Here is a 139,789-nt window from a genome sequence, read left to right as displayed (position 1 = left end):
AGAAGATAAATTAAGTTGTAACTCTGAGGCAACCAGAAGACTTAAAGAGGGAACGATCTGGCTGTAGCCTATCCTGTTAGAGAGCAGCACAACACAGTGCTGTTTTTGTCAGGGGAAATGTGAGAGAAATTACAGGAGAAAGGTGAGAGATCATAAACTTCAGCAAATTATCTTGAATATATCAAATTGTCAAGGTTTTGTGTAACTATGTGGGACTTCAGAGGTTAAAGGTGCACGATGTAGTTTTGGGGAATACATTTTAATCAGAAGAGCAACATCATCATTGACTGATATTTTTTTTTAAGCCTAAACCAACCAAATTAACAAACTCTTTGTTTAAAATGTGGGGGAAAAAAAACAAAAAACAAAACTGAGCCTAAAGAACAACACACTTTCATACTTGTTTTACTTTGTTTATATTTGGCGGACCCTGCCACCTCTCTAGCTTCACACAGTGTTCTGGGAACCTTATTCTCCTGTGAGAACAGCTTGTTCATTCAGTTATGGAAAAAAATAAATATTTCTGAGTTTGTATTATTACCTCATTAATATTGTAAAAAGCAATATTCTAAACTTCGTACTCCTCCAAAACTACATAGTGCACCTTAAAATCAGATACTGCTTTTTTCAAAACAAATGAACAGTTTGTTTCCAGTCTATTTTGTGTGGAGCTCAAAATCCAGTTCTGATTTCACATGATCTCACACACAAACACTCACATTTCCATAGTCGACCTTCATCCTTTTTCTTAGATGTGGTTCATGAAGAACAAAGCAGTACAAATCAGTCATCTGCATATGGATCTATATTTACATACCGGTGTAAGTAAATAGAGATATATACAGAACTAGTGAATCTTCTCTTCACTAAAGTCTCTCCGTTGATAGCAGCTCCACCGTCCAGTAAGCTGGCTGGCTTCAAAATAAAATTATACAAAAAAAAAAAGCAAGTCAGATTCCAACAATATATTTGGTTCCAAAGCAAAGGGTAGAAATCCTTTGTACTTCACTCCTTGTTTGTTTGATTCCTTCATCTCCGCTCTGTGCTCCTCTCCTATCGTCCACTATTTTTCTCTATTGAAAGTTTTCATTCATTTCTTCATCGTTAGAGGCTCGCTCACCAGTTATTCCCGCTGGACTGTGACTGGAGAGAGAAGAAGAGACAAATGAGGAAAGAGAACAAAAGAAAGAAGGGAATACAGAGAGTAAGGGCAAGAAATAAGCAAGGGGCAAGAAAGAAAAGAGCAATAGTTCGACAAAGAGGAATCTTTCTAATGAGCAGCAGAGATACAAAGATAAACGTGAGGGAGAATGTAGGAAACAGCTGGTTAACATGCAGAGCGGTCAATTAAAGCCTGCACAATGATTGTGGTTTCTCATTTTTGCTCTGGGGAACAGGTCTCCTACATGAGCATTATACACACACCTCTGTTGCCAGAAAAGGAAGCAAAAATATCACAAGCAAACTCTCTCTCTCACACACACACACACACACACACACACACACACACACACACACACACACACACACACCAAAAAATCTGCTCAAAAAACACACCACACAGCAGCATCTCTTTGTGGTTTCTGAAAACACAGCTGCAGCAGAAAGATGCAAAAAAAAGGAAAAAAAGCAGAAAAACAGAAACAGCAACAAAAGGACAAGCAGGCAGATATGAAGTGGCAGAGTGGTACAGTCTGTAAACCGTCTTGGATTCTTACACTATGTGATTTTCACCAGGCCAGGGATTTGGAGCGGGTGCTGACTCCTTTCCTCCTGTTGGCCGCTGACGTCACTGCGTTGCGATGACTTCGCTTATGAGACTCCAGGTACAGCTGACAATGCAATTTAAAAAGAATTAAATACAGACACATGCTGTTAGGATGGGTTTAAACTACAGTTAATGTACAGCTTTTTCTGGATGAAATTCAAGCACTTTTCAAGCACTTTGAAGGTACTTAAACCAATAAATTACCGGCTCTTGCTGGCCTATATCATCACATTTAAATTGAAACTATGAATTAATTTGCAAAAAATATTGTTTACGGAAGTCCTTTAGCAATGTGAATTGTCACTTGGTTTATTTTTATTTTTGTTTATATTAAACTGTTTTCGATTTACTTAACTGTGTAAATGAAACTCCAGATTGTCTAGAAAATTCAGTATTATTTATTAATGTTTTTCAAATTCAAGCATATTCCTAACACTGAAAACATTTAAAAACAGTTAAAATTAGGCATTTCCCCAAAATTTCAAGGCTTTATATAAACCCTGATACTAACAGTTAAAACTTCTCTAAAATAATGATGACACCTGATTATCATTAGGAGTAGAGCGCATCATTTACTAAGATTATTATCTTGATACCTGGGCTGCAATTAACAACCTTATTGATGACAGATTAAATTATTTGGCCTGTACAACACTGTGACATTGACAAGCACTAAATCCTCACATCTGTGGAGCTTGACACAGAGATTCTGTTAATTGACAAATAGATTAAATGATCTATCGGCCGGACACAGATTGTATATAGGTTGTATTTGTAGCTACAGATTTAGCTCTAATTATCCCACAACAGGGAAATGAAACTGTTACAACAGCTCAAGATGCAACAGATACAGGAAAAAGCATCTGCTGTCTCTCCTAACGAGTGGCAGGACGGGATGGCGTAAACATGGCATGATCTCGAATCATCATTTATTACAAACTGATTGTCACTTTGGATGTTTGCATTCCTCATTGATTAAAATCTGTTGTTAACAAAAATACATTTCTCTGAGTGGTGGCTTTGCTGTGGCTCATTAAGCACAATATGCATCAACATTAGACTGCATGATTTTGCAATCAAAGTCTTTTCAGACAATTGTGGTACAGACAATCAAGTATTAGAACAGCATGTGTAATACTGAATTTATATGGGGGTGGAATTTCTCAGACATTAGGAAATGATTGCTCAGCTTAATCAATGACAGTTCACTTCAAAGACTTCATGAGGGCAGACTGTGATGATAATTATCTTCTGCACCACAAGTGATGTGTTTCATTCCAGTCTACTTTTTGTTCCTGATTCAGAGAGTAGGAAATATGTGAAAAGCCTTTTCTTTTAAGAGTTGTAGTTAAGAAGCAGCATTTAAAATCTAATAGAGCAACAATAAGTCAGTTGAAGGAAGATTAAGTGCCAATGACTTTGATAACAGATGAATTATTTAAGTGATTTTTCAAGGAATTCAAACATTCATATCTTAAAGACTAAATGATTAAACACTGAAATTTTCAACAGATTCGTCGATAATAAAATTATTTATTAGCTGCAGCCCTAGAATGTAATACCTTCTTGGCAAAGGCCCGTCCGCACTGGTCGCAGGCATGGAGGGAGAAATTCTTGGTCACTCTGACTTCAGTGGACGACGACCCTGTGCTGCTGCCCTCTGACTGGGCTTCATGCCGTCGAGTGTGTGGCGAGCTGGTGGATGACGAGTTGCGTTGGTGTGTGTGTTTCTCACTGCGGCGGGTCAGTGGGGGGCTGATAGGCCGATGCTGGTGGATCTGCTGTCTCTCCTGCTTACGGGTGACAGGAGGGGATGGCGTGAACGCTGGCGATGCAACGTCCTGCTGTTTCCGAGTGATTGGGGGAGGGGGCGGGGCGGAGGAAGAGGAGGAAGAAGAGGTGGAAGAGGCTGAGGTGGTACTTGGGGGAGCTGTGGAGCACTCTTGCTTGCGAGTGACAGGGGGAGAAGGGGAAGAAGATGGAGATGAAGAAGCAGGACGTCCATTCACTTCCTCTTTGATGCTGCTGCTGGTCCTCTTGTTCTGACTGGTGCTGCTGAGGACGACCTCAGCGAGCCTCTTCACAGCCCTGCTCTCCAGTTTGGGCATGATTTTGGCGAGGTATGCGGATGACTTCTTGTGAACCACAGTAACATGGCGCAGGACGTCACGTTTGCGGCGCGACTCGTAGCGACAGAGAGGGCAACGGTAGAACTTGATAAAGATGTCGTTGCCATCTGTGTGTAGCTCGATGTGCTTTGTTAAGTTCTGCCGTGAGCTGAACTGTCGCTTGCACAGTTTGCAAAAGAGCTGCTTAAAATCAAAGCCCACAGAAAGCTTGGTCATTCTGGAAGGCACGCCAGTGCTGCATGTGTTCCCTCCTCGCGAGGATGATGAAGATAGCATTGGTGTCATCTTTGGGCTCGATGGGGCCTCCTCCTCTTTCACCTTCAGGGCGTTTTGCACCACAGGAGCACCTTTAGCTGTCCCAGTGCTGTTACTAGGTGATGGAGCCGGACTGCTATCAATGTCCTCGTCATTGTCATCGTCATCGTTATCTGAAGGCTCTACTGCTTCTTCTTTCACTCGGATATTGTTGCTTGGGTTAGCTTGGGGTAAATTGGTGGTGCTACTGTTCGGAGTGGGTGCTGTAGTAGAGGAGTTGGACGTCGTACCAGGTCGGTTACTTTTGATGCTGTATACTTTGTGGACAATACGCATGTGTCTCTTCAACATGAGCTGAAACACAAAGAAAAATACAGATTAAAAACTTGACTATAAACATGCCATAATCAGACATACAATTGACCGTGACATGAAATTCTGGTCATATCACACAGCCCCTCACCACCCACAAGAAGAAAAATTAAAAAGCTTAAGGCTGCCTAACACACCTGAGAGCTGTAGTTCCTCTTGCAGAGCGTGCAGCGACACGAGGCCGGGTTCACCTGCGGAGAGGCAGAGGCTGAGAGTGGACTCGGAGGTTTGGGCGGGTTTTGGTTTGAAGGCGTTGTTTTAGAGTTCACGGGGGTGGCCTTGGAGGTGTTCTGGCCACGTGTTGGAGAGGAGTTGTTGCTCTTCCTGGGGGGTGTGACCTCCAGAGAGAAGGGCTGACCGGGCCGCGAGGCAATGCTGGGTGTGATGGTGTCCCGACGAAGGCCGCGATGGACCTCGTCGAAATGACGCCGTACGTTGGCTTTAGTGGCGAAGGTTTTGAGGCACACTGGGCAGGATTTTCCAGTCGGTGTGCTGAGAGTCCTTGGCCGACCTGCAGTGACAAAAAATACAAATATTATTTCACATGTTTCCTTAACAAAAAAGCTACTATTGAAATGAATTTTTTTATTGTATGTAATTGTCATGTGTTTGATATACCTTTCACCATGGAGAGCAGGCTTGTGGGAACTGTACGAGTCTCTGTGAACTTTCGAAGCTCTTCCAGTTTGGTCTGGTGCATTTTACGGCAGTGACGCCTGATGCTGCGGCGCGAGTTAAAGTCCTGACCGCACAGACAACAGGAGATTGTCACATCCTCAACCTGAACCGGAGGGAGGAAACAAAGAAGATGGAGATCAACTGAGTATGATAAACAATGTGGAAAATGTATCATCTAGCATGTAAAAAAAGCAACAGGTCTGAGTAATGACAGATATCTATAAAATAATTTTAAAGATGTACTGAACATGACATTCACTCTGAGCAGACCCCACTTTGCTGTTACTTGCCGTGTTGAGCCACTTACCCCACTAGTTGACCCTTCGTCTTCATGTGGTGGCGGCTCGTCTTTAGACTCCTCCTCAGCCTCCCATCTCCTCTGTCCCTGATTGTGTCCCGGGCTGCTGTGGCTCTCCGGCTGGCTCTGCTGGTTGTTGTCCACACCCTCCACTTGTTCTCCCTCCCAGGCTACAGGACTCTCTCTGGCACTGTGAAGAACATTGACACAAAAAGTCAGAGACAAGGGAAGACAGGAAGAAAGAGTAGCCTAAAAGACAATTCACATCATGAGGGTCTTAGACAACCTAAAAGAACCTACAAGTATTGCTCTACCACCTACCTGGGTGTGTGTGATGGATATCTAGCCAGTTCCTCCTCAGTGGTCAGGTACTGGAACACGGCCTTATTAGTGGTCTGAATTGGCTCCAGGCGGACAACGCAGTCTGGCCGGTCAGGTCTGGGATATATGGCGTCCAGTAAATCCTTCATGGCTAGACCTTGTCTGTCATCACCTGATGAACCCAGAATACAAAAATTAAAACAGTTTAGAAAGATAATAAGTTTAAGTATTATGTCAACTAATGGACATCAAGTTTAGCCATATATTATGTATCGTTTTACAAATGCAAGAGTTTCTGACCAATGGCTGTTGAGAAATTCAATAATTCTAAAACAAACTCAGCACTGCTCACTTTTCATTTGGATAGTTGAATTTCCCATGTCCTCTGAACTGTCCACACTTGGTTTATTTTTTTCATAACCCGGAACAATAGTGTAGTGTTTCAAAGTGGAAGGAGCTCTAGTCCTGGTCTGCAGCTAACAGCATAGTAACAAACATATGATACAGCTCACTTCCCAACATTAACTTGTGTTTTCTGGCTGATGCAACATTACAATTTTAATAGTACAAACAGTTTTTTTGTGCCTTGTCTTACTAGCAGTTTATAAGATATTTTATAAGGGAATGAAGAACACAGACTTGACACAAAAAATGATAACCCCTGCTTTTAATACAACCTAAATGGCACCACTTCCCTTGAATCACTTGAGTCAGTGGTGGTCTCAGGGTAACATTTAGAGACACATTTCTACTGGTCGGTTGCTTTTGGTTCCACAATACTGCCACTTGATGTTACTATGGTATACAGTCATGTTTTACCGATGGCATCTTCAGAACACATACACTTTCTCTATCTCTGAAGTTAAAAAAAGCTTGCGATCTGGAAAGCCGCCAACGAGTGGTCATCAGCAGATGATCTTCCGCTACACAGAGCTTTGTGGGTCAGAATAGTCAGAAAAGCATGCTCGCTGGGCATCCTGGTGTTTTTGGCTTACTGTATTTACTACACTACACATTGGGAAAATACAAAAATCCTTTCTGGTATACTTCATATTATGAGCAGATTGGTATTGATAATCACTGATCATCTGACATATGGACATGTGTCCTGACAGTTCACAAAATCATGCTACTAACAACACGACTGGACTCTTATCTGGCAAAACATGTCCTCTTAAAATGTCTTCAAGCAAGACACTGAACTCCAGGCTGCCTACTTCTTGTGGCAAATTGTACATGTGCATCAGATAAAAGCAAAACATAAAGAAAACATCTTCAGCCATTTGCCCTTCCCCTTCAATTTTCTTTTGTGTTACTGGACAAAAATCAAAAGCCCACAAAGACAGCAAAATGCAAAAAATTTTAAACTGGTCAGGAAGTGGATGGGTTTGTGTCGCTGTGCTGAAAAGGTTCGGGTCTAGGGCTATTGAACATTTTCTGTTGGTGCACTTTTGATTTGGCACTTACTTTTTATCTCAATGGTCTTTTTCTTTATACTGAATACAAATATTTGCCTCTCAAAAGCCAAAAAAGGTTCCTTTTTTAGAAAACAAGCAAGACTTTTTCATAAAATTCTTTACAATGGGAGATAAAATGATGATAGAAAGAGAAGAACTGAATTTCTAGACACTTTTAAAAAAGGACCACAAATTGTGACTGGGGACTGTGAAGTCCCACTGTCAGAGCCGGATGATGAAAAGTTGGGAGTTTCTAAGAAGACCATTTTGTTTATCCAGTAGGCAGACATTAATATCCAGCAGATTGGTGGTGAAAAAAAGAGACACCAAATAAGTTATTTATCAAAATATAAAAACAACACACTTTCAGCACAGCAATGCACTCTTGATTGAAAAAAAATAAGGTCCACGGAACAACTTCATTAAGTTGAAACAGATGAAAAGAAGGGTGTGATGAAACAAACATCTTTTTTTACAACGGCGATCATTACAGGAGATAAAACCGAGGAAAATATAATTGACCGTTTGTGTTGAGATTGATTTCTCTTTCAGAGGGAGAAGAGAAGAGAGTTGGGTAACAGAAAATACTACCTTTCCCTCAGTCTCATACCACTTCTAAGCAGCAAAGAAAAGAGACATGCACACACACTGTAAATAATGAGGAGTAGGTAAAACACAAATGCTGCAAGATCAAAGTCAATTTCCTTAGTGATATGAAAGGAGAGCCAAGGAGAAACTGCACTTTGAATACGAGTAGTGATTGATGGATTGGTCATGTCACAATGTGCATGTGAGTGTGTGTAAATGTGTGCGGAAAGGACTGAAACAGCACTGTGTGCAGTCAGAGGCGATAAGAGGAGTATAACATGTAGGAGACAGATGGTGTGGAAGCGAGAGAAGAGACCTCTGAGTAGAGCTGTGCGATATTACGATATATATCGTAGTGCAATATAAAAATGTCTACTGGATATAACCCTCTGTTGTTTATATCGTAATTTTAACATGTAGGCTACTTGATTAGCACTGTTGCTACACTAATGTTATGTACACTACAGTTGTAATTTAATGCGCCATGGACAGCACAAGTCAATGTCAGAATGACCGCTGGATATCCAAATTTTGAATTCAAAACAAGTTTATTGTATGAAGGCGAACCTAACTGCAGCAATGCTACTGCTTTGTGGTAGCATTTTTACATCACCCGCAAGGACTTGTTTACGGTGCTGGTCGCTTGGGATTAAACAGAGGCAAAGCAGCATGGTGGGGACGGAGGAAAGCACAATGGGAGGCGAAAATACAGAAGCAGAACCCCAAGAAGATTTGTGCCGAAAAGGGGGAACCGGAAGTCCATCATTTGGCTTTGGTTTGGGTTGAAAAACTCAGACACCGTCCAGACAACGGTAATCTGCAAAACATGCCGCCAACAAGTTGTTACTAGCAACCTGAACACGTCTAATCTTTTCTACCACTTAAAGACACGCCAGGATACATATCGTTATCGGGATATAACATTAGCTATATCAGGATATAAAGTTTTGTCCATATCGCACAGTACTACCTTGGAGTGACAGAATGTGAGCAGGAGGTGTTGAGGTAATCATTGATTCTGTGCATAGGTTTGTGTGTTAGCAAAACTCAGTGTGTATGGGTGCCTAGCTGGAGTCAGTTTGATCCCAGGGAGTCTCGGTTAGTCTGTCTGATCTGCGCAAGTTTGCATTTTAACGTCAGTGTGTACAAAACCTCGGGCTATGGCTTCAGTTTCACCAGGTCTTATTACTTAGTTCACGTGGAATTTCTTTTTTATCTTTATGTTTTTGTTCAACTTTAATTTTGGATTTTTGAGAGTTCAGATGAGTTTATAAATGTGCTATTCAGTATTCCAGAATTGTGTCATGTAGCTCACCATCAGGCTCAGGCAGTCGCGATAGGCAGTAGTACTCTTTGTGCGTGATGAGGTTGGGCAGGCCTCTGAACAAACTGCGGCACAGTTTACACTCGAAGATGGTGTCCACCTCCCTCAGCAGCATGTGCTTCAGCTGGGTGGTACCTTCAAGTCAGAGAAAAGAGGTGCGGATTACTAACAGTGATGGAGAATTATAAAAACATTTACCATGTACATACAGCAACAGACTCCTAAAGAGAAAGGAAGCATTTTTCTGTTGCCACCGACATGACCTGGTGGTTCCAAGTTGCCTTGGCAATTAAAGGTGAGAAGCATCGCCCTGCAGAGCCAGAGAGCCTGTGCAGCTCTAGACAGTTTTAGACCAACAATTTATGAATGTAATGTAATCCTGCAAAGTTTAAACAAAGGTTGGTGATGACGTTATGACCAGAGCCATGTCGTCATAGTTATAACTACTTAGGTACCTGCTAATTTGAGTTTCAATGTTTTATTACCTTGCAGTGGTTAGTTAATGATATTAAGCTAACAGCTAGCTATCTTCAATGAATAACATAAGCCTATGGTTTTTAACATCCTGGGAACCAGCTGTAACTTCAGTTACCTGAAGTAAAGATTATTGTCGTTAAATACAATTTAGGTATTGGTCCTGTTTTGGGAATATCTCAATAAACAAAAAAATGGTTGCATACTATAATATTACTTTGTTGTGAATACATTTCAAAAAAGGAAAAAAAAATTAAACTTCAGTGAACAGGTCTAAAACTGTGGGTCTTCAGCTGTGCTACCAATAAAGCAGATAAAGGCCAAAAAACATACCTATTAAAAAAAACAAAAAACCTCAAACTGCTGATAAAGTATAGACATGTATATGATCTTATATCACCAATGTCTCTAATTAAACAGGGATAAAAAGAGTTCAATAGAGAAACAGTACTGATAAATTCCATTCTGTATAATCGGTCTATGCTGATCCCAATGAAGAGCTCGATGGCCTTTCAAAGGAATCAGATAATAGTGGCCTTCATAATGAGAGCTACTTTTGCATCACTGCTGTCATCTTCTATTCATTTTTTTGCATCAACAACAGCTGACTCGTGTTCAGCTTAACCGCAATTCGTCCATACGGAAGTAATCAGCACTTCGTTGGATATGTGACTCATACTATACACAAAAAGTCCATCTCCTCAGCCTCTGTTTAAGTAGCAGCATTTTACGCTCTGACGGACATTTACCTCACACGTGTTGGCATGCACACAGCCCACACACATTCATGCTAAATCACTGACGAAACACTGTTCTGGTGACTCATACAGATGTCAGTACCTGTCCTACTTTGTGTCCTCTCACATATCACTTTATCCTCTGGTGAATTGTGCATCCTTGTCATCGCCTCTGGCTCAATGACAACGCAATCGTAGTGTGCTGTAGCATGATCATACACCACAACAACAGGGGATAATCATGCTGACCCACAACATGACAGCCCTGCCCCAGAGTAGTGCCTACTATGGGCATTCTCAACGTTTAAAGGAGCTTTGGTCATCAGGCTTAACGCCCCATGTGGTGTGTACAGGCAACACGCAGCTATTTAAACAGTTCTGCTTTGCATACTTTGAAAACTGTACTTTAAGTACATGAAGATACTGAAGCTAATCTGATGTTGTGTTAATGCAAATCAAGTATTTCCTACTTCTGTTTCACATTTCATTCATTGTGAATCCACTAGAAGAAGTACTGTGCTGGAAAGAGCTAGAGACCAACCACAGCTAACATTTTTATTTTAAATTGGTCAGAATCAAATGTATTCTTCTTTTTCTGGGCAGTTCAATTTTAAATATTTGGATAAAGACACACAGATGCAAAAAAAACAACACTACATGGAGACACAAACCTGAACGGAAGCATTCGATGATCTGCTGAATCCCAGACTTGGAGGTCTGAAGAGGCTGCTGGAGCAGAGGAGGATCTCCTGGCTCCATACATACACCTACAGACAGACAGACAGACAGACAGACAGACAGACAGACAGACAGAGAGAGAGAGAGAGAGAGAGAGAGAGATGATATTTTATCCAAGTGAGCAAATGATTACCAGAGAGCATGACAGTCTTCGAGGAATCACCCATCAACTGGGAATTCTGGGGCTCTGGTAAGACACAACGTAGGTAACAGTTTGCTTAAAGGGTACACACAGTGAGACAATGAGGTCTGTATGGGGCAGTGATTCACTGTGACCTCATTACCACCTCGCACACATGCAGTAAAGGATGACTACGAGAAAGCAGGTCATCCATCTCCTCCCTCCAATTTCAGTATATCATTAAATATATCCTTCAGTCCTTAGTTTGATCAAAAAAATATAATAAGAAAGGAAATACGCAGAACAGTTGTTAAATGATGAATGGAAAACACCTCTTGCTCATTCAGTCTTACAGCGATGCTCGTTGAGACAACTAACGCTCAAGTGGGTCTGTTGGCAAACATGCAGTGGAGGGGCAGAGGCATGCTGATGACATTTTTTGTTCCCAGTCCGACGCTGTTCAGAGCCAGAGCAGCATCTGATACTTCAGCTTGGATGTCGCACGGTGCCACTTTATCAGCAGAAGCAGAAATGTGACCCGAGGAAATGTATTGATGTGTATTGGAAAATGTTTTTTGCCTTTCATCAATCTCAATCATGCAGGAGTGCAGGGTCAGCTGGGAAACAGCAATTCTGATGCTGGTAGGGATTTTTATGTTTCGCTTGATTTACTGACCTACTTTTGTTACTTAATTACTTTTAATCAATCGATTGCGACAATGATACTGTGAGAAAAGTAAAGCAATCATTTTTCTCGTTGCTGGTTGCATGCAAGCAAAATGATGAACACAATTCAACCCATGCTAGTCAAGAACAGCATGATGCAAATGTCTAAAAACAAAAAATAACCAATGTCACGTGATGTACGGCAGAGAGATTTTTTATTTTTACCTCAACTGTGTGAAATGTTTTCTAATAAAGCAGGCTGCCAAATCTTTTTAACATTCTTGACCAAAATACTGCCGAGCACAGACGCCACAAAAGATTCTGCAGATAATACACAACACAAAAGTGCAGAACAAATTGTCTCCCCGCAGGAGAAAAACAGAAAAGACATTTAACATATATGCCTTTAGGGTGTTATTTTTACTTATTGATCTAAAACAAACAGTTTTGTTTTTCCTTTGTGTAAAACATGGCAGGAGTGGAGCTTTGATTCCTACATTATTGATGAAAGCTGACAGTGTCTCCATGACCCACAATAGGCTACTCAGACTGCAGCTCGTGAAGTGTCTTCATTCAAACTGCTTTCATGCATTGTTTGATTTCAACATCCATCAACACCATCTTAACTTTTCATACAAACAGAGAGGGCCGCAAAAACACATAAATTACAATCCGGACCCTGTAATCACCTCAAATGTCTAATTTCTGACATCATATTGATGTGAAAGAAGGTGACGGTAAAATAAAATTCATGCAGCAACAAAAAGAGCCTTTTGTAAGACTGATGACTGAGACAAAGATCCAATAAAACACTGTCAGAGTTTCCAGCTGTGACAGATGTCCACTTTGCAGCACACACTCAAATTACAGCCCAAAAACTACAATTCAAGTTTAGCTAAGATGCACTTCTGTCAGTCAGAGAACAATGCTGTGTTTTGTTCATTCATTTTGTCTGTTTGTTTTTACTTTTGTTCAGATAACAAGACAAGAAGCGGAGACATCGTATGTTAAAAGCCACATTGGCCCCACACTTCCTCTAAAACACACACAAGCACTCAAAAAGCAGCACAAAATAGAAGTAAGAAAAAAGAACAGCAGACAGACTGACACCCCCAGGAGGACGTAAAGGAATGAGTGCTAGCAACAGCGATGGAGATTATGTATTAATGTGTGACAGAATGTGTTTCACTCGAACCCATCCCCCCACACCTCTCCGAGGCAGGCTACTATAATCCCAGTGGAGCAGGTCAGTGACCCGCCGACCTCCACCCCCTCGCTCCCTGCAAGAGGGTCAAAGATCAACCAATCAGGAGCGTCAGTCGAGGTAAACAGCTTCCTTTTACTATGAGTGGTGAACTCCCTCCTTTGCAGCAGCAGCAGTTAGAAATTAGCTCACAGTAGCAGGATTTTCACCTGAATTAAGACATGTACATTGGTCTTTGAAGGAAGGAGGAAAACTATCGTGGAAGAAAAAAAGAGGATCAGAGGATCACAGGCAACAAAGTCAAAAGCAAAGAAAACAAACATGTCAGCATTCAGCAGAAAACATCACATCATCATAGCGCTTGCTTTCAGAGCCCAGTAGTATATTTTTTTAACCCGAAATCAAAGTGTTTTCTGTGGGTGTAGTGGTTGCACCTCAGATAGCAATACATTCATGCATTTCAGTCAAATCTCTCTGATCATCCTAGGTTTTTATTTTGCATTAGCCACATACTGAAAACTCCGAAGAGGTAAGCTTTCCAAAATCCTGGCAGAGATGGGATTACTTGTGCAGCCATAAACAGAAAAGCTTCACATTTATTCTAAACTGAAGTCCATGTGCATCTTCCTTTAGCAAGTGACCAATTTCTAACTTAGTGGCCCGAGTCTGTTCACTCATCCCAAAGCTTACATAGTCGGAGTAAACATGACTTTCAAGCTCCATTTCTTCTGCTGGAACACACTATTTGATTTTGTTTGGAGTACACAGACAGCCATACCCTGATGCTCTGGCAGTGAAGCTACACAGGAGGCTGACAGACAGTTTTAGCCTGTGGGTGGATGAGTCAAAAAAAACAGGATGTGCAGAAGGAAGAAAACTTTACCGACCTGTGTTATGAGCATGGCTGCCGGCACTGGTCTGCTGGAACCGCTCTTCAGTCTGACAGCTCTGGTCCCTGGTCTCAGCGTGAGGTTCAGGCAGCAGAGGGGGAATGGGCTTCCATAGGGGCTTGGCCGCAGACTGGGAACCAGAGTTGCCTTTTTCCTCAACTATGGAAGTTTCTTCCTGGTCCAAGTTCTCTGAGAGCGCCTCGGCTGAAGTAGAGGTCTGATCCGAGGGTTGGACTCCTTCTTGGGGGTCCTCTTCTGGCGGAGGAGGCTGGGGGTCCGACTGCGGCTGACCTTCCTCCATCTCCGCCTGACCACCACTCGGTGGAACCTGAGCCAGAAAACCATGAAAACATGAGCAACAGAAAAAGGACAAAATGAGCATATCCAAGTTGAAAAATAATCAAATTAAATGATTATTATGGCACTGTGGTACAACTGAAAGTTATGCGTGTGTTTCTAGAGGAAAACAGTAATTTTGCATTTCATTTTCACAAAAACAACAATGATGTGATTTTTTTCGGGGGTCTAGACCAACAGTCATGTTCCCTTTCAACTAGAGAGTGTGATTTCTAAATCAAAGAATCTCTGTTGCACCATAATGTTTAATTTATAATGATAAATTGTGACACATCTATTATTACAATAGTTATAAAAAACATGAATAATGTTTCTCTTTATGTGCTGCTTTCAATGCAATGATCTCAGTGTCACTGGGTCGAATGGTAGGGGAGGCAGCATGTAACGCCGTCTGACACCATGAATGATCTCTTGATGCCACCACTGGATGGCACTAAAGTCAACATTCGAGAACAACAATCGAGACACTAACAATCTAGTTTAAAAGACTAATAGGAAATCATTGCCATGCAATAGACTGAAGATTTCCATTATACATCATACATCTGTCTATCCTGCAGCTGAACCAAAATCTGTATGCTGTTAAATAAGATGGATCTGAGGATGTTATGATTGTTTCATGGTCATGATTTGTGTGCTTTCATGATTGTGTGTCATATGCCTACTTTTTGTGTAAACTTCTTAGGCGGAGCTGCCTGAGGATGCAAAATAAATTTCAGTATAAATTGACAGTAAAATCATGATATATTGTATTTCAATTTGTCAGACAACGAAAGTATGACTTACTGATTACTAAAAAATACGGAAAACAACACACACTTACGTACATGCACAATGTTAATGTTTCTATTATTGCAAGAACCCTCGGTGACTTCATGCACTGCCTAGCCCCTAACCGTAACATTAACCATCGCAAATAAATGCCCTAGCCCAACCCATTCCTGAACCTTCAAACTATTTCTGACCAAAACCTTAAAACTAGGTCTGGACTGTTTAAAATGTCCTCACAACTCAGGTTTAAATACATAGATTGATAGCACAAAGACACAATCTTACACATAAAACGTGACAACAAATAATTCCATGCTTGCTTAAAAGAAAGTAAACCCATCACAAATAAATTCAGTTGCCGTCCCCTGCTAAAAATCACATTGTTTGGAAGAATGAGGGGTCACAGCAGGTGAGTGAGAGAGAGAGAGAGAGAGAGAGAGAGAGAGAGAGATTGTGTGGCTTCTTGTCTCCTGAGCGTCCAAAGATTTTGTACGAGGGGACATTAACCTTGTCGCACACTGCTACCCTTCAGCAGATAAGTGACTCCACACTGGCCCATCACTGTGCACACATTTGTCTGTGTGTGTCGCTGTGCCTCTTGACCAGACCTTCTTTCTCTCTAAATCCCCAATCTTTTCTCTTCCACCACCCACCAATTTATCCTCATTTTCTCTCTGTCTGTGTCTGTCTTTCTCACTCTGTGTGTCCCTGCCGCCCTTGAAGAGGGATAAATGACTCCCACCATTCAGGCACATTACAGCACATCACTACAGGACAAGTGGGCCACTTGGACACTATGTCACACACATACACACACAGACGCACACAAACACACATTGCATACCACAGCATAATCAAATGACCACAAAATAACTCAACAGTGTGTTACACATGCTCAATAAAGCCATCCGTTCAATACAAAACATATAACTCATCACAGTCAATGAACACAAGAGGGTTGTTTGTCAGAAGATGGGAAAAATAAATAACCAAAGTTGAGGCCATTTCATCTTAAATCTAAAACATCTACAGGTGCATCTAAATCTTTTATTTCTTTCTGTAATTTAATCCAAAAAGCAAAACTTTCATATGTTCTAGGTGCATTACACATATTGAAGTATTACAAGCTATTTCTTTTTATTAATTTTGATGATTAGGACTTACAGCTCATCACCAGTATCTCAAAATCTATGAATATTACATATGTAGTGCACCCATATCTATGGCAAGCAAAGAAAACAGCAACATCGTGGTTAATTTATTTTTAATTTTTTGGGAAGCAGAGAGCTGGGAGCTGCAGAAAAGGTCCTGATTAGAGAGGGTGGAATAGAATTTCAACTCACAAAAACTACTATATGTAATTAAAAATAAAATACATAGGTGCAATCTGGATGAAAGAGGGTGGGTCATAATTATCATGACTGATTTATTATCTATAGCCATAGAAATAGGAATATTCCTGACATCGCAGTCTTGTGTCCATTTGTGACTTTCATTATGATCACATGATAGATTGTAATGATTTCTGAAAAAAAACATTAAACGAGCATCCACTGTCTCTGTAGCTCTTCCTGGAATATGAATATGTTAATGTTTAACAATGCAATGACTTTTATTGTATTGCCTGGTCTTTGGGCACAAACTGTATTCCCCCTCATGCAGGTAAAGGCTGTGGCATTAAATAGTACTACTATAGTATAATATACTGTCATTTTCCTAAGCACAACAGAAAATGTTAGACATGAATAAATAAACAAACAAACAAACAGGTACACAGGGCTGTTTCCATTTTCACCTTGACTAAACAAAAGTTTATATGCGAGGACTAAATGTAATCTGAGCATCTGTGACTGAGTTTGATGATTATACATTTTATAAACTAAGCAAGAGCACAGTGTCTGGTAAACTAGCATCAATATGTTCAGTTGGTGCCTTTTTAATAATTTGAAATGAGTTTTTTTCTCCACTGAGACACAGTAAAATCTAACCACAAGATGACGGTAGTTCAAAGGACATTTTGCACATGGGGATATGAAGTTAGGTCTCAGCAAAGTGTAAAGGAAGTGTGTTTTTCATAATCTGACAGTGAAGGGAAGAGACTGAACAATAACAAGCAGACACAATTGTCTTTCTTTTTTTTTTTTGAGTACCTGTCTGCGGTGACATTGGGAGCTCTTCCTCCCAGCTGACTTCTGGGACTTCACCATGCTGCCAAAACTGGCCTGCGGCACCGAACGTTCACTTCCAGCACACACCTGTAACCTGCAACAACACCCCACATTAGCCAGGGAAAGGCTTAGCATAACAAATTACAGAGGCTTCTCTTGTTACATTGTATTCATGTTTGCTTAAATATGAATTTACAACTCATAGCCAGCTGTTACAAAAAGCAAAAACAGAACTGTCATTAAACGTTTAATACGTGTTCAAGCTGATTCATCATTGCTAACATTAAATAAGAGTATGGCATCAATAATGTCCCACATAGATTCTTTTTAATATTTAAAAGCAATTAGAATTTTAACAAACCCATTTAACACTATTTTCATGTATCACAATGTAAAAAGGATATACACAGATACTTAAAAATATAAATGAAATATATATACTCTTTTTTTTGTTTAATATATTCTAACATCCACAAACACACAAAACCTATCATTTTAAACAAAATCAAAATGTTCAAATGAAAGTAAATTAAACTAAAGTTGGATATGACAACAAAACTTCACTTCTGTTGCCAAACTGTACACCCACAACACATTTCTCTGCAGAAAGCATGTATAACAAACACACAGCAAACATAAGGACTTCATGTGTTTACTGTCTGTGGAGTGCTTAGAAACCACCAGGGAACGATCTAATAATAAAACAGCATTGAATATTTTAAGGTCACAGTAATGGTTTCCCACAATGCTAATTTGGCTGCTCATCATATTGCTGGCACGACTATTAGACCCATGTAACCTACAACATTACCCAGTATGAGGCACACTGTTCCTGTGCGCATTTAAAATGAGCACACTGGCCTCTCTAACATAGGTTATGCTAATGGGGACTGTAAATATACCTTCCCTAGAGCACCTTACACTGCTAGGCACACTGCTACTGCATGCATATGTGGATCTGGATTAAAAACACTTTGTAACAAGTGTGTTTATGTTTAAGTGTTGCTGTAGTCAAAATATATATATATACATACACACACACACACACACACACACACACACACACACACACACACACACACATATATTCAGTAAACAAAGGACTTCTACTGGGGACAGTCAGGAACTGGTCTCTGAAATGCATACCGTCTGTTGGGCTCAGCAGATATCCAGCTGAATTGTGATATAATACTCTGGTATGCATGTTTTTCAGGTGTATTAGAGAATGTGTCTGTATGGATCCAGGCTTTTTTTCCATTATGCTGTAACACAAATGGACAATAAATATAAGGTCCCTGGGGAAAACTCACACTTTCTATCTATGAAGTGACAATCATTAAGGTAGACTGAAGCCTAAACTTAAAAAAATGTGAGCTTTATGAGATTGTTTTATTTATGACAACATCAATGAAGAGAAAAACACATTTGTTGCTGCCCTCTAGTGGCAATATATGTTAAAACAGTTTGGTCCAACTCAGCCACATACACTTGACACCACACAAGTGCTCATTTCCACTGCTTCAGATACATGCTTCAGCTGCACTGTGGCATGCTGAGCAGCCTCACTGTTTCCTCATTTATTATATTTTGTCATACCCACTAACGACAAAAGACCAGCATTAGCTGTGAACAACACCCGCAAACAAATAAATACAGTCTTTAAATTGACTTTTTTAGGTAATTTTTTTTCTCGCAGAGGATACATTTAAAAAAGGTCCAAAGAGTCAAATGGTAGACCAAAATGAGCTGCAACTGAGTAAAATACAAGAAAGGTAAAGCAGTTTTCTTTTAATCAAAGATCAAGTCCCCAAGAAGCCCATGGTAAACATATATTTGTCAATTCTGTGATTTTATGGTAAACTATCAGAAACAAGGAAATGCTTTACTTAAAGCGAGAAATCATCACTTTGTCTTGCAACTATGAGGAAACTTAAATTCTAATTAAATAGAAAATCAGACAGAAAAGGAGAATTTGTCTCTTTGAAGCTCTTGGCTTAATAAAATGAGCTGTACAGCTTGAGCAGTGAAGTTACACGACTGTGAAAAGTGTGGCGGCGACCTCAGATGCCTCCATCCTACATCCAATGTCACATGCACGGGCATATCCCCACTTAGGTATATTTGTATTTCCACCTAACCTCCAGCAGATGGAGACAAAGCTTGAACCTAAAATGTTTTTCTAGTTGAAAAGTTTTGTAGTCTGGAGAGGTCTCCAAACGACATAATGACCCAGAGCAACACTCAAGGGGCCACAGAGGGGGTGCCCTAACACAACGTACATCTTAATACAATGGATGTGATTTGCCATACTGTTTGACTGAGGCATGCGCACTTATGGAGCCCTGCTTCCCAATTCAAGTAGCTGAAGCAGAGGAGCAGGTGAGCTGATTACAATTCAAAACAACAACTTCACTCACTTAATTATCTGCCAGAATAATGTCAATACAAAGGCTGGTGGCTACATTAGAAGACAAAGGTCAGACTGCTGTTATGGCCCTGTAATGGGAAATTAAAAATACTTTGCGAGGTAACAGCTGTGTAAATCATGTTATCACAAAGGTAGGATCCTGAACACAGAGCTATCACTCTGATTAGGAGTTTCTGAATGGAATTAAAATCAGAAAAACACTTGTGCACCTGTTTTGTGTGTGCTCAATAAGGACTGAACGAAAAGGCCGCACATCTGTTTCTGTGGATTCACTTGAAGGACTTGATATAGCCTAAAACTGAGTGTGAAGAAGACATGGCTCAAAAATTTGAATCCATGACTAGATCTGATGATTTAGTCAGCGTTCAACATGACCATTAGTCATGGTAGTGAGGCAATTTGATCATGGCTTACAGGTATTTCTGACAACTACAAACATCACACAGCAAAAGCATCATAAAATAACACACAATGTTGATGATTTAAAATGTCAAATGGATATGAAAGCACAGGCCCTTGTAGACCACAATCAAAGTCAGTTACACTTACAAAATGTCCAGTTATACAGGTCTAACCACAGATTGTAAATAGATTTTACTAGGTTGCTGTCAAAAATCAAACTTGTTTAACATCACACCAATGCGAGCTGACAGTTAATGGTGATGTGCGTGTAATGCACACACCAGTGCACAGTTTGGACAAATCAGGATTATAATCCAAAATTAAACTGAATTGTGTGTTCCTGAAATAAAAAGCTTTTCCAGACATTCCGACCTCTGACAGCTCTCCATTTTCTTTCAAATTCACATGAAACAATCTGCTTTTAATATGGACGATGAACCAATTAAGAACTGCGTGATAACATGACAGCAGAGGTTACTGGCAGTGATCGAGATGTCGCTTGACAAACAAACACAACTGGTGTTTAGCCTCTATTTACTGGAGCAGACTGGTGTAGTTGGATACTGTACTCAATAAAATGTGGGTAATGGCAGCTGTTATTGACTTGTATCATACTACATTCACAAACCACAGTTGCCTCCAAATCAGTGTATAAGGTGAAGACAGAGATGCTACAGGTGGACTATGATTTTTGGACTTTATTCCTGAATCATTTCTGAGCACAGGTTTGCCTTGTTGAAGTTTAACTGTAATAAAGACAATTAATTTCAAACAGAGCTATTAGATTTAAAAAATAATTTATATTCTAGAAAAATTAAGAGCAGGCATATTAATGCATTATGCACCTTCCCAGGTTCTATTTATACCAGGAAGGGAGATTAACACTAGCCATTAACTATAATGGGAAATTAGGACTTTGACCGGAAAGTCTGTCTACCTTACTGACAACTGCGACAACCTCATTTAAAGGTTGTGTTGCTCAATTTAAAAATAAATAGAGATCATTTTAATTGATGCAATGCTTAAAGGTGACGATACATTTCAAACTCGGGGTAAATTACCTCTCAACATTGGTCAAAGCTGTGAGAGTGAGCTTTAGTGAAATTGGTGCTCAACTATGTGTTAGCTTGTTAGCGCTGTGGCCCCTAATGGCCTATTGAAGCTCTTTCATTTCACCTCATGCATGCTGGGTAACACTCTAGCACGCTGTCATCCTGAATAGGAGCAAGTTATTTCAGGGAATATATATATATGGTTCAGACAATTCTGACAAAAGGACACCTGGAAGATGCAAAACTACACATAAAAACCTCTATGCATTAGGGAGCATCTAATGGAAACAGAGCTTTTACAGAAGTCGATGGGCCTTAAGCATGACCATTTCTGTATTCTTATCATAAACCTCTCTTACTTCTCTGAGGTTTACTCCTTTAACTGCACAAAGTCACCTGTTCCTGAGGTGGTGAGCATCTATGAAGTTTGATCATTAGCATAATCAAAAATGTCACCCAAGACTAAAAAGCTGAACTGAAAAGCTGAAACAAATTGAGCAGTTCCAGTCGTCTTATTAGAGGAAAGTATTAATAGAACGAAAACATAGGAGATGGTGATCTGATAATTCTGAGTAATGATCGACCCTGAAGGGATCCAGAATCTACTCTTCTGGTAAATCACAAAGATCATGATGTGTAATGTCGTCTTCCTTCTGTTCCCACATGAACAAACAATTAAAGTAATGTAGCCAACTAGACGGCTATAATGATTGAACAAATTACTTCACATGGATCTTCCTTGAGTAATGCATTGTAAATAATGCAAAGTGAGATACAGCTTACAGCATGGCCGATGAGGAGCTTGTGTCAAGAAAGAACTACAATTAATGTAATACTGTGTCTTAAAGGAGACATGCTCATTCAGGTTCATATTTCTTATTGTGGGTTACTACTAGAACAGCTTTAGGTGATCTGGTGCTCAAAAACACATCAGTTTTATGATACTGTCCAGCGCAGCAGCTCTGTATTCCCACTCTGTCTGAAAAGCTCTGTTATAGCTCCTGTCTCTTTAAGGCCCCCATTCTGAATATCCAGTCTTCTGTGACTGGTCAACTGACACATGCCCAACCCAGGATCACTAACAGCAACACAGCAGCTGGATTAAATTAAAGTGTCAAACTACCTGCTAGACAAACATTTGGAAAATGTATGACATGGTGACGTAGTATGATGTCACAAAGTCACAGAGTTAAAGGCAAGACTACTGACAAGGCATCTCTGGCATTTCAGGCACTTCAGGTGTGTTTTTTGTTGGAGAGAGGAGATTCTATTGCTGCAGACTTTTAAGACATTTTTAAAGCTTCGAGACCTTTTGTATGCACAACTACTGACTCACTGAAGGAAAGGGATGTTGAAAAAGCATAATAGGTCTCCTTTAAAAAGGTGCAAATGCAGAAACTAATTGATTATTTCATAGCTGGCTATATTCTACAGTTTATTTCTCTTTAAACAAAGAGATCACAATTTTAGACTGTAGAACAAAATTGTGGCTACATAGATCACGACATTATTTTCTGGCCCAATCGACCAACCCTACTGCCAACAACTCAGCATTGGAGCTGTACTTTAAAGGGAAAGACATAAACAGGCAACAGCTCAGACTACATGAATCTATGCTAAAAACGGCTTTATAGAGCAAAACACTCCACGACTAGTATTTGGCAATCACGGATATATCCAGCAGGAGAGTATCATATCCTCCATGAGTTGATCTACACTGTCAGGTGCAACAGAGGATGATAATGCAAAGTGATAAAGAATGCATAAGGAAATCTGAGGCTGCTGTCGGAGTCAATTTTCCTGCTCTACAGAAATGCCTTAATAAAAAATAACAAATCCTAGAAGCTCTCAGAAAATCACATAATACAGTGAATAAAATTAATTTCACATGCATATTTAAACTTGTGACTAAAGTCATCTGTATTCAGGTGTTATAATTCTTACTCAAAGCATGTACCATCTGCACTCGACTTATGACAGGTGTACGCTCGTAAGTACCAAGACAACTGACTGCCACAAATTCACCTCAATCACCGTTTAAGAACAAATCTGCTTGTACGAGTGGTTCTGAGGCCTAAGATATGTCTGTAACAATCACAGTGAGAAATGTTACTTTACTGCCTTCATTTACATCTACAGCTCCTTTTTTTATATGGTAATCAACAGCTAGGTTCGTCTTGGGATTCAGATTCTCATTTGAGTGTGCCATGGCACTCAGAAGGTTGCAAATCCCAACCGAAGACCAACAGCAGCATAATTACTTTGTTGAGAAGTGTTTCATAAAAACCTGACAAGGAGCAGTCTGCCAGTGCTGACCGAGGCTTAAAAACCCCAGTGTGGACAACCATCTGAGAACACACACACAACAATACTCGCTTCTGAAGAGGCTTTATGTATTCCATTTACACTCACACTCCACAAGAGCTTCATACTCCATGCTCATAATGTCGACAGATAACAGATTCAGGTTTTATTCCATTTCTTTGCAAATGTCAAGTTATTCTAAATATCAAACTCTGCCCAAGTGTTATCTGCTCCAAACTTCAACATACTAATGGTTGGGCATAAAATATTTGTAAAGCAGTGCTGACTGGTGTCCTGGCCAAACAACAACTAAAGAAGAAAGGATATTGTTCTGGATGTCCCATGATGTGGGAGAAAACTATTACTTTCTCTACACAACCTGAAAGACCAATTTCAAAAGATCAATGGGGAAGAAACAGATTTGAAAATACCATATTCTTCTTTCCTCCTCAGCATATTACTTGATAAGCAACTGCTGCTGATGATGGTAACACTTGAAAAATGGCTAAAACTGCATAAAAAAGATGAAGAAAATGAGCCTTTGTTGGAAATGAATGGGTGAGATGTGCCAGAAATGCCTAAGGCACTTTGAAAAAAAAAATCTGTGACTGACAACCCGAAGAATTTATCATTTAAACTAAGAAAATAATGTATTAACGTCTCCTGCTACACACAGTTATAACCATGAACAATCCCCTGCTACTTGTTTACACACTAAGCTTCAAGACTCACTCCATCAGCAGCCAGTCAACTAAATCTATAAATTCCTAATGTAAAAAACTTTAATTTCAACGTTTATGTTTACACATTAACTGGTCTGACCAAACAAGCAATATCCTTTGCTTAATATTTCACCAATACATGTGACAATATCTCCTCTAGCATTATAAGCAAACATGTTTACAGTTCCATATTCAGTGACAATTCATAATGAAATGAATTTGCCTTTTAAGAGGCAACAAATCTGGTAAATCCATGTCAGAGGAGCTAAGCCTCATCTTATGAATCATCTTGTAAAAGTGTGCATGCACATACTGTACAATGTACATTTAAATGTGTATGTGGCTCTCGAACCAATAGATGTGAGCCTGCAATCCAATCACCACTGCTTTCTCTGTCATTTCTGATGGCTGTGTAGAGGCGATCTGACAGGACTTCCTCCTAATGGAGGGACTCTACACTCACTAACATGATGCTGACTGCTTGCAGACAAACCAGCCATACCACCTGACCACAAGATAGGAAGGGACCAGTGATGTGGCCTGTCAATGGAGTTCCCCTGTAGGGTTCGGCAGTGTCTACTAAACTGGGGTATGACAGATGATGATGTTGTTGTTTCTTTGGAGCCGCCATGGGGTTAACCAATACTGGAACCCACCAAAGGGTTGTACCAACAATGGAAAGCAACATTTCTTTGTTTTAAAAAGGTATCCAGACTTTATTTTTGTATTTATCTTTCTGACAACTTTACTTTTACACTCCCTACATTTTTAACACAACTGTCTGAACACTGTACTACCTACATTTGCAAAACAGGCCTTTTTAGTTCAGTTGCATTGGAGGGGTACGTTTGATTACTTTAATTTGGCATCATTGCAAGCCACTTTCTCAACATCACAAAGCTGAGCAGTGCGTATCACACATGGCGGGCAAAGCAAGCAAAGCAAGAGGGAAACAGACAGAGGGAGACTCGAATGGAGAAAATACACAAAAGTAACTACAGCAGCAACACAGATGACATAAAGTTCAATTAGCTATGCACAGAAATGGCCAGTAAAAATGTCCTTGACCCTGTTTGTGTATTTGGCTGGGTGCGTCCCTGTATCGACATTAACATCCATCAGGCCAGCAATAGTCCTTTATGCTTAAAGATATCCCTTTTCTCCAAGCATTTTCTACATACAGCATGACAGAATGGCACAGTTCATGATCTGTGGCTTTAATTAACTTAATTAACTGTCAACTTGGTATATATATTCATATTTGACAAAAATCCCAATATACATATACAACCCTGATTGTGTTACATTGTGGAAAATGTAAATCAGAACAGAATGCAATCATTTTTATTCATTTGAAGACCATGTAGGAGCAACCATGAGTTTCAACAAGTGTTGAACATTGTCCCATCCTTGCTTGTGAACAACTGAGTCTTTCCAGGATTCCCCTTTCATACCCAATCATCACACCATCACCTGTTACCGATTAACCTGTTCTGAACAGATGTTTTTTAGAATTCCACAACTTTTGCTGTCTTTCGTTGCTCTTGGCCCAACTTGTTTGATTGAAACGTGTTGCAGAAATCAATTCAGGATAAGGATAAACTTGCACAAATCAATAAGACTGATAAGGTAAAACTTTGCACTTTTTCAACTGAGTATATATCTGAACAAGCATTAACAAGTCATCACCGTTACTTATATGTTTTGCACAGCATCCCAACTTTTCTGTTGTCAGGTGTGTACATAAAACAGACAGTACATGTATGTTCTAAAAACATGTTACACTCCCAACATTCAACTCAAGAGATTATGCCGTGTGGTAATGTTACATATCCAGGCCTCCATCTCATCCAGCTCCTTTGCAAAAATGTACCCTACATTAAGTACATACATAAAGTATATTCAATGAAATGACACCACAGCTTCTCTGTGCCGAGCAAAAAGGAAAAAAAAAAACAGGGGGGGGGGATAATGGAATAACCGGGGGGGGGCCTCACACACACACAAATTACACATATGCAGAGTTGTGTGCCTATATGCGCTCACACATTTCTAAGTTCTAGAAATACTGCTCAGTCTTTCAAACAGCAAATTTCACTTTCTCCACAGATTTCACAGCTCAACAAAGTTAGATATTGAAACATATGCTGTTTTAAGGATCTACAAAAAGCTCCACTTATTTTCCTGTGACAACTTTCTTCTATCAATCAAACTGAAACATAGTTGATGGCAGAAAAACAGTCTGATTTGGTGAAACTTGGATCTTGGATCTTCAGGAGTAGATATGAAAGGGAAATTCTGCACTGAGCATGGTGTAAGAGCTGCAGCAGCAGAGTGTGGAAAAGGAACATGGACACACATTTAAATAAATATAGCCATGGGAGATGCATAATGGGCATTTTCAGGGCAGGTGTGGATGTGCAGCCTATGATCTTTGAAATCAAGCCTCTGAAATCACATGCAAATGTATAATTAAACACTGCACATGGTGATGTCAACGTGGGGCAAAAAAGCAACAATTAATATGATATTCACAGAGCAGTACTGGACTGATCTTTTCAAAGTAACCAGAGCACGCTTGGTCACAATGGCTAGAAAGTAGGCCCTTGCTGACAGGTGGAGCTGTGCTGGAGACTCTGTGTTCACCACTGACACAGAAGGACAACTATGTAGGTAAGGCTTGTGTACTCGCTAACTGTTCAGTGGGACCTAGAATTGTCTGACCGCTGACACATTTAACTGGACAAGTAGTGTCACTGACTTACTTATCATCTAGCTGACTGATTTTCTGCAGATGTCTTCGTGTCAGTCTCTCTGTTTGCCTTTCTGACAGGTTACAAGTTAATGGGTTCACTGAATGACTTAACTTGCACATTGGTTTGACGAGGTGACTCAGTGACTTAACACAGCAGTGCTACATCATTAAACCGACTGAATCACTGAGTGACATCACCGAACTGAAAGTTACAGTCAACAGCCAAAACAGTGATACCTGGGAAACTTTATCAGGGAAGAGAGCCAGCTAGTCTTGGCTGCTCTTCTAATAAGGAAAGACTAATCTCAAGTTGCTATAACCCAAAGCCTCATGCGATAACGGAGGGCCAGCTGCAGCAGCCAAAAGACCTGCAAATGGGATAAATGCAAACAGTAGTCTTTAAAGTAAAGTATCTGAAATATGCAGGCCAATTCTGTCAACTTCAGGCTAATCTGTCTTTCCATTTTATTTTCGCTCCTTATAACCCACTTTGTTATCTACACTCATGCCCTAGTTACCCGTTCATTTTCCTCCTCAAGGTTAGACTGCCCATCTCTACTGTGTCAGAGTTTCTCAGGTAATGAACGTAATTCTCCACAGACTCAGGCCTGAATCTCTACTTTAGAAAACATCTTTCTTGGGGGTAGGTAGAAATCTGTATGCCTTGTTTTGCAACTGAAACTGTATTTAATACACTATCTGGAGCCCTTTGAACTAAGCAGGAAGTGGACATTGTCATTTAAATTCAGCTTAGCCCCATAAAACATCTTTACACCAGATGAGTTATTTAGATTCATTAAAAAAAAAATGTTTAAAAAAATCTATGTATTTGCACTATATTCACAGTATACCTTATTTCCCACATTCATTAATTTTGGTCATATTAAGTTTAAGTCTACTTTTATATTGTAAAAGGCGACATTACATCATATCACTATTATCATATCATCATAACAATGGGTGTTATGATACGAGCATATCACCGATCAAACAGCGAAACTGATAAAATATGAATTGTATATTTTCCCCACAACATCAGCCTGTAAGGTATTTCCATGTTGACTGAATCTGCTCTCTCCAGTTTGAGATTTCCGGGACTTTCTGCCTCTTGAATAAGTTCTCTGGTCTCGGGCTCCGGTGGATGAAACCATGCGCAGTGCCCAAAAGCGCAACAGCAACAAATAAAACGTTCCTGGATAAAACGCCCTGCTCATCTCCATACCAGAAACGCGTGGCGCGCTGTGGATGTTCACAAACACGACGCGGATGTGTATCCAGTGTCCGATTCATAATCCGACCGTATCCTCTGCGCTGTTAATAAAGGCTTTACGGTCACATCATCAGGATCCAGTGGAAAGACATTTATCAACACATGAGCGACTCCACAATAGCCACATGCACCGAGCACCATGAGGGGAGGATCGGACGGATACACTCCTCTCTTGCTGGCCTGTCGAGCCCTAAAGCAGGTTTCGCCAGTGTGTGCACGCATCCACTTACGCATCCCAGGCAGAGCGAAGGAAACCTAACCATCCCGAATAAACTGCGCGATCTTCCGCGTTGATACGGAATCCCAAGTCGGTGCACTACTGGAGAGTGGAAGCGCACGGCGATTGTTGCCGCCCGGGTCCGTGTCTATTGGTTCCCTTTCAGCTGGGGCAGCGTCAGCACACACACACACACACACACTCACACACAGTCTCCATTTGCAACTCCATCGCCCCCCATGGGCGTGCGAGGCCGCGGGCTGTGACGCAAATGGCACTGGGTGATTTGCAAATGACATATCTTCCTCAATCAGTGTCGTCGCCGCGGGGACTGGTCCAATTCACCACATATTACACACAGATATATCCATCCGATGGTGGGTGACGAGTAAATAAAGGCGGATGAGCCGTTCGCTCTACGGGGATGCGGTTGCATAACTCAGGAAACTTAATAAAAATGTGCACGGAGAGAGCGATGTGCAGTCTCCGTGGCTGGTGTTTTGTCGTTGTTGCGAGTTGATCGTGATGGCCTGTACAAAAACACACTCAGCACACGAATCAGTCCTCGACTTTTGGCCACAGGAGGAACCAAGCGGAGCGTATTCACAGGGAACTGAGTGGCCTCGCTATGGTGGATGTGTGGTGGCCAGTGCTAGGACGCATGCACGTAGCTGACGGGGAAAGACAGGACAGCCGGAGTGGGACTTAGGACCGCATTCACAGGCCATAAAGGGCCCGCATGAATACTATTGTGCTCTTTTATCCAAGAGTCCCCAACTATTTACAAAAGGTTGGCCAACACACACAAAAAATATCGCGGCGAAATGGTGGCGGCGGTTACAGCAGCTGCCACTACGCTCTGCGCAAAGCAGCAGCACAATCATTGCGCAGCGCCGGACTTCCCCAGTTTTGTGCAAACTATGTGATTCGTCCAAAAGACTTTTATTTTTTATCTCATTCAGGCTGTCCTCGTCTGGCGAGCGGCGAACCAGAGCGCAGGGCAGTCGCCGTTCTCATGGCACGTTTTGCATCGCCCCCCATTATCCCCGAAAATCTCTTTTTACACGCTTATATTGTCAGCCTAAATAAAAACGCCACTATTTTTGGGCAACAAAGGAGGCAGCTTGACTTGATCAAAGGAAAAGCCAAATACGAAATGCACCTTTCCAGCCGTTAGAGAGAGGCCCCCTCGTAACGATTGCAGCATGGCAGGGGAGTGCGGCGTAAAAACGAGCTAACCCGAATAAAATACACACAAAGACAAGGTGCAGTGCTACCACAAATACATCCATCATCTCCCTGGTAATAACACTAAACCATCCCCGGGCATTTGGATTAGCCTGGAGCCGGCGAGGATGGCGTTATTATGAATGTAAAACGCTGCGTTTTGCGGCTCCGTGCCACCTTTTCCAAGAAGCAGCTTGGCGCACAGGACCGGTGACCCTTCCATCTTTGCGCGTCCTTCTACCGAGCGAAATCGCGAGCCGTCTCACATTTTGACGATTCGCTGTTGAATAAAACACATTGCGGTAGGTGATTTCCTCTTCGCGGAGCTGAACGCGGCACGTAGAGGCTGCTACAACTCTCTGAAACTATTCCTCTCCCCGCCGCGGCCAGGCAGAAACAAGAGGGCGATGACGCCATTTTCTGCAAAAACAACCACGCTCGGGAAGCCAGAGCGAAGGAGGTTTTAACCCGCTCCGCAGCCACCCAGCGCCGCCGAATCGCACTAAAAACAAGTCCTTACCTTGTATTTGTTGGATGGCTGGTGGAATCGCGTGTTCGACGGGGGTAAAACTGCGCGGCGGTGGCTACTTCTCGTCCGGAGCTTGTTTATTTCGCCTCCCAGCGTCCCCGGCTCACTCTGAACAAGTTCGGTCTGCGAGCCGCTGTCTTTGTGCACCCAGAGGAGCCTCTCAGCATTAAGCCCGGTCCCTGCGCAAAGGTGCACCCTCTACGTCCAATTTCGGCTGGAAATGCGGGCACTTCGGGGCGACAGCGTGCGAAAATATGAACGATCCGGACCCCTTTGGACGAAGAAGAAGTTGGCGATTTTCGAGGTTTTAGCCAAAGGCCACGATCGGAGAGCGGATTCATCCACCAAAACGCGCAACACCTCCTCGCAGGACACAGAGCTCTCCACCGAGAGCACCACGACGCAAACGCAAACTCGAACAGGAGGGGATCCACCCTCCCGAAACTTTAAAAAACTTGTGACAAATCCCTATATCGACAATTCAATGAAAACCTTACACGTGTGACTGAGTGACCATTTCAAGTACTCGACTTTTTAAGTGCCAATCAGAAATGTGTGGCCCAAATTAAATGCCTTTTTTTATATATATAAATATTATAAAGTGTGGGGATCACACGTTCCTCCATAAAGGTGATCCACAAGCAGACACACACTATGACCTGCATTTTGGTCAAATTGCCCTCTGAATTGTCACAGTTGGAAAGGTTTAAAACAGAGCTATATTAAACTTGTTCGGCATCACTTCCTGCACTGCCTACCTGAGTACATGGGGATGAATGTCAATGAACCGTCCTTTACTTGAATGGATACTCCACTGACGCCCCTCTATGGACATTTTAACCAAACTTTGGCAGCTGCTGACACTAAACTCACCCCTTCACAATCAACATTGTTGTGGGGTTTTATTCTGATTTCCAAAATCCGACAAGCGCTAATGCAAGAGTTTGCAGAAGTGGCCCACAACTCAAGTCAATCAATTATCGACACACATACCATTAGGCTAATTGTTATTGACCCTTTGTTTGCGGGTGTATGTTAATAAGGTTTACACTTGGATTACTCTTTTCTTATTTGGCAAAGGAGGTTAGTTTTAACAACTTAAAAAAAATGTTTAATACTGGCTGGTAATAATGTTAGCTAGTTCAATTTAGCAGCAGAAGTACTGTTAGTATAAGCTAGCCTTAAGCTAGTAATTTATGACATAACATTATTATTTCGCGTTTAGCCGTAACTTACATACTTTCCTCCCCTCACGAATACTTTCCTCATGTTTAACTTTTTTTTAAAACAACCCAGAAAACCAAACCTTGACCATGCCCCCACTGCGTTGTCATGTCCAGGCGTGATAAAACAACAGGTGCGCCATGGAATTCAACGTCTTCTTTGCCATTTTTTCTCGCAAACGTTAGCTAGCTTAACTGAAACCTAGCGAATGCTGCGGGTAAAACAAACGGCTGGGTTAGCTTCACGTTTACACTGAAGCTAGGCACATTTCTATCTGCAGATCTCATAACAACACTTATATGTATATCATATTGCTAATTTAGGCTATGGCAAGTCCTTACCGTGATTCCAGACTGTTGAACAGCATTCAGTTTGTTCAGTTCCTGCCATCTGAAAATACAACATAAATTTAAATAATGACCAACACCTGTGACTTCATAACAACATGGCTGCATATAATTTACAATTTAAAGTAAGTGGGTTCCAGATGATGAGCTTAAAGTTAGCTAGCTAATGTATTAACTAACCTGTTTTTCTTGTGTGTAATGTGAAAATAGTACACATAAATACTACATGTATGATTGTGTAGGTGATAATGACCAGCTTCCATGTTGGCCATTTAGGGTTTGTGCCAGATGTTTTTGACAGGGAGGTTAAGAAAGAGGGTTAAATAAATTCAGTTGGGAGTTATTAGTCATGGAGAATGAGGGCTTTGCAGTGACTTGAACAAAAAGTTTTGCAAGTCGGACGGGGGTGAATGTGGATTAACCGATTGGGAAAATGGCTGTGGTCAGCTAATTAAGCTTATAAAACCTTAATAGTGCGTCAGTAGGCCTGCGTAAGTGCAGTGATGTGTTTAATGGAAGCAATGATATGCTGGTGGGATGGCAGTAGAGAGTGTAGGTCGAGCTCTCCAATACCGATACTATACTGATTATTAGAGATCACATTGAGTGAGAACCAATGTTTGGAACCGATATTTCAATAACCAGCGATCTGGACTCCTGCTCACCATCCACTGGGATCGGGTGATCTTACAAGACAACACTGCCACACTGCAGACAGACATCATTCAAAATCCCATCAGACACACCTTAACAAATCTACGCCATGGGTGAAAACCTTTTTAATCTTAACAGTGAAAGGTTATATATCAATCAATATGTTTACAATAGAAATAACATAACTGTATAAATGTAATACAAAAGTAGGATAGAGCTTGGTGTGTCTTCAAGAGCCTGTCCTTGAACAAAAAGTCTTAAAATGAGGCAAATAGATATACATATGTTTACTCAAATAACGTCCTTAAGTACAATTTTGAGGCACTTTACCTGAGTATTCCCTTTTTCTGTTACTTCATACTTCCTCCCCACTACATTTAGTAACTAGTTACTGTGCAGATTCAGATTATTCTGTGTTTGTAGGCTATTATTCGTGACACGTTACCATTCAGATGTTGTTGTGGGCCGGAACGTTGTGCGGGACGACACTGCGTCAGAGCCGGAGTGACACGGTTTTTAAGTTTGTTTATTTCATCTGTAATCTGACCGATACAAAATAACCGATACTGATGATCGGGAAGTGCTGAATATCAGCCTGATGCTTGGCTTGGGCTGATAGTATTGTATGGTAGAGCAGAATAGTCCTAGTACGAGCACTAATCATTACGTAATGTGCTGCTTGGGAATAATAAAGTTATGAGCAGTAATTTAACAACCTTAGTACCCTTAAACCAAAGGACCTAAAGGAAACCACAGAGATATCTTCATCACTGTATCTTATGGTTTTTAAAGTGTATATTAAATGTTACTAGTTTTTCAAACTTTTATAGCAAGGCTGCCCAAAGTTGGGCTCATGGGCCAAAGTTGGTTTGATTGGTTGGTTGATTTGGCCCGCCAGATGTTTTTGGCTTAAAGTAAAATAATAATACTGTGTTTAGTGTTTATGCTGTTTTATTTTTTGTGAGGTAAAATGCTTTTTAAATATGTGGGATCTCTCTTTGTTAATATATATATATATATATATATATATTTTTTAATAATCTGAGCATGGCTGGCAGAGGGACAAAAGGTAATCAAGGGAACTTTGGATCCTCGTTAGATGGAACCTCCGAGAGGCGAGTGGAACAAAGGCAAAGGAATTACGGAACATACCGAGATTTTCCTGGCAGTATATTTTTTTCACGTGTTCTTGTGTCATAAACACAGGAGAGAAAATAATTTAGATCAGACTCAGAAAAGGGATCACCAGATTTCTCTCTCTTGTCTCCCGGGTCTCCTGTACAGTACCATTTGGCATCTTAACAATAAAATATACAAAACAACAGGTGTTTTTGCTTTTGGCCCGTGGTCCACCATTAAGTGTCAGTTTCGGCCTTCCGTGGGGAAATGTTTGGGCACCCCATTTTATAATCTGCTATAGTATTTGTTCTGGTAACTGAATATTGGCTTATGGATGCTGAAAAAAAAGTCAACTAATGGCAACTAATTTCAATGAGAAAACTGTAGCAGGCAATTGACATGAAGATTCAAAATGTAAACACTGTGGATTTCCACGTTAAACAGCGACTGAAAGCAGTATGTGTATATATATATTTTTGGGGGAGACATCTAATCTCAGAATTTTAATATTTAAAATATTAATAAGGTAATAACATAAAACTTTCTTCCTTAAGTGAAGAGGAAAATAAGGTCCCCAGAACACTGTTAGAAGCTAGAAGGGTGGCAGGGTCCGCCACATATAAACAACGTGAAACAGTCTGAAATCGTCTTGTCCTTTAAGGCCTCTTTGTTTATTCACTTTATTCAGACATTTTTCTTAGGGCTAAAAAAGAAATCAGTCGATGACGATCTTTCTCTCCTGATTCAAATCACTTGTCCAAACCTACATACTGCACCTTTAAAAATAACAGAAACGTGCTGCTGACAAAACCAAAGAATGAAAAAACACTCAACTCACTGAATGCAAAGTGGGTAGAAGTTGTGGTCACTGGGGGGGGGATTTAAAAAAAAAAAAACTTCTATAAGAGTTATAATCCCTGCCAGCTCTTTCCTTCAGGGCTCACGAGAGCGCTCAACAAAAGGTGCCCACCACTATCGCCTGTACACAATTAACCAAAGCACCAGCATTATTCCATTATCATAAGAATGCTGTTTTGCGATGGGGGGAGAACCTCCTCGGCATTCATGGTCGTCGCCACGAATAGAGCCGGGAGCTTTTATCTCCTCCACGACAGGCGGGCTTGCATTCATCACACCACCTAGTGAGATAGTGAGATGTTTGGACACTTTTTTTTGTGTGTGTGCGCACAGGAAAAATAATCAATTTATGTTGTTAATTTCAATAGCCTGTTTATAATTATAGTATGGGCGACAACTGGGCTTTGTTTTGGAGGAGGGGTTGGGGGGACTGGTGAAGATCCTGGAGATTAGAGGTACAACTTCTAGTGTGATCCACTGAGTAAACATCATATTTGTGCACAAATCTCTCACCATTTCTCTTTTTTTCATGTATCATTTGGTGGCTTTCCTTGGAAGCTGCTGTGATTATGAATTCTGCGGACGACCTGTGCTGTAATTGTTCCCCCCCAGCAGGGGTATTGGGGAATAAATGAAGACTAAATAAGAGCAGTTCCTCACTTTGAGGTTGGCATCACCTCCCCCCCGCCCGCGCCCGCGTCTCTCCCCCCGAGCGCCCCTGATCTGATTTGTGTCTGATGAGATCTGAGGTTGTGTTAAGAGGTACACTGACCACAAGGTGTCAATGTTGTAGGGAATGTGTCTCTCTCTGCCTGTCATCTTCAGTCCATTAATGGGCAAAGAGGAAAAAAAAAAAGAAACGCGCCGAGGGAAAACAGGCGGGTAGAAAAATATGCCTGCTGCATGTCATGCTCAAATAAATCTAATTGGATGTAGCGATTTGTCAGGAGAGCAGTAATAGATGGATGTCGAGTGAGCTGCACATGTAACTACAGCCGGTGCCTCGGTGCTGTTTAATGCGTTTGGGTAAATGGATTTTTGCACACACACAAATTCTTAAAAGGCGCGCTCGAAGTAGTTTTGGGGAAGAGGAGAAAGATCTACACTGGCTGATTTTTCTTTTGTGCCTCTTCGTTTTAACGACTTAATAAACTAAATAAACAAACTGATCTTAAAGGACAACACAGTTTCATACTGTTTGACTTTGTTTCAGTGTGGCGGACCCTGCCACCTTTATAGCTTCAAACAGTGTTCTGTGAGAAGAGCTTGTTTATTAGGTTAAGGAGTAAACAAATATTTTTGAGTTTGTACTACAACCTCATTGATATTGTAAATATATACATATATATATAAAAAAAAAGTGGCGTTTGAATTTCTGCTCCAAAACTAATGAGTGCCCCTTCGAAAAATGTCCCGAAACTGCCCAATATAGTACTAAAGGAGTACAATACACACAGTTTGTTTTAGGCCCGAATCTTTCCTCTTAAAAGAAAAATGATGTTTGGATATGGTAGAGACATTGCGGTGCAGAACAGTGATCATGAAAAAATAATGCAGCAGCTCCTTTTTGTGGGGGGAAAAAAAAAATAAATTCATAAACTCCAGCCTCAGATGCGAACGGCAGAGCAATCTGTGGGGGATCACAGCGACAATGAGCGCGCAGTGTTTTGTCAGTTTGTATTTTGCGTTCGTAATTTCAATTTTTCTTCCCTTGCTAAATGCATAATGAGATCTGCTTTTCCGTCTGACCTTTGTCACGTGCCTCCTCCTTTTCCATGAGGAGGGTGTGTGAGCTCGAACTACGTGACCTTATGGGCAGTTTGACTGTTCAATATCAAGTCAATTGACTTAAAGATTGCAGCCTGCTATTGACATTTTTTCATACAATCTCTAGCCTGAACTCTCACAGACCAGAGGGAAAACATCCACATTTGGGTTGAGGAGAGACCGTGATCTTTACATCATTTTTTTTTTGGGCCTGTTCCAAAGGTTACTGAGTAAACCCGGAACATGGACGAGTGGTTCTCAGCGAAGATCCAGATTACTTCGTATCATTATGTTATGAGAACGCTGTCGAAAGCCGACAGAGGATTAAAATAAAAGTCCATTAGAACATAATCAGGATATGCCGTGTATTTAAGCACCAGGGAATTCAAACCCGATCAAAAGTCAGACCACGTGTCATTTTCAAAGAAGAAATACCGCAATATAACACTCATATTCATAAGCAGTAAAATGTACACACATAATTTGGAGAGGAAACTTTCATCAGAAAACATAAATCTTCATGGATTTGTTTTCATGACTGAATAAACTAAAACCAAACAAACTCATTCTTATACTCATTTGCTCTCTTTGTGATTGCCGGGCCCTTTTAAGTTGTGACTTTGCTAGCTTCCCTCTGAGGATAGCTTATTCAGCCTTATTCAAATGAAAAAAACAAAAACAAACCAATGTATAGATGTTTGTAATCCCTCTCAGGAATCACTTAAGACCAACTGGAACTGTGCAGCGGTGTCTGTATACGGGTAAACGACGCCCATCTCCGCCTCTATCCGCTGCTTTCCTCTGCTCTCGGTCTGTTGTAGGTATATGAAGAGCTTCAGCTCTGTGTATCTGTTTGACCGAGAGCGGAGCTACACACACACGCACACACACAAGGCTGAGCATAGTGGCAAACAGGAGACAGGGTGAAGCCCGCACCTCTGCTGTATTCACACAAAACTTGCACGATTATGCGGACTTGTAGGCATGAATATTTGCGCTTGAGAACATATCTGCCGGTAAACAGTCTTATTAATTGCTATGTCCTCTGCAACACTGCTCCCTCGCTTCATTCACTCTCAAGCTCACTCAACCACCACCACTCTTTTACTAGAGGGACAACTTTTTAAAATGTATTCTAACCAACAGCAACCAACAAATCCTACATCAGTATGCCTTTAACCTGGTCTGGTGTGACTGCTAGCGTACAGTTGCTCACTTAAAAGTTTATTAGGAATATAGATATAGCACGAAAATGGGGGTAAAGTGAGAACACTATTCTCCCGTCTTTCTGTAGCCCGCTGCAGTCTCATCATGTGTTTTCCTTTCACTCTCTGGTCACCACTCTCTGGGGGCCTACAGTCACATCTGACTCAGACTTGAGGACAAATTAACTGTTCTCCTCGACAGTGGCAAGAAGTGTTTGCAGGGACTGAATAGAAGAACATTCACAGTCATCTTTTTGGTGTGATGCGATGTTCGGTGATTAGAATTATGGCTTTTTGAAACCCTGGACAAAAACTGACATTACCAGAATGCATTAGTCTTATTTTGCTTGCGCATTATCATGGTTTAATGTGCAATAACTCACCTCCGTCCGTCCAGGGACAATGACGCAGACTGAGGGAAATGGTCCCTTTTCTCAGTCAATCTAATTAGCGTTAAAATGGAAAGTTGGGACAGTTAAAGGGCAAGTTCACCCAAAAGTTAAAACTCATACATTCGGTCATTATTTTCTCACCTTCAAGCCGAGTGGAAAGTTGCATGAAATCTCAGGGTACACAAAACGTGTCTGGAGCGTCACAGTGTTGCAGATTCTTTTTAAAATAACAGCTGTTCAACTCAGTTTGGGACCCCTGGGCTTCCTGACCTTGTTGGACAAGTTGTATGGAGCCATTTTGTATTTTTTGTTGTTTATTTTACATTTTAAAACAGGTCCCCATCTACGTCAGTTCCTTAAGAGAACGCTGAAACACTGCTCTGCTGCGAAGCTCCAGAAATGTTTGGTTGACTACGTAACTTCACCCGACTTTTTACCATCAACATGTGGATGGGTGACGGCTTCAACTTAATAACGCCTCTTATCACATCAACATTCTCTTAACCAGAGAAAATGATCAAAACCGTCCTGGGTTTTAACTTTGATGTTCGGTGTAATTCATTTTTCCTTTTAGTCAGTTAGCTGTGCATTATCTACCACAGGACACAAATTACCGTTCTGAGTTTTTTGATCTCGAGTTTTTTGAGTCTACCACATTGCTTTGGCCTGAAAATGAAAGCGAAGAGAAGGAAGGAACGTGTTGCTAACTTTATTACTATGAGGGGAAAATGTGTTATTTACATTTTCTTGACTTCTTGCTTCATAAAGCTTCACAGGTAAGGACAAGTGAAAAACACAGAGCGGCACAAATGTCTGATTACTGCGGGCGGTGTCCTTTTTTCTCAGGCTCGAGTGGGTATTTTGCTGAATGGCCGGTCCGGAGTAGAGATGTCTCAGTAGCCCGCTTTCCTCTGTAAACATTAATAACATAAAATCAGTGCTGTAAAGAGAGAAGAGCAGTGAAATGGCACCACAGAACAATATGAGAGGACCCATTTGATCCATCTCACAGCACATCACATCAGTTGCGAGAAGAGCTGTTGATGCTCTCACCATTTTCCGTGGAGGTCAAAGGTCAGGGGCGGCTACTTCGCCAATGTGCTCTGGTCTGGGATTCAGCATCGTATAGTCTAAGATGCTGAACGTGAGCCAAGGCAGGAGTCTGAGCCCGTGTTATGTGATCAAAAAGGCTGTATTTCAAACTAACAAGCAGCGTTGATAAAGGAATACAGAATTAACTCAGATCCTACGACAAGCACCGTTACAGACTCCCCAAAGACCACTTGTTAAGCACTTAATTATGAGCCCCACAAAATTAGTTTTTTTCCCCCCATTTAATTTCCTCGCCAACGTCGGTGATTTGCCGCCTGCCGAGCGATAATGCCAAGAAAACAAGCGGAGTCTTTGTGTTATCAGCCGTTACGACCTGGACCTCAACCTGCTGCAAGTCATCCCGCCGTGTAGGAGAAGCTTCAGAGTCACGATCCAAGAGCCTCTTTGTCTTTGCTTATGAAGGATCTGGTCAGATTTCACCTGGAACACAAGGTGACAACAATAACATCATGTCATGTTTTAATTCAATAATTGTATATTATATATAATAATTGTCAGAATGTGATGCAGGTATGTTTAACGTGATCACCATCTTGGTTTCAGCGTGTTCCTCAGGTTTACATTTGCCACTTACAATTAAACATAAGTACAACTGAGGCATTTAAAGGGTATGTTCAACCAAAAATTTAAATTCAGGCTTTATTTACTCGATTTGTGGAGTTTTGTACTCCAAGAATCATTTCTGCAGCTTCACAGCAAAACAGTGTTGCAGCCTTCTCATGAACAACTGAAGTGGGTGTGGACTCTAAAAATGTTAAACATGGTTTAAAAAAAACAGCAAATCTGGCATAATCCAAGTGTCTATTACCCCAAATTGATTTCTAAAAGGTGTCATTTACACCCTTGACAAGCTGTTGAGCGTCTTCAACCACAATTTACACTTTTAGCTTGGCAGCTACAGCGAAAATGTTGTCTTTAAAAAGGATGCAAATAACAGAGACGAGGTGTATGGAACCATCTCACTGTTTTATTTCTTCCTTTTTAGTTGTTCTTTTAACTTAACTGTTCCTAACAAGTCACCAACTACTTCAGTTGTTTAGGGGAATGCTGCAACGCTGTTTTGCTGTGAAGCTCCAGAAATGTTTTGAGGACTGCAAAACTTGACCTGACTTTACATCAGTAGAGGGGTCAGTAGATAATGGCTGAATATTCATTTAAGCCCCAGTTGTACTTTGTCTTTGTTACATCGTGCCTTTGAGTGACAATTGGATGCTAGTAGTCTAGCTTGCTATCAGCAACCACCACACACCTCACCTCTGTCCATTTTTGGATTGGCCAGAATTAAGGCGGAGTCAGGCACTACTAGTGCTGGAAGCCTTCACCAACGCTGTACTCAGGATGCTTCCAAGTTTTAGAAGCAGACAGTTTTTTCAAGACGAATAAAAAGGCAATTACTGATGCATCTGGTAAACCGTAAGCACAAAATATGTAATTCAAGCTCCTTTGTGAAAAACTGACAGTCACAGAATCATTTTTTTGCTCTTCTCCAGCACCACAACATCATGTAAAAAACATCTGACAGAATATTTGAAATTTACATACTTACAAAACAAACATTCATCGTCAGTTTCCTTTCCAACTTAAAAGCTGCATCTTTGATTTACAAATAACACAACAACCCACTTTCAATCATTTAATAAAAGCTTGGATATAAGACCATTTCTTTTTACAGCAAGTGTTCAGTTGATTTGATGGGAAATCCATTTTCTGATCCAACAGCAGTGAGACGGAATAAATCCCAACTCTTACAAGGCTTTTTTCAGACATTCACCACAGCTTGGATCAGATACAACAAACAACAACAGTGCGTTGGTCGACGTGCCAACTCACCACAAATAAACTCTTCATCTTCTTTTACTGTAGTTGCCAGAAACACATTTACAAATATATAGATATAGATTTTTTTCATATCTCAAATATTTATATAAATAGAAGTAGATTAAAGATCTGGGCATTATGACAAAGTGCAAAAAAAGGAAAGGGGAGGGTTTAAAAAAAACTGTTAATACCTCCATTAAACTCAACAGCAAATAATACAATATACAACTGCTCTGAACATCAACATCCATGAGCTTTTATCTTAGTTTTAGCTGCAACAGACTTTATATTCCCCATTTCTATTACTACAAACAATAAGTCCAGATGGCATTTCCCAAAAACATCTTCGCGCTAAGACCGCCATCTTTGATCTAAAAAAAAAAAAAAAAGTGAAAAGAGCGGAAAAAGTATTTTTTAAACCATGTTTGCAGCCACTAAACCAACATGAATCATCTACACACTAGAACATCTCTTGGGATGTTGCGTTGAACCGAGAGAATTGTAAATAAATCCAAGAGATTTGTCTATAATGTTTCTGAAGGCATGTTACCCAGTTTACTGATAAACAATGTGTATCTATGGTAAAAATAAAGACCACCGAGCGAGCATCACTGAACTGATCTAAGAGCTGTTAGACGATCTCACACGCTGATGAATAAAGTGTCATCACAGGAAGCACTTGGGAGAAGCATAACAAAAATATGACTGGTTATGTACAATTTAATTCATCATTAGTGCTTAGATGCTTTTGAGACAAAAGAATACAAAAAAAATTAAAATAAAATAAAAAACTACGAATCCTTGATGTTAATTCCACAAAAGCAGTTGACACGTACCAGGAAGGAGCGTCACTCACAGCTCCATGCGGCCATCAAGCAAATCAAAATGCTTTCAGGTACTTTACCTTCATCAGCAACACCAAACAGAATAGAAAAGAGACAATTTTAAGGCTTTTACCTTTTTTGACACATTATGGCATCCATGATACCAGCTTTAAGCAAGGAAATCCTCTCACATTTCATTTTTCTTGTTACTACACAATGTGACTTCATCAGTTTAATTTAACCGTGCTAAATGTGTAATTTTAGAAGTTGTTGTAGTGAGCTGCTATTGAAAATATGCACAAGATTGCAGCTTTAGTCATGAATTTTCCCTTGGTGCATCATGTAGGACTTTTAATACAAAATGTTAAAATTTAACTGAAATTATCAACAGAATGTGAAGAAATATTAGTTTTTACATTTTTTTCAGAAGGTGACAATGTATTGTGCTGCAGAGATATGAACTGAAGTTAGCATGCTTAACACCTAGGGCTGGCCCTTCCTGTCATGTAATACCACTGTGTATCTCAAGATACGATAGTAGATAGTACAGATCAGGCCTCTTGAGTATGGTCCTGACTGGAAGGACAGCTTGCTGCACGGCTAACTGAGCTTACAACAGCTACAGTTCACGTTTACTCTGGTGATATGCTACCTGCTATTTGTTTTAAGTATGAATTTGACTGGGGAGCAATTTCTTACATATTGTGCTTTTAAAGATGCAATATGTTAGAATGGTAGTTGAAAAAGTGAAAAAATATAAAATTGCTAACCCAACCCGTCCAACACTCCTGTACTTATAGTGTCAACACCAACACCATGGCCCTGAGTTACCAGTCTGAATTGCTAGCTGCACAGCTAACTTAGCTAACCAGCTAAGGAAAGCGACAATTAGCAGCAGTTAGCCCATTATTTGTTTTGAATTCGACCCGTGGCTCATTCTTACATACTGCACCTTTAAACTAAATCTACGTCTCTTCAAACAGCGCTTGTTTTGCACCTCTCAGGACGACTATGCTGCATTTTCAGCGCAGTGAACTGCTGAGCCACCAGAGATGAAATGGTACCAGGCCTGATGGGTGCAGCTGGGAAGTAAGTGAAAGCATTTTGACCTGGCTTTGATTTTCCCCACACACAGCAGCCAAGCATTATCACACAGAGACTAAACCAATCGGTCCTGGAAGATAAAAACAGCTTAAAAATATAGTTATAGTTTTGAACAATGGAAGAAGTATGAACAAGGGTGGAACCACAGGTAAACAGGAATGTGGGGGGCCTTTATATGTAAATACTAACCAGGGCCTGGTTTCACAAAATCGGCCTTGTTGGTTCATTAGCGAAAGCCAAAACACACATCTATTAAGAATACTGGAATAAAGACATCACTATCAACTGATATTTTGGACCATCAACTCTTAAATTTGACATCATAAGAGGAGAAAGTCTTGAATAAATGAGGCTCGGGGTCATGTGATGCAAACTCTGTTGATGAAGGCAGTATACAACTGCTTAACATAGCATAGCATACAGAAAACAGTATAATCTAAGGGATAGTGCAGAGTACTTTACTATAATCAGGCCCTGTTTACACCTCACATTAACAGGCATGGACAGATCTGAGTACAGGTGTGACTGCACCGGAAATGGATTGAGATCCAATCACTGAGACCTCATTCAGAGGCTGTCCGAGCCCCATGTGACCACATTCTTTCAGCAGTGTGTACGCACGTGTCCTGGGACGCAGTGAGAGAACGCCTACTCAGCTGACACACTGATTTCCATTTTGTTCACTGCAATGCAAATTATGTGTTTGGGTCCCCTCTTACATGCCAAGAAAAGCAGTGGATGTTTGTGAACACACAGTATGTTTCAACATCATTCACCAATGAATTTTTAACTGCAATATCGCCAGACCAACTTAAAGAAAAAAAATTAAGTAAATCACAATTGTTGAGTGACGAGAAACCTACAAAAATGTGCAAAATGGCTCCAGTAAATTGTAAATCATTCTTGCTTTCTTGTATATTCAACATTAAATTTAATACTTGAAGTTGTTTCTTTCCTGATTAAAAACTGTCAGCTTTCATAGTGGCTGCCTATGTGCAACTTTAAGTTAACCTTACCCTACAACTTCTATCAGCAAAACACTGTTTGAACAGATTTCACCATTTGCACATTTATGAAAGGAGACAACATTAAGTGTCAAATTTGACAAATACAGTAAATAGATATAAGCATCTTCTTTACTTACTTAAAGTCATTTTGAGGAAGAAATTTTAATCAGATTTTTAAATCTAAACAAATTAAATAAACAAACTTTACATTTAATTCTGTCTTACTTTGTTTATATCTGACGGAGCCTAACACACTTCCAGCTTCAATCAATGTTCTGGGGACCTTATTTTCCTCTGAGAACAGCTGGTCTATTCTGAGGTTGTATTGTTACCTCATTAATATTGTAAATATTAAAATTCTTCTCCAAAACTACATAGTGCCCCTTAATATGACCTCAAAGTAATATTGCAAAAAAAAAAAAAAAGATTTAGAATTGACCACAGGCTGCAGTTGAAAGAAAAATGAAATACACAGCAGCCTCAGTCAAAGTTCGTGTTTGGTTGTGTTTGAGTATTAATTAGCATTCATTTAAAACTTGCTAATGAACTAATTCTTGAAGATTTTGAGAAACCAGGCCAATCTCATCAAGATTATTACACCCGAACCGCGCTGGGAGGGCAAACACTCCCTCTCTTTAGCACATGTAAATTAAGGGGGGGGGGGACTATTAATAAATACAAAAATAATAACAGATATGTACACATTTTAAACAATACAAACTCAGCATAATACTTTCAACATTTCTTCTAAATGGCATAGAAATTATTTTTTGCTCAAAAAGTCTCTGTAGCTCAAACCTTGCTGGTCAGTTAGAAGATCATTTCAGAACGATAAATTATTGTACAAAAAAAAAAAAAAAAAAGAGAGAGAGATCCAACACCGTAGTAATAATTCCTTTTTGGTTCCTGACACACAGGAAGGAGTTTGTGTTTCTCGCAACATGAAAGAAAACTATCTTCAACATCTCTTCCGATAGCAAAAATACAATGCATTCACGTGGCGTCATTGTTAACACAGACGCAATTTCGTTGCTTCCCTTGTGCGAACAGGTCCTGGCGTGGCACTGCAGGAGACCGTTCTGGAGCCGTCGAGGGGGGCAGCGAAGGGAAGCGAGGGCAGTAAGTGCACTTTGAACACAGGCATGCTGGGATTGGATAGGGAGATGAGGGAGAGGAAGGAAAAAAGAGAATTGTAGAGATGTTGACAAAGATGTGTGATGTTAAAAAAATGTGGTGAGACAGAAAGAAAAGGTACTGAGAGGGGAGAAGGAGCTGGATAAAACCCAGCTACTACAGCTGCTGCTCTCTCTCTTCCATCGTTGAGGAAGAGAGGAAATTGAAAACCAGAGAAAGAGAGGAAAGCGGTAACGAGGGGGTCATTAGAGCTGGTATAGCTGAAGGCTTAATCCTACAGTAGCCGTGTCAGTAGGTCCTTCAACCATTTAACTCCCATAAACAATCACAGACCTCTTTTCCTCATCAGCTGAGCGGACACAGCAACCAGGAAAACAACCAGAACACAAACTCTGATTGTTTACAAAAATTGTACAGTGGTGGTGTTGTCAACAATGCCTTGGAAACATTGCGAGGCAAATTCCCTTTACAGAGGAGAAGTTTTTTTGGATTCCACCGTCTTGTTCTGTAAAGACCGTGACCACAGTGATAGCGCAGCAGCTTTCCATCAAAACGCTCCATAATTAGGGTGGTGGAAGAGTGGAAGTGAGTGCCTGCCAACTGTGTGGGCTCCAGAGAGAGCCCCGATGTCACAGGGGGTGAACCGAACTGTCACTGGGTAAATAGGGGTGACATCGCCCAGATGAAGCAGTCTGATTGGTGCCGTCAGCGGAAGAGTGGTGGGGTCAAAGGTCACAAACGGTGGTGGCCTGAACAGCTGCCCAACATTCAGTCCATGGAGCTGGTTTCTGTCAGTGATGCAACTTGGCCTACAGGGAGAAGAAGACAGAGGCTGATTTACTGTTGGGTTTTTCCTGTGTGTGTAAAACAACTCACAATTTTTTGGAGAGCTACATAAAACTTTGTAGTGAGCAACAAAGTGACTTGAATTAGTTTGTAGAGTGATGATTTACTTTATCATCAATGTATTTTAGAAACTGAAAATTAAATTGCCAATTTGCAGTAATGCTGACTTTCAAACAGATTTGCTTCAGCACAATATTGGTAGCATATGCAACTGAATAATGGTAAACTTCTTTCCATTCTACTCCATTCCCAGAGCTCCCTGCTCCTTTTGCCAGCAAAAAACACCAGATGACACAAAGCTCATCATCTGGCGAGATGCAGTTCAGGATTATTTTCTGAGATACAATTTGTGCTTCTGTATTTTTGTATGCCAAATCAATGGACACGCAGAGTATGTAAAACAAGAGAGGCTAATAAAATATGAACCACAATGCTGTTCATTGTTTATTTCTCGCCGAAATGTTTCAGAAATATGTTAGTGTGCTGTTTGGATGTTATGTCATCTTGTTTGTTACCAGCTGGCCACCTTACTGTTTCCTGGTTCATGACGGACAACTAGCAAAAATTAGGACCACACAGTGCATTCTGATTGTTATAGGTTTTCTGCCTTTTGAGCAAAACGACCATGGAGCACCAATTTCAGATTCACTATTTACAGAGCAGACAGCCCACTTTTAAGCAGGTACATCTTTCCAGTAGTGAAATACTTCTTTAATGGCAGTTTGGTTTTATATGTACTGACACAGATTGGCAGAATTGTAGCATTACATCTGTTATAACCCAGACTGCTGACAGTTTAACAAGGATAAGAGTCTACAGCCGCGCTAGCAGCTTGGCAGAGCTGTGATTTGAGTGTGTGTGACTGTCAGCATATAACATGCTCACGGTGACAGTATAAACGTGCTGATGCCAGTGGTGGCAGGTAACCAAGTACATTTACTCAACTACTTAAGCTCAACATTGAGGTACTTGCTGAGACAAATATTGTACTTTTTATTCCACCACATTCATTAATGTTCTACTTTGCAGATAAAGATCAACAGTACAGGATATTATCAACAAATAAATGATGATGCATTATAATAGCTCAATAAGTATAAGACTAAATGGTAATATAAAGTAATCTGAATTAGCCCTTTATAAGCTGCAACATTTAGGTGATGTATCATATACATAAATGCATCAGTATCTATCAGTATTACTCTGAAATTGGTCATTTCTGTATGATGACTACTTTTGTTTTTGGTGTTCTTAGCATATAGTGATGCAAATACTTTTCTACATTTCCTTCAGTAGAATTTTAAGTATTTTACTTGTAAAAGAGTATTTCTACACCGTGGTACTGCGAGTAATACTCAAGTGCATGATGAGAACTTCTTACTTCACTGGCTAAAGCTATGCTGGTACAATGTTTACCCTGTTCAGCACCTTTACTTAGTGTGTCAGCATAACAGTTGCAATATTAGCACTGAACATAAAGTACAACTCTGATGGGAATGTGTTCATTTTTGCAGGTATTTGCTCATAAACCAAAGTACAATTTTGACCCGATGGTGGTGTAGAGGAAAGGTAAGGAGATTAACAAAAGTCAGTAGAATTCATTAAGGGGGTTCCTACCTGTCTCGGGGACTCAGGCCCTGAAGCCAGTATGCCCCCACCATCGCTCCCATTCCCAAAGAGGCTCTCCAGTCCACCCGGCCTGCTCAGCTTGCTGGCCTTCCCTCTGTAGGAGCTTGGACTCCTCCTCTTCCTCCCCTCCGCTCCTCCCCCATATGCCAAAGGTCCAGAGGGGGGAGCCAGGGGCTGATGGGCCGCAGAGGCAGGCTCCTTGTTGGCCGAGTAGGGTATACTGATGGTGCCAAGTTCACGACTGAGGAGGAAATTGGCATTAATAATACACTATACGCTCTGGTTGACTTTTCACTGTACAGTAGGATCCATTTGGGGTCGTATAAAATCCTCCGAGCAGATTTCATAGTACTGTATATTCTAGAGGAAAGCCAAACACCTGTCATCACAGCCTCTGCACTGCTGGCACTGTCCTCTATGTTTACACACTGCTCCACTTTTAATAAATCACCCTGTTTCTCTACATACTGTGCTACGTCGTGCTGAGCTGAGCCTGTATTGTGTTGTTTGTATGCGGCCCTGGCGAGGATCCCTTCCTTTGTTAGACCAATAAAGAAAAGAAGATTTTATCTGGGTGGTGATATGTTGAGCACATTTAGCTGATGCTCTTCTTGACAACACAAGCTTAAGATCGCATTAGTTTCTGTAACTGTCTAAACTTTTCACTGTCCTGTACCCACCTGTTTTGTGAGTTGTGGCTATGAGACCCTTCAGCTCTGGACAGCCAATCGTCTGCGCCGCTCCAAAGCCCGCTCCCCCCACGCCCGAGTCCCTTTTTCCTGGCTGGACTTGCTGCTACCCCTCCTGAACCTTGTAACGTTGGATGATAGCTGCTGCCGTTCCTCTTGTGATTATCCACAGTCGGAAACACGGAGGAAGAAGAAAAGGCTGAGGAGGAGGAGTAGGAAGAGTTCTTTCTCTTCTTGGACCCTGTAGCCGAGTCCTCAGCGTCTTTGGATGGGCGGCTGGCTTTATGCGTGCCGTTACGGGCTTTACCCAGCGCGGAAACTGGGGCGACGGGCTGTGCGGCGTCTCGAATGCTGAACACCCCGGCCGCAGATGCCGACTGAGGGAACGCGGCGGTGTAGGAGAGGGAGTTGGAGGGGGAGGAGAGGAGAGGAGACGGGACGGAGGCGGGAGAGAGAGTCTGTTGGGAAGTGACGGGGGAGGTGCCAGAGGAGGATGAGAGGGAGAGGAGGCTGTCAGGAGCCAGGGGCACCTTCCTGCGGAGAGGAAGAAGATGTTCTAAATGAGAACTAAAAGTATTGATTGAGAGTGCAAAAGCTTAAGTGCTAATCAATATGTTGTATTTTACTGAACGGTTTTTCTTTTTCTTCATGAAGAGGAGAAAATGTTGTAGAATTTTGTTAACCAATCCTGCATATTTAACTCATTAGCTGCTGATGCTCTTCAAATGATTTTATCAATATGTTCAAAATTAAAGTGCCATTCCTTTCATCATCATCCTCCTTTTCTCTTCATGTATTTGTGTTTTTGATCACCATTATCTAAGATTAAACACACTTCCTGCCTATGCACATAACTGTATTACTTTCTCTCGTACAACAAATCATTTCCTCTTTCTTTTACACCCATTCATAGCGACACTAAACTTATTAAAAAACAGCGCATCGTGGGAATATTTGTTTAAGGACGCTCACCTCCACATCTGTGCGTTCAGGTGTTTCTCCACCATGTTCTGCAGTGCCAGCCTCATCCTGTCCCATCGTCTGTCGAACACGTAGTGGCCCCGACCCATAAGCCTGCTGCTGAAGACGCAACACTGGAGAGAGAACGAAGAGGAAGGGCATAAGGTGGGAGGAGGATGGGTTGAGGCGTGGAGGGAGAGGGAGTGGTAAAAGAGAAATAGACAGGAAGATGAATGAAGAGGATGCAAAGAGAAACAAAGAAAAAAGAGAGAGAGAGAGGGAGGAAGTAAGAGGTGTTTAGACGGAGCAGGATGTGTGATGAAAAAGACTCATCAAGTGACGGAAAGATGAGATAGATGGAAAGGAACCAGGCGGAAAAAATACCTAATTAACACTGACTTGTGACGAGTTCAGAAATCTAAAAAAAGCTGAAGGACAATGTTACAAAATCAATGCTTCTTTCCAGTTTCTAACAGAAGACTTCACTATAAACCCTGTTAGAGCAGGCAGCTTTAAACCTTTAATGTCACTGGTTTAATGACAGTATAATGTACAACCTAATTAAGACAGGAAATTAGTCGTGGATCCTTCCTGTGATCACCTTTCTGGTCTTGACCCAGATTCTGAACAGCCTCGACTTAAATCTTATGTTTCCTGATAGACATACTTTCCTTTGCACTTGTTCAACTGCAGAAATCAGCTTTTTATATGAAAAATAATATAGTAACACTACGGCCACTTTTTGAAAAGCTCTTTCAACATACTGACATTAAAACTGCACCTCTTTTTTCCACTGGAAAAAAAGTCAACAAGAGCTTCAATTAAGTCTGAACACAAATAATTCCTCTAAATGGCATATTAAAGTAGGCCCTCCAGGGTAAAAATAATAAAATATTACAGACTCTGAAAACATCTGTTCGTGAAATCAGTGCAGTAATAATAGTATTTACCCCTAAAGGCTGTGGGTGGCGATTGGTGCAGTGAAAGGCCGGTCTGTCGGCGTCCTCCGGAGTCTCCGCGTCTCCCTCGTCGCTAGATAGTCGGCCGCCGTCTCCTGCTGCCGTCGTCCAACTGTGCGGGGACGGCTCTGGGTTAGGGGCCGGGGCGGGGGCTGGCGCCGGGGGCAGAGGACTGGAGGTGGAGGTGGTGGAGCCTGGAACCCTGGAGTGGACAGGATGGAAGGGCACAGTAGGTGAGGGAAGAGAAGAGAGGAATCAAACGACAGAATGAGCAGATGACAAAGACACAAACATGTCTTATAAAGTGACAAATCCCCAAATAACTTCCTTTTTCAGAGGCTCATCTTCTAAAAAGCAAGAGGAAATGAGTCTCTCGTAACACTTTCACATCAGCAAACCTGTCATCTTCTAAGCCTTTCTAGCACTGTTGTTTACAGCACCCCCTGGTGGAGAAAACATGAACAGACAAGGGTTTCCTTGGCATCTGCCTGAGCCCAGTACAGTAAAACTGCAGTGATGTGAGAATGCATTAAACATCATATCTAGTAAGTAAAAGACAGTAAAGGTAAATCTAAGTAAGTAAATAGAAACAGTGTTTAAACTGACTGAAAATACAACTATTGTTTAGAATATGTTTCTTTTATAGTATCTTCCAACTGGAACTTTCTCTTTTACATAGACAGAGAGATATCTGGGATACCATTTGAATCCTCCCCTCTGACAGCAACCTTCAGACTTATTCTTATCCAAAAAACTGACTAATCATCACTTCTCTTGTAACTAGGCACATCATTTCGCTTAAGTGAAAGCAAGTATCTTTTGCAATTTCTCCATTAAAAATGTATGTGTAATATAAAAGTATTCTCTTCATGGTTTGACTGACAAGTTGCATAACCTACGGCAACCATTTTTATCCTATATTGACGGACTAAGACCCAGCTCCTTCTAACCCCCTACCTGGGTATGTATGCATTTGCCAGCCGTAGCTTCAGCGTGGACAAGGGTCGCCCGTTTGGGCAGTGAGGCTTGCCGGGACTTGCAGTCTCTTGTGACGCGTTAATCTGACTTCCTCCTTCCTTTGCTCCTCCTTGTGTCACGTCCTTGTCTTTATCCTTTGCTCCTTCCTTCGGTCGCCCCTTGTGTTCCGCCAGGAGGATGTCGAAGTGTTTCCTTCGGCCAGGGACGGCTCGGCGGTGGGTTAAGGAGTGAGTCTGTAACGACAAAGAAAGACATTTAAAAAAAAAAAAAAAAAAAAGTTAACATCAATTTTATACTTGTACCTCCTGTGAGCTAATAAGCATGGTCACCTCGAGATACTGGGTGATTTCCAGGGAGCCTTGTTAATGAAAGTATTGATCAACAAGGATTTCAGGGAGTAGCTCAAACATACTGCAGCAGGGCTGATGGTTGCACTCACAGGGGCTCGAGTCACGGCTCTCTGGTTTCAGGAAAGTTTCCGTAATCACTGCACCATGCTGCTGCTCACGTCACACCACACTAACACGGGTAAATATTGCCAGTGCATGGTGAGCTTGTCTACCCTTCCAGCTACTCTGGAAGGTAACCAGGCATCAAACATTTGGTTTTCGAATAGTCCAAATAGAAGGACAAATGTTTCCTGTACTCACCCTACGGTCAGACTGAGAGTTGGTGCTTCTTTTATAGTTATTAAATATCTTAGCGGCTAAATGACACTGTGACAAGTCACTAACTTGAATGGGCACATCGCTAATTTAAAACGTTTCCTTGTTATGAGTATAACTCTGCTACATTTAACTGATGTTGTCACAGTGCTGTCATGAGGATTTTCGGAGCCTAGAGTCAACACATTTATAACAGAAAGAGTCACAAACTGGAAGTGTGGTGTTTGAAAGACACAGGCAAGTACCAAGTAGGGAGGAAAGGCTCATGAAAGATGCCATCCAGTTGCATTATGGGTCATGTAAGAATCCAGTGATTTGAAGCTAAATCCTTAACAGCATTGAGGATGCCTTGGGCTCTGCTGCACAAATTTTGATTGTTCTTATCCATTTACCTGCCTCTTAATGAGTTCCCCAACTAAATGGCGGCACAATGCAAGATTGATGGAGTAAAAAGACACAACGCCACTTGAACAGCCCTGCGTTTCCTAGCAATGATCAACCTTAGAAGTGGAGAACAGTTTTCAAAGAGGGCTTCTGCACACACTTGAATTTTTACATGTCTTTGCCCAAACTAGCACTTAAAAGCAAGTGCTCTCCAGAGGGGGCTGAATTCTCTTTTTGATGGTATTTTTCAGCCATTTAAGCCTCTATAACTGATAGTGGAGAGATGACAAGAAATGAGCGTGAGAGAGGGACACAACAAAAGTCAGCCAGACTCGAGCCAGAGACGTTGCCGCTCACGATCAGGGTCTCAACCCCAAAGCCAAGGGGGCCAACGAATGCTTTAAAGTAGCCTGGTGAATTTCACTGCCTGTAAGCTGTAACACGTATTGCCAATACATTGATAACAGAGCGCAAATGTCATCAAAAAAAGCTTTAAACCTGAAATCTTTCTGAATAACAACAATTAATGTACAGCCAACAGTCTAGAAGGAAGAGAAGGAGATAATTGGTTAAAAAAAATAAATTGATATTGTGCATACTTACACATCTTCTCATTCAAAATCATCACTTACTTTACATGAAATATCACTTGGCAGAGAGCATCAGTGGTCATTAAATCTCAGAGAACATGTATTTTTTGGTTCCTCCAGCAAGTTCAGGAATTTCTTAGTCTCCTAAGAGATCAACCTCAGGATGATTTTGGGAAACAGGGCCCAGGTCCCTCTCTTGAAATCATGGCAGTTATTCGGACTGCCAGACATTAATAATCTTCCAAACCACTCTAAAAAAACAGAAAGACACCAACACACCAGCCTTATACATGTTTAATTACTTAACAGCCAGTCTGAAGTGATTAGTAAAGGCTGCTAGAATTAATTAAAGGGCAGTAAAATAAGAGTTTTACAGCTACAAGATGTTGTAGCCTCATCCAACATCTATAATTACCTCATCAAGGGAAGTGTGGGCCCTATAATGGTTTAGCGCTGATACCCCAAATTAAAAGAGAAATGGGAAGTGCAGACACATCACAGAGACGGGGCAGGGCGGCAGACGGGATCATAGCTGTGGCTGGATTCCTACGGTAGCAATGTTAGTGCACCCACCCTTCAATATTATGACTCCCATAAACAAACAAAGCTGCGTTCCTGGTCAGAGGCCTCAGACTGGAGGCAGGAAGAAGGTTCGGACTCTATCATTGTGTGTGGAGAGTGCGCGTGTCTGTGTTTGTGTTACCTTGCAGGTGAGCGACCGCGTGCAGGGTCGTTTAGTCTCGGGGTCCTGGACTCCGCAGTGCTTGTTGGGATCAAACACTCTCCCTGTAAGAAAAAAAAAAACAAAAAAAAAAACACATATTAGGCAGATAGCAAAGATAATCATTTAGTCATTTCTGCCTTCATGTATCAAATCACATTTGCCAGGAGTGGGAGACTTCCAGTACCACAAAGTGCTTCATCAATTTGTCGCGTTTGAGACGACAGTTCACTCACTGACATTCATCTACTGACATCTTCCCTCGCTCATTCAATCATTTGGTCACGGTCTAAGGCCACTATAGTCTAACAGTACTACACTGTGTGACAGCAATGTAGCAACGCTTCCAGTTTGAAACAGATAAACTGCACAAGCTGTGACAAATCACTCGTGACAGGACACACTGGCAGCCTGACAGGAGTCAACTGTGACTGGCAGCTCAGGAAACTCTCTCCTGCTTTAATGAACTGAAGCTGAGGGGAAAATGTACTTTGATGTGTGTTAAAACTGTGTGTGTTTACCGCAAGGAGCTCCTCCTGTGCCAAAATGTGTTTTGCGTTACAAAGCAGCAGAGATTAAGACTAATAAAGAACATTCTCATGATGTGTTTTCATAATCAGCTCTTCACGAGGATCGCAGCGGTTATCATACAGTGTGCATTTGCTTATCTGTGATGTTGAAGTCTATTGTGTTAGTGTTATTAAGAAAAACAATCACTCAGGTTTACATCATGTTTCATGTGCGACAGAACATGACATCATGTGAAATAACAACAAAGCATTTGTTCAGCCAAAACAACATTCTACTTTCATTCCATTAAGAGGTCATTGTAACTGATAATGTTAACAATAATTTGCAATACGTTATCGGCTGAAACAGTGATTTTTTATTGTTGAACCATGAACATTTCATGCAGTTAAGATCCCACTCTTTCCAGTATTGGGAACCTTAAACGACAACATCTACAAAAGTAGTACACGGCATCGAATACAAGCTGAAAATATTGCTCAATAGTGTGCCTGTTTCTAACAAGAAGGTGCTGAGGCACTTACAGTTTTTACATGATTTGTTTTATGTTTTCACTGTTTCATGTTGCCTACTTTATGCATGATTTTCAATACTTTGCCTGCTTGTTTGTTTTTGTTGATTACAGGACTTTTGTGCTTTATTTGCTTATGATGCGTAATGAGGTGAGATTGTTTCTGTAAAGCTCAGCCACACAAATCACTTTTCTTCTTGTTATCCTTGTGTTTCTGCTGAGTTGTTTTACTTGGCAAAATACATATATTTTTTACATCATTGATAAAAGGAGTGTGAGTTAATGGACCTATGAATTCAAGTCCACTTATCCTCACATTTTTCAGTTTGACTTTGACTTTTGTTAAAACACAGGGCCTTTTCATACTGTCAGGACAGTCTGATCCTGCACTAGTTCATTATTACTGTTCTTCTTTATCATGTTTAATATACTGTAGTTGCAGCTGTCCCCATGTCAGCTGTCATGTTTTGTCCGCCAGTCATGTGTGGAAGTTTTGGCCAGTATACAGTATCTTCCCAATCCTTGCCACTGAATTTGGTCTGAGTTGGTTATTGATGTTCAACTCATTTAGGGACCATTTTAATTAACACTGAAGTCAGAGCCTTGCATCTACCTTCTCAGGAAACACCTTCAGGAAATACAAAAATATGAATTAAGTCGTAAAACAATTTATATTCATATTGATTTCTATTTTTTTGTGTTTAAAGACTGTTATTAACCAACTGCAACTGGCAATTGCAATTGTTCTTACATCTTGGATCAAATGACACATGTTCAAACTCAGTTTAATGTTAAAAGAATGTTCTATGCTGTTACCAAAAGCAAAAGCATTGCTCAGAACCACAGAGAAAACTTTGTTACACCACACAACAACAATCTCGGGTCAGCAGGTTATCTTAAAGAGTGTTACTGTCAGAGGGCTGTAATCTAGTGCTGGCCTCTCCTATAATCCCTGTAATCTTTTTGTGTTTGCAGTATGAGACAGCCTCGGTGGATAGGTGTGGACACACATGCACACATCTACAACAGTGACAAACACACTCTTAGACGTAAACAAAACTCACAAGCTCACTCACAGCTTCACACATATTTAAAGGAGAAGTCGAGGGAGAGGATGATGGGTAGCGTGAACACCAACACTCGTGAGAAAGGGAGACCAAACGACGCAGGAAGCAGAAGAACAAGATCAAATCCCAGAAGTAAGGAGTAGACCAGAGTGTGTGAGATAAAAAAAACAAAAAAAAAAAACTAATGAGGCCAGGGTAAGAGTGTGTGTGAGAGAGAGACATGGAGGCCGAGGCAGGAGGTGGAGAGTGAGAGGATGAAAAAATACAGACGCGCAGGAGGTGGGGGAAATCTCTCAAGAAGACAGGCAGCTTTCTGGCAGCGGGAGCTTGTGAATTAGAGGGTGTAAATCAGAGGCTGGGACTACAGCGCAAACCAAGAGAAAAAGCTGGACCGAGAGACATGACACCGACAACCAGACCCTGAGGCATCCATCACAAATCTTTTTAACTTCATTGCTATGCGTTCATGTTCATTTAAAATGAAAAGAGCTGAGACAGGAAAAGAGAAAGACATCTACAGGGATACGTCTCCTCTTTTCCAAAACACACCCAACCACTGGCCTGTTTGCTCAGCCTGGAAGCTTTCCAAAGGATATGGAGAGCTTGTGGGGGCATATGTATATAGAATTCTTGTGTAAAACTAATAAAAAAGACAAATATTTAACTCCTCCAGCAAAGAAAAGCTGAAAAGCTTTCGAATCAGTTTTCTGATCCATAGGCCAAGATCACTCTGTGCGAAAAATAAAAGCAGGGAAATGACTTAATTGTTAAAAGTTTATCATCTTAGAACTGACCCGAGAGCCTTTTCTGTGACCTGGAGGGAGTCTTTGTCCCGTTTTGGTGCTTCGTCTCCAGAGGCGATGCAGACGATGAAGGCAGAGCGCCGGATCTGTGAGCAGGTGAAGGTGACGGGGAAGGCTTCCGGTCCAGAGGGGAAGGCGAGGGGGTGGATGACGGCCGCCTGTCCAGTGGAGAGCGCGCTGGACTGGGCCGCCCATCCAGAGAGGACGGAGACACAGTGGAGCGCGGCGTGGACGGTCCGCTGGTGCCTCGTCCATTCACGAGCTTCTCGCCAGACCGCTGGGAGGCCGGGGAAGTAAGGGACAGAGGTTTGAGGGAGGAGGGGGAGGGGGAGGTGGAGGAGGTGAGGCGCACGTGTGAGGCAGAGTCTGCTCGGTTGAGGCACGGCATCTTCTCCAAGCTCACGACTGGAAGAGATACACTGGAAAGGAGAAGTGGGAGTGAGGTTAAATCAGCTCTCAAAAATGTTGTGAGAACGTGCGCAAGAAAGTCATAATTCTAGAAAAGGAGAAGTATGTGCCTACCACGACTTGCTGCGTGCCCCCTTCGGTGGGTAGACAGCAAGTGGCGCCTTGCTGAAGCGAGAGTGAGGGTAGTCTTTAGGTACCCTGAAGGCCAGCATTTCCCCAGAGCTGGGAGCCATAGCGGGGGCCACTGCCGGTGCTTTGGGCTTCATGGGGACCACGGGGCTCCGAGAGGGGACAGGGGAGACGTGGCGCTTCTCTGAAAACAGGTCAAGACAGAAGCAGAGACAAAGAACTTAAACACAACAAACAAGACACACTCCTCCAGTGTGCTGCTGATAGGTACTTTTTGGATCTCATTTGCATGTCATTAGCACCTCAGTTGAGTGATAGTAGAGTGCAGTGTGATATTTACACCAACTTGTGTCTCTCAGTGTCAGAGCCTTTCCTCCAAAGTAGTTACAAATGAATTAAATGTACTTTTCACTAATTAGCAACTTGCCTGACACCATCTGAAGGGTCCTTGTGTGATAAACGCAAACAATCTGTTATTGTTTGAGGTTCAAACAAGAGCAGCAATTAAAAATACCTTTTGACCCAGATCAGATCTGAGTACACAAGTGAGGGGATGCTGAGACACAGATAGAGGGGGATAAATCACAAGGAGAGTAGGAGAGGAGTGGAGCTCAAACTTACGGTTTTTGCTATGCATGTCTTTGTGGGAGAAGGGTGGGGAGGGAATGAGGGGGGTGGTGTCCAGGACTGTCTGTCTCTCTCTGACTGTCTCACAGGGAAACTACACCCCAGCTACCTGGATGAAAACAGAGGGGTGAACATGTCATAAAAACAGATAGAGTTGGTGGGGGGAGAACACACTGAATACACAGTAAAACAGTGGTTTGAATTGCTAACACTGGCGTAACAGGTAACATCAGGCTATAAAAGGTGTCATGTCATATCATTTTTATGGCTGAAAACAAAGTTTGCCTTATCCACGAGCTGCTTCAGGAGGTAAACATCTGCAGGACCGAGCAGGATTTAGCTGATAGATAACATGGTAAAAAGCAGCTGTTATTTTTGGGAACGAGATCTGCCCGTGGTTAGCTGAACTTCCTGTCTGTCGATAAGCTGCAAATCTAAAACTGAGTTGAGCTGCAAAATTATGTAATGTTCCTAAAGACAGGAGCTCAGGTAGAATATATAGACGGGTAAATTTAAATCTTAATAACAGTGTATGTATTTACAAAACAAAGACTTAGTTTAATAACAGACTGTGTGTGGCTATTTATCAGTTAGCAGATGCACTCAGAGTATCTGAGCAGCCACATGTGGTAGCAGTTACGCAGATTAACAGCAAATATACAAGACAAGTGTCCACAAACATTTTTTTTCTCAGGCCCAGCCTTAAATTACTTGACAGAGAGTATGATAAGCACAGGCCAAGGTCAAGCTAAACGACACCCTAATCCATAACACACAAAGACACACAAAGACACACACACACACACACACACACACACACACACACACAAACTAACAGTGACAGACTAAAAGAGTCAGGCAGACAAAATGACAAAATGATAAGATTCCTGGATGCCACTCCAGAATCTGTGAGGACATGTACAGTCCTATAACAGGTTTTGCTGTTGGTTTATGCCATCAAGACTCCGCCTTGACACCCACAGATAGATCTTTGCACCCAATCAGGTGTCAGCACACATGCACAATAACACGGAAGTGCCACTTGAATCTGCTTTGCATATAGCACAGGAGGACTGTTTTGTCACCTCATGTCACCTGTGTTCCAGCCAACCTGCACTTGAAGACACCTCAAAGACAACTGGCTCATACTCTCTGAGCCTGCATGAGGGAAAAGCTCTCCATACCAATAGGTGGTTTCAATCTGAATTCATGATCAAAAATGGGAAACCGGATGCACTTTTTGCCGAGCCTCCATGAAGAGCATCAGGCTTTGAAGCCAGCTTTCGTAGTGGCCGAACTGTTTAATTTCATCGCCAAGTGATGCACTGTGGTCTAAAAATAATTTTTCCCATGAGCTTACATTGTGCAAAAAGCATCTGTAAAATGGTACACAATACATGCCGCCCGATTCACAGCTGAATAATCTGGCTTTCGAGGCAATGCTCCTGGTCCAAACTGGAAAGGACAACTCACACTCCTGTAGAAATCACACCGCACAGCCGAGAGCTAGCCCTGAGCTAGCCACTGACATCTAGTAGTAAAACAACTAGTGTCCCGCTTTAATCGGTATGCAGCATAAGGGTTTCTCTGTGTGTGTGTATGTGTGTGTGTGTGTGTGTGTGTGTGTGACAATGTTGTGCTACATGGTTAATGAGTGTAGTAGTAGTCTACAACAGTAGCCAAAGGGAAACCAAAGGGCAGAGCAGACAGACAGACTGACCCTGTGTGTTTGCTCAGACTACTTGAACGCACATGAAAGTGTGCTGCAGGTGACTGAGGGAGAGTGTGTGTGCAAAGTGTGTCTGTGTATATAAGAGATTAGCCATTGCATGTTTAAGTATAACAGGTGGTTGTGTGGGTATGATATCGCACTGAGTACTTATATACTTCAAGTGTGTGTGTGGGTTTTTGGTTTTTTTTTTGTCCAAGGTTGAGGCTATATGTAGTTTGTACGCATAAGAGAGTGTGTGCATCCCTGTGTGCAGTATGTAAATATGGGAATACTTTGTAAGGGCATAATTTGTTTAAAGTGAGGATGTGTGTGTGTGTGTGTGTGTGTGTGTGTCTGTGTTTGTGTGTGGCAGGTGTGTAAATAGGCCAGTGGAAGCAGAGGCAGCTGCATTCAGAGTAGCAGCAGGATCGAAGTCCAGAGTCACATTCGCAGGTATGCAGCGACAACAGTAACAATTTCACACATTAAAATCACACGTTATTTCACACACGCTTGCACATTAAACGCACGCCCTTTTGGTCAACGAAAGTCTTCTCTTCAATGCAGTTCTAATGTAGGAATGAACTGGGGAAAACTGTGCCTGTTTTCACTTAATCTGTGCGTCTGTGTATAAGGATGTTTATCTTTATATCCTGATTTCAACAGTTTCTAATTTTATGGATGTGTGCTTATGGTGATTTCAAACCAAATACAACATGTACCTCTGAGTCATGTTCTATTGCATGTTTTTTTTCTTTCCAGCTATTTTTTGTCATCTTTCAATCCAGTAGAAAACAAAACATTTTTTTACACTGAGAATTCTAGAAAAACAGCTTTCGACAAAGTAAAAAGTTACAGTATTCATTAGGTTGCTATAGATTTATTACAGTAAAATGAAATAAACACAGTCACAAGCAGTTTCAGCGGTTTCAGATATTTTATTTTTTGTAATAAAACTCATCCTGTATATAAGAACTAAGGAGCCTGCTGGGAGCAAACCGTACTGATTTACAATGCATGGACAACTGCCCAGGCAAGGTCACTAAGCCACTCGACCACAAGGGCACCCTCACTACTACGCTCTCCTGCCTGCCTGCCTGCCTGCCTGTCGTTATGGCAATGCTGAGAGCCCAGCAGGCTGCCGATTGGCTGTTGACTCATTGTGTGGGTGGAGCTAGTGCATGATGAGGAAGCAGGGAGCTCAGCTGGGTTTGTTTACACTGAGAGAGAAGAGCAGGGGAGAGTGTGAGCGAGAGAGACGAATATGAGGAACTGATGATGAAGACGCCGTCATTAGGATTTCGAGAAGTACTGGGTCAAATGCAACTGTTAACAGTGTTTTGATGTTGGATTAATCACTTCAGTCATTTTCAAGCAAAATCTAAATTATCCACTGATTCCAGGTCCTTAAATAAAGATTTACTGCTTTTCTTGTATTTTGTAACAGCAAATGAACAGTATTAGAGTTTAAGACTTGCAACAACCATGGGCACTCGGAAGTTAGTAGGAAACAAAAGTAGGCCAACATTAAATAGGAGAGGTTGCATCACAATCAGTGCGGTTACAGGAGGGATGCAACACCAGAGAACATCCATCTCTCTGCAAAGCATGTGTGATTGATCCTCATTTGCTGACTTCAGTCTTGACTCTCTCACTCCCTCCTGGGGGTTATAGCGACAGGCGAATGAATGAAACGCACCGTTGCCTCGAAGAAAGAGAGAGATATTCTCTGGGTTTGAACATTTGATGGAAACACTCAGGACAGTCCAAGTCCACATAGCAACAAAGGTCTAGTCAATTTCTTTATATATACTCATGTAGATAGATTTGAAGACAAAATATTGCTTATCATATCTCTATGTGCAAAGGAATTAAGCAAAGAAACTACGTCTGATGTATGGTAGCAACAGGCATTTTAAACTGGCCCGAGCCTCAGCTAATGGTCCAAACACAGTCAAGCTACAAAAACAATAACTTAACAGTGGGGCGAGCCACATCACCAGCAAATGAAAGTAAGCGGGGCTTCTGTGGTAACGGGCAAAATGTTCCACCAACAGACAAACATCATATGAAAAGCACAAGTAAACCACAGCCCACACACACACTTTTACACAACAACAAACTCAGACAGACACGGAAACATCGAGTAGCCCCGAACACTTAAGTTAGGAGAGAAATGAAACCGATAGCAAACATCGAAGGAGCTCAGCGAATCCTCCACTAGAGAGAAAAGTTAGAAGGCGAGTAGATAGAGGCAGACAACATGAACCTTTCATCATGCACTCAACTTACGAATGCACAGCAGGCCGATGGCAGGGGAGACAGACTGAAGGAGTGTAGGGAAGGAATCGTAGTAGATGAGAGAACTGAAAAGGAATACGCTGAAACATCTGAGCACGGCGTGAAGCTCCGATTTACCAAAACACACGTCTTCAGAAGCACAAAGAAAATCAGTTGTGACTCTTGAATTCTCCCACTTTGTCATGGTATTATGGGCCCAAATGTACTGACATATAAAATGCTCTTTGAAATAACCTCAAACTGATCACACTAGCCCTTATGAAACACTTGGATATGAAAGAAAGTTAGATTAAACTAAATAGTTTTGATAAAATGTCTTTACAAGACCCTGGTCTGTCTCTGGGGTTCACTCACGAGCATTACAAAACAATTGCTTTGCACATTTTCTCCTTTGCATGCTCGTTGGAGAGAGCATGGTGCAAACGCTGCCAGTGTAAGGGATTTATTTGATATCCCACTGGAGCCACTTATGCTAAGAATATACATGCTTGCCTTACTCTAAAGAGCTTTAAATAAACAAATGACCACTAAAACGGAGCAAGTCTCTGATGTATAACATGCAGCGTGGATTAACCTTTCTGAACACAATACATGGCATACATGTAGCATATATTAAACATCTATCCAACGTGGGTCCTAGCTTAAGTTGTGACCACTCTCTTCCTCACACACGGCAAAGCATGAGCAGCAAACTGGGCGTGTATAACTCAGAACCACTGACCCCTGAGGCAGCCAACCCCCTCCTCCTCCTCTGTGTGTGTGTGTCTGTATATGTAAGGCCTCAGTGCCACTGATTCAATGCACAGGTCAAGCATGAAGGCAGATCCCACAATGGAAACACACACAGAGACAAATACAAGGCCACAGCAATGAATGAAAAATGCCTCTCAGGGTCACAAAATCTTAAGCAGAATCCCCCAGCAGAGACACAATGGCATTATACTTGTTTGGTGACATGATGGGAACGTGCAACAATGGGTGGAAATGCATAAAACATCATAAGAATATCCTGACAGGGCCAGTTCCTGGAGGCAAATCACTCAGCAAAGGTCAGGAGGAGTTTTTTTTCTCAGATCATGACACAGAGTGGTTTGTGTGTATAATGCTTCAAATTCAAGAATGAAGTCAATGAATCAAGTCAAGTGGCTGAGCGGTTGAACTTCTAGTTCGGTTATAAATTATCAGAAAGATAAACATTTTTGATGAAAATGACTCAAGCACATTACTTTTCAACTAGTAAGCCTGGGACTTTTCCTACTGACACTATTTTTTGATTGAGAGAAAATTAACTTCCAACTATTTTTACTACTGAGTCAATGTTTCAGGCATTTTTTAAGCAGGAATGTCAAACATTTTGCTGTAAATGTAAGGCATGTTTTGCTCATCTTTAGTGTTTTATAGTATATGAACAGTGTCTTTTTCATTTAGGGGCACAAGCACATAATTTATGTTCACCCAATAATACATTCTAATTCAATTACTGTCCAAATGCATGTTTTTCTTCATTTAAATAAGAAAAAGATCTTGACAGATCTTCACACTTTTATACAGTGCCTTTTAAAATCTCGATATTCGATGCAAGTCCCAATTCCAGGGAGAAAAGGCTATAACAAGACATCGCTATAAGTAATTGTCTTGGCTAGTGAGACTGTAGTTCACAAAAAATATCACACTTTTTTTTTAGATACGTCTCTCCTTGTTTAAATTAGGCCTTTGAATACAATGTTTTTGTGTCAACTCTCCGTCAGAGAGGAGTGAGAAAGCGCAGCTGTTACTGGTGTATCGATACTGCAGAACAAGAGTACTAAAACAGTTTCAAACATAGAGACTCAAAGCCAATGCAGATTAATCAAAAATAATTGCTAGCTGCAGCCCGAATCCACAACACCGTCTGCTTGTTATCATATTGTGGCCCAGAGACAGTTTTATGGGGAACTCTCAGGAGATTCCCTCGCTTGAATGTGTGTGTGCATGTGCAGGAGTGCGTTTTAAACCTGTTGTTACCCGGCTCTGTGTGCGTGTCAGCAAGTAGAAACGTTGCCAACAAGAGGCGGTGGTGGTGGTGTCAGTGAGGGGCTGCAGGGGGCATAAGCAGGGACAAAACAACAGCTCCTGCCAGGAGTCTAAGTGTGTATGTGTGTGTGTGTGTGTGTGTGTGTGTGTGCGTGTGTGTGTCTCACAATACCACTGACCTCTTTCTGCTGAGAAACAGAAAGTAAAAATGTGTGTGCCTGCAACTCCTCTGGCCTCTCTCCTCACGGGGAGAAATGCGCCTGAGTGTGTGAGAGAGAGAGTGTGTGTGTGTGTGTGTGTGTGTGTGTGTGTGTGTGTGTGTGTGTGTGTGTTCATTAAGCGTGACCATGTGTCCTCAAACAGACGGCTCAGGCTGGTGCACGTGCCGCCAACAGAAGGAAGCAGCAGCTCGCGGGCAGATGCGAGCGCGCTCAGCGGAGCCACAATCGAAAACAAACAAGAGGTAGACAGACAGGATGGAGGGCCAATGAGAGCTCGGGATCAACGGTGCAGCCACTTAAATGACAAATACTACCTCCTCCTTTAGTTTCTACACATTATCCTTGAGGAAATGACAGACTGCTGCTAACTTGAGAATCGTGTTAACACTTAACACGATAGTAGCAGAGCAACATCTCAATGAGATCAGTGGTTTGTTGCTGAAGATTGCAGTCTCCATAGCAACAAATATTGCATTTTATGAACCGATGGTAAGCCTACAGGTGTCTAACACATCGCTGCTGAGCAGACAATGCGCTCGGATACTCACTCCTCAAACCTTTTCAGCATTTTACATCCCTGTGTGACAAACTCATCAAAATGAGGAAAGTGAGGTGTAATACATGAATCAACGCATCATGCTGACTTCCTTTTGCATTGATATTTTGTGCAGAACAAGAATCGGCTTATTTTAAAAGCATTATCTTAAGAGGAGAACTGGCTATTCTCATAACTGGCTTCATCCCTGGGTAAAAAAAAAAGCGTGCACACAATACCACATCTGGTCCATTATTCCGTAAATTATTCAGTATTATTCAGTTGGTATCAACCTGCTGAGTATTACAAGGCATAATCAAGTGCTGTTTGTTTGTTTGGAGGATAATTTGCAGGGAGGCTGTGTTTTAAAAAGACTCTGCGGGGATAAACAGAAATGACTGCACTGATCAGAATATCTGCGTGTGTGTGCATGAGCATGTTGGAGACTGTGCCCTGAGGTGTCAGTGTGCCCTGAGGGGTCTTACCATAGTGTGTGAGGATGCCCTGAGGAGTGACCACCTGATCGCAGACATGGCAGACAACAAGACAAAAATCCTCAAGCGCTGGAAACTGGCTGTAGACAAACATATCTGGAACAGACATGAAGAGAAGACACCATGTTTTAGAGAGAATTAAATGCAGCATGTCATTATTTATCACACAATTAGCAGTTTAAGCCAAAGTAAAAATGACTTCCTCTTTAGCAAACCACCACTCATTGATCAGTCTTCCGCTGTTTAACATACACTGTCATCTCATTTTGAGAACATTCATTCTCTTTGGAAAGTAGTGCCTGTTGGTTCTTTTATCAATACAGCCTTTTTAGGGCAGCAAGTAATGATTATTTTAATCATCATTAATTATTTAATTATTAACAATTAACCATTTTCTCTATAAAATGTTAGAAACCAGTGAAAGGTGATCTGATCTAATTTCCAAAATCATGTACTAACAAGGAAGACCAAGGATATCCAACTTGATGATATGAATGAGAGCTACAACAATTCCTTGATTAACTGTCAGCTATTAAATGAATCATCAACTTCTTTGATGATAAATCAATCAAATACATAATAATTTGATAATGAATCAGTGTGAATACATTTTTATAGAGGCTGACTGATATCAGTAAAATGATATTATCAGCTGATATTGAACTATCACTCATATATCCATATCGGTGTATGTGTTGTTAATTTAATTAGTTATTTTATCAATTAATTGATAAAATAACTGACAGATATATTGACAATGAAAATAATCCTTAGTTGCACCTGTAGACTGTATGAAGCAAAAGAGGAGAATTATTTTACACAAAGTAAAATATTCTGTGCATTTACATACACTTAGAGCTTGTAAAACTCTCTTAACAAATTTTCTGCGGTAGAAGCATGGTGCTTAACATTATCATTTAGCTCTGGAGCTGCTTCAGGCTCTAAAACTGCACATTTTTCAAATAATGGAGCATCACAACAAACAACTCCCTACAGTTACACGGGTGATAATCCGCGTTCTCATCTAAGATATTGTGTTCTAGCTGCTAGCATACAGCAACACAGTGCCTGGACTTACAACACACACCCCACCCACTCCACATAAACTGAAGATTAATAGAAATACTGAGAAAAACAAATACATCAAATGGAAAATAGCTATTATCTCTTCTGGCTAAGCTTGGAGAGCCTAATCTTCCTGTACCCAAACAGGCCCTGCTGACAGAAATCACAGCACATATTAGCACGGGGCTTAAGCCAGACCCGCTAAAGGGAGGTGGGACGCGTGTGTGTGTGTGTATGGATGCGCTTGTTTGTGAAAGCTTGAGAACATGTGTGGGTTTTCTGACGGTGCATGGGTGCGAGTCGCCATGACCTTGCATTGCTGGCGAGGTTTGATGTCAAAGAGACCGGGAACCCATCAGTGGGTGTGTTTGTGTGCGGGGGAAAAAGATCTTCTGGGTCACTCAAGGTCAAATCCGTATTATACATGTATGTATACAACATGAGCTTGCGCTTATGGGTCAGATAGCTTCATCATGCATACATGAAATGTTCAAGGACACAAACAGACACACTGATGCCGTCATAATCACTGGTAGGATTATTTTTTCTCATGTTAATTAAAGGTTGCTGTTAAATAAATACTGCAGGGTAATGACACTGAATCAAACCAAGGGCCAGACAGAGATGCCAAGGCAGTAAGATAAACTGATATTAGCAGATCTAAAGTTGGATGCCAAGCAGCTGCACTGACACGGCTAGTGCTAAGATGCTTTGCTCAAGTTCACCTTGTCAAGACAGAAAAGCAGATTATTACTCACCTATTTTCCACGGCCCTTAATTTCTAAGCACGCTTCTTGATTCATGCCACAATCCAAAGTCTCCAATTCCTTTGTTTGCTAAACAAAAACTGCTTTCTCACACTGGCAAATAAATGTTTCGCTGTTTAGTTTTAGCTTAAAGCAGCTTGATCTGAGCCATAACACAAGCACTAAGGGAAAGGCTTGGCTTTGGCATGTGAAAGACAACCTTTGGATATTGTCATTGTAATCAACAGGTTATTGAGTGGCGAGGATTACTAGCTTTCTAATGTGAGTGACTGCATACACCGCTGCAGGTGAGCTCTACCTGCCAGGTGGCGTCTGTTCAAAAACCACATCAGCGTTGCTGTAGTTTGTGTCCTTGCTGTGATCATTTTCAGGGGGAAATGAGCACATTTTGTTGTTGATAAACTGACAGCAAAGCCAAGGGAAAAAAAATAAAAATGGTGGGAAAAATGTGTTTTCTGGCAAATTCCAAGGTTTGCAGAAACAGAAAAAGGACTTCAGTGGGAGTACTGTTAAGAAGAAAAAAAAAAAAAAAGGGAGCAAGAATGCAATTTCCTCTGCATCTGCCAAGTCAAATGCAAACTAAGTGCGTCGCCTATTTCTGCAGCTTGATTTGTGTGTGCCTCTCAAGCCAAGTGCCACAGGCTGCCAAATGACTGACAGGCCAGAAAATGAACTACAAAAACATCAGTCACTGGTGAACAAGCACGTTTTAGAGCTACTAAAACAGTGTGCCACTGGACAGTGATTATATTTTGAGCAAGTACATCAACTTCCCATCAGTGACTTGGGGTTTGGAAGGCGGCAGTAATGACCTTTCTGGTAAACAAAAGGCTTGCGATGCGGTCACTATCAACATGGGAATAAAAAGGAGAACAAGAAGTTACTCTGCACTACTCTAGAAAAAAGAGGTTTGGCCGATTAATACCAAAGAAGTAATGCAATAGTTACAAAGAACTAGAGAGGAGGGCACAGGCCACATCTTCAACCGACAGTTTTTGAACTAGTGCACCAGATAATTATTGGTCCTGCAACGAAATGTCTGACAGAGTAAACAAGCTTCCCACCAGTTGGCTGCTGCTAATGTTGCAAACTCAACGAGTCTGTATTTTTTTTAACAGAACTGTCCCAGATACACATTTGGGTGGGCTGTGGGGTGGGGGGGGGTAACACTGCTGAACCAGACAGCATGAGGAAAGTGATGCGTTTTGTTTTTTTTTAAATATTAAAGCATGTAAACCAATTCTAGCAGTAGTGAAGAACCTGTTTCAGTCATTTTTTTTAAAGCTAAATGTCAAACATTCACTTGCTCCAGCTTCTTAAAAAGCCATTTCTGGAAATATATGAAGAGTGTTTGAGTTTTAGAAAAAGGGGAAATTGAACATTTCATATACTGAAGAACAAATGTAAATAAATCGCCTTATTCATCAGTAACAAGTCTATTCACTCTCCTTTTCTCTCCTCCGAGGTTGTTACTGTATAAAGTTTCAATTGGTTTACAAGGTCAGAATCATCAGATCTGTGCGGTTTCAAAGCCTGGCTGAAAATGAACTCCTGCCAGGGAAACTATTACATGAAGCCCCTTATGAAACAAATTGTAAAAACTTTCTCACTAACAGATCAAAAAGGGTTATGCTTACCTATATTTACATCTATAGACTAAATACATTTATTAACGTTATGCGCACTTGATTTTTCAAGCTCATTTCACTATACTGATGACTCAGAGGAATTGGAATTTTTGGTGAAAAACATGTGGACGGTTTGAATGCATTTTTAACTAAGACAATCCCTCAAAGGCAATGTGACACTTAATCTTATCTTGAATCTACCTCACTTTACAGCATTTGCACAAGAAGCATGAGAGAATGTGTGCATCATTTTCTTTAAACTGCACTCAATAGCTGACAGGGTTATATGACTAATCTCAAGCTGGAATCATTTAAATGCAGACAATCGCTCCCCTTTTTTACTAAATGACTAATTTGAAGTTGCTGCGAGATACCAGAGACCAGTTTTCTTTTTTTAAATCCTCAGAGGTTTCAAACAACAGAGGAAATGGCTCATGTCCTGCCAAAGCATACAGTGTGCTACGTTCCCTTGTGTCTGATGCACACTGCAGTTCAGTGCACTTACACTCCAAACACATTTGGCACGGGCCAACTTTCAAAGCATGCTTGCAGGGATCTCTTTATCATCCTAGCGACGAACCATACCTCACGGTTAATAACATGATGTCACTGATGATTCCCATCCCTATCAGACACCTTGGTAGACATACAAATAGCAGCATTACAGCACTGCCTATTTCTAGTGAGATGATGACAGTGGCTGCCAGTCTAGCCCGACAAAGTTGCCGTTGGTTGTCATCATCTCCGCTGTGGGAGAGCACGAATAGATTCCAATCGTGTCCGGCGGCACACACTAATTACTGCCTCACCGTCTACAAATATGTGTGTGCACCGGAGTGTCGAGTGAATCGCACTACTTTCTGCTGGATACAAATTTGCAAATAACGCGGTCGAGACGTGTTTGTGGGTGTCCGGGTGTGTGTGTGTGTGTGTATGTGTGTGTGCATGTCACTCTCAGCAGGCCTTAAGTGTCATGTTGCCAACGGATCAGCAATTCTGGAAACACCGCTCCAGTTTGGCTCTGAGAGAGGAAGACGAGGCATGTGAGTGTGTGGGTGGCTGTGTGTGTGTGTGTGTGTGTGTGTGTGTGTGTGTGTGTGTGTGTGTGTGGGGGGGGGGGGGGGGGGGGTGGTATTTGACCAGTCAGTGTGAGAAGAGAGTTTCCCCGGCTGCTCGTGTGTGCGTCAGGGAGTTTGTACGAGGGCTGGGATGACTCAAGTGTGTGTTAGTGCACAGCGCGTGCTCCTGCGGGTATTAATACGTGGTGGTGAGGTGTGGAGGAACTCCTCTTGCTCTGTCCTGAGGGGGGTGGGCGGTATCCACGCACTGCACAGCACCCTCTACGTCGAAATGATATATGATAGCACGACTATTTCCAACAGCACGACTGTGGTTAAACAGGTATTCCACTTAACTATAGCAATGATAAAGACACCTCTGACAGTTTCGCCTGGCCTGGTGTCGAAAGACCCAAAACATCCACACCACTCATTATGTTCTATGTAACAGCTACTGAATAATATTTCACGCAATTAGAGAGGAGGTGATATGAAATTATAATCGAGGGTCTGGATCAAAAACTGTCAGGATAAGTTGATCGAGGGGAATTTCATTATCGGGATAACTGTGAATATCCTATCTGAAACATTTATATTGTCAGCTATCTATCGGTATCTGTGAAACTACAGCTGATAAGTAAGGCAGATAATATGAAGCTAAATTGCTTCATTGACTGAACAAGAGTGGGAGCTACACACTCTAAAGTTGGCAACACTACAATACATGTTCCACAAGGGTGTAGAGAGGAAGGAAAAAGTCCAAGACACAAAAAGATCTCATTACAGCTGCGGAATATTGAATCTTTCATCTTTGCTCACTCCATCTCAAGCTGTTTTTACCCTCGGGTGTACAAATTGTGAAATTATTTGTCATGTTAACAGTATCGGCCATGAGAAGCAGGTAATTATTAATAATTCAATTTCATGCATCCCGAGTTTGATGCATATTTTGATGATCATCAGGATAACATTGTTTTCGCTGGGACAATCATTGCATGAACATTTCATGTTGTCCCATGCCTGAATGCAGTTCTCATTAACTGTCATTTTATATACTGTTTTTTTTCTCTCTAATGACACAGATAGAGCTGAAATGATTAGCCGATTAATTAATTAGCCAATTAACAGAAAAAATTAACTGGCGGCTATTTTTGACAATCAATCCTTTAACAAGCAAAAATGCTAAATATTCCCTCTTCTCAGATGTGAGTGTCTGATGCTTCTTGGCATCTATGATAGTTAACAGAAGTTGACAGTTGGTCAGCACACAAGTGATCTCTGGGCTGCAGGGTGTGACTATTTCGGTTGCACAGACACCCAACGATCTGTCAAGTACAGCCAAATACTTTCATTGGTCGCACCAGTGCGCCTGACATTCAGCCGTTTATTTGTTTGTACACATTTTTACATCATTTTTATAAATGTTTCATATATTTCTTGTTGGTTGTGCTTGAGTTAAATAAAGACAACATGTATTTGCACCTCTCTATTCACAATCATTCACATGATGTCTAAAGGATGGGCGATTATTTGCACTATATCATGTAAATATGTATCTACGTCTATTCTATTTCTTCCCTTTTTAAATCATATTGTTTATTTTTGCTATTTTTTTTGTTCTGTAATATTCTGTCGCTGCTGGGACAAACACATTTCCCAGTCCGCTCGGAAAGGTTTTCTGATTCTGATACATTTTAGCTGCCGATAAAATAAACTTATTTTGCTCTGATTAAACACCCTCTTACTAAACGCCCCGCCTACGACAATATCTGATTGGCAACACGTCACAATTCATAGCCTGAAAACCCTGAATAATCTGAATCTGCCTAATAACTAGTAACTAAACGTATGCAATAAATGTAGTGGAGAGGAAAAAAAGGAAATACTTAAGTTAAAGTACCTCAAATTGTACTTATGAAGAGCACTGTTCTTAGGTTTATTTCATCACTGGTTGTATGAAATTCTGACCCAAAGATTGTCTTTTTTTTTTTTTTTTTTACTGCAAATGTATATCAGTATCGACCAAAAGCAATATTGGTCAACCCCTATTCTGGAGCCCTGAATCTGAAATCCTTGCCTTGGGTTATGGGAAACATTTCATAAGCAATATATGACCCAATCAATGGAGAAAGTAATTACAGCAATACATTCATCTCATATGGTGTAATATAGGTTTGCAATAGCAGGTGATGTTTGTTTTCCCTTCAAAGCTCATCTCCCAACTTCAGCATGTCTTTAAAAAGTATGTATGGAACATTTTCTGAGAGAAAAGGTTTAACAAAAAAAAAGCAGTGCACAGCCAGCAGAACAGAACCACAACAAACCATCAGAGTGGACGTGACACCTTCAAGTGTCTCTCTGCGTGTAACTCACTTACCTTCTTTACTGAGCTTCACGGCTCCACCGAGGCGGTAAAGCTCCCTGTCGCTGTTATCCGAGGACGAGTCTGCGTCTGGTGGTAAACAACAACAACAAAACAACAACAAATAACGACGAGGAAGCCACTGAACAAAACCACGCAGCAAGCGTTCACAAACAAAACTTCAGCCGGGGGTGGGGTGGGTGGTGGTGGTGGTGGGGGTTTGCCATGCTGGTCCGACAGGGCTGGCTGTCGGGGCTTGCTGTTAGCATTAGCTTGCTAGCGCCCTGAGCTGAGTGAAGCTGTCAGAGCTAACAAAACTTACAGCTGGACAGTTGGGAGGATATGTGTCGTTACCGCGCACGCCACCAGGCACAAACTCCGCACGGCGGCTGTTAGCTCCGCTCGCGTGCCTGTGCACACGACCGTCCCCGAAAGCAGCCGCGAATATCGCGACACAAGTCATATTTTTTGACAGTTACTTCGCTGCGCTCTGACAGCAGACCCTGCATGGTGGTGGTGGTAGAGGAGGAGGGGAGGGGGGGGGACTGCTCACTCAACTCAATCACAGACAGTTGGACCACGCACTTCCCGACAGTTTGCCCGCAAAAACAACAACGCTACCGACGTGCGAACTTACTGTCAACAAAACGTAATTTAGCCGCACTGACGAAGGAGGACCAGGGCTCGCAGAGGAACGTATCCACACTTGGCGTTTGGCGATCCAGTGTCGCCATTGCTCTTCCTTCTTGTTGCTTTGCTGAGAGCCGTTTTTCTTTTTTTTTCTTCCTCTCTCTCTCTCTCTCTCTCTCTCTCTCTCTCTCCTTCGCACGCAGCAGGCTAAAAACGAAAGGACGAGATACGGTGACGTCACCGTCGGCGAGCTTCGGCCGGGCTCGGCTGGCGTTCGGGGAGGCGCCGCGAGGCCGTGAGACAGACAGGGAGCTATTGACGGGTTCAAAAGTTCAGTATGCGGGCACAGTTTAACAGCCTGCTGACATCTTTCAGGTCTTTAACAGTAAAACTGAAGGCTTACTGCATTAGGATAGGAAACATGAGAGAGTGTTGAGTAACATCTTAATCTTAAAAGAAAGATAAAAACAATCAGGGTCGGTCATTTACTGGCCCATCAACCACAGAGACAAAGGGATTAATGATTAGTAGGCAGCTAATATATATTTTGGGGAATATAGAAGATGATAAGAAATGGAGGGATTTCAGTGTAACAACTCTGTGCCAGACATTTGAAATAATGATAATAAAAAATATATCTGTCCTCAAATTTAATTTCCACCTTGTGTTTTTCACATCTCTGAGTCATGCTTATTCAAGGTTGACCTGCAAAAAACGAATGATGTATATAACTTGATTGTGCATCGCGGGGTTGATGTTATACAAGTGGTGATTCCACAAAAAGTCCAGGCGAACCAAAAATAGGGTGGAAAGGAAAGACAGCTTAGGGCTCGGAGGGTTTTAATTGGTCTGGCTATAGTATGAAAGGACAAGTTCACCCAAAAATGAAAATTCAGTCATTATCTACATCTCTAGAGCTACACTGCATTTTTTTTCTAAACAACTGAAGAAGATAGGGACTTCATCCACATCTCTTTGAAAAGTCAACAAGCCACGCTCGGCACGCAGCATTAATAGAGTTTTTTTCTAATCAATTTGGGATCTCGACTCTCCCGGAGTCTTGGATTGCACCACACGCCCTGCATCAATTTATCTCCTGTTGTTTTTTTTTTTAACATTTTAAAACAAGTCTCCATCTACTTCAGTTGCTTTCAGAGAATGCTCTTAACGCTGTCTTGCTGTGAAATGTGTTTGTGGACTACAGAACTTCACCCGACTTTCTATCGGCATGTGGATGAGTAGATAATGACTGAATTGTCATTTGGGGATGAACTTGTCCTTTAATGTCAGCGGGCAAAATGACTTAATTACAAAGAAATCTATGCTGTCTGCACTCTAATGCAAACTGGCGGCTATTGGGGACTGTAAATATCAAAATAAGTGCATAATATTAGACGTGGTAGGAATTAGGCCCTTGTTGTGAGCTAAAAATGTACTAAAATTAGATTATAATCTCCTCTCTGCTTCATTTAAACACATTACAGTACTATGAGGGCTTTCTGGGAAGTGTGCATATTAGTAACTATATTAGTCAGAACTATAAATGACATGTAAACACCTTTACTATCTAAAATTATGGTGTTGGCAGCTCGGGTTGTCTTGGAAGGTTAAAGCTTCAGCATTACACCTACATGACCGTAACAAAGTGGGGACTAAAGCGCCGACCGAGAGTCTTTCAGAGAGGCGTAAAAACAATTCATACACAGTCCAGAGGAAGGTTCACCCACATCAGTCATTTAATAGAATTTAATAGAGGACATAATGGCTGAAATATCTCTCTGAAACTGTCCCAGGATGTTGAACTTCCTGGAGAGGCTCAGTAGGTCACGCTCACGGCACTTCATTGACCTCTTGTGGCTGAAAACTGAAGCTGCACTTTTGACTGCCAAGTCAGGTTTGTCTCCTTTTCAAGTTAATGTCAAATAGATCACAATGTAAATTAAAAAAAAAAAAAAAATCCTCATAACTCGTGTCTGATGAGGGGTTTAATCGGATAGCGCACACTCTCTCGCACACATGCAGATAAATACCCTGCTCTGTGTGCAAAAACCTGAGCAGTGTCTAAGAATCCAGTGGCTGCATGCCTGTGATCACATGACGCAGCATTAAGAGGTTTCAGCTGAATCAGAGAGTGAGGAGACCGGAGGAGAGTGGAAATACAGTGTAAAATGGCAGCCTTACGTGAGGGCACGGAAGTGACTTTGATTGTTTTACACTGATGTGTCTCGTATATGTCATTAAATCATCACCCATACACACCAACACACTCCTCTGTTCGTGTTTTGCTCTCTCTCTCTCTCACTCAGACACAAAGCATGACTCAACCACAATGTTGTGTTTGTTTTCCCCACACAGCGGCCGGCATTGAGGTCACAGGACGAATCAGGAGGTCACAGGACAAACCAGGAAATACCAAGCGCTGTTTTTCCCCGTCTCTTCGAGGGTCACAAGAGCGGTTCTGGGTCACGGATGCTTTGACATCTTCGAATGTTTTCACGGCCATTATTCAACCCTCATGATCCATTCGACTCAGCCGAGCTGCCGAACCCAGACAAAGTTACGATTCTGTCTTTAAAAAAAAAAAAAAGACGATAGCTGATGGAGGAGAAGATCACTGGAAACATTATTGAAAAAAAACTTTTTTTATTGAAATACAAAAACCAAAAGGTACACTGAACATGTGCAGGTCACAGAGTGAACGTATGCCTCTGTTGAATAAGACATCTTGGCAGGTTAAATGCATAGGAATCACTGACAAAGCTTCAGCTACTTGGATGATGATTACACGAGTGCAGCGGCATAACCAGTATACCACACACATTTGTTGTTTCAGACTGTTCAATGTTTTACATCATCCTACTTACATTTTCTTAAACAAAAAACAATAGACATAGCAGAAAAAAAGAAAATCTTTAAAATACATATGCTGAAAATGAAAATCAAATCAAGAAAAAAAAAAACACAGTTCCAGCTCACTGTTTGGTGCCTCGTGAAGGATTTGAAAAAAACTACACAATCAAAAAACAAGATAACTGGTTCAAACAACAATAAAATAACTGATCACATGGACATGTGAAATATGCTGATCTGGAGGGGGGAAAAAAGGTGTTTTGGCAGAGCTGTTTCTATTTTACAGCGAGGCAAAAAGAATGAATGAAAATTTAAATGACAAAGTTAAGAGGAAGTCCATACGGAAGAGAAAAATTAAGTTCTGACACAACTTTGACTTTTTTCCTCAGAAATCTGATTCTAATCTAAATTTTTAAAAAAAAATCAGAAGTTCTGAGTCAGAAATGTTTTTCCTACATTGGCCCTAACCCTCTTCTGCAGAACTCAGCATTACATTCACATCAATAACCTTTTTAAACGACACAATCATCGAAGGATTTTCGACTTGTACCTTAACAGAGATTAAACGAATCGAGGACGAACGGAACAACTTCAAACTGTGGCCGCCCTCGCACGACGAGATTGTCTGCACAACCAGCTCTCAGTCAAGTATTCTATTAAGGATTCGCACTCGCACAGTGCACACTGAGGACCACATGTGTGCACTTGATGAAATAATCATACACTGAAAGTACGAGCCTGATATTTGGCTGTCTTGTTTTGCGACTCACTGAGGAATGCTGGGTCAAGACTTCGTTATGGGATCACTGCACTGGTGTACAAGATATCTCCACACCCGTCCTGTTCATCAATAATCCCAGTTTGGTTCTGCCCTGACACTGCAGTGCCCGCTGGCCGCCACTAGAGGGCATGAGGGCCAACTGTGAGAGAGCCAGTGAATGGGAGAATGAATGAATATGTGAGTGAGTCATATAAACGGCTCTATTTCCAACACCAATATCACATTTTATGCAATGTAGTATAAGTCGGTAAATCACACTGAATGTAATTTGGCGACATTGTATAAAGAGCACCGCGCCTCATGGTGCACTTGCAGATCACATTATCCTTACTGCCGTGGATGTTAAGAAACATTCAATCTCGCGGGTTGGTTTTATATCACAGAAAAAGAGATCGCTTCAAAGTACCTTACATTCATCGGTATATAATTAAGCGCAGTAAATTCAGCCAATAGGGAATCATCTCCTCGCGGCCTTATCGCTGCTATAAAAACTCAGGTTTTAAAAAGCATATTTGGTCGTCGCGTGTGCACGTATCTGCTTACTAAAGAAAGTGAAGGCACGTTTGAAAAAGGGATTTGATGTACCACTTGCATTGGTGCTGCTTTAGTATACAAAACAGGTAAAAAAACCAAACAAACAAACATCTCCAGAGGGAACATTCTCCTCCCTCAGCATCCTCCTGCTGCAGGATTTGCACGGGGCCCTTTCGGGAAACTTTGCATTGCTTTTTTTCGCGCCGTTATCAATTCAAGTGCGCCGGGGAACGCGCGAGGAAAGTTTGTGTACGTGCTACCCCGTCCAGAACCGAAACATGTCCAAATCCAACAGTTTATCCTTCATTTTGTTTGTTTTCATCATATTCACAGAGAATTATTTTGTGTGTATGTATTAAATGGTCTTGGTCGTACGGTGAGTGTGCGTGCATGTGTTTTTCGTACGTGGTGCCTTCATGTGGATATCTGGGTTGTTTTTTTTTTTGTTGTTTTACTATTTTTTTTTTTTTTTTTTTGTATCTTCCTGGATGTTAGATGGGCGCGGGGACCTGCTGCCTTCCGGGTCCGGTCTGAGAGGAGAACTTCTGGGAGTGCCAGCGCGTCTCCTTGTACACAAACCAGGCGTTCCCAGCCCACACGAACATGTTGAGGTAGCCAAACACCTAGAGACGAGACAAAAAGTGAACACTTGTTATGAAGGAGGGCTGGCTTGTAAAAGGAAAGTATAAGGACTTAAAGGGGCAGTTCACCAAAAAATAGATATGTCCCCTCTCCCCTGTGATGCCATTTATCCATGTGGATTATTTTGCTGTGCGCTGCCTTTCCTTGAATATGATGGGAAGAGATGGTGCTCGACAGAAGGCGGACATCTCTGCAAACTCGCACCAAAACGATACAGATGGACAAAAAACGGTGCAACAGATACGAAGGAAAATATGTATTTTTGATTCGGGGGAGGGGAGGGTGGACTGTCGCTTTAAGCCGTGACCACATTTGTGCTCATTCCAATGAATTTTCTTTGGACTTGTGACACAGATAATATTAATCACATCACATTGTCTGCGGACAAAAAAATGTTGTTGCTCCGAGTCCCATGACTGCGAGTCGGGCTGTTTGATGTTTTATGCCCAAGTATTCATGCTCAGATAACTTTATTAAATAAAATAATGATTTTTCCAGGAGGCGCACGACAGAGAGATTAAAGGCGCACTCTGTAGTTTTGGGGAAGATTTTAATCAGAAGAGAAAGATCTTCATTCATGCCTAAAAAAGTAAGTAAACAAGTAAACAACCTCTCTTTGTTTTCATGAGTGAATAAACAAACTGACCTTAAAGGACAACACAATTTCATAGTGTTTTACTCTAAATTTGGCGGACCCTGCCACCTTTCTAGCTTCAAACAGTGTTCTGGGGACCACATCTTCCTCTGAGAACAGCTTGTTCATTCAATTATTGAAAAAAATCAGTATACCTAAAATTGTATTATTACCTCTTTAATACTGAGTTTGAATTCCCTCTCCAAAATGACAGAGTGCCCCTTTAAAGAGCATTTTAGAAACAGTTAAATGTATCATTTTCATCACGGAAATGAATGAGAAACTGAGATTTGGTGTGGTCAGAATCGTCTTTGCTGTATTTCCTCTCACCACAGAGATGTTGAGGGTCCGCATGTTGGCGAACTCCGTCACCTCACAGGTGATGTTGCTCCCCTTGCAGAGCGCCAGCGTGTTGCCGATGCCGTCGGTGTCCGTGGCGTCCTTCACATTCTGCAGGCCCTTCGCCCAGGCGGACGAACACACCAGCCACAGGAAGACCAGGATCGCCGTGACCACGAAGTCCTGGGAAACAAAGAGAGACATTTCAGCAAGTCCCCACAGCTATTTGAGGTCCGGCGAGATCTCTATATATACTCACAAAGATGGGCCCGAAGTCAGAGTCCTTGTAGACGTGCATGTAGCCTAAGTAGACCAACAGAGCCACCATGCAGTAGAGGAAGCAGACGATGGCGATGCCCACGAAGAACTCCGCCGAGGAGGCCGAGTCTCCCATCAGGTGCGTCGTCGTGACGGAGTGGTTACAGAGCGTGGTGTTTCCCTCCACCAGCGGCACCTGGCTTAACCTGGCCACGAGAAACATGGTTCAGATCATCGCTACTGCTGGGTTGTTGTTTTGGTTTTTTTGGGTTTTTTTTTACAATTTCTGCAAACCATGCTCTCAGACGACCCACGTGACGGTTCTTTTGAAATCGATCACGTCCACAGGCGAGTTCGTCCTCACCTAAAGGGGTAGTGGAAGTTGGCGTCGAGCGTTTCATTCCTGCCGTCGCCGCAGAAGAGGGAGACGATGTTCTTCCCCGAGTAGCTGCCGCAGCTTCCAAAAGCAAATATGGCCGTGAGCTGTTTGGACAAGATGAGAGAGAGCGGGAGATTATGGAAATGATTTAAGATGTGGGGGGGGGGACTCTGTTGAGCTCTGGGGATTCAGAGTAAAAGTAACTTTCTGGAGATGTGTTTTAAGAGGAGAGGATGACATTCAGTGTGTATGTGGAAAGCACAACTTGACACCCAGGAGAGAACGAAGCTGGCAGCCCGAGACGTAACGTCAGCGACAAAGAGCCAGAGGGACCAACAGATGGCCGGCGTGATACTCTCACAAACAGCTGAGAGCGAATCCTCACTGCTCAACTATTTTTACAAGATCGGTTTACTCTGAGTCCCCTTTTTTTTTGCCTTTCCTGTGGAATCTAAATCACATTTTCTTAAGACAAAGGAAAAATGGCAGTGACAACATCTTCACTTGCACCATTTTTCCTGTCATCCGGCAACATTAAGTGGATGAAATACCACGAAGCGTTATACCTCGTGAAATACGATACAAATGTGGCTTACACGGCTGCACTAATGCTGCTATTCAGCGCTTAAATTCTTCCTCGCGGAGGCAAGAAAGCATCTGACTCAGCGTGTAGGCCATGTGACACTAATACGCTCCTTAAAACCAACACACACTGAATTCTTTTTCTCGTCGGGGTGGCTGCCACCGAGCTTAACCCTCCACGACTGCGGCGGGAGGAAACCATAATCATGTAATTCGCTCATTCAGAACCCTCGCTGATATCAATTTGCTCATAGCCTCCACGGGTAACGGTGGGCCGGCGCGGAGCACACGCGCTGCAAACCACAACGCCGCCGCCGAGGAGGATTGAGTCCTCCTCAGATGTGCCATGTCACAGTTCATAGTGACTTCACGGCGCCGCACGTCATCGCACTCCCTGACTCAAGCTTCCAGCTGCGCCACTGTGCAGAGCTCATTCAAAGATGAGCAACAGGAGCGCAGAACAACCGTGAGACTTCACAGAGCGGCAGGCATTCTTCAACACCTTTTTTTCAGGCCACTGTCGAATTTGAGGTTTTGGCGGCAATGCGGCTGTCATCGCATGGCTTCTTTCAGACTTGCGACGACCAAAATGCGCGCTCAGGTGAGTTTCTGTTCTGGGAAACGTGTGCAAATGAGTAAGATGCTGCCTCGTTTGCATCTCCAAACATAGAACCTTAAAAGTAGAAATAATTGTCAATTGGGGAAGTTCCACTGCGATCTATTTTTACCCTACTGGGATTTTACCATCCGTACCTTTAAGGGTCGTTTCCTCAAAATTTGGAGTGTCACCTGCACACACCGAAGCCTCCAGGTCCTGTCTCTATTCTGATTGTTTGTACAGGAGGGTTTGTTCATATATCATTCATGGCTTGATTTATATGATATTTTATTCTTCTAAGGATTGCAATTTATCTATTTTTTTACGGCTGCTGAGAGTTTTCACTTTATTAATGGGTTGATAAAGAGAGATATCCAAAATTCCCTGTAAAGTTTCCTGACTGAATCTTGCAGACAGACGGAAGAACGGACGGACAAAACACCTTGCAAAGTTTAAAAACCAAAAAAAAGGTGTCTCCTGGACCACATTTTGCCTTTTGTGATTTCTTCGACCAAACCAGCTGTGATTGCGGAACTTCATGATTTTTTCTTTTATATTCATGTCGAGTGTTACGCGATGAGTGGACGAAGCGACAAAGCTCGTCTTATTTTGCCATAAGAGGCGTAAACAGTTGTATTTTTCTGGGCGGAAACGTGGGACTGTCGCCTCCTGCAGGGCGAAGTGGTGTTACAAGACAGGACAGGCCGGTGCTAGCTGGTTAGCATGCTCACGTCAGCAGCAACATCTCACTACACTACACAGTGCACCGACATCTGTGGCATAATGTCTACACATTCTGTTTTATTTTTAACATTTTATTTAATTTTTTTTAGGTTTTAAACTATATTTCTGGACATCTCACAAATAGCTCTGCTAAGATTAAGACTATCTTCGTCCCCCTTTGTGGTGCCACTCAACAGGTTGAAACGTGGCCAAGATCATCATCATCAAAGCCCAAACAAACAAAATGTAGATTACATAAATGAACTTCTGAGGTGCTTCTGTTGTAGCACACAGCTTGCAGTGGACAGGAAGTGGATTACAGCGTCTAATGATCCCTCAGTCGCACCGCACCACAGGACACACCAAGCAAAACATTTCTGAAGAAAACGCTTCTGACTGACCTCTGGGGTTTTCTGCTCCATCAGCACAACTGTTTCCTAAGTACTCACACACACACACACACACAAAAAAAAAAACGCTTACGACAGGCCACCTTCAACTTTTTAGCCTTTGGGGCGTCATACCGCAAGATACACACACACACGTACAGTACTGTACAAGCTACACGCACACACACCTCCAGATGTGTCTCCAGATGTCACTGGCTGCCACTTCCTGTTTTTCTGGCTGCGCGCTGCACTGAGCTACCTCTCTGTAACAACTGTAACAGCCAGCGTACACACACACACACACACACACACACACCGTCATCTGGATTCTTCTGTTTATGTTTGAGTAATAAATACGACTCTGCACAAACACAGTCGGACAGTTGAGTATTTCGTCACGTGTACACTATCACCACTTGGCCCCAATTAAGGCGCCAAGTGGCATCTTCTTCCAAATATGGCGGCCGCCGAAGCGTGGACACGGAGGAGCGCCTTCTTCAGACATCTGCAAACCACATGGACTGTGAAATATCTTTGGTTGGAACCGCGCTGTGAGACGGGGTGAGCCATTTGCATGCAGAACGCGGCCGCGTGTGATGGGAGTTAAGTTTTGAGATGTGAGGAAACAGAGACAAGAGAAAAGCTGACCTGGGATCTGATGAACATCCCCAAATCAGTCTGAAATATCGTCTTGTCTGCCTTCAGCTCTCACACAGAGGTCACCGAGTGCAGGTCAGTCTGAGCAGAAACCCCAAAGCCGGTGGAGCGTGTGCCAGTTCTTCCAAAGAGCCATGTTGCTTCCCTCCTTCCTTCCTTTTTGTCCAAAAAGAGAGAAATAGCTGGCATTTGTCACTCCGAACCCTCCTTCCTGTTTGCTACAGAGCGGGAGATAATATCTGGGGAAGGCATGAGCATTTAGGCCAAAGCCGGCCCGTGTGCCAAGTAAACATTTTCATCTGGATCGCTCGGAAAGGTGCACGGGGAGGTGAACGGACAAACAATGTGGTCGGACAAGAAAGCCAGCTGGACGGCCTCCAAATTCATCGACAGCAGCAGCAGCAGCGGCGATGAGCCGTCTGTCAGGACTCCATGAGGATATCATCACCTTGCTGTTTCCATTCTTTGTAAGATTTATGTGGAAAATCCACAGGCCGAACACACTTTCACCATTACTTCCTGAAAGTAAGATACACTTAATTTGACGTGCATTACATAAACAGTTATTTATCACTTCAATCCATGCGAAGTGCATATATACACATCTATAAAGAAACTCTGGAGGAAGACAGTTTATTGTTGAGTCTCATCCCCACGCTGTGAAATACTGATGCAGCCCAGAATATCACTATTGCGTTTTGTCACGTTAAATACCTCGTTTTATCAGTCCAACTGTCCAAAATCCAAAGATCATCCATTCAGACTCACATTTTTTGAGGCTTAACCAAGGGAGTGTTTGGTATTCTGGCATGAAGAACAATAGAACGTGATGAAGGACTATTTGATTGTCACAAAAGCTGCAGATTTGTCGTTTTTGTTGAGCGATGAATCGACTGATAGTGTTGGATCTATCGTGAAGCTACCCCTGGCAACAGAGAGCCGAAGTCGTTCTGGAGGACCCCGTGGGACCTTATTTCGTGGGAAAAAAAACATTCTATGACTGGGAGTGGAGAGAGACAGCTGTGCCGTGAATCACACACATGATGTTTGTCTATTTAAAAGATAATTCTCCAACTTCATCCGCGTCACCAACACCAACATGGCCGTCAACTCTGCACGGCTTGGCACTTAAAATCGGTTGAAATCACAATAAATCTGATCATATCGCCGACTGCACTCGTGTACAAGGATAGTTTGTCAGTTCTGCGAGCTGCTAACACACAGGAGCGGCTCGTTACGGGTTTTTGTGACCGCTCAACGAGACGACGTCACTAACCAGACTGCCTTTCTTAGGTTGAAGTCGTATCTTTTAAACTTCACGTCACAATTCAGGCCGGATCGAAACGACGATCTGTCCCTCGCCATTCACCACCATACACACTTTCAATTCTGAAATAAGGCCCCATGGGAGGGACGCCCACCCTCTATACGAGCCTCCCTCCCTGAGCGTGGCGTCAGGGGGGAAATGGCCGCCATGTGAATGTTGCCTATAGTTCAGATAAATGACATCACTGCAGGAAAAGACACATCAAGACATAACGATATTCAAAATCCAAGACGGCGTATGGTCTCATGTCAAGCTAATGATATGATAACGATATTCGCCCTGCTCGAAATGGAAAACACTTCCAAGATGATCTCCCAAATGTTGTTGCCTGTGAGGAAAAGCGCGTTCAGGTATCAAATAATTCATTTCAGTTGAGAATTGTTCTAGAAGGAGGAAACTAGTGTTTGCAGTGGTGCTTTATAAAGGCCTCGCTCCACACTGATAGGTGCTGTATCGACACAGAGGACCCTGCCAGCCATGAAACGAGCTAATAGGAACACAGTTCATCCTCCACATCCTCGGGAATAGCAAACAAATATGCCGGGTTTAAAGAAGGGTTACGCAAGGCCAACACGGTGAAACGCACACTCGCACACAGACCTCGTCCGGAGTCAGATGACTGGTTGTTACTGCTGCTGTATAGCTCTTTGTGTGTGTGTGTGTGTGTGTGTGTGTGTGAGTGAGAGAGAGAGTGTGTGTATCATGAGAAAATAGAACAGCTGAGAGAAAATGTAGCTGGGCTGCCATTACCCCACACTGGATCCCTGTGACCCAGTTACGTACAGTAGAGCAGAACTGATTAGGGCCGACTGGACCCTTTTTTTTTTTCCCTTCTCTTCCCCGGAAGAAAACGTGTTCTCCAGTGACACACAGACTGTGCACTCATCAAGTGTGTGTAGCCAAGAGTGTGGAGGTAAATTATTGGTGAGGGATGCATTAATCTCTAACTGCGTCCTCTGAAGGGCAGAGCAATGCAACCAGCACATGTATCCAAATAACTGGGCTGAAGGTTTCATGGTGGAAACACACTTTCAGCCTTAATTATGGGGTATCCCTGATGATCAGCACAACCGGAGTTTACTTTTGGGGAAGTTTTTTAATCAAATCACACGAATTAAACATATTAGTCATTCTTTAGAGTATACAATCTCAAAGCTGCAGACGAAATGAAGAAAACAGTTGATATACTTGGTAGGAATGAGTGGAAAAGCCAGAAGAAAAGATGAATTTAGGTATTTTTCCTTCAAAAGTAGAAATCGCCGGGAAAAATCCAAGGAGCAAGAAAAAGACCAGAGCCTCCCTGTCCTCTGGGTCTGACACACACACACACACACACACACACACACACACACACACACACACACACACACTCTCACTCTCTCTGTCTCACACACACTCTCCCACTCTCACACACATGCATCCAACTTACCCACTCCACCAGTTTGACGAAGCCCAGAGGCTCCTTCAGGGGCGACAAGTTCAGCCGAAATCCGGTCATCATGATTGTGCGTCTGCTCCAAAAAACCCTTTATCCAGTTGTTGCTAAACTGTGGATGTTGGTCCAACAGGGAGGGAAGGGGAAAAAAAGGGGGAGTTGTTTGACAGAGTGACGTGGTTTTTTTTAACTGCCGACGCTGCAAAAAAATTAATAAATCACCAAATCAAGTTTTTTTTAAAGTGAATTTAACGAGCCGACCGTGCGCAAAAGCGACTGAATCCAACAAGGCGAGGCAGATATAGGAGAGAGTTTTTATGCGCGCCGCGGGAACTTTAAGCAACAGATGAAAATGAAGATCTCGCGAAGTGAGGTGGATGTTTTTTGCAGTGTAGCTCGAAAAAAAGAAAAACCTGAGTTCCCGGCGCTCCGCTTTTGGTGATGCGCAAAATACGCAGGCGATGCAGCGGATAAAGAGCGGAATGTGCGCCAAATTACGCGTCTTACCCCTCTGAGGTTGAGGGAGCCGTCACGGCGTAGCTCCGCACTTTTGCGAGGAGGTTTTTTTTGTTTGTTTGTTTGTTTTTCAACTACCAAATGGTCGGATTCTTAAAAAAAATACAAAGACGACTTAAAACGTATCAGCTGCAGCAGAAAGCGGCTGTGTGCCGGAGGAAATCCAACGCACAGCTGGAGGTTACGCCACTAAAAGTTAGAGCCCAGAGGACCGAGGAGCATCTGGGGAGTCCTGCTGAGCTCTCATCGGATCCATCCGCTGCTGGAGGGACGCGGGCTGCCTCCTCCTCGCTGACTCCGCACTTACTGCGTGACGCCTCCCCGGTGCTGCTGACTTGAGATCATATGACTCTCAGAGCAAAAAACCACACATCTCAAAATTCTTCACCCCCCCAGAAAAAATCCCCAAGAGAGATAACTGAGATGACTTAAGTAAAAAAAAAAAAAAAAGAAGAAAAAAAAAAGAAAGGAAAAAAAAATGGGTAAAGGTGCATTTCACCAAACTTGACGTGAGATCATTCAGATGGCTGCTGGTGCTCTCTGGTGGACAGATGTGTAAAGGAGGCGCCGCTTCCACTATGTCTTCCACACAACCCTGATGACATCATCAACATCTGATGTTTATTAGAGGTGGAATGGTAATGTTTTTGGAGCCTGATTTTAAAAGGTGCAATACGAAGGAATTTTAGTTGGGAAGCATTCAGAAATCAATCAAAATGATCAACAAAATGTGGGAGAAATAATGTCCATGTATTTACTTGCAGGAAGTTCACATGCTAACCAGCTAGCACCAGCAACACCCCACCACCCCCATTGTTTAAGTGGCCCAATTCTCATGCATTGCACCTTTAAAATCACATTTAAAAAAAAAAAAAAAAAAAAAAAAAAATATGCCTACAAACAACTCTTATGGACGGGCAATACAATAACCTCAAATGTTGTGGTGAGGCAGAGCTGAGATTTACTCCTCAGAAAATAATGAGGTAAACATTGTGTGGGGGCGGGGGTGTTGCCTACATTACCCACAATGCAACCTAGCTGCTTAGTGACACCACTGGAGGCAGTTTGTCAGATTACACTCAGCTTCCTCTGGAGCCACAAAGGGCTTTACACTACTTCCCCCCCCCCCCCCCCCATCCAGGCATGCAAACACACTTTCAAGTGTAAATATTGGTGGAGTTACCCTTTAAGGAGATTGAAGGCATTGCACTGAAGCACATTTTCCGAGCATTTACAGAATGTGACCAGCTCTTATCGTGGGTCATTTCGGGTGATTTCATTCAAAAGCAAAAAAACTACTAATGGACCCCAGCCTTGTTGTTGCCATGGTTCGTGACTCATGAAGGTGCTGAAGCTCGACTATCTGTAAGTGGTGTTGCAAAATAAGGACTCTCTTTGTATCCCAGCCCATGTCCAGTCGTGCATCACCAAATAGTGTCCCCTGAAAACAGTTTCCATTGAACAACAACCACCTTCACTCTCTTAATAGGCTATCTAAAATGTTTTATGATGTTCGTTGCAGGTGGTTGAGATTCTGACTGTCGATGAGGCGTTTTCTTCTACAGATTCAGAAATGATTTAAGCTAAGGTTTTCTCGGAAAGGTGTCATTTGGTAACATTAGTGGGGAACATACCTTAAGGGTTAAATTGGTACACATCTAATGCATTCATTTTGATTAAGTGAGAGCTTAATTAAGAGCTGAACATGTGATTTGTGTCTACAGACGAGCAAACAAATCAACAAATGAAGTCTCCAATACTAAATTACTGAAGAATTCATGTTTACTTGGGGATGTTCACATTTCTTCTCAAATTACATTAAAACTCTTTCCCGGAAACGTCTTTGGGAATTATTAGGAAATTATTCAATCAAAACGTAAAAAAAGTCATGCTTTTCAAACCGGACTCCCACAAAGATATCAAACTGGTTTTAGACTTTCAAGGATTTCTGAGCTGTAAAAGGTCGACACCAAATAAGTAAATTAACACTTTAAAAAGGTGCATGACATGTATGTAGTCTTTGGGTAGGAAATCTTATTCAGAGAAGGATCTAAAGTTGTTAAATAATAAACAAATTGTACTAAAAACGTGTTCCGACCCTATTCTCCTCTAAATATGGTTGTGGTGAAAAAAATATCTTAACGTGTAATGACATTTCTCCTCTTCGGAAGCAGGTATAACAAATCAAGCATTTCAAACTGACAGGGTGGTATCTTTAATCAATGTATTGTTGACAATATAGCAAGTTATGTTAGTTAAAATATCAGTTGTGTTGGGAGAGAATTTGGGACAACCAACATATACATACAAGTAAAACAACAACAACAACAAAAAAGAAAGAAAAAAAGGTATTCACAAACACGTTTTCATCCGTAACAAAGGAGGCGCGCGCACACACACACACACACATGCACACGCACACACACACTGAAGCTAAAAGCTTGACAGTCGCAACAAACAGTCACACTGCCAATTCACTCAAGCTGTTTTGGATATTCTTCTGTTGGTACAAAAACAGTCGTTCTGACAAAAAAAATAATAATAATAGAATCTATTGTTTTTCCTCTCCCGAACCTGCCCTCGCCGCTTTCAGTCAGGCTAGTTGTCGTATGTACAAGTGAGAAGGCAGTATGGCCGCATCGTTCGTAAATAAGGTTACTGCAATATTTCTGGCATTATTTTTCTCCTTTTGTCATACAAAATAATGTTTCTCTGAGGTAAGAACCGAGACAGTATCAAAATAGTAAAATCAAAAGTTTTACTAAAATGCAGCCCATAATTGGAAAAAAAAAAAAAAAGAAATAAAAACTGTGTCGTTCCTCCAGAACAATCGGATTAACAGATGATTTGACAGATACACGTAACAGTGGTGACAGGTGCAAAAACAGGGTAAAGAAAAGTAAAGAAAACGGTGTAACATTGTTTACTAGCTTGTCACTGTTTGAGCAGCTTGGTTGGACGTGGGAGGCGGGAGTTGGTGACATCACAGGTTTCCTTCAAGGTCTTTGCTTAAGTCACGGAGAGCTGGCGGGGTTGGCGCCCACAGGGAAAGTGAAACCGAATCCCAAGAGAGAACGAGTGAAGCCGTGTGCTGGCAGAGAACAGACTTCACCTGGAGCTTTCTCAGCGTGACAGTTCACAGCCATGCGAACGGCTTTGAGGCTGTGCTTTGTGCTAAATGCTAATGTCAGCATGCTATCGCGCTCACATGGACATTGTGACGATGCTGATGTTTCACAGGTACAACATTTACCGTGTTAACGCTAGTTTTGACGTTATGATGCGACTATATAGTGTTGAAGACATATTTACTCAAATTAGCATGCTAACCAGCTAGCCTCCGTCCGTCCCAGTCTAAGCTCCCATGCCCCTGGTCTAAGTCTCAACACAGGTATTATAAAAGGGTTTTACTTAAAAAACATTAAAAAAATTACTTAATATTATCAATAGAATGTGAAAAAATAACAGGTTTGACATTATGAAGTCTATGTATTGTTTTGCAGATATCTACCGCACTTAGTATGCTAACCAGCTAGCCCCAACCTGGTCCAACACTCCTGTGCTTGGTATGTAAACACCAAAACTTCCTCGGTTTGCTTTAGCTCCTACTGCTGACCGCTAGCTGCATGGCTAACGGAGCTAACTAGGTTTTTACAGATGGCATCTTTAAAAAACAAAAAACAAAAAAAGAAGTAATTCCTGTGTCGTCACCAGCTCCAAGCTCCTCTTAAATAGCATCGTAGTTCTGTGACAGAAAAGTCCCTTCACTCTGAAAGGGCTAACTCAGCAGTGTGACTGAACATGCCTGCAGACAGTGGTGACACTCCACCGAGATGCTCTGAATGGGAAGATGATCACAACTCCAACAGGCATTATCAGCAAGATTATGTGCAATGGATCCAAACAGGACAACAGGTGCCATCACTGGACACATTTACAGTTTTTGGGGAAACAAGGCTGTTGAAGTTTCCCTGTTTTGCGCAAGTTAAGGCAGTGATACCAAGGGTGATGTTTTACTGCCAAAGCATGGCCAGTACGTTGCTGTTCCAACACCAATCTGTCACAACGCTGCGTCTCCTTTCAGAATAAAAAGGCCGGCTAAAGTAAAAAGGAAGAGTGTCCTCTATTCCCCTCGATCAACAAGCGCGTTTGCATAAAGGAATACTACACAATCCTTTAGAGGAAGAAAACGTCAGTGCACTCACGCACACACAACCACACAAGCACACACACAGACCCAAGCGCACACACGTATCAGAACCAACATTTAACACACATTTCTCCAGAAGCCATATATGCAGTCTTCCATAAACACATAATTAGATCATCTTCATTCCAGTGAAGACAATTTCTGTGATGTATTTTTTTTTTCTTCTTCTTTTTTTTTTTTTACATCAACTTTTAGTCTTATACCAAAGACAAAGCAAAGACCAGTTTTCAAGAGCATCCATCCATCATGAAGACCCCGATCGGAAACTTTTCACTAAAATCCAATCCAATGATAAAAAAAACATTGAAAACATCACTTTGAGAAGAATTTGTCAGCAGAATCGGGGCCTTCACGATGTGAACGCTCCCAACATAATGGCAAGCAGATGATTATTAATATACCTTCAGAGATGCACCAATAACATTTTTATTTGGCGGAGTAAAGAGTACAAAATATCCAGGCAGTACTTGATAAATGTTGGCCTTTTAATTGTTTGGGCCACAACTACATTAAAAGCATTAAAAGTCTTCTTTGATTCCGAGTGGTCGCAACATAACAGTTAACGAATGTTATCGGTGCACCAAAGACCATAATCATCGTTTTCTTCCTTCACATAAAAAGACAAAGCTAAGTAGATTCAGACATGTATTTTTTTTTTCTTTTTTGTTTTTGATGAACAGTTCTGTACACAATACGCGGGGCAAGGTCATTGGTGTGGGTGTGGCTTCGTATTTCTCTGTCATCACCTTTCTCACTCTGACTCACTGTGGCGTTCACTCTGCGCGCAGCCGCCGGGAACTCTTCGAAAAACCTACAATTACCTGATTTGCGTCTGTGTCGGCAGAAAAGCCTGCCAACGCATTGGCCTATCAGCAGCCAATCACATTCTTACATTGCAACGTGTCTCGCCTATCAGTGCAGCACGCCGAGGGTCAATTTCTCACTTGCTTACTGTACCTCTCATTCATTTGCCCCCTCCTCTTCACATCCGTCGCCAGTCATCGGTGTGTGGGAGTTTCCACCAACGGTGTTTTTAAATTTAGGTTGAATTTCTTTAAATTTTAAGGGACTTCTCAAGCTTTTAGGAATGGGTGGTGGTGGGTTCAGGCTTTGGGAGTTGGATCTATTAGCAGTGCACGCAACCTCCAATTACTGAGGTGACGTCGGAGGCCAGAAGGTGAAGGGTTAAAAGAGGGTAAGGGGTTGCTTTGGGGGTTAAGGAGGAAGGTGTGTGTGTGAGTGTGTGTGTCTGTCTGTGTGTGTGTTGGGGGTGGGGGGGTGGGGGTGGTTCAGTAGTGCTGCGTTCAGTGCAGCAGCTCTTAAAGCTCACTCTCTTTGAGCTTAGCATTGTCTCTGACTTCATCAAATGTGTACGTCTTCACAATCTTCCCGTTCTGAAAGACTGTGTGCAGCAGGTCCTGGAGATGAAAAGCAAGACAAGGGTATGGTATAAGAACAAAGAAAGGAAAAGAGAGGAGAGGCGGGTTAGAGTTGGTGAAATTCCTTCCTTTACATTTATTTGTACAAAAGTGTCTGTGTGCTTTTGTGGGGGCGTCGAACTCACCACGCCATACTCCTCCAGGTCGCCCTTGCCCTCCTCCAGGGTGACAAAGTCTCCGCTCTGTGTCCGGTGCAGAGACAGGCGACCTTTCTTTGACCTCTTGTTGGGGTCCGCCACTGGGTCCTTGAACACATTCACCTTTTGCCACCACGCAGAAATAAAACATGTTACATTTAACCATAAAGCAGTCAAGATCCTTGAAGGATCGTGGCAAAAAAAAAAGGAAAATGTGAAATGCTCAATAACCACTTAATCACTACATTACGCGTAATGTAGTAACTCTCTGACTCATCTTGCAGAGCTACCACACTGTCATAAAATGGTCACTAAAACACAAACACTACATTCAAATGTGCCGGGACTCACCCCCAGTCCATTAGTGACCACGTAGCTGCATTTGAAGGAGCAGTTGAGCAGATCTCTGGTCAGTTTCTGCAGCAGAGCCCCTCCGGAGCCAAAGGCAATGTTCTCAATGGACCACCGGTGTTCCTTCATACCCTCCACAATCTGTGTAAAAACCCAATCAGTCAAAAAATCACATAGTTTTCAAACATTGTGTAAAAAAGAAATGTGATTTTGATTATTTAATTCTTTTCCCATAATAGCTTCCATATTATGCTTATTTTCCAGTTCATCCTTTTGTCTCTTTAAGGAGAAAATAGAGGAATTCTCACTTTCTAAAATATGGGACTTTGAAATGAGTTGTTCCACTATGTTTTTATTAACTCCTAAAAGAAAAATGATGCTCCACATATACAGGGTTCTCGCAGCAAAGAAACCACCCACTCTTGGAATAGCCTTGTGTCTCCTAGAACAGTGCATCAATAAATAGCATGAGTCCGTACCTCTTGCAGCGTGTTGATATCAACTCCGTCTCCTTGTATGACTCTGATGTAAGGAGGGAGAACCTTAAAACCTTTAGAATTCTCCACTGGGCAAAACTTCTTACCCAGGATCTCCAAAACCTGACAGAAGAAAGAAAAGAGAGGCGGGAAATAAAGGGGAAAGTTAGCGTACTGACTTGTTTTAAGTTCCTAAATGAGAGACAATTTGTCCCGCGTGACGACGCACCTTCAAAACCGTATCGAGAGGGTTTCCTGAATCTGGACGCACAACCAGCGGAGCGTCCGCACTGCGCTTCTCTATCAGGCCCCGCAGGTCTTCCCCCCAGATCTTCTCACAGGCGTTGTAGATGTCGTAGCTGTCGCTGACTATGGACACGGGAACGTTGGGGAACTGCTTGATGATGTGCTCAAAGGCATCTTTTTCATGGTCCTTCCCCCACGCTGTGATGGTACTGCAGAGAGAACAACCGAGAATTTAATATTTCTTTTTATTCCTGTATGGTTGATCAAAACTATGACACATTGTAGTTAAATGCTGTTGGATTGAGCGTTGTGGCTTTACTTGAATTATAAATAAATGGAGGGACCATCAAGCATGGAAGCAGAGACCCTGTTTACACCTGGTATTAACATTATTCCTGTGTGGTCTGATCACAAGTGGACAGCTCTAAGTGCATGTTCGGATGCACTTGAGGATTTGAAATGCAATGTTATACAACAACTTCTTGATTACTTAGGCCTTCTTGTAAGTTCAACAAATGCTATACTACCAAAGACAGATTTTAATATCAGGTAAATACCTTTGGAGGTTCAACCACAAAGAACTAGATAAGTGGGTGAAAAGAAGTTCAACAAACAAGACGGACATAGAGCAAGCAAAGAGCAGAAGAAATTCAGATTAGTTTCTGTTTGGGAGTAAAAGAGAAATTCAGCAGGAGAAGCACATTAAATGTAAACAGCCTCAAGACATTCATCATATAATAGTGCACCTACTCGTCCAGAAGAGGGCAGCACACTCCAGGTTTAAGTGTTGGATGAAAGCTAACTTGGTTTAATTGTATTTAGGATAAAATAGGTACAGTGACACCACCTTGGATATACAGTTTGAATTCTACTAAAGGCAAGGATATCTTTTTTAACTACTAATCTCTGCTGCTTTAGTATGTAAGAATAGTCCTTTATCCGAAAAGCATAGTATTAAAAAAAAAACAAAAAACAATTTGGTGTCAGCTTCTTAACAATGCAGATCTGACCAGAGCTAGACCATTAAAGTGGTATTTTTTATATATTCATGTTAAGTATTGGCAATTTAATTTGAATTTTTCTTCACAGGCCATTTGTGTGTCATTGAACATGTACTGTAAACAGTATGTTTATGTGTGAGCTCTGAAGGTGACACACCTCTGCTCCCATCCTTCTACATTCAAAACCAAAGTGGAATTTCACTGTGACTCCTCCCTCTGAGGTAAGAAACCAAACAGGAAGGGGGGGCCATTATATAACGGTTGCCATGACAACCACTGCCACCATCCCACAATGCACTGGTGCGGGGAAGAAGGGTGCGCTGGAGCAGCAGTAACTGCCCTGGTGGTGAGGAAGAAGCTACTGTATGTGCATGAGAGCGAAACAGAAAGAGGGAATGTGTGTGTGTCTGTGGGGGGGTGTGGGTGTGTGTGCACGTGCACGGGATAAATGGATCAGTGCCATGAAACAACACGGGAGACATATGAGGCACATGTGCATCAGGGCAGCAGCCAATCAAAACCTCCACCTTTGAGCCAATCACAGCCCCATTCACAAAGTGAGACAGAGAAACCAGATAATTTGAGCGAGGGTAACCAAGCTCTCATTAGGGAGGCATATGAACACCAAACTGCAGCCAAACGATGAGTATATTCTCACTCCGGGTGATAAATCTTCAGTTGGCAGAGAACCAACTCTTATTTGAAACAACTTTTTCTATTTTGAAAATCAATTAGTCTTGTGGGCGAAAAAGTGTGCATCCAGACCTGAATCTCAGCCAAAAGATGGACGATCTCACCACAGCCGGCACCGAAGATGAATAGCGACGTGCCTCATGTGCCCCTTTGCTTTCTGGGAATGTGTGAATACGTGGCTTATGCTGATAATTAACATTGTGCACAGGAATTCTGCAGCCTCCAAGGGCCTAAGTGTTATGCTTCAAAAGTCCCTGCAAAGCTCGCACATCCCTTGTAAAGTGGTGTACACGTTGGCAGACACCCATCATAACCTGGAGGTCTTATATCACTGGGGTAATTACTAAAGTGGGTGGTGAGCTACTGCCCCACATCACAATGGAAACGGTGCCACTCCGGAAGAAGGCAGGAAACACTCTACAGCAACAGAGATATCCTGTCTCTAAGCAAGGACAAATCCTTAATAAGCAACGTTAAATAAATAAAATGCTGAGAAGTGTGTGTGTGTGTGTGTGTGTGTGTGTGTGTGTACCTATGCTCTGCAGCAGGCACTGAGAAGCCTGGCACTGGGTCCTTGGTGCCATAGTACTTCTTAATGACTCCGATGCCGGCAACGGTGTCTGTGCCCTTGAAGTTGACCAGATGGGCGGAGGCCCCAATGCCCGCAGTCTGCAAACAGGAGGGAGATGGGTTGTAAGAGCTGAAGGGCAAAGACACCCTGTTTTTAAAGTAAATCCTTTTTTTTTTTTTAATTCACCTATTCACTGTCTGTTTCTCACTTTTTTCCTATTTGCACTTGATATTTAAGCCTGACAATTGTTTATTTTACTTTTCATTCATTCATAACACATCCTGAGATATAGTTGAAAGCTCCAGGGAAAACTTAACCATAAATGGACCTTGAGCTGAAATCATTTTTATCAAAATACTATTTCAAGTGCTATGGATTAAGAGTTATCTCAGTGACAATGAGCAAACTGTACCTGCTGAGGAAAACTTGCTGAAAGCTAGGGAGTAGATCATGAACTACACTTTTGTCGGTTTGGCTAAAAAGACGTTGAGGTTTCCACTGCTGTATGTATTTTCTAATGTCCTGTAATGTAGTCAAAAGTACCTCTTGTGAGGAGACGCCTCTGTAGCCAAAGTCATGCAGTTTGTACTCCAGTCCCTCCAAGTTCCCAGAAGTCTCCAGCAGGTACTTGGCGAGGATCTTCTTCTGCTCTCTGGAGTTGGTCGCCACAGTGACGGGGTACCAGATCTGAACCAGAATGGTCTGATGGAGGGAGGAAGGACAGTTCAAGTCAGTCCGGTTCACTATGTCTTTATCACCATTTCAGGGTGTCAGAACATGTCTTCTTTTTATTTTATTTGTAGGGGGACAACAAACAATATTAAACATAAATGTGGCCATTTCACGCACTGTACCAGAGTTAGCTTAGAGATAATTTACATCTGCAGTCCCATTTCACTGCAAAGGTTCACTTCTTCTAATTTCCCACGTGCTACGTTAATCTACGATTAAAAGGTACCTCTTGGCTCTTTACTAAAAAGACCGAAACAAAACATTGTTTTCAAAGCAAAGTTACAGCAGTTTTTTTTGTTTTGTTTTTTTTCCCCAGCACCAAACAGACCAGCGTATATCCTGTCCAACTTTGCCATTTTACCCCTACTCAACTGGATGTAAAATCTCTAAAACCCCAAAACAACATGCTCATGGGGATCAAAGAGGGCTGCTTATTCACACAAGACAAACTCTGGGAAAAATACATTCCTTAATGCCTCATGTCAATTTTGGACCAGAGTCACACATTTCAATATGAAAACAAGTGGCTTATCTATCCTCTCCATCACCTGGGAACTTTTATGAACACACACGTTCTATTGTCATTAACCCTTTAAAGCCCCAACTGGGGGACCTTGGGGTTTTTAACCCTACCCTTAAGACATGCAGAACAACTACAGAGCCACTACTGTACTAATTATGAAAGAACAGTCATATTTTTGTCAAATTAAACAGCAAAAGCTGGGGCACAATGTGTAAAATACATGTTTATATGACCCAAACACAGCCCAAACACTACTCAAATAAATAGCTAAACATCAAACTTCGTGAATCACCCTAACCCTAAACCCTAACTCTAGAAAAGTGGCTTGGGGCCGTGTGTGTGTGTGTGTGTGTGTGTGTGTGTGTGTGTGTGTGAATGCCTGCCTGTCTATGCTTCTGTACAGAAAACAATATATTGGCCAACACACACTTTGCTTTAATATTTAAGTTCTGCCATTAAAAATAATCATGTTGAAGTAGTGTCAAAACCATGTCACAATAGTGTCAAAGTTATGTCGTAATTGTGTCCAAATAATACACTACTGCCAAAGTGGTGGACGAGTCATGTCAAATCATTTCTAAGAAGTTATATCAAAGACGTGTCAAAATCATGTCAAAGTGACAGAAACAATTAAATCAATCAGATCCCAGATATAATCAGGGTAGATTACACACACACACCTTACATCACAACCATATGATTTACTTGCACCCTAATGTGTTGACCGCTGGGTCATACTGGCACATGAAGCTGATATTATTATGTAAATGCACACTGTGTTTGCAACACTTCACAACTCATATGAAGCTGTGTGTGTATAATAGGAATGACAGCTAAGTACATCTAAGTCAAACCTCATTAGCTGTGAATAAAGAGAGTGAGCGTGACAAGAATTCAAAACACCGGCTATCTTCCCTCCCTCACAGTGATTTGAGCCTGTCCAGAAACAAATCTCATCTCCGTGAATTTCCAGTCCTGACCTGACTTTGTCTGCTAACACTACGCAGTGTGTCTTCTCACCCTATAACACTCTGAACAGAGTCACATGCCTCCTCAGCCTAATCATAATCTAAAGCATAATATGGTCTCATGTGACTGCCAGAGCAAGGCCAACCCCCCCCCCACCACCACCACCACACAGGTCATGTGACCTCTGCCTCATCTGCATGTTGACCTTTTCATAAAGGGAACCTGTAACATTCAGCAAGAAATGTAATACTGTTATATAATTTAAAATTAGATGAACATGTGTACCGACTGTAATTTGTTCTCTTTCCTGTTCTTGACAGAAAACTGTATAAAATCCAATTATGCGTTTTGTGCTTGCTCAAATATCATCTCATACTTAAGATGACTGACATTTACAGGAAGTTAAATACAGCTTGTAATCATCATGTGACAGTTGGTCTGGGATAACGTCTCTGATGGGGCCGCAGCACGTTAAGAACAACACTCTGCAGGAATGCTTGGGCACACACGGGCCAACATAACTTTCTCCCAGAACAAAATGGAGGGAGATAAGAAACGAGAGAGGCTGGTGAGAAGGAGGAAGTCGGGAAAGCGAAAGTGAAAAGAGGCAGGATAGACAAAAAGAAAGCAGGGTGACAGGGAGAAAGGCAGAAGAAAATGACAGACAGTAAAAGAAGAAAGGACATCAAGGGCAAATGGGATACAGGGAATAAGCCAAGGACACTGGGGTGAACGCTGGAGCTAATTTTACATCAGCCGTGAAGTATGACTGCGTGTGTGTTTATGCATGTATTTATATCAGCTGTGTGTAGACACATACGTGTGTGTATCTGTGTGTAGTGATTCCAGATTTATCGGGACAGTGTGTGCTTGTGGTGACGGTGCTCTTGGCTATAGGTGACCTACGTCCAAGCTTTCTTTAGATGGTGCATTTGTTATTATATTTAGACTTCCAAAACCAGCCGAGTTACCTCAGTAAAAAACAAACAAACAAAAAAAACTTGTAACCAATCAAAGACACACAGAGGGAGATTACAATAGCGATATCTTTCACGGTGAATGAATTAAGTTCTGCAGAGTCATTGCGGACAGTCTGTTCACTCAGCATTAACTTCATAAGGTCTTCCTCATTTCAGGGCGGATACACGGCGTGCTTTAGCTCAGCATACTTAACTCAGAGCACTGAGGGGCTTCATTCAAATCACAAAAATCTGTTTTACTTCTACTGTAGTTTTTGACACTAAAAAAAAGTAACCAAACAATGTGAAATTAAGTCAAAATCATGCTGAATTCAAGATATAATCAGGTTAGAATGCATGACAAATTCTGTCAACGAGGCAGAGAGGAGCCAGAATCAAAGAGCGGTTAGAAAGAGGGAGATAAGAGTGAAGATATCACTCATGGTGAATGCATTTAGTTCTGCCGAGTCATTGCGGACGGTCTGTTCATGCAGCATTAAGTTCATGAGACACAAACAGTGATACCATCTGACTTCTCTGCTATTCAGTTCTTGTGTTGGATCAGAAGGTTACCACTCTTAGGTCTGTACAGCAGCACTTACTTAGGTACTATCTTTTAAGTACGTGTACTTTTACCATTTCTACTTTATGCTACATTAAACTTTTACTCCACTACATCTTATTTGACATCTCATTAACTATTCCATCAAAATTCATCCAGATTTCATCCTACAAACATGGTTAACAGTTCTTATTTGTGTTACAACAGGAGTCTAACACCAGTCACGTCATTTAATACAACAAAGCTCCTACTTTACTTACAGAGCTTGTGCCCTGTACTCCCTGACACTGGCCTGAAGTCTATGAAAATGCAAAGCAAATAAAGCTGACGAACATTTCTATAAAAAACCACCAAACAAGGACCACTTTTTCTACCACCTGCCTCTCTGCTCTTGCACCTCAAAGACAACCTGTGAATGACTTTGCTGCAGTTACATCACATCACTGAGCAGCAATTAACCGATAAGCCACGACACGACTGTAATTCAGTGAGATTTAAGGAGAGATAAGAAGAGTTGCTGGGGCTGCTGCCAAGCTAAATAGTTTATGGCTTTTATAAAACTGTTTCCTCTCCACTGTAATTAAAAGGGCATAAATGTTGCTAATATATTTGGTCTTTTATCAATAATCAGATCAAGCAAACCATTAAATCTTAGAGATATGCCTAGTGATGCCGCTTTCCTAGCAATACGAGTAGCACATTAACATTTAAACTGTTATGAGAGGGCGCAGGGGTGAGGTCTTTAAAATGGCTTTTAACTTGCTAATATAGAGCTAAAGACTCATACAACCTTCAAGGGCTATTTCAGTGATTTAGTGTCACACTAAAGAAAGACCATAGGGTGAATCCTACATGTTGCCACAGCGCTACTAACTGCTTCGACCCTCCCTGTCTGACACGCTTGGATAGAACAATACACTTGTGTCATGTCAGGACACACGACAGACGAAACTAACAGGACACACAGAAAATGACCCCGCTATCAACTCCAGGCCCAGAAAAGAAAGAAAACAAACTTACCTCCACCCAGTTGGTGAGCCAATAGCATTCAGGGTCTGTGCTCTCCACTGTGAACAAAACATTGCCCCGAGGAATGACACTCCCCTCTGGCACTGCCTTGATTTCAATAGGCAGGTGTCCATTATATTTCTGCAAAAACACACAAACATGCACAAATATGCCCATTCAGGTTCTTGTTGTGGCAGATACTTCTCTGTGGCTTTTTTTAGGGAGAAGGGAGGGAGAAAAGGGAGATGAAAAGCGGTGACACACATTTGGAGGCAATAAAGTTTTTGGTGCTTGGATGAAATACATTGAATCTATAAGTGGTGCTGTAAAACATACCAGTACCAAAAGTGGCTTATAGATAATCAGCATGAAATATACGATGATTTGCCTTCCCTTGAGGAAAAAAAAAAGCTCCCCCCAAAAATAGCCCCCAAATATAATGAAAGACCTTAAACTGCCATATGGATGGCTAACTGAGCAATGTGGTAAGACACGATGAAGAAACGGCAAAAATAATTTTCTAATAATCAACACTCCTCACTTGAGAAAACACTTGCTGAAAACACGTAAGTACAGAGTGCTGTGCTCTCTCCAAGGTGCTGAAACAGTGTCTCTCGATAACCAGAACACTGCATGCACATTTCTTTGATATTTAAACTGACAGTGATTCGTTTCGAGTTAGGGAGTCTGACATCTACCTCATGTAGTTACTAGCTGAGGCTTGTCTCTCCTCCTGTACTGAATGTGGTGGAGATTTTTGGTTATTTAAGTAAGTAGGCTGTCAATTCCCATCAAGAAAACAGCTTTTAATTAATCTGAAAATACACACACCTGAGTTTTGTTTTATTTTATTTGTTTAGGCTCCATAGTTACAAAAAATGCTGAATTAATCTTGCCCAAGTCTAGTCAGATGGTAAGCTTGCTTTATGCAAATGTTGTGTGTTTATTAGAAGACACTTTAAGAGTGTGTGTGTACATGTCTCTGATAATACAGACGTCACCTTGACCATGTTTCATGTGCAAACATTAAAGTGTACTGGCAGCTGTTTACATGTACACCTTCACATCTAGTTCACCTTCCACTTTTTATTCCTGGAAAAAAGCAGCTGCAAGCTGCAAGTATCGCCTTGAAAAAAGTTTTTTTTTTTTTTTTTTCTGGCCACTTTCAGCAGTCTCTTACCTCCAAAATGTAGTTCCACCCCTTCTCGTTGAAAACATCATCCTGGAAATGCTCTCTGTATACCTCCTTCGCTTCCTGGATCTTCTCTGGAGTCACTACCTTTCCTGGAGAGGAAAGGGAAAGGGAGAAAAAAGCAGAGGAGGTCAGCGGATGTTGGGGAATCACACTGACTAAGAGAAGGCACTGGAATGCTACTCTACTGTCCAATGTTGTAATCAAATTAGAAGCATTCCATGCATGCTGACAAGGCGTCTTTGTACACACACACACACGCACACGCACACGCACACACCCCAATTACTTCTTCATCCCCAAGCCACCATAGGAACACAGACAGAGATGTTCAAGTGTATAAGTCGATATTTGAAGACTTAAAAAGAAAAATCTTGACAAGTGAAATGAAAAGTTTGGCACTTTGGGAAATACGTTTTGTTTGTTTGTTTTCCTTCCATGCACTTCATAGTGAAGAATCACACAACCCCCGTTTAAACCCACAGATTAAAAGTAGTTTTTGTTTCTTTAGTGTGATGGTGTGATCACTGACTAATGCTAAGCTAATACTAAAATTTGAAGGTTTGATAGCTCAAACTATGCTTTTGACTTTAGTTTTCTTTAAAATTCAAGCTGAATTGATATCAAGCCAAACACCAGACTGGCAGTAACGCCTTTCATCACTAAGTGTTCCCACATGGAACATAATGCGAGCCTATAAATGAGACTGTAGTGGCCAAAATGACAACAAAGTGTTGCATCGAGCTTTTATTTCTTACATCAACCATTCAACTAACCTCCTCTCCTTCTAAATATTAACACTGGAAAATAAAGAAAGTGCTTCAGCCTGGTGTAACTTGAGAAAATATCAACATGTTATCCACTAATAGGTCTCCGTACATGTTGTCCAATTGCCCAATGAGATTAGAGCTGCGGCATGCCCAGGCACAAACACAGTTTCTGATGGGTCGCCAGACTCAACCCAAGGCCAGTGAACAGCTCACATCACCATGCCAACAATAACAACATCATCATCATCATCATCATCATCAGACAGCTATGTCTGTTGCTGACAACACTGTACCTGACAACAAGATTAAAACAAGCTAATATACATGACTATGGTTACATTATGTTGCAACTTGTTAAAGCTTTGGTTGAGTTTAGAACCAAAACTACTTGGTAAGCTTTAGGAAAAGTTTTCAGTTAAAATAAGTACATTAATCACAAAATGACGTTAAGTTACGTATGGAAGTACCAGCAAACATAGAACAAGGGAGATGGTACATCATTCTTGTAATTGTTCACTGCCAGCCGGTCTGCTCCTTTTACCCAAAAAACAGATTGTGTATATATATTTATATTGTATAGTTATATTTTCTACTTTTTAAAATAGTTTATATTGTTAATTTGTTATATTTTCTATTCTTTAAATAGTTTATATTGTTAATTTGTTATATTTTCTATTCTTTAAATAGTTTATATTGTTAATTTGTTATATTTTCACTTAATAGTTATTTGATGCATGCACCAATATCACCACAACAAATTCCTCGTATGTGTAACATCGTACTTGGCAATAAAGCTTTTTCTGATTCTGATTCTGATGGTTGGTATAGATGAGTGGGTCACTCCTACAGTCTTCGCACGAGACACTGGCAAATTTTTTTGATTTTGTTCTCTTCCCACCATAAAGAGGTAACAGAAATGCAAATCATATCCAAATGTAATGAAGGAAGATTTCACATTTGCTGCCTTGTTTGCAAAAAATAATTCATATTACTCACTCACAGGCTGTAGTAGGTTAAATCCCCTGATGTCATGATACTAAGGTTCCTTTAAACGTGTACTGGATACGCAGAGGTCTGTCTTTCACTTTCACTATGACTATTAGTGCTGACCACTCCCTTGACCAAGTACACATACGAGATGACTAAAGCTTCTCTGTGACTCAGCCTAAAGGAATCGGCATGCAAATTTTAGTATTCGTGAGTTGGAGGATCAAGGACGCATCTCTAATAGCTGGCCTAATCACTGAGCTCTGAGGGGGACGCTCAGTGCAGACAGCTGGCCTTTCTCTTGCAGACGGTGAAAGAGCAGCTGTGCTTTTGTCTTCCCCTCGCTCTGTTCTCCCTGGTTTTTCTCCGTCTCCCCCGCACCTCTGCTACCGCACCATGAAATCCTCTTAAACGACAGGAGGGAGATGCATTCTTTCTCTCTCAAATCCCTCTCTTTCTTGTCCCTCTTGCTCTCTCTCATGCCCCTCAGGATCACACTAACTAACTTAAACATCCACCTTTACAAAGTTGAGTTCATTAGGAGCACAGAACATATTGTGTGCATTATACTTTGCCTTCTCTCACTTACTTTTTTTCTTCCTAACCTGCTCGCCTTGTGTTCTGCTCTGTAGAGTCTAATCAACATGAGGCAAGCTGTGACCTTGTTTTTTTGTCTTTTTTTTGTTTTTCTTTTTAAGAGAGTAAAGAGGACTGTTGCTTCAGGCCACAATAGCAAGCACCTGCCCTGCTGAAGTGTCCTTGAGCAACACACTGAATCTTTAGTAGCTCCAGGCGTGCAGCTCTGAAGCTGACCCTGTGCTAGTCTGACCTTGTCCTGGGGAGGGGGGTGGAGTGGGTGAGGAATAAAGATAAAAAGCTCCCACAGGATCCAATAATGCATCACAATGGGCTTTTGGTATGTGCCCTGATTGCAAACTGGACAACAGTAGAACAGTTCACTGTTCATGCGCTTCGTTTTACTTTCATTTATCAATAAAATGAAGGCAAAAATACATCTACGCCTGGGTTAATGAGTGTAGGCATTGGAACGATGCCCTTATTTCATCCAGGTTGACTGGAAAAAGCACACGTATTTACACAAACATACTGGAGAATCATTAATAGAGGCACTGGCTCTCATCAGGCCAAAGTCATCCAGTCTGGCAGCCACTGAGAAGCTCCCACTGGGTTAGAGGAGGGCACTTCAGTGTCATGCTCAACAGCACTTTTATTCGGTTGCATACACGAGTAGCATAATTCAAATCAGAGTCAGGACTCACCTTTAAGGTATTTGTGGAGGATGTACTGCAGGCCGTAGAAGACGGTTTTGTCATATTTGACTTTTCGGCTCTTGGTGGAATCTGTCCTCTTCTCACGGCACTCGAAGTAGGAGTACACTTTACTTGTGTTCGGGGGGTACTGTTTGTAATGTGTTACCTGCAGACACAGATGACACAAATAACAATTAGAGTAATACTCATAAAACTGACTACATTACACTTAAACATAATGTATAACGGCAAAATTGAGGGTAACATGATGTCCATACACACCAATGATGATGTTGTTATTTATCGCTACACTTATAAAAGTCTCAGAGGGTGAGTAAAAGTGCTGGCGAGGGGCCAATGCTTTTATGCACCCAAACTCCAACAACGCACACAACACAAATACACACACAAATATGAGCACCACGAATGAGAACTTTCACAATGATCATTTGCTGTCACTGGACTGGTTTAAACTTCATGGGTATTAAAGAAAATGAGCTCTTTATGCCACCCAGGAGCTTCATTCATCAGCTGGTCAGGGGAATTGTAAGTGCATGTTTCATTTATGAGGTACAAACAGATTGAATCGCTGTGATGTTGCGCCAACGACACACGCCAACAGTCACTTCCGGGTAGACAAAAGTCAGAAAACGTCTTCATCTTTGTTGAAAACTTCTTTGTCTCTGCTCAGGACCGGGGGCAGAGCAAGGGGGCTGCTCAGGTGCTTAGAGTCTGGATTATATTCGAGAATAAACGCCTTGAGTCACTTTGTATTCTACACTGATCCCAAACCATTTATTTTACTTTATTTCATGAGGAAACTTGTAGATTGTTTAAACATTTGTGACAATGCAAGTACACAACTCAACAAAATATACAACAAAGGTTTACTTGTTTCCTGATATTATTATGGAGAATTGCTAATGTGCTGTGTTTATTTGTTAGCATCTTTGATATCTCACCACCAGTTACTCACTGCAGTTAATTCAAGGTGTAATTTTCCTTAGACTGTAACCCGTAAGGTAATTTGTCTCCAACTTAAAGTTATGTAAATGTAAACTTGAATGTAATCTATGTGATCTACAGGTTTTTTTTAATGAAAGCAAGTGAAAAAAAGAGCCAGTGTAGAGCTGATGTCTTTGTCCTGAACAGGGTTCCCAAGAGAAGTAGAAGAAGTATTCAGGCTGAAATGTAATGTAAATTGAGTCATCCTAGCATGTGAAATATTTGCACCACCAAACAGGAGCAACCAGTGGTGTGACATGTAGTCGAAAAAGCTTCAATTTGCATGGTGTGAAAAGCTCCCACTTTTTGGAGAAGCTGACCAAACCCCCCGTTCAAATGCTGAAACACGTATACAATTATGTGGCAAGCCTTGTTCTAAAATTGCGTGATAACATGGAGAAACTGACTGCAGACAACCTACGCATTCTGTTTTTAGTTTTTTTTTTTTAGGGATGTAAAAAAGCAACAATAAAACACTTTGAAGCAGCAAATCAAATTATCATGCTCGGAAATGAGGGAGTCTGAGAATCCTGTAGCTCGCTGCCAACAGAAGCGGTTCAGCGAGTCATTCAGGGTCGCAACACAGTTGTTCAAGGAGTGCCAGCATTGTGGCGTTTTATCTGTGAGCAAACATCCCAGTTCAACAAAACAACCATGCGTCAATCAAATGATACAGCGCCGACGTATCACGATCTGGCCGAGGGCATGTCAAGCCGTTCCCCACGCACACACGTTTCTTATTGTTCTGATACTTTGAATACCATTATTCAGCAAATGCCATTTCAGTGTGGTGCGTGCTTCGTTATCTTTCTAACTACAGTCAACTGACTGATATCAGAAACTCTCATTGTTGAAATCAAGACGGTGCATTAAACTGTCAGAGACATGCCCAGGCATGTTTCATACACACACCGTTTGAGAGGGATGCACCCACATACACAAAACAGAAACCATCTGGCCATCTATTAAGGAGTGCACCGGGGCATGTGAGCGGCAATTTTCAGATAAATAAGGTCGTCAAGATGATGATAACAACAAGAGTTTGATCATTGTGTTATCCGACTTCCATACCGATCTGCTCTCAGCGTCCAAACAAAATGCATTTTTAAATGGTTTATTATGGTTGCACATTTACAACCAGTGCAATCCAGCTATATCAAGGTGTTTATCAGAGTCAAGCGCATGCAATAAACCATACTCACTAAATATTATGCAAGTCTTTTATCTAAGGTGATGATAACTTCTATATAAATAATTAAGCAATGAAGGGAGGAAAAATATGCGTAACATTGATTAGACTCTTCTTCATTATACTATAACCTTGAGAAACACTTTCAATAAAAACATAAAGGTTACATTGAAACCACGGGTACAATCACCCGTGAATATGGCCCGAGGGCTTGATCACAATCGGGAAAATCAGACGTGATGTGAGAAGTGGGACAACAGTTTGCGAGGAAGAGACGAGAGGAGATAAATGTCAATGAACTACTCAGTTTCTTTGACCCCTATCTCTGCCCTTCCTCTGGGCTTTCGAGGACTCAAAATAGAGCTGGGACACACAACATGACACTGGCCCTGACCACGTGTTTGTGTGCGTGTGTGGTGTGTGTACACATTCACTGGTGTGCATGCCTATGTACACACACACGCGCTGTTTGAAATCACAAAACCAGGATCGGGATAGTTTACAAGGAACAGGAAGCAGAGATTTAATTCAAGGATATTTTTAGTTCATAATCCAATAAAACAGTATATAATAATACAGTAACAGTAATAGCATGGAAACCTGATATAGCTTTATTAAAAGGGCATCTGGTAGGTCAGTGTGTTAAGTGTTAATTATAATGGGTAAAATAACTTTGTTTCTTCTGAAAAGAGTTGCTAGTAGTGACAAACCAACTGAGAATTACCACCTGACTTTAAACTTCCCCTCGGCTCTATGGTGCCTTCCAGCTCATTGTTTTTTTTTTGTTTTTTTTTTACGACCTGCAACATAAGTCACTGTTCTGGTTCATTTCAGTTGTTTTCAGCAAGAAAATAAAGCCTCTATTGACCCTCTTAAAGGCTACTTGTGACATGATCATAGAAATAAAATTGGCAAATAAAGAGCCAGATACTGTTCTAAGGAGGTGGTGGAGACCAAAAACGGAACAAAAAAGGAGAGAAAATATTGGATTTATATGTATCAGTTGGCCAGAATCACAAATCCAAAAATATGCACAGAATTTCTGTTTACTGGATAACTTCCTGGATAAAATCCTAATCTGATCACCAGATTTTTCTAAGGAGCTGGGTCTCTTCCCGCACAGCACAACATCTGAAGCACGCCGCAGCTGTTCATGTGGCACATTGCTTAATGGGACCATCCCATTACCTAAATGTCAAAGTTCATTGCACTGCGGAAATGTTTTTCCCACAAAATCCTGAACTCATACCTACTTAATCACTGTAATTCTATTTGGATTTAAGGTTCGTGGAGATTGCTTAATTGTGGTCATATGCCAACAAACTTGTGCTGTGGTTCTGCATGAACGATGATGGTGCAGCAGACACCTCCACTCTGTTGTATGTTAAACTCTGATGTGTGTGCATCTGTTTCCACACAATATAAACGCTTGGCTTTGATGCTGACTGTCCAAACAGACTTAACACAAAGGCATTCAGGTGCAGCTTGTTTTCATGTCCTGTAAACAGGGTGTGTGCCTCGGGTTGCTCTACGACTCAGGCAAGTGCTTTGCTTGCAATACCCCTCCTCCCTTTACAAAGGTTATGACATGTTCATGCACAGACAACATCCCATCACTGACACAATGCACACTGAAACACACAGTAAACACAGGTGCAGTGAAATTTCAGAAAACTTTAAAGGTCAGATACTTAGGCAACAGATCCTGAATGACTGACTGGTTGGTTTACCGTTTCACTTCTTTTGTGTAACTCAACTGGCCGTTTAAGGGAAAATAACAGTAACATTAGGATGACATGGCAACACCTTGTCTGGCAAAGACACAAGACGAAATGTGATCACAGTTGGCCTAAATGTTTTGTCGTTGCCCTCAGGGATATGAATGAGGCTACATGGTGTCTGTGCTGTAAGCAGTCATTAATTCAGATGCAACACTCCAATTTGGTGTCTCACTTCAGCATCCCAACACCCAGCGTGGTACACTTGACTGAACTTGTCAAGCGAGCGAGCAACAATAATATTGTATATCAAAATGTTTATAATATCATAACATTTTGGCTATCACCCAAGCCTTGATTGTTTATTGAAACTGGTTTGGCAGTAAGATAGTGACTATTAAACTTTAAAGTCCATCAGACACCATCACCAAGTGGTGTAGAAATGTTTGCACCATTTGTAGTGGTATGCAATTACCTTAATATAAAACTTTTAATCACTCAAACCGATGGATAAATTATAACAATCGTGGCAGATTGATTTAATAGTTGAAAACAAATCAATGAATCCTTAGAGTTCTTACTGGATATGTTTCTTTGAGATGTTTGCATAGTTTTATTCTACAAATGAGTCAAAAGAAAAGTCTGCCTAAATGAAAACAATTCAAATTATTACAATGTAGGATGAAAGTCTGATTACGTTATTGATTAATTACGTTTCAACGTATGATGCCCAGATCCTATATCACAGGACTATATATAAAAAAAAAAATATATATATATATCAAAACGTAGCTGCTTTTCAAAGTAAAAGCCCTTCAAGATAAGACGATTGTACCTGGCCATTATTTCAAATACAGGAACTGTTGAGAGCCAGTTTATGTAGGTACTTGTTAAAGGCTAGTTCACATCAATATTTTGCATTATTTGTAGGTTTAGTGATTGCCTCCTTAGGCTACAATGGTAGTACCTAATAATACAGAACACCATAATTACAACCAAGGTCATGACTCCTGGGTAAGCAGCAGCAATTTCTCTTAAGTTATAAATCAGCATGAACACAAAGCTTCCAGTGTGCCTGACACGATTACATCATAAGCTCATCATCGTCCTCCAAATGAAATCAAAAGTACAGCAGTCGTTTCTAAGAAAGGAAATCAAAAGCACAGCAGTTGTTTCTAAGAGATGAAAACCAAAGCTCAGTAAATCTATAAGTAGCTCATAAGATCACAATAAGGACTTGCCTGCATGAATCACTGTGCTACGTAGATAAATAAAAAGTAAAACAATTTGTAAGAACAATTCAGGGGAAAACAACAGCAATTTTTTTGCACAATAAAGCATCTGCCTTACACGCTGTTACACCCCGTGTAAAAGAACTGTGGACAGAAAGCTCACAGACTCTCACAGATCCTGGACGAGAATCAAGAGCAGTGCATTAATAGACAAGGATTCAATAAAAATATATTTGCGAGAGATGCATCACCCCATACACCATCTGCAATCCAGTCTGGACTTTCAACGCAATAAAACACATAATTAACATGTGTGCACTGGCTTATCTGAGAAATGTGATGGCAACAGGAGCAAACAATAATTCACCTCACTGACTCGATAAATATGTAAGCCGAAAATGTAATTAAAACATCATGTCCTCTCACACACATCATTTTGCTGTTATGTTACATTAGACCGCAGCGTGAAAGGGTGATGCTCATGTGTGATTGTCAGTAATGTGATCTCTCGGTTTTTAATCTCACGCTCAGCATCATCAGTGAGGACGTCACATGACTTGATGAACATGGACGCCGGCCTGGTAACCGTCCGGGCAACCACTTGCTACGTGCGATATTACATTCCTGCAAGTCTGGCTACACTGGGAGGCAGCAGCGATGTTATTACCCTAATCTAATGCCCGAAACCCCGAGGCTGATGTTAAATATCGTTCACAGGCCCCGGGAGGCTGTATGGAAGACTTTGGGCTCAGATAAACGAGCTGTGTCACACAGTAAACCCCCTCGCGCCGTTTCGACTTTCGGTTTTGATTTCACGAAAAGTGACGCATTGCCACTGGTAGTAGCAGCGGCTAGCACCATGCCTGCTAACATTATGCATGACCGGGATCTTGAGTGAGACTTCAGTCATGTGCATTTCACCGGGCTGTCCACACAGCACTCTCTGAGCTAGTGGCTAATATTAGCTTCTAGTGTTTTTTTTTTCTTTTTTCTTCTTCATAATATCATTCCCCCCCGCCCCCCTCCTTCTGCGCTCCCGTGAGCTAGCATGCTGGCTAATTCAGCTAGCAGGATACCTTTTGTGGGCTAGCCGGTGGAGCACTGGCTCCTCAAGAAGCAGCGGTTAAAGGTACAAGTTAGCTAGCTCACAGAGGGATGCTCGCTGAATTTGATACCCCCCCGTCTCTGCTGTACCAGCCCCTCTCTCCTCCTCTCGCTCGGCCCGCTCTGAACCGACGGGGACCGGTCACAGAGAGCAGTGTGATGGCCTTGGGACTGATGATGAAACCACCTTGACTTTTACCAATTTTCATCCATCAGCCGCTCCCCTCCACCCAGTCTCCCCATCCGCCTCAAACCGCCACCGGCACGGTACCTTGTATGAATCGGTCGCGAGCATTATGTTGAAGTCGGCGTCTCTGTGCTCCATCTTTGCCCCCTTGGTTGTGAGTCAGTCGCAGCTGTCAGTGTGTTGTGTTGCGCGCCGTGCTGCCGGGGACTCCAGCCTGGTAGTGGAACTGGGAAGGGGGAAGGAGGAGCAGTGAGAACCGGGCGGGGGAAGGGGCGGGCGGAATAACGTCACCGAAAGTCCGGCATCACTCGGCTATGGTCGGTTTCCCTCGACCGGCCAACCAGGTTTGACCAAAGATTGTCTATACTTAAGAAGATGAACTCCAGCAATTCAGAAACTGTACACTAATTCATTACCTTGTCGTCAAATGAATATTCATTATGTCTTTTATGTTGATTTTTGTGAATTTTATTTAGCCTCATGAAACACAACATTTTACAGTTTATTTCCACCTGCATTATTTTAAGCAGTGCGCAGTATGATGGATATATTTAATAATAAAACATCCACATTTGGCTAATTCAGCGTACTTCTAAAGTAAATATTTCTACTGAGACACAAAACCAAACTAACAGGGACTATTTAAAGATGCTATGGTATCCATAAGTGTGATGGGATTTTTCAAAATGACATTTCCACTCTGATTAAGTAATAAACGGAAATACCGGATAATATAGCAGGAGTGGGACCTCGTGCTTCAATGTCCTCCCAGAAGTGACGCACACATGCAGTTCTGCAGGTCAGCACAGGGGGGCAGTGTTGATCACCAAATGCTGTTACAGCACCAGAAATTGCACTGTAAGGCTCATTTAGAAGAAAATGACTGTGTATGCAGAGACAGTGTGCATTTAAAGGTGTTTGGGTATTCACTGTCTGCAGTTATGAAGTTAAAAGGAACATTTCCTGTATTTCTGCTAAATTCATGTCACACTGCCAAAACACTGGAGCGATACAGGCATGCCATAAGAAATACAGGTAGGTCATACAAAGTAATGAATAGGTAGTCATTTTCAAATCACATCATCCTACCGTTATTTCAATACAGTGGTCCACTCCCTACATTAACCCACTCTATTTTTGGGGTTTTAAAAAACTAATGTCATTTATGATTGATGGCTAAATTTGGTATGCTCAACAGATGCACAAGTGTGTCTGGATCAAAACCTTAAAGGGAGACAGAGGCATGCAGCATTACTGCATTAAAAATGAGCAGAGATCAGGGGAACCTTCATTAACATTTTCCGTCTTGGAGGGAATACTAGTGTCATGACTTGCACGGTCTTTAATGAGCTGTGTCTGGAAGGAAACTGATGTAATAACGCTCAGCGGCTTCGAATATAGTAGCCACAAAAACATTGGTGGTTTCACTGTGTGTCCCAGTTGATTATCTTGACAAGCCTGGGACACAGAAAGGGTTAATAAATGGAGGGGGAACAAACTTGATAAGGAATCTCACATCAAAACAAACAACATTACCTTGATAGAAAAATGCAATATAGATCTGTACTGGCTTCGGGGAAAATCTAGGAGTACAGCCAAGACTAGTGCCAACTGATATGGGCTTGCCCAATATGCTTTTTTCTTAACATTTTGGCATTTAATCAGATTTCTTCAGCTCTGGGCTTTGTCCCAGAGTTTGGATGTATTTTCTGTAACTTAAAAACAATTTGATCTGCCAACACCAGCATATTTCAGCTAAAACTCTGCTTCTGATTTTCCCAAATAAAGTGACAGACAACAATTTCTTTGAGTTTTCCCATTTAATTTCCTTCTTTTATTTATTTGCCATCGACCCCAACCAGTACACATGTCAACCGGAGAGGGATACCAGATGCACAGGCAGCAGTCAGACTGTGAGCATGAGCGTCTGCAATAGGTAAACTCAAAATGTGAATCTACTGCATTGATCACATCGCGGAGAAGTGCAAAAAGCATATGTCAATGTTAAAACATTTATGTATTGCACAGATATCTGCCGATGTAGACATCTTAACCAGCTAGCCTTCGCCTGTCCTGCCTTGCAATACCACTTCGTACCACAGTGGGAGACATTTCACAATAACTCAGGCCTCCCTCATCAGGAAGTAGGCACTGACTAATCCCTGACCTCCTTCTCGCTCCTCTTACCATCCATGCCTCTCATGTCTCTGTTGTCCCGGGAGTCAGAATCCAGTTAGGAATCACTGCAAACCGCTGTGTTTTTTCTCAAACAAAAGATAACCAGAAATAATTTAGAGTTTTTGATTAAAAAAAAAAAGACTTAATGATAATATATTATAATAAGTGAATAATTATTCTCCTCTGATTAACTAGTCATTTGAGTTAAAATAAACTTATGTATGTTTTTACTGATGCTGAACTTTTCAGTTTTGCTCATGTTATTGATTTGAACGTCTTATTTGCGTTTTAATCATTTGGGTGAAAATGAAAACCCTTTTCACGGCAGACATTTTCACTGGTCAAAGCAGGTCACTTTTCACACATTAAGGCTTCTGTAAAGCTCACATTGTTAATTCCAGGGCTTCCAGTTCAACACATTTAGCAGCAGTTGATGGTCACCAGTCGGACACAAACCACCGAGGCCCCGCAGTGTTACAGTCTGGTAGTCACAGGTGTGACACCAGTGTGGCGGGCCTGGGATCAGTCATTCAGCGGGGCGATGAGAGATTCCAACGCGCTGGACTGACGCTCTCCTCGGCCTATGGGAGCGAACCTGCTCCCCGAAGAGGGAGGAGCCACGAGCTGTGACAACATGACATTTCCGCGTGTCAACAAAGTTTCTGAAGGCAGAAAGAAGGAGAAGAAGAAGTAGTCAGGCATGTGCATATATCAAGCGCCCAAAGTTTAACATGTAGACTTTCGGTCACATGATGCGCAAGCAGAAACCAGCTGCGAGGTGCCGCTGCCTCTTCCCAAGGAACCGAAACACGAACGAAGCATTTTGTAAGCAGGGAGGTCTTTTTTGTTTGTGTTTGTTTTTGTAAGAGAAAGGAAAAAAAACTGAAAGCTAAAGTTTACACATGCTGAAGTTAAAGCCAAAGTTTGACCTGCACAGAGATGTGGTGTCCGATGTCCTCAGGAAGGAGGCGTCCGTCTGCAGGGTGGAAGGTGAGGCGTTCAGGTGTCAACGGTCAACGGCTTTTGCACTGTTAATTTGCTAACGTACACAACTGGACAGTTAGCTTTGACAGATAGTTAGCTAAAAGTGTCTCGTTTGAGTTCAGCCATTCACCGTCGTTTCTACAGAATATTGAGTCAGTTGAACTGTTTTAGCATTACGTTTATGTATCAAGAAACAAAAGGCATGATATTCCTCATAAAGTCAGTTTCTGGGATATAAGTTAGCTTGGTGTGTCGTCTAGCTTTAGCTTCAAAATAAAAAAACTTTGAATTCTAAAGTTCTTAGCTACCATGACTTAATGCGTAGTGGCCAGTAGCTGGCGCTCTTTACTCTAGTTTCCTCTCTAAATGCTACAATAGAGATAAGCTGTAAAGAAAGCAATGAATTTGACAGTTGACTTGCCTTTTAAACCCACTACAGATGGAGGAGAGTTTCAAATTGAAAGACAAGATACATAAAAAGACTGTAGAAACTTGGATAAATAAAGGTGCTTTATGTAGTTTTGGGAAATACATTTTAATCAGAAGAGAAAGATCTTCATTGACAGATTTTTCTTGTACACCTAACCCAACCGAAATTGTGTTCATGACTGAATTAACAAAGTGACCTTAAAGGACAACACATTTTCATACCGTTTTACTTTGTTTATATATGGCGCACCCTGCCAACTTTCTAGCTTCAAACAGTGTTCTGGGGACCTTATTTTCTCTGAGAACAGCTTATTTATTCAGTTATGGAGGGGAATACAGTAAACAATAAGACTCTGAGTTTCCATTTCTTCAAATCTACGTAGTGCCCCTTTGATACCATAACACATCTGTAGTTGCATGATAACAACCTTTATTTGATTCAGTCAGAAAAAATGCACATGAACTAAATGGAATATAGTTATCTGTTGAAAACACGCTGAAAAGAATGACTAATCGTACTTTTGCGGGACAAAATATCATGCAGATACTAAGCAATGAAATGCCTGGTGTAACATTTACAGAAATCAAACCACTTCCTGCTGAGTACACAGAGATAATATGTGAACGGAATGTGTTGAAAGAGATGCATGACAATGGTGGTTATCCAGGCATCTCTCTGTGTCTCATGACATTAATATTACATAACACAGACTCCTGCCGAATAATTCACCTACACATCTGGGCACTTTTCATGCAACTCAACATACACTGGAAACACACCATATTCTTACTTAGATTAACAGCTGAGAAGGTATGTCTTCACTACAGTAATGATGTGTCTGCAGAATACTCTGGAGCAGTCGACACTCGTATCCTGAACATTGAGAGAGATGGGAGCATCCTCTTCTGCTGGAAGGTAAGTCCACGGTGACAGCACTGCATACCAAGTGTTTGTTATGCTGAGTGTACTCATGAAGTGAGTGTAATTATCCTAATCCTTTTAAATTCAGCACTCCTTCCAGTTTAGTTTGGAGTCACATTATACTGCTTCTTCACTGTTGCCGCCTTTTCATGTGCATCATCTTGTCTTTTTTTGTTCAACTATGCTTTGGATTTCTATACCACTGTTCTGTATATTATGTGTAACTTAAAATACACAAAATAGTCTATTTTTTCATTTCACCATTATAGTTTCCTTTTAACATGGCTGTATTTTATGCACCATGTGGTAGAATTTTCTCACAAACAAAGTGTTCCTCCCTTTCTTTTTACCATTTTCTGATGTAGCTTTCTCTAGATATAACATTATATGCACACTTAAAACCAAACTATTCAGTATGTGCTTGCCCCAGTCATCCCTTATAAGTTATAGTGAGAAAATATATTAAAAAAATAACAAATAATAAAATAATAAATAATAAAATATTTGAATCCCAGCTGCCACTTTTTGTCTCAAACATTCATCATCAAATGAAAAAATTTTTTCTCTATAATTCTGCTCGACATATTTTGTGTTTTTGGAAACCTCGGAATCCTTGCTGGAATTTGAAATAAAGTTCTGTGAGTTGAAGCATGCCTCTCAACAACATACATTTTTAATGATAGACCCGCCACAGAGTGGTTTTAGGAGGTTAAAGGCAGTGTGCAGCCTAAGAAGATGAAATAATCTCTTTCTCAGTGCAAGGTTCACAGATTTACACATGTGTGGCTGTGCCTCGGATTTCAGAGTCAGCTTCCTTTTCTTTTAAATCTTCTGAACCATAAAAAGTGGGAGTGGTAAGTCGCTGGTTTTCAAATCCAGCAGGTGAAGTTGGGATTATCGACAAGGTCAGGCGGGGTAATGATGAGGTCAAGCATGACGTTCCATACATATCAATGTGGCAGGAGACACCAGTGGGAACTGGATTAGGATTATCTATCTTTGTAGTGTGATTGATTTAATGGCCTTATAAGAGCATCCTATTCTGTTTTTATAGGGTGCAACAGGGACCACAAGGATTGGAAAATATGACCCCAACAATAAACAGAATAAGGTATTGTGTGCGTGTCCAATGTCCCCCTTTCATTCACTGAAAAGTTGCAGCAATTAATTGATTAAAGGTTCACTATGTAGTTTGATCCAAAGAGAAAGATCTTCACTGACTTGTTTTTTTTTTTTGTTATGCCTTAACCATCGAAATAAAGACAACACTCTTTGTTTTCATGACTGAATAAACTGATTAAACAAACTGTCATTAAAGGACAACACAATTTAATACTGTTTATATAATCACCTCATTAATTTGTAAATAGTAAAATTCTAGGTTTGAATTCCTTCTCCAAAACTACATACAGTAGTGCCCATTTAATATTATATGATTGACTATAAATCAATTGCCAATTTTGACAATCTGTTCAACTTTTCAGTCATTTTTCAAGCAAAAATGTTAATGTTTCGCTGGTTCCAGCATCTTGAATATAAGGATTAACTGCTTTTCTATTTAATAGATGAAAGTAATTAAAAAGCAATTTGAAAACCTCATTTGGGCTCTGGGAATTGTGATTAACATTTTTCAAGTTTTTGACATTTTATAAATCAATTCATTATGCGGTTAACTGTAAAAGTAATCAATTAATCAATAGTTGCAGGCCTACTTAAGTGCTTCAGATTTTGCTTTCACGTTTCCGTGTTAGTTTGTTTCCATGCGGCTGTGTTTTCTCTCCAACAGCTCCTGTACACGTTTGACAAGCAGGTGTGTGTCAGCAGCTGTTCCTTGAACAAGGAGGAGACACTGTTAGGTGAGCCTCTGTAATGTACAGATAATGAAACACCACAGCAGACATTGTTAGGAATACCACGTTCAGGCAATTAAGTGAGAAGTTCATTCAGCTCGCTGTGAGCTGCCAAATTCACCCCTGTAAGGTTACTACTTTGCACCGTGGGGAGTGATATGAAGGTTTCAGACACAGTTTGGGTGCAGATTATTGACTGTAGTGGTGCTGAGTAACTGTTAAAAAAAGAGTGATATAGTGTGGTCTCTGTAAATATCTGTAAATGAAGTCACATGACACTGTGCCTTTTTTCCCTTCTCTCAGCTGTCAGCTTGGCACAAAACACCAGCGGAGAGGAGCGCCTCAAACCAAGTAACGTTCACTGCCATTTTTCAGCATTTTTAATCTTTCTGGTCACATACTCATGTCACTTTCCTCCCATATTCTGTCTGCCTTCAGTATCCAAGTGTCTAACTCTCCTGATTGAGATCCAACCCATCAACAACACTAAAGTCCTCAAGGCGGTTGACTGCAGGGTCAAAGTGCAGGTAGAGTTTATGTGTGCTGCCTTGGCCACTTTCATGTGGGTTTTACTGCAGCCACGAGCTGATATTGCAGTTATGGAGCAGTGGAGCTTACAGTGTTCGAGTGCCATAGTTTATTTATTTTACAAGCTTGCTGAAAGTGCACTGGCCTGTAGTTGCTATAGTCTTTCTTTTTCTGTTATGTCTTTTTTTTTTCGACAGAGAAATATTATACATGTTTTTTTTAAGAAGCCACTGTGCCTGGAACCCATTTTACTCCTCACTGTTGGTTGCTCGCCATTTGCCACACTACAAATTTGAGCATGCCAGGCTTGTTTGAGGCCTGTGTTAAAATATGAATATCGGCAAATAGATTTCTCCATCTGGTGACTGTTAGAAACTGCTCATTCGTATGCTGACTCGTGTTTTCTGTGGCTTCCCTAGTTCCTCCAGTCAGAAGCTGACAAGAGATCAATACTGGAGAGCCACCTGCTGCTGCTGACTGAGGACGGATGTGAGTCTTTGCAGCCTTATGCTCGTCTGTCTGTGAGTGTGGGCTGTGTGTCTTTAATCTGCCACAACACGGAGCAGTACATTTTAGAGAGAAATATACTGGAATTTGACAGTTGTAGAGGAAAAAACGCAGTTCTACAGAATTAACATTTCATTGTGTCATATTCATCATATGGTGCACATTTGCTTATCTATGGTATAGAATTCTACTTTTTTTTGCTATTCAAGTCCATATCAAGTTTAAGCTTCCATCCATTATTCCCGAAGAAATTGATGAAGATGTTGAAACCTCCATTCACATTTTGTTGAAAGCTGTTCAGTAGTTTTTGTGTAATTCTGCTGACAAACTTAGGAGGTTATTGAGGGGTTGATGGCCTAGAAGTCATATGATATGGCAGTGTTGTACAGAGTCAAGCCATGCTGGAGTAAAAGGACATATATTGTGATAAAATATGGTAATATAGTAAAATGAAAGTCACCTATAAAGATAGTACTTAAAAGTCTTAAAGTAACTGTAAATAAATGTAATTAGATAAGTATCAAAAGTAACTTTCTGGCAATTAATGTACTTAAGTAACAAAAGCGCATATATTGTATGTACAGTGCATACTATTTACAAGGGATTGACTAAGTGTCACCCTTGCTGATTATCAGATCCGAGCAAACAACCAACAAACGGGCGCAGGTGAAAACATAACCTCCTCGGCGGAGGTAATAATAATTGTGTAATGCAGTAGACCGTAAAAGCTTTGAGATGATTATCTTGTGCAGCTGTTGCAACCCCAATCGTGACATAGCCATGAAATATTGTAAAATTATTTTTAAAGCCATATGACCCAGCCCTACATTGGATATTGTTGTAGTTATGCATGGTTATCTTTGTGTATTCCAGATGTGGATCTCTACCATGTCCTGCTGACGAGACAGGAAGGTTACAGAGTGGTAAGTTGGACTCTACATTTCACACATTTCTCATTTCAGCCAGCTCTTTTTCATTTTGAAGGAGTTGTCAGTGGGTAGTTGCCTCAGACTACAAATTGCATAGAGGATTATTCTGGCTGGCGGATTCTGTGCGGGGGTATGAATTAGTTGCACATATCTACTAATTGATGAGCAAAAAGATTGGAGTGTATTTACATAAACTGGTGCAAATAATATATTGTTTTGACCGTGAAATATACTGTGTCTCATGTCTCCTGGGAAGGTTCTGCATTGAGAATTCAGTCTACAGTATGAATATGAATGTGTTTGTGTGAACCAGGTGATGGCGCATCCCGACCGATTGTCCAAAACAGCTGAGAGAGTAGTGGAGGACTTCTGCTGGGTCCAGTGGGATGGACGCACACAAAGACTTTACTATCTCACTCACAGTGTGACACACACACAGGCATGTACAACTAGACTTGTGAGGTCTGCACATTGTTTTACATTCATTCATAAAAAGATGATATACATGCCTTACACACTTCAGACAGGGGGCATGCTCACACCTTAAGGTTAGCAGCAACAGTGAAGACTTTGGCTAATATGATATAAATAAACATCCTAATAAGCAACTATTTAATAATTGATATGTGTAACCTAATATAAAGTGTAACCCAAATTCTCTCTGAAGTAGTTACACTGGATAACAAAAAGTCTCTTTTCACAGGGCAAATTGCTGTTCAGATGTGTTCAGTTTTACATCAACCATAACTGCGAGACCGTGGTGAGTCATCTGTATGTCTTAAATATGAAGCTATCATGTTGCCACAGTGTGGCCTGATAATAACATAATTGTCTTGCTGCTTTATTTTACCATCCCACAGCTGGAACTCCCATTAGAGTTGCCTGCTAATCCTTTCCCCACTGTCAAGTAAGGCAACAACTGCTAATACAAAATAAATATAGAAATGTGTTTCCTCAGCAGGTACTTCATCCTATATTCTGTATGAATTATTGACAAGAAGCTGGAGCCACTCACCTTGCTATGCAACTTATCAGTTTGCAGCACACATTCATAACTAACTGTGTGTGTGTGTGTGCACCAGGTTTGTAAATCTGGGTTTTGACCATTTTTGCATGGAGAGACCAGAAAAGGAGCTTGTTAGGATGGAAGTGCTCACAAACGGAATAGGTAACGCATTCATGCACACAAACCCTTGCATTAGTTATTTGCTTGCACATATTAATTCTCTCACATTCCCATTACATGAATAATTCTATATATTTGTGTGTTTTGCATTTCTCTATGGGAAAACAAGAAAGTAAGTGTCAGTCATGACAAGCTGTTATAATCCGTATTACATAATGATGCAACAAAATGTTTTGTTATGTGCACAGTGAAAACGAAAAAAGTTAATTATGTTTTTCAGCAACAGAGATCAGAAAATCAAGGCTGAATTCTTTTTGTGATTCACAGTCTCTCTGATTATAAGATGATTTTCTGAAAAAATGATGTGTTGTGTTTTTTTTTGGAATAAGAGTTGTTACAATTACAGATGGTAAGACTAGTAATCCAACCTCTAACAAGGGATTAGTCATTTTGAGAATTACTATTTGATTTATTCATTAAATTGTTAATCCTATTAATAAATCTTTAATATTCTGAGTCACATAAAAAATCACAATCAACCAGCCATTCCCCTTACTAATTTCTCTACCTTTAAAATGTTTGATGTTAAAACTGCTATATGTAAGAATTTGAGTTTGAATCATTCAAAAATGTACTGAAATTATCAACAAAATGTGAAGTAACAGTTCTGATGAATGTTGAAGACATCTGCACATGGTCTTGCAGAGGTATCCATTGAAGTTAGCATGCTAATCAGCTAGCCCCTTTGCAAGATTTTATGTCAAGAGTTGATAGTCTGACAGTAAACAACACCAGCACTCCCCCAATTCTCCGAGCTCACAGTCCAGGCAGAGTCAGTTAATGCGACATCTAGCTGCATGGTTATCGAGCTAACTAGCTAACAACAGCGACATTTAGCAGCAGTTAGTTATTCTGGTGATATGTTGTAAATTAACAGGTGGTCAGTTCTTACATATTGTATCCTTTTGTACTGTATGTAAGTGGAATTTCTACCAAAGCATATCTCAACTGATTTGATGTATTTTTATTATCATTATGTGTTACTGACAATGTCCTGTATTTTTTTTTTTTTTTTTTTTTTTTTTTTAGGAAGCATGTGTGTATGCTACAGCCAACCCCTTAAAGACAGACTGGAACTGATTTACACTCTGGTTTTAGTTCACAAAGGTGTGTGTGTGCCATCTATTATTGTGTATTCAAAGAATGTGTAACACCAACCATCTTCTGCTATCTATTTCTGTCTCTTTTCTTGTGCGTTTTTTTTTTTTTTTATCTTGAACACATTGTAATTTGGATTTTCTCTCCTTCTGCAGACTGCAGCAAGACATTCAGAGTATCTCTGGGCAGCGACCAGCCGCCGCAGAAAGCCAGACAGCTTCATCCGCTCTTCATCCCCATAGGTCATTGCACACACAGACATGTAATGCAGTCTTACACACACATCAGAATACTTATAAATTCAGTGTGTGAGAAGGCCCACATGCAGCTCCTGCTTGTGCATTCAAAACACAGACACACAAATACAAATGAGAAGTCTGTATCCTCATGCAGGGTATTACATTCCTGGCCTGTCTACAGCATGCTAACATATACCCTGACAGTGATGCTGTGTTATTTCTGTATGTAGGTTACTACATCCTGGTGTATCTGCAGGATTATTTCCTCCATTGTATCAACACCAGGCAGCAGGAGATGCTCTGTCACTCCCTCTATCTCTCAGGTAAGATGGGTCTTATACAAATCGTGTCCAAGCTGAGCAATATCTTTCTCAACTACAATACATGCTCCTATTTCCTCATGATACATTCTTTTATCAAACCTGGAACCTGAACAAATGTAGAGAATGTGGTTCTCATATTTATCTAATTTCTGGCAGAGCAGAGATATATTGGGCCTTTCACAGACATATATCTATTTGCGTATATGTTGTCCGATATCCCCCCATGTGAAAACTCTTTTGAGGCCATAAAATATGATAATGGACATTCAAAACCCTCAATAGAAGCTCTGAATATTTAAAAAAAATACATGTGATGCAGCCGTAGTGTGTCTCCACATCCTATTCTCTCTCCATCTGTCTCGACAATCTTAAGGCCCTGACATGGACTTGGACCTGCAGTCAGCTAATGTGACAGTGTTGCATGCAGAGGAAGAGTCAAGCAGTAGTCTGTTGGACCTGACCACTGGGAGAATCCACACTGCTGAACTTAGCCCTGCTTACCTGCTGCAGCTGCTGCGATCAGACACTCCCTCTAGGTAAGTTATAGATTTATGTATACTGGGGGTTATGATTTAGATGGACTATATGCATAGTGGAGGAACTTACCAGCATAGGAGAGTATAGGTAGGCAGGTAGCAGACAGGTGGAAAGGGAAAGTTATTTTTGTGTGCATACACCTGCAGAGTCTTTCTGGAATAAACAACAGCTCCGACTTGAATCCCGGCCAGCAGACATCTTGGATTCGACTATCCTGCTCAAAAGAGATGCATCAGTGGCCTCCTGCTTTATTAGTTTCTTGGACAGTTTTTCGTTCTATTTATCATTCATTTATTCATTCATTTTTTACTGTGACTCCAATATTTTTAAACAGCTCATACATCACATCCCTGTACAGTGCCTGACTGTTGGCTGTCTGCCTGCGCATCTGCCTTTGTGTCTCTCTGTTTGTATGTGCTTATGTTGTATAAAAGTAAATTTGTTGTATATCACCTCCATCCAAGGTGTCCCAGCAGCAAGACTGACCCTCAGCGCCTGGCCGCCCTCCACTGCCTGCTGGTTTACATGGGAAATGACCCAAATCTGGAGCTGAAGGTACAAATGAAAGCGGGGAAGAGTTGCTAGGGCAGAATGTTGGCATTTAAAGCACATTTACTGAGTTTTTGTTTCAAAATTGGCATCAGATGATGAAACTTGCACTCTATTTTTCACAACACAATGTCACTACTTATTTGTAGGACACGAAGTTATCGAACATTTCAGTCGCTATAAATATTTAAAGAAAGTCACACGATCAATATCTCCCTGATGAAGGGAGAGACTGAATGCAGACATGAGGGGAGGATGAAGAAGCAGACAAGTGGGAAATCTATCTTTTAATAAAATGTAATGCCTCCGTAAGATTCTTTCCCCGAGGGAAAATGAAAAGCTAGTAAAAATAAAGGTAGAAACAGCTGCCTTTCTGCACTTCTGTGTAATTTCGACAGGTGTCAACCTTGAGTTGGAAGTGAGCAGATGGAGTAAAGAATACAGGGAAAGAAAGAAAAGACAGGATGCAGCAGGGAAACAGAAAAAGGAGAGAAGACAAGTTGGCATAAATCGAGCAGAGTCGAACAAAGATTGAAAGAGTGGGACCCATATTTTGTTTGGGCACTGTGCTGACTATGACTCAGACTTAGACTATTAGTAGTGCACCTAAATTAAGATGTTCCAGCTGCACTGATGGATTTGTAATAAATTCTTTCTTCAGAGGTTAAATGAGTCACCAGCTTCATTAGTGCAGCTAGCACTGGGAAATTGGACACCACACATAACTTTTGTGTTCTTCATAGACTCTGTTAATGGGGTCAGCAGCACAAAAAGTAGTGGCTTTAATAAAGGTGATTGCTTGTTAACATTTTTTTTGCTTTGTTCACAGCCAGTTTTTAAATTTAAGACAATACTGTGCAAACTAAGTTATTTTACTCGTGCTTCTGCTTCTTTTTTTCCTCCTTACACATTGTTATACAGTATGTATCTCTGGTTCTGGACATTGGGCTCAAACTGACTTTGGTAAAGAGACATTTCTTCAAACAGCAGAGAAATGGGCAGCAGAGAAATGAGTTTTCACTCTGCTGCACTGTTGGACTGTGTGAGATTTGCAGGGACTATCTTTTGAGGACATTATGAATTTTTCATGTTTTTGTAACGTAAACATCAGAAGCTAAATCATGCCCCAAAATTCTTATCAGACACTAGAACTGTTCTGTCAAGATAACATATCCACTGTTTGAACAAAAGTCTACGGCTGTGCTAGCAGTTAACATGCTCACACTGACAATACTAACATGCATAGTTTAGTGTGTTGATGCATCGTACCTTATTTCATGGTAGTGATCCATCAAACCTTTGTTGGGATATTGTGGTGACCTTTATACAAACTGACCAATTTTGCTAGTCACATCGCTAGCATGGCTAAAAGCAACTCATTTTAAGTACTGAACAGATAGACAAATGGATTTTAAAGGCACATTTCCACATACTACTGCGAGAGTCATATGAGAAGATGGACACAACTCTCACATTTGTGAGCCTAATATGAAGCTAAAGCTAGGAGACGATTAGCTAAATGTGAGAGCCTGGAAGCAGCTAGCCTTGCTCTTTTACCAACAGTGCACTCATGAATCATCATGTAATATTTTGTTTGTTTAATCCATGCAGTCCTATTGTAAGCATGAAGTGTGTAGTCAACCAGCAGAGACTTCAGTAAGTCATTTTGCTCAGCTAACTATGTAAATAACACCTTTAAAAACATGCAACTTGTCTTTTTTTACACTTGATTCTCTGTCTGAGCTTAAAGGTACCGGGAGCTGGATTTGTTTTAAAAGAAAGAGCCAGACTAGCTTACTAGCCTAACCAGTCATCCTAATGACTAATGCTAACGAACTCAACTAATGACGGAAATAAGTACTAGCCAGTCAGAAATGGAAAAGGGCATCCTTTGAAAAAATGGTGTTTGAATTTAGCACATCGACATTAAATTTCTTTTCATCTCAGAAGGTAAGTAAAAATGTACCTGAATGTCAGACTTTTCCTTTAAAGGATGGAAAGATAAACTAAAATCAGCCATGTTTGGGGGTTAAAAATCCACATTAAATGAGTATTGGCAGATGAACATTTTGAACAGCTGTCATGTTGTGCTCCTGTCACTCTGTTACCTAACTCCTGTGTGTTTTCTGCCTTGCCTCTAGATTATTGAATGGCTGTGTGACAACGTGAACGCCTTTGAATCCTTTGATCAGTTCCAGGAGTTTATTCTAGGTCAGTGCTAGCTGAAACTTGGGGGGGTGCAAGTCTCCTCTGTATCACTTCTTCTTCCTTATAGAGTTAAGCTTCTCTCTTGCTTTTCTCCCCTTCGGTCTGTGGTTACTAGACTACTGACATCTTGTCTACACAAAACAGAATTCTTTCATCAACTTTGTTTGGCTCTTAAATTTCTTCTCACAGACTTATGCCAACGCATGTCTGGAGAGCCTGGATCAGAGGAGGAATTTAGTTATTTTGAGCCCTTGGAGACTCATGGCTTGCACAGAACAGTTTTGTAAAAACACGTTTGGAGTCCTAGTGGACACACAGCAACACATTTGTGTGTCCCACAATGTCCGTCTGAAGAAAATAACAGCACATAATATTAATTTCATATTTTCCAAACAGCCGTCACCTGGGGAGTAGATGATCACATTAGATGTTGGAGCACCTTGCCGCACAAATTTGCATAGTATTGTTGCTGCTTTAAAAACTTAGAAACTTAAACTTGCTCTAAGATGAAGAGTTATGATTAATACAGGTGTGACTGTGCTGTAAATAAAGGCGATTATGTTAACCTTATAAATAAAACATTAGTAACCTGTACTCATAGTAGTTATGGCAGGACTGGGGGTATGCCTGCTGGATCAGTTTATCATTTAAGCCCTGTATGATATTATTTTGATATTTCTCTGTTTGCCCTGTTCTAAAACACATGTGGTACAGACTGGTGACTTACAATGAGCCAAAGGTACAGCACTGTAGCATGTCATTTCAAATAAAACTTTAGAATTATGAAATAATATCTAATGATTTTTTTCTGTACCTGCCATCACCTTAATATTAAAAGAGAGGTTCATCCAAAAGGTGAAGTTCCTTGGTCTACAAAAAAAACAAACAACAAAACTGAAGTAGATGGGGACTTTAAAATGGAACAAACCAATAGGAAAAAAGAACATCATATGGCTTCGTACAGCTCATCTGGCATAATCCAAGAAGCTCCAGGATCCCACATTGATTTGAAAAGAGGTCCTTAGTGTAAGTGTTTACATTAGCATTAGGGCGTACACCGCCTGAAGTGGGTGCATGAGTTCAACCGCATATCGGTATAAATAATGTCTTTTAAAATAAATCTTAGAGTTCCAGGCTTCCACAGATCTGGATTACATCAGACAGCTATATGGATCCATACATGTAATGACTGGATTTTCATTTTGGGTGGGTTATCCTTTAATTTGCATCATATAGTAACATGTCTTCCCATATATTTCTCACATTACATCATTGTTATGTTAAAGTAGTGGCTGCAAGACAGTTCTGTCTGGCGTCTCCCTGGAGACTCTTCACTCTCTCCCCAGAGAGTCTGGACAGGGGGGAAAGATTTAAAAAGACAGGGGAAGAGATTTAAAAAGACAGGGGAGAGATTTGTCCGCCATTCACAGGTGCCAAAGCTGAACAGAGCAGTCAGAGTATTCATAAAACACCCACATCAGGATCACAGCACTTAGGCCATTGTTATTGGCTGTCACCACAGAGAAGCATCCAAGGCAGTAATCCACACTGCCAAACAGTGACGATATCATCAGCACTTGAGTTCCAAGGAGAGAGCACAAGCCACGGATCGGAAATGATCAATAAACAAGATTTTACTCTGTAAAACCAGCTATAGAAATACCCTCCTCACCCTAAACAAACTGATTACAGTGTGTATCCTATCACCAGTATTGCTGGCTTGCCCCTGCTTTAAGATTATCAGAGCAGCTTTGCAGCTACACATCCATTAAACACTATATTTGCCAGTGACTCTGTGAAAAATCCCACAACAAAATTGACCCAAAAAAGCTTTTCTGCGTCACTGCATCTGTGCACCAGATTTGGGCTTTTCTTCCATTTTGCAGGAGCTTAACCCTTGTAGACTGTCGCACAGTGTCCCCAAAAGAAAAAGCATCCTGCCAGTGCTTACTCAAAATGGGACACAGATCTACCTCAAGTGTACAGTCCTCTGCTACTTACGTAACCCACTCATTTATATGGAACTCAATCCGTGATGACGATGATGTATACATTTTTTGGAAAATTAGAGTTCAGGGGGCTCTTTTGAGGCATAGCAGACAGACAGCACAGTGGGGTTCACCATATCGCCTATGGAATAGAGAGGTTCAAGAAACCGGAGACATGACATGAAATCTGACACCAAAACTCAACCTTGGGTCAAAATTCCTTCTGTTGTAGTTATTTTAAGACATAAATTGTGCATCACTGTAATATATAATACATAAGTCTCAACTGTACCCTCTGTCTCTTACACAAACAGCCTCTTTGTACAGAATAAGCTATGAGAAGTCTCTCAGCCTGGATAAAGTCCTGCCTTACTCCTCTGTATTCGACAAGAAGGTAACACACAACCACACACACACACACACACACACACACACACACACACGTATATTTCCACATGCATAACAGCACAGGAAATAAACAAGCAGCCATATACGGATATGAATGCAAGAACACACTTTTTATTTTTTTATTTTTTGTGTGCTTTAAATCATTCTCATCTCTCTCTCTCACACACACACATGCACACACACATTCACAAACACACGTTGCTTTGTCTTTGTGTCTTCTAGGAGATACCAGTGTGTCTGTTGGAGATCCCTGGTGTGTTTTGCACCACTGAGCTGCATATTGAAGCTGTGTTTAAGGGAAAGGTAGCAACATGGTTTTCAGTTTTTTTAAGACAGATTTATTACACCAGAAAATGCTTTTAGCTTATTAGTCACCATATGTCTGATTGATATATTAATCATCAAAACACAGAGTCATCTTACTACTTTGTTTCCCGCTGTATTTACAGAACCACTGAATAAAACTCTGTCATAATTTCAAGACAATTAAATGCTTGTAGCATGCTTCTAAAATGACATTAATATGTAAAACAGTATGATTTTATCTAAGCTGTAGCGGCTTGTGAACGGTTTAGTCTCCGTCATCTTCAATTGTTTTGCAGCAATGTCCTTGCTGTGTCACTGAGGTGTTGTTTGTTTGTGTGTTTGTGTGTGTGTGCAGGCTAGAGGTCTCCAGGGTTTCTGGTCGGAGCTGCAGTGGAACACAGAGAGGACAAAATATCTGGATGCTGTTCCCAACCCAAGATACAGGACCTCACACATACAAGCTGACTGGGATAAACTGGTGAGCGTGTGTGTTTGAGTTGAATTGATTGATGGTAATTGTTTGAATGTGCCGGTTGTTGTGTGTGTGTCTATGGCCATGTGTGCCCCTGTCAAACGACGGCGTATTTTCAGCCCTCCCATGATGGTTTTGCTTGTTACAGAGGTCCGAGAGGAGACCATCCAGCCACATGAATCACATGGAGGATAACACAAAGAAGTAGGTCTGGCTCCCGCCAGAGGTTTGTTAAGAACAGAACAGAACTTCAGACACTCAGTCGAGAGTGCACCTGCATTTGAAATATCACACTTTGCTCCAATAAGATCCAAATTTCATTGTTTGTCCCTTTTTTGCTGAATGTTTAAAGACTTTAAGCACCATCAGCACTTTAGTTTTTCAGAAAATTCACAAATTTCACTGAATGGTCCATTTGATCGCTGTCCAGGAACTGATTAGCTGAGGTGCCTGATGGAGGAAATACAATTAGTTCTCAAAAATGACTGGTTTTGGAAAAACTATTTAAGTCCAGCAGTTGTTACAATACTGCTACGCTAGTTCAGCTGCCCCTGCAAGTTGCAATGATTTGCCCAACAGAGGTTATCTGATGAAAGCATCTGCGGCACACGAAGCCCACCAGTTCCTCCTGAAGACTTTGAAAATTAGTTTTGTATTTATTATAATGTATGTATTTATCATTAAAATGCCTGAATTATTCCGTAAAGAAGTGGGATTGACATAATAAACATCAATAAACCTGCTCATCGTAATCATACTTCTTCTTACAAATCAAAGAAAAATATGAAGCTATTAGGCTATTAGCTGCATTAGTGAAACTCCCTGATTTTCCTAAAAAATTATCAGATTATTTGATACATCCTGTCTGGAATCCAAATAAACCCTTCCTTAACTTTCATGACCCGTTGCGAGCCTTGATAAATATGCCTCTACACACTTCACAAGATGGTATGAATATAAATGTGGAACAGGATTGTGGAAGGCAGACGTTCACTCAGTGTAAACCACTGTAGAAAACACAACAAAGAACAAAAGTGTCTGTTCTCTGTCTCCTGTCTCTAGTTACTTGGGCTCTCACTTCTCTTGCGGATGCTGTGCTCACTTTAAATTGGACTGTCTCATAGCTTTCACTTTTGGTTGTAACTATCTGCACAAACACCCAACTCTTGAAAGTAAACTAAACTCGGTGCTCGGTCCGATTATACTCAAGAATGACCTGCACAAACTTATCACCAGGTTACTCTTTGATTCGCAAATGTCCACTGTCAATTAAAAATGACTATGGAGTGAGATTATAACTAGAGGCCATCAATACTTTATGACTGCGTAACTTGATGATAGGCATGTACCTGAATGCATCACTGTTGCAAACCTGCTCTGAATGCAATATAACTCTGGCCTGTTTATGCCAAGGATCAAACCAATGGTGTTCTGGCTCATAATTAGCTTCCCCCGGGCCAAACCTCAGCACCTGCTTACAAAGTTTTTGCTTGTATAGTTTTATATATATTTATATTTATATTTTTTTCTGTCGACTGCAGCATTGTAGCATTATACTGCCTCAGCTTACAGCATGAAAAGTAAGACTCTTATTAAAATGCTGGCTTGAGGGATTGTTTTCAAACAAAGCTTCTCTTCTTATTTTATAGAGTTCTATCAATGGTGGACACCTGGTGTCTTGGTAAGATGGCACACTGAACACTCACATACCCTCACAAGCTCAAAACCACACTGGTTCACAGACACATGCACAATGCAGGGAGTGTGAATGTCATAAATAACACAACCTCTGCTTATTATATCAAGCTCAGAACTGTGTGTTTGGGTTTTGTGTTGCATTCTTCATGCCCACTGGAGAATTCAGCTAAACAGAACCACCACGTTAATTTATCTAGGTGGGAGAGGTTGAGAAGACAGGAGTGAGGCAGAAAGGGAGAAGAGGGGGTGAATAATACCGCGGGAAAAAAATAAACTTGAAGAATGCTACAGTTACATAACAGCTGGGAGTTAGGTACTTCCTTCACCTCACTCCCTCTTTCTCTTTTTCTTATGGTCTGTGTTGCTGTCTCAGTCCAGCTGTGTGTCAACCACAACACAGGACCTACCCTTACCTCGGTTAAATCATGATTTCCCCGTCCATTCCCACAACCTCCCTCAGATTCACTTGTAAAACACACACCAACTGCTTTTTGATAGCTTTTACTGCTCTGGCTGATGGAAGCGCTCACGTAAGAAGCTCCGTCATTGATTTCCTAGAAAGTTATGTGGTTGTTATCTGGTGTTACAACATGTGTATTCCAAAAGGTAGAGGGAAATGGACATTTTTAATCTAACTTTACATTTCTCAATGCATGCTGATAAGTTTTGATCATGATTTTCTGTAAAGCAATATGACAAAGTTCTTGCATACCAAAAAGTCTTATAGAAGGTGTGTTAAATCAAAAATGGGGACTTTTTAGTCCTGCTGATGTTAAGCAGGTACAGTGTTTTCCATTTTAGTATCACATGTTAGCATGTCAACAATTGTTTACCAGCACTAAACACAAGGTTCTGCGAGGCTAATTGGAATTTTATCATTGGAAAAATTACAATTTTGCCTTTTGATGGCACTTGTTTTTAAGCCAACAAAGTATTTGCAATTTGGAACATTGAACGTCTGTTCCAAATCTCATGGAAATCCATTCAGTAACGTCTAAGTCAGGAGGATATGTTTTCTGGAAAATCATGAACATCTGCACCAAATTGTGTGTCAATTTAGCTTATATTTTGAGATATTTCACTGATCTGGTTACACTGGATGGAAGCTCAGGAAATGAGCAGATCTTTTGGATTCATCCACTGAGCACCACTATATCTGCTCGGAATTCATAGCAATCCATCCAATAGTTGTTGAGAAGTGTCAGCAGCAAAATGATGGACTGACTGACGGACATTTCCATCCTCCTTGATTTCCATTTAATTTCCAAAAGCCTGAAGTGACATTTTTCAAATGGCTCTTTTACAAAAACCAAAGAGCAAAAGCAAAGAGACCGACACTTTTAAAATTAAAATGAGGAAACTGTCATGTTTGAATGTGGCATTATTCCTTGATAAATGCCTTCATTACATTTCTTCAGGTTTGTTTAATGAGACCACCTGAGATACAGTCAGCAAACATGAGGAGCCTGTGTGTGTCTATTACTGTTAGCCCAGAGACACCAAAAGCTCTGAATTCATACCTGCTGGCTCAGAATATGAAAATCAGTTAATTGTCTAAAAAAATGCAAAATTAAAACCGCAGATAACTTTGAACCGCTAACAGGCATACAATGAATCTGGCAGTGCAGCCTGTCAGCTGGCTGTGCCCTGCGAGCTCTATTTATATCTGTTACATATTATACTGTAACATCAAAAAGCCAGCTTCTTGCATGTGTGCACAAGTGATCAAAAGATGGTGCGTGTGTGTGTGTGTGTGTGTGTGTGTGTGTGTGTGTGTGTGTGTGTGTGTGTGTGTGTGTGTGTGTTTGTGCGTGCAAGTGTGCAATAATTCATCTACAGTAACCGAGCTGGAGTCTGGTCCACTTTTGTGCGGCTGACATAAAAAACAAATTTGCACGCGTACACACTCTTTCTCTTTCATACACACACATAGCAGGACTGCAGCTTCATAACCCCCAAGCTTTGGGATGCATTTTTAAAAAGCGAGAAACCCACCCCAAAAAGAATCCATTAATGTCTGACGGTTTTTATTTAATTATTTCTTTTTTTATTAAAGCCATAAACAAGTCTGAGTTTGGGTTTCCTCCATTTCTACTGTTGCCCTGTTTAATGATATTACTGCCACACTGTCACACCTGAGGCTACCTGTAGTGTTCATTCTAGGCTTGATGCAGCATCAAAGGTTTCTTCAAACATCTCTTTTATGTCTGTGTTCTGGTCTCTTCTAGATAAGAAGCTGGTGCCACTTTTCCAGGAGGACGACCATCAACAGAGGGCGCTCATAGGCCTGGTGAGAGAGACAGAAGTTGAAACGAGTCAATGGCTGCAACGCAAAACACACACTTTCAAATGTAGCGTTCCCATGGCTTGGGCAGTTGGTTCATATTAAGGGGACGTCATAATGCTAGGTGGTATTCTTTCCTTTCCCAACATGACAGCGACTCTCTGCTCAAAAAAGCACTGAACTGCATAGAGCCCTGCCCTCAACCCAATTCAAGACCTTTGGGAAGAATGAACGACTTTGAGCCGGAGCTTGTGTCACACTGATATATCCGGTGGATGGTAGCAATTGAGAGGACTCCCAAGTGTTCATAGAACACCAACTTGGTTATATTACTGCAGAGTCGTTCATAAAAAAACTGTGAGTTGACAATGCATGATGTGAATTCATTCATTAAATTAAACGACTTGCTTTAATATATTTATCATTGCTGTAGTCACCCTATATCATCCTCCTGATATTTAATGATTTTAGGGTGGTGGTTACATGCAAGACTTCCTGGGTGTCCACACACTTTTGGCCATAACGTCGCATCCCAGTACCCTGTTTTGAATCGAAAAGTCTCTCGATGATTTTTGGAGGATTTTATTTTGAACTTGCACACTCTCAAAAGCCTTGTTTGCTGTCAGCCAAATGAGTTATTCACTTAAAGCACCAATCATTCATTCATTCATTCATTCAGTCATAACAAAAACATGCCAATATTTCAAAAGCAGAAAGTCCTTCAACTTTCCAAAAACAAGGCGGTAAACATCCTGCCGCTCAAAACCAAAGAGCAGCAAAATAGAAAATAATGAAACCCATCAACCACAGTCTGGATTGTTGCTCTTGAGATAAAGCACCTACTTTGACGTTTTGTTGTAGAAGTAGGGGAGGTAAAGTGAAAATTGTGGGTCCATAGTATAACAGTTATAAAAATCTTCCTTAGATGCATCGAGCATATCAGACTGTTGACATACAACAGTTTAACGGCCCCTGGAGGTGCATTCTTCCTATAACATGATGTATTGACCACTAAAGATCCATGGCGCAACGCTGACAGCCAATCATTTGCCATCATAGTCATCTTTTAAGGTGAAAGTCTTTTTACGCTTCAGATGAGTCGACACTTTAAAAAAAAGGGCATCTTAAGGTCCCTGTCCTGCGTTTTTTTTTTTTTTTTTTTTCCTCAACGTTGTTTGATGGACAATTTCATATCCACCACTTTTCCCTGTGCTCAGCAGAGTTTTTAAAGAGCAGATAGCTTCAATTTAATGGAGTTCAGGCTAGATGCTAGCAATCTCTCAGCTATTCTTAGAGTGATCCCTGCTGTCTCTCTCTCTCTCTCTCTCTCTCTCTCTCTCTCTCTCTCTCTCTCTCTCTCTCTCTCTTTGTGCCCCCTTTTCTTTACCCTTCTTTCCTTTCCTTCCTGCTCACCTCCTTTTTTCTTTATATCCCCTTTTTCCTCCCTGAGGGATATCAGCTCGTTTTGTCAACTTTATACACCTCGGGTTTCTACACCTCGACTCATTTTCCGTGCCTTTCCACCTCTCACATTCAGGTCTCTTCTCTTCTCTTTCTTTACTTCCCTCATCTCATCTCCTCTTCTCTTCGTGGTTAAATCAATTTTGGGACACTGTAGTTGAGGGAAACATCGAGGTGAACTCAATTTGACCCTGCTGAGTGCACAGCAAAGTATGCTTAAAACACACAAACACAAAGTTTGACTCTGGGCCACACACACATATTCTTGCATACATTCGCTGAAAATAATCAGTTTGTGGGGTTTTATTTTTGCATTTCCAGACAGTTGACAAGCTGCGAGAGCATCTCAACAGACACCTGCCTCGACTGGGGAAGAAGAAGATAGACTCACTGGTTGTCAACTATGTGGCCAAACTGGTTGGTACACTGTGTGTGTGTGTATATGTATGTGCGTCCGGATGCTCTGTATATTCCTGTCGTTTTTAAAGCCACATCGATCTTCAAGTTATATTTATTTAATGTTCGCCCTTGCTCTTTTTCGGGAAGGTTAAGTGACGCTCGCAGAGAGTGTTGCTCAGTGGAAAAGGCAGTGAGTTTTCCACTTTAGTTAAATGGTTGACAGAGCTCACAGATGGATGTGGGCTCTTCAGTTAAGAGGGGTTGCTGGAAGCCATCGGGTCAGTCCTCTGAAGCAAACAACGTCTCTCAGGTTAGGACATGTATTCTCAACTACTCAGTTAGTTTATGTGCACCTACCCTGCACACTTCCATTACTATAGAAAGCAGGAGAAACTATTTCAGTGTATTTTGTTGATTGATTTAAAGCAACATTATGCATGGTATTTTTTGTGATTACTCCTTAAGTTTCATATTGTAATTCACTTAAAAGAAATATGATAACACAAATATTATATTTTAAAAAAAGAGAGAATAATAAAAAGAGAACAAAAAGGGAAAGTATTGATAATATAGACAGTTGTCTGTGTGCATTTGTAACAACTGTATGTTGGTTATTAAAAAAAACTTTAACGTATATAACTTTGCGAACACAGCCAAACATCAAGCAAGTGTGACAACTTAAGATGTAACAAGCTATAATCTATCAGTGCCCACAGTATTAACCATGCTCTTACTTTTGTTTCCAAACTTCACATTACCATATCGCTTACAGATCCGCGTTGGGAACAATTCAATAGCGCGATGTAGCCTAGAAAATAGATGGCTATGCTGTTTTGATGAATTATTTCACACCAAATTCCTTTGGTGTCGTGTTGGAAATAATTCAATCTGAATCATAGCTAGCATCTGGTCAATGAGGAGCTAGAACAGCCTTTAATGCAATATTGTGTTTTAATGGTGAAAGTGAAGAAAAATTATTTCCTTTCAATTTGTAAAGCTCTCGCCAACATTTGCTCCTGTGTGGCCTTTTGTTTGGTCATTCCCTCATTCTCTTGTCTTAGCTTCCCCTGTTGACATCCTCATCAGCCACTTCGCCTCTGTAATGATGTCTGTAGAAACAAGTGGTTCTTAACACAAACAACTCCCAGTCTGGTCCAGGCAGTGTTAGGGGTTACCTTAGCAACAAGAAAATGTGTTTGTCCATCAAGAAACTCTGTGTTAGGGCTGTAACACAATCAGATTTTCACAACACGATTATCATTGCCAAAACAATTCATGATTACAAAATTATCGTAATAACAATAGAAAAAAAAATGCCAGGAATCGAATGTATCTTTAACTTAACTTACTCTTTTTTGTTAATAATTTACCTTTAAAATACAAAATGAAGGTGGAGAGAGTCTGTCACCATAGTTGTAAAAAAAAGTATAAAAAAGAGCAGATACTTTCAACAACTCAGTTGATAATGAAAAGGCAACCAGATGATATCATAAACAAAAGATGCACTAGGTTGACAACTTCACCAGATTTCTTTGTGTATTATGAACACAATATCGAATATTAAAATGTTTTATATCACAGTTATCATGAACATCACAATATTGTGACACCCACAGTTGAGGACATGAGAAGAACATTTTTTCCTTAAAAATATTATCCCGTTTTACCGACAAAGTTGTTATTGCTGTTATTGTAAGGTAAAATAGCTAAAAGAAATGTTGCTTTGAATTTACAGCCTCTAAATGTTTATCAGTCTCGCTTCTCACTTCTAAAACCAAACCTACACCCTTTGTATATACCCAAAGAGCGGCAGGTGGGATCTGCATAACCAAGTGGAAGACGTAACCACTCTCCATCTCAGTACCCTCCAGAGGTACTCGGTTCTGTAAAGTCAGTCTTTAGTATTCCTGGGAGGTAAATCCCTTCACAGCTAGGAGCCGCTGAAAGCAGACATACAGCATATATCAACACAACAGTATTAAATCAGGCCAAGGGTAAGGCTGGAATTGAATAGGAAGCAGGATGCTGCCGCGTTTCGGGACTTTATGGAATCTCAAATGACATAGTGAAGAAGACCAAAGAAATCCTCCCTGCTTACTGTCGGGTCGGTCGATGGCTCAACGCAGCAGAACAGGCTCGCGAACCTGCACCTCCAGACTTGAAATGACAGTAATGAAATAGGCGTATCTGTAATCAGTCTGGCATTTGCCCCTGCGACAGACAAACATGGTGATCGTTGAATCCATGCTGCTGAGTGAAAGTAAAAAAGTTTCTAATCCAGGGAGCCGGACTTATTAAAGCACACTCGTGCAAGGACCCAGAAGAAACAGCCTTCAGGGACGTTTTTAAAGAACAGTTGGTGATGTACTTACACATCAAGCTGACTCATGCTTTAAAAACTCAGGATGGTAGTGTTTCAAAGACGGCTGACTTCCCCTCCACAAATAAAGAACATCTCCCCCTCTTGTCAGTGCTTATTGAGACTAATGGTTGCATTGACACAGGGGAGAAGTTGGGGGTGAAACAGATTACAGCTCTTAAGAGCCAGGGAACTTCTGCTATGATACATTACAGCTCTAAAGCACATTATTGTCATAGTTATTTATTTCCTGTCCCTGTTGCTACAGACAGCCGTGATACATGCATTTTTATAACATAGCCAATGTCAGAGCAAAGAACAACCTGCAAACAGCTGAATATAATTTACTAAAAGCAGCAATACATATTAAAAGTAATGCAATACATTGAAATGGGCAAAAATATGTTTAATTATGCAGAAAAGTTATTCTACACCCAAGGTTATTAAACTTGGTCTCAACAGGGAAGCCACACTGAGTAAATCCAGTCTCTTTGTCAGGACTGAAGCTCATTAAGACAAATTGCTGATTCCAGATTTTATTCTAATGTAGAGCCACACAGGGAATAGTGCGTACGATTCTGTGCCTTTAAATCACTTTTTTGCTTTTTGTGCGACTTTCTGTTCAGCACAAACACACCCCGGCCACATATTTTTTATCTCTGTTGCTGTCTAAAGGGGACTGGATTACATCAACAATGAGCTCAGAGATGTTAGTTGGAAAAGAAATTAACATGGATAATTTATTTTGGAAATCAGTCAAACAATGACTATCTGATTTTGGAGGATAACTATTTGAATCTGAATCAAACATTCAGTTTAAACTGTTAACAGACCAGTGGAAGAAATGTTCGCTGATTAACAGCAGTTTTTGGCTTTTGATGTATTACTTTCATCTCCTCATGTTGGCATGAATCCCTGAATGTCGAAATTGCCAAATGGCAAATAATAAAAACCTGCCTAGGAGAGGTGTGTGGGATTCAACAATCGAACACACAGACAAGTCTATACTTGAATCCAAGCTTCAGTGACACGCAGAGTTCATATTGTCACCTTATTAATGTTGTAAGCATTTAAATAATGAGTTTGAATTTCCATTCCACAACTACACAGTTTACCTTTTGATGTAAAAAAAAAAACAAAAAAAAAAAAACTTAAAAATCTTTCTGTGTGAGACCCTGCTAGGGTTAGAAATTACAGCAGTGAGCTGTGTTAAGAGATGCAGGATCATGAGATGAGACAAATCCGCACAGGAACTATGCAAATTTAATTATTCAGAAAAATAAATGTAATAAAGGATGTGTGAAAAGTGAAAAAAAAACCCCATCACATTTGTTCATGGGAAGAAGAAAAACAGCGGGGGTTATTATTACATTTGCCTTTGACGCAGCTTTTATTTCTGTCCGTTACATAAGTGAAGCTAATTGAAAATTCCCACCCTGAGGTCACCGGAGGACGCTGCTGGTGGTGCTCGCATGGGCTGGTTGTGGGTTTCCCACCGGTGCGCAGGATGTGAACAGGGCAGATCGTCTTCCTGTTATTCTACAGGAGATGAGAGGGGTGGTGATTTTGTGGAAAGAAGGGTGTGTGTGTGTGTGTGTGTGTGTGCTCGCTCCAGCACGCAGCAGGCACGGTTTTTTCAGACGAGTCAGGTGCATCAGAATCATCTGGAGGGCTGACAGATATGTGGTGAAATGATGTGGGTGTATGCGTGCTGAAATGTGCGTTCACACCCTGACCCAGCGAGTTACTCTTGTTCAGTGGAAATGAAAATGAGAAGTTTGGGAAAAAAAAAGGGGAAGTGAGGAAATAGAAGAGTTCATTTCCACGAAGAGAACATCACAGCAGAACAACGTCTACATTGCATGTTTTCAGGGCTGTGACTCATTCTGCCTGTTGAGGGAAAATGTTTCACTGGAATCTAACGGAGCATCTCCTTCCCTAAGCACTAACATGTGCGTGTCTCTGTGTTTGTGTGTGTTTAGCTGGAGCTCATCAGACACATGCTGGAGTCAGTCTGGCTGAAGTATAAACTCGGCCCGTGTGTTTTGTGCTTGTGAGTAGCCCTCCCTCGTCCGTCTGTGTGTGTGTGTGTGTTTAAAAGTCATGTTTTCTAACTGGCTTAATGTAAAGCGGAAAGCGCTGACAAAATGTGTGTGTTCATCTTCACGCATGTGTGCTCCTGACCCCCATCACTCCCCGCTGTGTGTGTGTCCACATCTGCAAATGATAGATGACCCCTCTTCTTCACGTGTGTGCTCCCGTTACGTAACATTCCCCGTCCAAATTTTTTTTGTGTGTGTGTTTGTGAGTTCCAGCACACAGCGGGGCAGTCCAGGCGAGTGGTCCGTGTTTCACTTCATGTTTCGCATCCTGGAAGCCATGAGGGGTCTCTGCCTGCCCCTCCCACCTGGTACTATCAACACACACACACACATGCGCGCCCAAACACACACACTCTTACACATTTAGTTTTAATCCAGTCTGTCTGTCTCAATCTGATTAACAATGTGCGTTTGCTCTGAGGGACAGACCTGCTCTCCTCAGCACTAATGTAACCAAAAATATTTTTTAAACATTAGCATAGTGCATACATTTTCAATTATTTTAATTCATTTGCCAGTGTTTGAGGTGTGAACCCCTTGTTGCACAGTCCCTTGATTTTAGTCGCTTATGAGTAGATTTGGAGGGGCAGAATCCTGGGATCCTGGGAAGGGAAAGGAAATGAAAAATGGCCCGAGGCAAGGCTGCGCACCTTTAACACTGAGGCTGCAGGTGTAAATGTGAGTGGGAGGCTGTAAAACAGCAGGCATGCTGAGGCTGTTTCTCTTTGGTAGATAAAGGTTGAGAAAATAATTACACATTGCTGTCTAGATGCCTTTTTATCATTGTTTTAGCCAAGCTAGTGGAATAGATCTTTGTCAGATACTTTGATTTATGCCCAAACCCTTGAAAACTAATTACATTCCCATCAGGCTTTGCTCTACTTTGTGTTTAGAGCTAACACACTGAACTAAGACTGCAATTGTAATAATTGTTATACGTCGTAAAAATCAGCGTCGAGGTTAGCATTTAGCTCAAAGATTGGTTTCCTTTTCCTTTGTTATGAGGGACATCAAGAGCTTAAGTTTCTTCTTTTACTCCTCCATTTTCTCTCCGCCTGTCTCTTTTCTCCAGGCTATCACACACTGTTGGCATTGCTTGCCGTTCGTTGCCTCCCTCATCACACCTTCCTACAGTACATTGACCACGGTGTCCTGCAGCTCACTGAAACCTTTGTGTCTCGGCTCATGACAGGTACACACACACACCAACTGAAACACACACTGCTAAATCTTCCTTTGCCCATCTGTGAAGTTCCACAAGAAAATATAATCATGTATGGTGATGGTGAATCATTTTTCTACTGATGGCAGAGTCGAACGGTTGGCTTTCCTGACTGAAATTTCTTAACAACTGTAGTTTTCTCTTGCCTGATATTCATGATCCTCAGTAGATAATCCCAGGGATCATCTGACTTTTTCCTCTTGTGCCACCATTTGTTCACATTTGTCACTTTGGTGACCCCATAACTTTTGATTGTGCTTTCCCAAATGTTAGCATGCTAATAATAATAACAGAGTGAACATAGGACCTGCATAAACTGCTAACCCCGCCCAGAAAACAAAAAAAAAAAAACAACGCCCCGCCCCAAAAACCCCCTTTTTTAAATATTGTCTCTCGGCACGTAATTAATGTGTTAGCATGTGTTAGACAAAAACTTTAAAAATATCATAGTTTGTCTAAAATGAACATCAGTCCATACTAAAGATGGGGGACAAACAATTATATTTCAATAATTATGCATGTAGAAATACAGAATTATAGATATAGTGGATAAAGACAGCAACAACAAACAGGAAAATAAAACAAACATTTTACATTTTAAAAGCAAAACTGTACACAATATCTCCAAGACTATCTTTTAGACCAAATGTTGTATATTGTGTTAATGTGCATCAAACCACATTAGTATGAAATATCACATTGTTCATAATGCAGCATCCATATTAGGAGTCATTCAGGGGCATGAGGAGGCTCTTTCTCGCACGGTTCCTTTCACATCCGGGATGCCGCGAGGCAAAGAAATACAGAAATGGATTCAGGAAGTGACTGAAGAAGTAAAAACACTCCACAAAGGTCAGCATCTGACTGACATGAAGCAGTTTGGCCGATCCTGTGAAAAGCGCGGTCACATACACCACGCGAAGAACAAGAGGAAAAAAGCCAACAACCAGTGAAGCAGCGATTATTCGTATAAAAAGTTTAGTCACTCTAGGCTTTTTTTTGTTAGCCATTTGAGTTCGGTGGACTCCTCTAACAAGTAGCAGGTAGAAGCAGAATAAGAGTAGATGGCAGAAAATGATAAAGGAGATGTAGACCGCTTCAAGCACCGGTGTGATCCTCTGATTCCTGCAGGAACGACCATCAGTCAAATCATCCTTGTTTTTCACCTCGGTTAGGAAAAACACAACCGGAAGAGCCACCAGGGCTGCGAGCATCCACACAGTGAACAGCAGCAACCGCTGCCATATCCGGCCCAGCTTCTCCCACTTTTTGGGGTGAAGAACCTGGCAAATTAAAAAAAGAAAAAAAAAAAAAAAAAAAGGATAACAGGGTTTTGATTTGATTTTTATCTGCTCTTGCTCTCACTGCTTCTAAACTTTT

At 41.3% G+C, this 139,789-nt stretch overlaps 6 protein-coding genes across 18 annotated transcripts in view; 1 reads left to right on the top strand and 5 right to left on the bottom strand.

Annotated features, from left to right (window-relative positions):
- Positions 1-950: 950 nt before the first annotated feature.
- On the bottom strand, positions 951-32,119 carry znf800b (zinc finger protein 800b). Of its 9 annotated transcripts, none has more exons than XM_037122185.1 (14): positions 31,974-32,119; positions 31,788-31,836; positions 17,299-17,410; positions 15,043-15,072; positions 14,018-14,348; positions 11,073-11,168; positions 9,182-9,325; positions 5,822-5,993; positions 5,510-5,690; positions 5,143-5,305; positions 4,662-5,035; positions 3,331-4,506; positions 1,719-1,832; positions 951-1,143 (listed from the first exon to the last, which is right to left on the bottom strand). In XM_037122185.1, the coding sequence occupies exons 2-13, from the start codon at positions 31,811-31,813 to the stop codon at positions 1,731-1,733; spliced, it is 2,907 nt and encodes a 968-aa protein (XP_036978080.1). In that variant the 5' UTR covers positions 31,814-31,836; positions 31,974-32,119; the 3' UTR covers positions 951-1,143; positions 1,719-1,730. The 9 variants fall into 9 exon arrangements, with proteins under 9 accessions (XP_036978080.1, XP_036978077.1, XP_036978083.1 ...); XM_037122182.1 differs by lacking the exons at positions 31,788-31,836; positions 31,974-32,119 and adding exons at positions 18,463-18,578; positions 31,529-31,649; XM_037122188.1 differs by lacking the exons at positions 31,788-31,836; positions 31,974-32,119 and adding an exon at positions 31,529-31,680.
- An 8,402-nt stretch (positions 32,120-40,521) lies between these two features.
- atxn7l1 (ataxin 7-like 1) lies at positions 40,522-72,628 on the bottom strand. Of its 3 annotated transcripts, none has more exons than XM_037121637.1 (13): positions 71,760-72,626; positions 71,453-71,527; positions 64,549-64,653; positions 57,277-57,391; positions 56,641-56,839; positions 56,110-56,537; positions 53,192-53,274; positions 50,829-51,082; positions 49,863-50,073; positions 48,925-49,046; positions 47,944-48,486; positions 47,252-47,504; positions 40,522-45,597 (listed from the first exon to the last, which is right to left on the bottom strand). In XM_037121637.1, exons 4-13 carry the CDS (start codon positions 57,290-57,292, stop codon positions 45,580-45,582), a joined length of 2,127 nt encoding a protein of 708 aa, XP_036977532.1. In that variant the 5' UTR covers positions 57,293-57,391; positions 64,549-64,653; positions 71,453-71,527; positions 71,760-72,626; the 3' UTR covers positions 40,522-45,579. The 3 variants fall into 3 exon arrangements, with proteins under 3 accessions (XP_036977532.1, XP_036977531.1, XP_036977533.1); XM_037121636.1 differs by having other exon boundaries at positions 72,075-72,626; XM_037121638.1 differs by lacking the exon at positions 57,277-57,391 and having other exon boundaries at positions 72,075-72,628.
- Positions 72,629-74,690: 2,062 nt separating this feature from the next.
- On the bottom strand, positions 74,691-85,086 carry sypl1 (synaptophysin-like 1). Of its 2 annotated transcripts, none has more exons than XM_037122425.1 (5): positions 84,190-85,086; positions 78,470-78,588; positions 78,107-78,311; positions 77,839-78,030; positions 74,691-76,855 (listed from the first exon to the last, which is right to left on the bottom strand). In XM_037122425.1, the coding sequence occupies exons 1-5, from the start codon at positions 84,259-84,261 to the stop codon at positions 76,724-76,726; spliced, it is 720 nt and encodes a 239-aa protein (XP_036978320.1). In that variant the 5' UTR covers positions 84,262-85,086; the 3' UTR covers positions 74,691-76,723. The 2 variants fall into 2 exon arrangements, with proteins under 2 accessions (XP_036978320.1, XP_036978321.1); XM_037122426.1 differs by lacking the exon at positions 84,190-85,086 and adding an exon at positions 81,425-81,884.
- Positions 85,087-86,902: 1,816 nt separating this feature from the next.
- Positions 86,903-109,558, bottom strand: nampt1 (nicotinamide phosphoribosyltransferase 1). Its single transcript, XM_037122075.1, has 11 exons — positions 109,328-109,558; positions 102,818-102,974; positions 99,769-99,872; positions 98,601-98,729; positions 94,379-94,537; positions 93,797-93,933; positions 91,554-91,779; positions 91,328-91,447; positions 90,849-90,989; positions 90,486-90,620; positions 86,903-90,339 (listed from the first exon to the last, which is right to left on the bottom strand). The coding sequence occupies exons 1-11, from the start codon at positions 109,379-109,381 to the stop codon at positions 90,241-90,243; spliced, it is 1,461 nt and encodes a 486-aa protein (XP_036977970.1). The 5' UTR covers positions 109,382-109,558; the 3' UTR covers positions 86,903-90,240.
- A 2,523-nt stretch (positions 109,559-112,081) lies between these two features.
- The window catches only part of LOC119032871 (gamma-secretase activating protein), a 38,677-nt gene continuing 10,969 nt past the window's right edge, over positions 112,082-139,789 (top strand). Inside the window, exons 1-28 of one of the 2 annotated variants that reach the window (XM_037122488.1) lie at positions 112,082-112,411; positions 113,680-113,750; positions 114,811-114,867; positions 115,543-115,612; positions 115,910-115,957; positions 116,045-116,133; positions 116,554-116,623; positions 117,515-117,564; positions 117,884-118,009; positions 118,274-118,330; positions 118,431-118,477; positions 118,653-118,738; positions 119,786-119,863; positions 120,010-120,096; positions 120,324-120,416; positions 120,790-120,952; positions 121,418-121,508; positions 123,644-123,713; positions 126,013-126,092; positions 126,329-126,409; positions 126,768-126,890; positions 127,033-127,088; positions 128,534-128,565; positions 130,811-130,872; positions 132,649-132,744; positions 137,068-137,138; positions 137,401-137,495; positions 138,260-138,379. In XM_037122488.1, the coding sequence (XP_036978383.1) occupies positions 112,324-112,411; positions 113,680-113,750; positions 114,811-114,867; positions 115,543-115,612; positions 115,910-115,957; positions 116,045-116,133; positions 116,554-116,623; positions 117,515-117,564; positions 117,884-118,009; positions 118,274-118,330; positions 118,431-118,477; positions 118,653-118,738; positions 119,786-119,863; positions 120,010-120,096; positions 120,324-120,416; positions 120,790-120,952; positions 121,418-121,508; positions 123,644-123,713; positions 126,013-126,092; positions 126,329-126,409; positions 126,768-126,890; positions 127,033-127,088; positions 128,534-128,565; positions 130,811-130,872; positions 132,649-132,744; positions 137,068-137,138; positions 137,401-137,495; positions 138,260-138,379 (2,257 nt within the window). In that variant the 5' untranslated portion in view covers positions 112,082-112,323. Of the gene's footprint in view, positions 112,412-113,679; positions 113,751-114,810; positions 114,868-115,542; positions 115,613-115,909; positions 115,958-116,044; positions 116,134-116,553; positions 116,624-117,514; positions 117,565-117,883; positions 118,010-118,273; positions 118,331-118,430; positions 118,478-118,652; positions 118,739-119,785; positions 119,864-120,009; positions 120,097-120,323; positions 120,417-120,789; positions 120,953-121,417; positions 121,509-123,643; positions 123,714-126,012; positions 126,093-126,328; positions 126,410-126,767; positions 126,891-127,032; positions 127,089-128,533; positions 128,566-130,810; positions 130,873-132,648; positions 132,745-137,067; positions 137,139-137,394; positions 137,496-138,259; positions 138,380-139,789 lie in introns of both variants that reach the window. The other variant, XM_037122487.1, reaches the window with a different exon arrangement.
- LOC119032873 (C-X-C chemokine receptor type 2-like) overlaps positions 138,403-139,789 on the bottom strand; it is a 2,803-nt gene continuing 1,416 nt past the window's right edge. Inside the window, exon 2 of the mRNA XM_037122490.1 lies at positions 138,403-139,692. Coding sequence (XP_036978385.1) covers positions 139,132-139,692 — 561 coding nt within the window. The 3' untranslated portion in view covers positions 138,403-139,131. The remainder of the gene's footprint in view (positions 139,693-139,789) is intronic.

The sequence above is a fragment of the Acanthopagrus latus genome, chromosome 14 (genome assembly GCF_904848185.1).
Source record: "Acanthopagrus latus isolate v.2019 chromosome 14, fAcaLat1.1, whole genome shotgun sequence".
Classification (NCBI taxonomy): Eukaryota; Metazoa; Chordata; class Actinopteri; order Spariformes; family Sparidae; genus Acanthopagrus; species Acanthopagrus latus.
This window is presented reverse-complemented; position numbering and strand designations above follow the sequence as displayed.

Coding starts and splice junctions, on each gene's coding strand:
- znf800b (XM_037122182.1), bottom strand. Junction 5,306..5,509: donor ACGAAGGGTCAACTAGTGGG/GTAAGTGGCTCA, acceptor CCTCCGGTTCAG/GTTGAGGATGTGACAATCTC. Junction 5,036..5,142: donor CCTGCTCTCCATGGTGAAAG/GTATATCAAACA, acceptor TTGTCACTGCAG/GTCGGCCAAGGACTCTCAGC.
- atxn7l1 (XM_037121638.1), bottom strand. CDS start 72,171: ATGGCGACACTGGATCGCCAAACGCCAAGTGTGGATACGTTCCTCTGC. Junction 71,528..72,074: donor TAAATTACGTTTTGTTGACA/GTAAGTTCGCAC, acceptor GTTTACCACCAG/ACGCAGACTCGTCCTCGGAT. Junction 56,538..56,640: donor GGGGCACGCAGCAAGTCGTG/GTAGGCACATAC, acceptor TCTCCTTTCCAG/TGTATCTCTTCCAGTCGTGA.
- sypl1 (XM_037122425.1), bottom strand. CDS start 84,261: ATGATGACCGGATTTCGGCTGAACTTGTCGCCCCTGAAGGAGCCTCTG. Junction 78,589..84,189: donor TCGTCAAACTGGTGGAGTGG/GTAAGTTGGATG, acceptor TTGTCCAAACAG/CTCACGGCCATATTTGCTTT. Junction 78,312..78,469: donor AACTTCCACTACCCCTTTAG/GTGAGGACGAAC, acceptor TCTCGTGGCCAG/GTTAAGCCAGGTGCCGCTGG.
- nampt1 (XM_037122075.1), bottom strand. CDS start 109,381: ATGGAGCACAGAGACGCCGACTTCAACATAATGCTCGCGACCGATTCA. Junction 93,934..94,378: donor GAGGCGTCTCCTCACAAGAG/GTACTTTTGACT, acceptor TCCTGTTTGCAG/ACTGCGGGCATTGGGGCCTC. Junction 90,340..90,485: donor ACCTGGAGGAGTATGGCGTG/GTGAGTTCGACG, acceptor TTTCATCTCCAG/GACCTGCTGCACACAGTCTT.